The sequence below is a fragment of the Leptodactylus fuscus genome, chromosome 3 (assembly GCF_031893055.1).
Source record: "Leptodactylus fuscus isolate aLepFus1 chromosome 3, aLepFus1.hap2, whole genome shotgun sequence".
Lineage (NCBI taxonomy): Eukaryota > Metazoa > Chordata > Amphibia > Anura > Leptodactylidae > Leptodactylus > Leptodactylus fuscus.
The window spans coordinates 175,243,922-175,357,612 of record NC_134267.1 but is presented as its reverse complement, the minus strand read 5'-3'; the positions used below and the strand labels follow the sequence as shown (position 1 = coordinate 175,357,612).

General features: G+C 41.6%; 3 protein-coding genes across 3 annotated transcripts; 2 read left to right on the top strand and 1 right to left on the bottom strand.

The window, feature by feature from the left end:
- Positions 1-28,803: 28,803 nt before the first annotated feature.
- On the top strand, positions 28,804-38,508 carry SELENOT (selenoprotein T). The gene is made up of 6 exons (XM_075268782.1): positions 28,804-29,001; positions 31,425-31,535; positions 33,330-33,456; positions 34,400-34,487; positions 37,007-37,162; positions 37,846-38,508. Exons 1-5 carry the CDS (start codon positions 28,853-28,855, stop codon positions 37,132-37,134), a joined length of 603 nt encoding a protein of 200 aa, XP_075124883.1. The 5' UTR covers positions 28,804-28,852; the 3' UTR covers positions 37,135-37,162; positions 37,846-38,508.
- Positions 38,509-57,859: 19,351 nt separating this feature from the next.
- GPR119 (G protein-coupled receptor 119) lies at positions 57,860-60,698 on the top strand. Its single transcript, XM_075266890.1, has 3 exons — positions 57,860-57,902; positions 58,522-58,584; positions 59,616-60,698. The coding sequence occupies exons 1-3, from the start codon at positions 57,860-57,862 to the stop codon at positions 60,674-60,676; spliced, it is 1,167 nt and encodes a 388-aa protein (XP_075122991.1). The 3' UTR covers positions 60,677-60,698.
- A 4,155-nt stretch (positions 60,699-64,853) lies between these two features.
- On the bottom strand, positions 64,854-113,113 carry ERICH6 (glutamate rich 6). The gene is made up of 10 exons (XM_075268804.1): positions 113,060-113,113; positions 112,859-112,984; positions 111,749-111,850; positions 101,403-101,563; positions 91,230-91,297; positions 88,009-88,160; positions 86,117-86,202; positions 77,792-77,947; positions 67,892-68,126; positions 64,854-65,185 (listed from the first exon to the last, which is right to left on the bottom strand). Exons 1-10 carry the CDS (start codon positions 113,063-113,065, stop codon positions 64,907-64,909), a joined length of 1,371 nt encoding a protein of 456 aa, XP_075124905.1. The 5' UTR covers positions 113,066-113,113; the 3' UTR covers positions 64,854-64,906.
- Positions 113,114-113,691: the final 578 nt, after the last annotated feature.

Below are 113,691 nucleotides of genomic sequence, written 5' to 3'. Positions count from 1 at the left end.
TTTTTTTCCCTCCACATCTTGCTCTCCATTCTCGACCTTTCTCTAACTCTCCTCTTTAAGCCTACACACTTTTACCTCTTATTTGAATTTTTACTTTTTATTTTTTTTTTTTTTTTCTGTTCTTCCCATTTTTATTATTATTATATTCAGTATAGTTATTATCATCCTAGCATCCCCCACACACACTCCCCCACATCAATCTCACAGTTAAAGCTTCATATCCAACTGGGTCAAGTATTTGGTTGTGACCAACCTACTTTCATACTCTTATTAATTTGATGATTAATTTCTTTGATTTACTCATTGGTCCTATTGTTGCCTTGCTTCTGGACAGGAATTGTCTATATACTTGTATCATTTGGAGTTATTGTCATTCCTATTTTGTATTTACTTATGTTGTATGTTTCTTGCACCTGCCCTTAGGGGCTTTATATCAATTCAGCATAATGACCTCTTTTGTACGAGGTTTATAACGTTTTTCTTTTGTATTGTTGTAAAACGCAATAATATACCTCTCATTATATTGAAGTAAGACTTTAGTGTAAACCCTAGAATATGTAGTTCCCTGTAGATGATTCCCTTTGAGGTATTGGATTTCACAAATGATTTTAGCGGAATAGAATCTGACATAAAGACAATGAATGAGTGTAACATCCAGCGGAGAACAAACACTGAGGCAGCTATCTATAAAACATATAACAAAATTTCTCAGATCCCATTGATGATGCCAGCCAGGTTTCAGTCAAGATTCTGGTGACTCCATGCAAATTTTTTGCCCTCCATTTTTTTCAATATTTTTGTAATCTGCAAAGTGTTTGTCATCAAAAACACTAGATCCGCAAAGGCACATACAACATCGAAGATGTGAACAGAGCCAATATTTTATGTTTCATTTATTTACTTATGTTTAGATACAGTATGTAATTGACATACAACTTTACCTTACACAGGGGATGCAAGTTGAAGGTGTTAAAGTTCCCACAGCCGAAGTTTTCCATCCCAAGGAACAGACACAGCTGTTACACAGAACAGACGTATAAGTATATTTGTTTTCATGGTCACTACTATTATATCTACACATTTACAACAGATTAGTCCATTATAAATACAGGCTAGATGATATGGATATTAGGAATCTCCATTTTCCATGTCACAAAGTCTACATCTGAATTGAGGAACAATTTTTTTACATGACCATATGAGACACCTGTAATAAGACACTGATGTTCAAAGGCCTTGTGGAGGATCACTGACGTGAGCGATTATCATTTCTCTTGCTGCTTTATATAGTCTGTGTCACACCTCGCAAGCTGAAGGTCTTGAATTTCAAAAGGATTGGTGTGTTATATATTGATCAAGTTATAATGGCAAGATGTTCTGCAGCAACTGTGCCTAAATATGGCTCCCATTGACTTCAATGAGAGCCGCTCGCTTCTTTTTTCCACTAGCTAGTAGCGTAAAAAAGAAGCTAGCTGCCCTATCTTGCTGCGGATTCCTCGGCTGGATCAGCTGCGACGTCCGCGGCACGAGGCTCCGGCCCATTCATTTGGGCCTAATCCATCACGGAATGCTGCAACAGGATGCCAGTGCACTGCATTTAACTCCATGTAAACTAGCCCTTACAGATGTTGTCCTTGGTTGGATTCAAGCCTATGACTCCAGCCAAACACTGAGCCACCATGCTGCCATGATACAGAAATATCAGAAGATGCATAGAGTGGGTCAAAGACAGCATACATGATGAATCCAAGTCCAAAAATCCTTACTAACCTGGCAACCAATTATATACATATAATTCCAAGACATATTCAAAATCACATTGAAATTTGCATGTGTAATGCCACACTGTATATAAACTAATCTATTGGAGACCACCCACCAATAACCTTGCCTTAACTCTTTGTAGCTCCCTTCATAGTTGGGCCTTTTTCTTTACAGCAGGATGGTCTGGGTCAGAACCTCCTTATTTTTCCCTACACACTTTAAAAACATTTTATTTTTTACTTTCCTTTCTTAAAATGAATCAACATGAGACAGCTAATACTGCCAGTAGGACACAAAGAAGATGATGCTAAGATGATACACAGGTTTGAATGGACCACTGGTAAACAGGTAAATCCCCGATGGGCCTCTGTGCCAGGTGGGCCCCCAGCTGACCATGGCATAACACAGTATGCTCACTGTACTTCATGCAGATACTCATCATATAGGACAAACCTGGCTCTGCATCAGTATAATATACTAGGTAGGAAATACCCAGTTTATTTTTCTATAATGTAGGCACACTGGGCAGCTGAGGTGACATCTAGGCTTCAGACCAGCCAGTATCCTTTCTCTTTGGGCCCCATCTTCTTATTCACAGTGCATGGGCCACAGTCACTAATAATAATAAGAGGGCTCTAGTTCTAGGCAAGAATGAGGCAGCAGGATACTGACAGGACCTCAGGACAGAAATAATCAGGGGTAAGGAATAGGTGCCAAACTACTACTGAAAATAAATTTATGCTGGCCACCGTTTAGGAATTAGCAAACGAGTATCTGGTAATATTTGCATGTAGCGGTATAGTGGGCCCCCTCATTGAATTTTAATGGTGGGTCCTAGACTTCACCCAGCCCACTCATCCATTTTCTGCACAATAATACCCAGTTCCTCCTGGACACTCCACCTGTATTTTTGTTGGACTTGACTGTGAACCACACTAGATTATTCTGATCTTATATCATCACTGTTGATGTACAACTACAATATACTTTGCAATAAAATATACAAAATGAATGTCAGAGTATGAGATCAGTGGGGGGTCATGAGTTAGTGGACTATGTGCTATTGTACGTATATGGCATATTTGCTCATAATTAGAGATGAGCGAACAGTGTTCTATCGAACACATGTTCGATCGGATATCAGGGTGTTCGCCATGTTCGAATCGAATCGAACACCACGTGGTAAAGTGCGCCAAAATTCGATTCCCCTCCCACCTTCCCTGGCGCCTTTTTTGCACCAATAACAGCGCAGGGGAGGTGGGACAGGAACTACGACACTGGGGGCATTGAAAAAAATTGGAAAAAGTCATTGGCTGCCGAAATCAGGTGACCTCCATTTTAGACGAATAGTGGATTTCAAATCCGGGTCATATGAGAATGTGAACTTTGTGACTATGAGACAGGGATAGCTGTACAGGCAGGGATAGCTAGGGATAACCTTTATTTAGGGGGGAATGTTATTAAAAATAACTTTTTGGGGCTCTATCGGGTGTGTAATTGTGATTTTTGTGAGATAAACTTTTTCCCATAGGGATGCATTGGCCAGCGCTGATTGGCCGAATTCCGTACTCTGGCCAATCAGCGCTGGCCAATGCATTCTATTAGCTTGATGAAGCAGAGTGTGCACAAGGGTTCAAGCGCACCCTCGGCTCTGATGTAGCAGAGCCGAGGCTGCACAAGGGTTCAAGCGCACCCTCGGCTCTGATGTAGGAGAGCCGAGGGTGCACTTGAACCCTTGTGCACCCTCAGCTCTGCTACATCAGAGCCGAGGGTGCGCTTGAACCCTTGTGCACACTCTGCTTCATCAAGCTAATAGAATGCATTGGCCAGCGCTGATTGGCCAATGTATTCTATTAGCCTGATGAAGTAGAGCTGAATGTGTGTGCTAAGCACACACATTCAGCTCTACTTCATCGGGCTAATAGAATGCATTGGCCAGCGCTGATTGGCCAGAGTACGGAACTCGACCAATCAGCGCTGGCTCTGCTGGAGGAGGCGGAGTCTAAGATCGCTCCACACCAGTCTCCATTCAGGTCCGACCTTAGACTCCGCCTCCTCCGGCAGAGCCAGCGCTGATTGGCCGAAGGCTGGCCAATGCATTCCTATGCGAATGCAGAGACTTAGCAGTGCTGAGTCAGTTTTGCTCAACTACACATCTGATGCACACTCGGCACTGCTACATCAGATGTAGCAATCTGATGTAGCAGAGCCGAGGGTGCACTAGAACCCCTGTGCAAACTCAGTTCACACTAATAGAATGCATTGGCCAGCGCTGATTGGCCAATGCATTCTATTAGCCCGATGAAGTAGAGCTGAATGTGTGTGCTAAGCACACACATTCAGCACTGCTTCATCAAGCCAATACAATGCATTAGCCAGTGCTGATTGGCCAGAGTACGGAATTCGGCCAATCAGCGCTGGCTCTGCTGGAGGAGGCGGAGTCTAAGGTCGGACCTGAATGGAGACTGGTGTGGAGCGATCTTAGACTCCGCCTCCTCCAGCAGAGCCAGCGCTGATTGGTCGAGTTCCGTACTCTGGCCAATCAGCGCTGGCCAATGCATTCTATTAGCCCGATGAAGTAGAGCTGAATGTGTGTGCTTAGCACACACATTCAGCTCTACTTCATCAGGCTAATAGAATACATTGGCCAATCAGCGCTGGCCAATGCATTCTATTAGCTTGATGAAGCAGAGTGTGCACAAGGGTTCAAGCGCACCCTCGGCTCTGATGTAGCAGAGCCGAGGCTGCACAAGGGTTCAAGTGCACCCTCGGCTCTCCTACATCAGAGCCGAGGGTGCGCTTGAACCCTTGTGCAGCCTCGGCTCTGCTACATCAGAGCCGAGGGTGCGCTTGAACCCTTGTGCACACTCTGCTTCATCAAGCTAATAGAATGCATTGGCCAGCACTGATTGGCCAGAGTACGGAATTCGGCCAATCAGCGCTGGCCAATGCATTCTATTAGCCCGATGAAGTAGAGCTGAATGTGTGTGCTAAGCACACACATTCAGCACTGCTTCATCACGCCAATACAATGCATTAGCCAGTGCTGATTGGCCAGAGTACGGAATTCGGCCAATCAGCGCTGGCTCTGCTGGAGGAGGCGGAGTCTAAGATCGCTCCACACCAGTCTCCATTCAGGTCCGACCTTAGACTCCGCCTCCTCCAGCAGAGCCAGCGCTGATTGGCCGAATTCCGTACTCTGGCCAATCAGCACTGGCTAATGCATTGTATTGGCTTGATGAAGCAGTGCTGAATGTGTGTGCTTAGCACACACATTCAGCTCTACTTCATCGGGCTAATAGAATGCATTGGCCAATCAGCGCTGGCCAATGCATTCTATTAGCGTGAACTGAGTTTGCACAGGGGTTCTAGTGCACCCTCGGCTCTGCTACATCAGATTGCTACATCTGATGTAGCAGTGCCGAGTGTGCATCAGATGTGTAGTTGAGCAAAACTGACTCAGCACTGCTAAGTCTGCATTCGCATAGGAATGCATTGGCCAGCCTTCGGCCAATCAGCGCTGGCTCTGCCGGAGGAGGCGGAGTCTAAGGTCGGACCTGAATGGAGACTGGTGTGGAGCTATCTTAGACTCCGCCTCCTCCAGCAGAGCCAGCGCTGATTGGCCGAATTCCGTACTCTGGCCAATCAGCACTGGCTAATGCATTGTATTGGCTTGATGAAGCAGTGCTGAATGTGTGTGCTTAGCACACACATTCAGCTCTACTTCATCGGGCTAATAGAATGCATTGGCCAGCGCTGATTGGCCGAATTCCGTACTCTGGCCAATCAGCACTGGCTAATGCATTGTATTGGCTTGATGAAGCAGTGCTGAATGTGTGTGCTTAGCACACACATTCAGCTCTACTTCATCGGGCTAATAGAATGCATTGGCCAATCAGCGCTGGCCAATGCATTCTATTAGCGTGAACTGAGTTTGCACAGGGGTTCTAGTGCACCCTCGGCTCTGCTACATCAGATTGCTACATCTGATGTAGCAGTGCCGAGTGTGCATCAGATGTGTAGTTGAGCAAAACTGACTCAGCACTGCTAAGTCTGCATTCGCATAGGAATGCATTGGCCAGCCTTCGGCCAATCAGCGCTGGCTCTGCCGGAGGAGGCGGAGTCTAAGGTCGGACCTGAATGGAGACTGGTGTGGAGCTATCTTAGACTCCGCCTCCTCCAGCAGAGCCAGCGCTGATTGGTCGAGTTCCGTACTCTGGCCAATCAGCACTGGCCAATGCATTTCTATGGGGAAAAGTTAGCTTGCGAAAATCGCAAACTGACAGGGATTTCCATGAAATAAAGTGACTTTTATGCCCCCAGACATGCTTCCCCTGCTGTCCCAGTGTCATTCCAGGGTGTTGGTATCATTTCCTGGGGTGTCATAGTGGACTTGGTGACCCTCCAGACACGAATTTGGGTTTCCCCCTTAACGAGTTTATGTTCCCCATAGACTATAATGGGGTTCGAAACCCATTCGAACACTCGAACAGTGAGCGGCTGTTCGAATCGAATTTCGAACCTCGAACATTTTAGTGTTCGCTCATCTCTACTCATAATCTTAACAGCAAAATGTTTGCTGTTTTGTCGATGGATATTCTGCCACAAGGACCCTTCCAAAACTTCCCTGGCCGAGCACTTGGTGGCATAATAGTCTCCTTCCCATACCAGAGACTGTGCAGCGGGATCTGATTGGCTGAACATTGCTGTTTCCTGGGAGAGGAATAAATAGAAAAATTACAATATATTCAACTGTATCACTTATTATTGACACTGACAGGGATATTATTTCTTTATGTGAAGCTCTAGTTTCGCATTCCACTTCGCATTTCGCATTTATTATATTAATCTAGAAAGTGAGTGGCAACTTCGGATAAGGGCTCATTCACATCTGCGCCCGGTCTCCATTCTGCAGGTTTCCGTTTCCTGCATAAAACAGAGCAGGAGACGGAAACCTGCAGGATTCTTTCTCACACATTCATTTGAATGGGTGAGAAAGATGTCCAGCCATGAGCGGCGGTGTGTGTTTTATGCTCTCCGCCGCCAAACCGGATTTTTTAATCCAGACACAGAGTCGGACATGCAGTACTCTGTGTCCGGATTTTTAAAAAAACGGTTTCGCGGAGGAGAGCATAAAACGCTCACCGCCTCTCACGGCCGGACCCGGTCTGTGCTTTCCGTCTTCTTGCATGAAGAAGACAGAAAACACAGAACGGAGTGCTAAACGCAGGTATGAACCTAGCATAACAAATATAGAATTTATCAGATTGTTAACAATAAGAAAAATCCAGCACCCAGGAATCCGGTATAAATTTTATAAATATTATTTTAGTGGAGTCATGCTCCAAAGATAAAAACTAAGATATCAAAAAATGTGAGTCCGCGTGCAGAGGTGGATTACCGCATAGCCAATGCGTTTCGGTGCTTATAGCACCTTATTCATGGCATGAGGATTCACAGATAGTGTTGAGCTTATACTGTATACTAAAAAACAAACTAAAAATCAAAAGGTACCTCCCATCTGCACTCAGAGCAGAAGTGATCACTGATTGAAAGTTTGAACATCACATGAAAAAGAAATACATCATTCTTATATGAGTGTCAGATTAAACACTGTGACATAATACAATACACAAAGATGCAGAATAAGAGGTTGCACAAAAAAGAATTTGCATGAAAAAAAATATATAACTTAATAAATGCGAGTAAATGGATGACCAAATTACACTAATTCGGCAATATCAGATATTTGAACCGCAATAAAGATGTGCTGAGAAATGTATATATAACACATTTTTCGTTGATGCATGAATAGAAACAAAATATAAAAACAAAATATATAAGTGTATCTGTGCATAATTCTTATTTATTATTGCCAACAAATCTTATGTGTGTGGGTTATTCAAATATTCTGAAAGACACCACATTAGATGTTCCACATTCTATAATAGAAACAGAGATATAGGTGTATTGGCACCCAGAAGTGCCGACCAATCATACTGCAGAAAGTCCGGCATAGCGACCAATCACATAAGCGCCTACATGCATCAGTATCTAGTTGCAGGCTCCTCCCACTCCAAAAGAGCGGACCTGAAAGAAAACATACAAGCATCTAGGATGATACCCTATAAGGTGCTCGGGAGGGCTGACCAATGATGGGACCGCCAACTCTCATAGGCTCCTCCCATGTAAAGCTACGGAGCTGAAGGATATTACAGAGACATGCCAGCCAGTCATATGATAGAATGTATGAGTCCGCCATTAAAATATTGATATCAACTCCTGTCTGCTCCTGATTAGGACGTAGATGTAAATATAGGTAAATAATCCATTATATTTTATTGTTTATAAATCTTAGGTGTTTAAATTGTTCTAGTGTTCTGGAAAAAATCACCAATATAGGTGTTAAATTAGGAACAAAAACAAAGACAAAAAACAAAAAATAATAATAAAAATTAACCAAAAAATAAATGAATGAATGAATAATATATATATATATATATATATATATATATATATATATATATATATATATATATCGGCACCCAAAAATGGCAACCAATCATAGAGTAAAGAGTCTAACATAGCGACCAATCACATAAGCGCCCACTGGCGACAATATCTTACTATAGGTTCCTCCCACTCAAAGGATCGGACCAGAAAGAAAACATACGAGAATCACAGACTATCAAACTATCGTAGTACAGTGCAAGATATTCGGAAACGCTGACCAATGGCAGGACCGCTGATTTTCGTAGGCTCCTCCCATATAAAGTACGGACCTGAAGGAGAACTACGGGGAAGTTCAAAAAGACATGCCAACCATTCATATGGTAGAGTGTGTTCAAATATTGATATCAACTATAACAAACAGGCTAAAATATAACCAGGATAAGTGTTTAGAAATTCCTGGGACTGCCAACCAATCACATTTCAGAGTATCAAAACAACGTTGGCCAATCACAAAGGCGCCGACTTGTATGAGCCCCTCCCATATTGGAATGTGAACCAGAAGGAGAACTCTGGGAGTGTCCAAAAAGAAGTATCAACCAATTAGGGGACAGGATATCTCAAAGCGCCAACCAATCATGGACCCGCCAATGAACATCAGTGTTATATTGTGAGTTTATCCCCCTAGGTATGCATATTTAAACATTATTATCATGTTATAAATAACAAATCGGACCTATAGTGGTAGCCTGAGAATTTTTTCTGGTGCGCCAGATGAAATGAAAACACTTTAATAAAACGTTGTGCATCGATTAATAAAAATAAAACAGATCCATTCTTAAGTTTAAACCTCGGGGGTATCTGGTATTCAGGGCATGTATCCCATAACCCTCTCTTTTAAAGAGTTTATGTTGCCAGTTTCCGCCACGTTGGGGTCTGGCCACTGCCTCTATGGCGTAAAAGCGGAAACCGCTAACATTGCCATTGTGGACTTCGAAAAAAATTTTGAAGCTCCAGACCTATTAAGAGTATTCCCATTGTTACTGCCCTTTATGTGTTCTGAAATTCTGGACTTCAAAGCCCTAGATGTGCAACCCACATATTTTAGATTACAGATGTCACACACAATAAGATATATAACGTGATCTGAGTCACAATTTAGAAAAGCATTGATACGATGTATAGTAGCTGTAGATGTACCTGAGAAAGTATTAGTTTTCTGGACATATTTGCACATATTGCACCGAGTGCCTCCACATCTGAAAAAACGTTTTATGCTTGAAAATGCACTATGTGGGGATGTACTAGTTGAAAAATAGCTGGGTGACAGAATGTTTCCAAGGGTTTTTCCTCTCTTAGTTACATAGCTACAACCATCTTTGAGTATGTCACTGAGTGTGTCACCCTGTTTCAGAATTGCTAGGTTGTTTTTAATGATCTTGACAATATCATCATAATCTGCGCTATATGGAGTAGAGAAATATAAGGTGTTATCATTACTCTGAATTTTTCTTGAATTTTGTCGTAGCAGGTCTGAACGTGTTTTTGTTCTCTGGCTCTGTTTAAGTTCCATTTTGAGTAGCCCCTAATCGAAAGTCTGTTAGTGATGATGTTAGATTCTGTGACATAATCCTTATCCTGGGAACATATCCTCTTGGCCCTCGTTAGCTCCCCCACAGGGATGGATCTTATAGTGTGTTGAGGGTGGTATTACCACCTTGCGGTTTTTGGTATAATTTAGTAATTACCTTCTGAGTTTCCACATCCCCGTCAATGTGACGTCCAGAAAATTAACACTGGTGGAACTAAAATGAGTTGTAAACTTAAGATTGTACGTATTGCTGCTGATATGGTCGGTGAAGGAAATAGCTGACCTCTCTTACCCCGACCATACCAGCAGCACGTCATCTATGTACCTACCATAATAGACAATGTCATTCAGAAAAGGATTGCTAGGTGAGAAAATGACAGACTCCTCGCACCATGTCATGGTTATATTCACAAGCGAGGGGGAGAATTTTGCCCCCATGGGCACTCCACATAATTGGAGATAGAAATCTCCATTGAACATAAAGTAGTTATGTAAAAGAAGATATTGTACTACTTCTATAATGTACTCATTCAATTCTTCAGTGTAGTTAGAATGACAGTATAAGTGGTGTGACAATGCTACCCAGTGTGGAATACTAGAATAGAGAGATGTAACGTCACACGTGCTGCGACCTCAGCCGGAGGAGGTTTTTCCATGCACTCCATACAGGACTCTGCAGATACACCAGTCTTCTAATTTTTTCATCAAAAATTGTAAGTGACCAGTTTTTTCTTTATTCTTGATAAAATATTTTATAAGGGGCTGAGTGCTAACCCGTGTTCTCCGTTCACTCAATGACCTAACACTTACATCCTCTATTATCAGAACCTCCCACGCTCGTATGCAAGACTTCTCCTGAGCTGCACCACTTCTCTGGAATGCTCTATCCCGGACAATCAGATTAACTCCCAATTTCTACAGTTTCAAACACAAACTAAAGACGCATCTTTTCAGACAGGCCTATCACAATTTCTAACGTAAACCCTTCCGTACTATAATTAGAATCCCCAAAATTTAACCCTCCTCTGTCCCCGCTCCCACATTTCCGCACATGATATGATGCCGTTTCAGACAAACTTTATAGGTCCAAGCCCCATCCACATGTTAAAGGTCACGACTGGTGACGGCTCATACAGTTATGTTTGTGTAATGACAGTAACCTCTATTACAAAAGTGTCTGACCTCTGTATAAGCAATGCCGCCCCTGCTACCTCTTGTGTCACCTCCTCTACCTCATAGATGTAAGCTCTTGTGAGCAGGGCCCTCAGTCCCATTGTGTGAAATTACTTTCTATGTAATGTATCTTTCTGTCTGTATTTGAACCCTACAAATTGTACAGCGCTGCAGAATATGTTGGCGCTATATAAATAAAATTTTTTATTATTATTATTATTGCTACAATTTATTTTTGTGGTTTATCAGATTGTTTATTGCTTGCATATAACACTGTTAGTCGCTGTGGCATTTGCATTCACTTTACCAGCACAGATTATGAGCTACAATGACAATTCCATCAAGTCCTTCTACTGCTTAGTGACAATGGCAGAGAACCGCTGTAGTTCCCTGAAGCCACCACTAAGGAGTGCTTAGAGCAAAGAGATTTTTACGGATTCCACTGAGTTTATATTAGCTAAATTAATTCCTATGCACTGAGCGCCACCTAGTGGTGACCTTCTAAGCTTTACTGAACATTGTTACACAAATAAATAATGGAAAATGATATCCATTGAAGTCTCTATTATGTCTCAGTGAGGTAAATAAAGACATCTATGGGAGAGATTTAGGACTGGTATTTTCAAAGCGCTACCGGAGGGTATACCTTATTTATAACAAGTTGCAGACCTCCTCATGTATGGAAACCTAAACCAGCTCATAGTTGGCATCTCCCATATATGCTATGCCTCTTGCCGTGTCCTCTTTCAAAAAAAAGTAGCAAAGATGGAATAAAAACCAAGAAATCACTCAAAACATGGCTAAAGATATTTGGGTATACTTATTAACCCATTACCAGCACTAAGAGACCTTTTTTTAAATTAAAAAAAAGATTTTTTGCCCAGAAAACCCCTTTAATATCCTTCAGTGTCTGTACTGTGCATGGCACTATAGTAAAAAAGCAAGCTACATCTTCAGAAGAAGAGACTATATAGTGAATGCACAATATCATGATGGATAACATGATGGGAGGGGGAGGTTAACATGTGATGGAAAGGAGAAGAAGAGGGGTGGGGATGGACACAGGAGAGGGGTAGAACAGAAACTAGCACAAACTGGCAGCCTGCATCCTACTAGTTTGTGTGTTTGGATGTTTGTTCCCTAATCACACCTAAACTACCGAACGGATATCAGTGAAATTTTGCATATACTTACCTTGGGTCCCGGAATGAAAGATAGACTACTTTATAGATCCCTACGCTGCCAAATTACACCGCTGTTCGCTCCGGTATCTGCTTGAGGACCTGAGATGACTTCATCCCAGGCCCTTGTGAAGTAACCGCATTGGCTCGCGCTGCAGTGTGGGCAGAGCTATCGGTCGGGCAGCAATCTAAGAAATATGGCGGTGCTCACTCGCTGGGGAGAGGACCGCGCATACAGCCTCAGTGTCCAGCCGCGCGCCCAGTTTATCGCCTACGCCTTTCCACTCAGTACGCCGGGATATTGCCGTGTTCACCCGCGCTTGGGCCAGGAGGTTCCACAGGAGGTGGGTGCCGATTTTGTTCTCAGGTCCACCTATGGGGGTTACTAATATTTATATTTGGGAGGACGATGATCAATAACGGGATTGTTACCTGTACAGCTGTATAGTCATTTTGGATCCACAGATTACAAACAATGGAACCTAGGGGCCTAAACGAAGATTACGATATTAATGCCTTCATCTAAATCTGCTTAGGATGTTATGCAATTTATAACTATTTGGCTCATTGGGGCTTCCACCCAGGTACACCCGCTTGGTCCTGCATTTCACCATATCCTTTTCAATACAATTTTTTTTATTTTTTTATTTTCTATTTTTGCTTTTTGTTTCTCATCTTTATTTTCCTTTTCTTTCCTTTATTTCCTTTCCTTTATTTCTACTATATTTGTTTTTTCCAGGTTCATTCTTTTTCCTTTGTGCAGTGGTTTATGTTTAACATAATACCTTCAGCCGTTTATTTTTTCCTCCCAGGGGAAAACGGGTTTTTCTCCACTTTACCAACCATAGAGTTGTTATCACTATACATTCTAAGACCCCATGTAGAGACGCTCCCTTTTTCTACCCAGTACCACCCACATTCTTCACTTCACAACCGGAAGTGGAGGATCCCAGTACATGCCCCACTTCTGGTGTGATATACATCAATGCGCATGCCCAGATTGCTTCCTCATTTTTTATATATGCAAGTGCGCAGCTCAGCCTGTGCATGTGTGGGAGATACACCAGGTGATTGGCCTGGGCATTTAAAGGAGACGCTGACTCCACGCACCATCCTTTCCTGCTTCGGTCATCACTAGCGCTACGCTACATGCTGGGCTACCAACCCTTGTTTCATGCAATTGGCATTTTTTGCGGGCCTGTTCAGGACTTCTCTGAGGTAAAGGACCCCTATGCAACGAGCTAACCTTGTGACATAATAACTATGAATATGTATGACTGTGACATTTGATCTCTGTATATCTGTGAACTCCCCGCCTATACAATGTGACAAGTGGGAGGATACTACGCATATCCATGGATCCACATTTACTCTGCGTCTAGCACAGATGTGATCCTATTGGACCCCTACTCTATCGCATTTTGATATGGATATGCATGTACCCACATACCTTACATATGTACCAGCATACATTTGTTTATTCTACCAATGTTTAATCATCTATGCTTGGTATGTTCTATCTGTCAGCAAAAAGTAAAGAATATCCAGCGTCTCCAGAAGGTAAAAATTAACTTTTATTTCCACATTAAAAAAATATAAGCATCACAGGTAAGTACACCCAGCGTACAGAGATTGTTTAAGCTACGCGTTTCAGAACCTTGCTCGTTCCTTCATCATGGCTTACTGCTAGCTTACACACAAGTTCCTTATAAAACAGTCAAAAATACAGACCCCTCCCCTAAAACATATATTAACTCTATATGGTAAGTATACCTTTAACCTGCATTATCATATATTAAACTTTTATTTTATAATCACTCGTCTCAGTTTTAAGTACTCGTAACTCATCACACTTTTATAATTTCAATTCATTTATATATGCAAACATCTAGTATTAAATATATTATCACTATGATCATATATTGTTTATCCTTTTAACTATTTACCTGATCTTGTAGCATAGACCATTCTATGTCCATATTCACAATGTTGCTGACCATGTCCATCCCTTTATGACCACAATGTACCCAACATCTGATGGCTACTTTCAGCAGGATAATGCGCCATGTCATAAAGCTGGAATCATCTCAGACTGGTTTCTTGAACATGACAATGAGTTCACTGTACTCCAATGGCCTCCACAGTCACCAGATCTCAATCCAATAGAGCATCTTTGGGATGTGGTGGAACGGGAGATTCGCATCATGGATGTGCAGCCGACAAATCTGCGGCAACTGTGTGATGCCATCATGTCAATATGGACCAAAATCTCTGAGGAATGCTTCCAGCACCTTGTTGAATCTATGCCACGAAGAATTGAGGCAGTTCTGAAGGCAAAAGGGGGTCCAACCCGTTACTAGCATGGTGTACCTAATAAAGTGGCCGGAGAGTGTATGTATATACATGTATGTTGCATCACTAATGGTGTCAGTTATCATTTTTGTATTATTTTTAGTATTATTCTATGATTGTAATACTGGCTCATTTTATTTAATGTAGAGTGTGAGAAAGGTCGCATCGACCGAAAACATTTACCTTATGTGCACCTGTGATAAATGGTGATTGATTTTTGCATAATTGTGTGAAGTCCATTAAAACTCAGATTCAAGATACCCCTGGAGATTGTAATGCTGAAGATGATCGTCTTTGGCTTTCAAGGTGTCCTCAAGTTGTTGGATTGGTATGGATTAGTACAATGGTCTTACTTTTTTTTTAAGTTTGTTTTACTGATTTTTGGCCACAGGAGAGGGCTTTGCATCACTGCACCATCAGTTTTGAATGTGTCAGTGCACCATTTCCAAAATTTTGACATACATATGTATGATACCTTCCTAGATGATACCTTCTCAACAATGGAGATTTGGTTGCAGGTTTCAGTAAGCTTCCAAACTGTAGCCAATAGTAGTAGTCTAGTTGCAATAAATGAACACTATGTAACAGTGTTTCAGCTACCAAACTCAGGATCTTGCTTCTAAAATTTTAGGAAATATTCTTCAGTGGCACGGTTGGCATTGGCTGATACACATTAAGAATTTATTGATATTGATATTGTTGTACCTGGGGACTCACAGCTTTTGTACTGCAGTTCCAATGTAAATGTGGAGACACTGCTCCAAGCCCTTGGCACAGCCAATGACTGGGTTCCTGACTTTTTATTAAAATTTTTATCAGAGGCAAAACAGCAAAAAAAACGGTGGTTTGGCACTTTTGATTTTTTTTTTATAGACCAATCGCAATAGCTTTAATGCAATGAAAAACCTGGGAGCCTTCAGAATGCTCCTGGCTGTCATACAAACGGATTGGCTCGTGTGATCTCGCCATGTGGGAGCTAGCCTGCAACGATAAAGAAAGAGAGACATTTTTATTTTTTTTTATTTGGGAGGTAGTTCTGCCCTGCATTAGAGACAAATCTCCACTGTAGAGTACAGTGGAGAACCAATTGTTATGGTTGCCGCACTGCAGCAGAGCTGTTGCCATCTTTAAAAACCCAGCAACCACTGTATTATTACAGCAGATGTCAGGAAGGGGTTAAAATTCAGATCTGATCTCCCCTCTCAAAAGCAAAAATTAAACCAATCATTTGTACCCAGAAAATACAAGGTGTCATAAAGCTACATTAAAATAAAATATAAAAAGTTCTGAAAACAAAATGCAGACAGGGATAACATTACTGTTTAAGGCTAAAATGTGTTGGATCACTAAAGGGTTAAAATGAACATAAGGCTGTTCTGTGCCAGATATATTTATTTGAGCCATAAATTTTAAATTTGCAAAAAAAGAAGCGTCACTTTCAGAAGAGTTTTTGCAGTTTTAATGTGACAGTGGGTTAAGTTGACATTCCACGTATTGTTGGATATACAACAGCCAGCTTCGTCTCTGTTTTCTGGATTGGCTGCAGTTGCCATTTATGACACTAGATGTAGCTGTTACCAAATGTTTATCTATAGTCACTCTATACTTGGTTGTTGCTGGTACACTTCCTGTACACTGTGCTGTACTGTATATGGTATTCACCTTTACAGGTGACCTTCATTGACTACACTCATGTTCCAGTAAAGTCAGTTCCTGTTATATCACAAATGTCTATCTTGATTTGCTTGATTTGACTTTCACATCCAGTACTCACAGTAAGCAACATGTATGACCTGCAGAGAGGAGGAGCAGGGGTAGGAGTCTCTGCAGGGGTTGAGTACATTAGCAGAAGGGTACCAGCATTTTCAGAAGAATGAATCATTTGCAAACAGGGAAAACAGAAAAGATGTGCTTGGATAAGATATACCAGATAGATTGCATTCTAGGCAGTCGAGGTTTTCATATACAGTCATGGCCAAAAGTTTTGAGAATGACACAAATATTATATTTTCATATGATCTGCTGCCCTCTGGTTTTTATGTGTGTTTGTCAGATGTTTTTATCACATACAGAAATATAATTGCAATCATATTATGAGTAACAAAAGCTTATATTGACAGAATGAGTTAATGCAGCAAGTCAATATTTGCAGCGTTGACCCTTCTTCTTCAGGACCTCTGCAATTCTCCCTGGCATGCACTCAATCAACTTCTGGACCAAATCCTGACTGATAGCAGTCCATTCTTGCACAATCAATGCTTGCATTTTGTCAGAATTTGTAGGTTTTTGTTTGTCCACCCGTCTCTTGATGATTGACCACAAGTTCTCAATGGGATTAAGATCTGGGGAGTTTCCAGGCCATGGACCCAAAATCTCTATGTTTTGTTCCCTGAGCCATTTAGTTATCACCTTTGCTTTATGGCAAGGTGCTCCATCATGCTGGAAAAGGCATTGTTGATCGCCAAACTGCTCTTGGATGGTTGGGAGAAGTTGATCTTGGAGGACATTCTGGTACCATTCTTTATTCATGGCTGTGTTTTTAGGCAAGACTGTGAGAGAGCTGATTCCCTTGGCTGAGAAGCAACGCCACACATGAATGGTTTCAGGATGCTTTACAGTTGGCATGAGACAAGACTGGTGGTAGCGCTCACCTCGTCTTCTCTGAATAAGCTGTTTTCCAGATGTCCCAAACAATCGAAAAGGGGATTCATCAGAGAAAATGACTTTACCCCAGTCCTCAGCAGTCCACTCCCTGTACCTTTTGCAGAATATCAGTCTGTCCCTGATGTTTTTTTCTGGAGAGAAGTGGCTTCTTTGCTGCCCTCCTTGAGACCAGGCCTTGCTCCAAGAGTCTCCACCTCACAGTGCGTGCAGATGCACTCACACCTGCCTGCTGCCATTCCTGAGTCCAACTATATGGTGCAGCTAGGTTGTTCTTCAAGGAACATGGGGCTAAATGTTTTGTTATATTTTGTACCTGTTTTATTGCATGTTGAGTGTATTTCTGGATAGCAAGAGATGGTTCATGACAAGGTAGATATTAAGGCACCACAAACTCGGTAATTCTGGATGCCATGTTTTACGTGGCGTTGGAGTGCCTACACCAACGTGTGCCCTAACCAGTACATGACACTGTATCTCTGTTAGAGTTAAGTCCTCCATCTTTGTATTTTGGCAGCCATCTTGTACTCTTTCACATAAGTATGTATTTTCTGCTTAAGTCAAGGAGGCCCTTTGTTAGACTTTAAGGAATGTGATAATGAACGTTAATGCATAGGTTGCTAATCCTTATCTTTCAAGGGCCTCATTTTGAGAAGATGCAGCTGACTTTGTATATCTCTTACCTCCTTTACATGATGTATGGACACATAACCAACAAAAGTATTAATCTTATGGTATCTGGGCACTTTGTCATATTTTATGGTTTATGAAGGTCACTTAGAGTGTGTATAGACAGAATCTATGTAGCTCATTGTTAATTAAGTTGGAACATGTCATCTTATCTCTTTTGCCATGATATATACATATAGACAGTCTGGGATGTTAGCTCACACATAAGTATTTTGAATCCTTCTTTGTTTCATGGGAAAGTCCATCCCAGTTTGGAAAGCTATAATGAGATGCAGATTATAATGAGCCTCAGCCAATAGTCATGTGCCAGGCTTATCTTATATCTCTATGACCAATCATGGTATACTAATTAGAATAGCCAAGCCAGCTCTTTGTCTGTAATGTATTTAAACTACCTTTTTCTTACAATAAAATTAGAATTCACTTGGTACACCATCAGCTGTGTGTGTGTGTCTTCTGCAGGCCTGCGATCTAATCTCTAATTAGGACCTCTACAACATACAGAGGGATCCATTGCTGTCCCTATCAATCTCCCACTTGATTGTGGTTTATTTTATCTATTTTAGATTGTGATTTTCCTGGCAAACGGCAGAGCAATAGATACAGTGAGGACAGACAAATTATATTGTGTGTTCCCGGTAGTATAGTCAGGCCAGAGATATAGTTGAGTGTGTTCAAGATAGATGACTGATATGAAAAAGGAGATGATTTTCTGATTCTTATGGAGAGATTGGAACCTGTGATACATTGATATCAATTATAGAGAATCGGAGATATGCTGATACAATCTAGGGATTCTTTTGTGAGGTGCGTCAGGACCTACTGGTAAACTGATAGACTTTGGCTCCAATACACCACTGAAGGACAGAGAGTACACATATTTTGAAGGTACAATGGTTCAGTGTCTCATAAATCAAATACCACAAGCATCATGGAAGATCTAGAGCAGTGAGGTATGTGGATATATATCAAGCTACCACCTGCATGTTACTGGACTTTGTCATTTGAAATTAAAAACTCAAGACTTTTTACCTCTTCCTATTAAAAAGCACAACATGGACTTTGGCTCTGGAGGGCTGCAGAAGGACACACCTTTTTGGTGGAAACTAGAAGTTTAAGATCTTGTTCCTTTCTTGCAGCACTGTCCCAGTGTTTGTCCCGGTTTGCGATTACTTAGCCTTGGGGATTGTTCTGGGGGTTTTTATATATGGGCGCCAGGTAACTTTTTTTCTTCTTGTGGATTGTTACAGAGGTAGCTAAGAAATCCCCTGATGTGCTAAAAAATTATCATATGTGCCAGTCGTTCTAACTGAATTGACACTGATGCATCCAGCACAAACTCAAGCAAAACAGGTCTAAGCTAGCAATTGTAGGGAAGCATCAAACAGAAGGCATGCTGCCAACAGTGCAGCAGAGGAGTACAAACATTTACTTTTCTAGTGTTAACCCCTTATACAGGATGTGATTTATTTATTTTACGTTAATATTTTATGCTATTTTCCTGGAATGAGCAACATATGTGATGAATATTCTACTTAGTCCAAAATTAATCTATTTATATCAATTTTTCTTATTCTCTCTCATTTCTCGATCTCATTTTCACAGAAGTATACTCATCGACGAAGACCAAGAAGTACTTCAACAATTTATATCAAGACTTGTGGATGTAAGTATTATTTCATTATTTATCTCTGTGATTGTTGGCTACTGATCACTTTCCAAAGCAGCTGGAACTAACATTGCCCCCATATCTGCTATTAGTATGTTGCTATTAGGCCATACCATAGGCTTCAACGAATAGGTTGCCTGTCAATGTAACACTCACTGGCAATAAAGCTCTACAAAACAAATTATTTAGTAAAAAACAGTTTACAGAAGGTGTATAAGTTTGATACTGTCATAATTGTATAACCCCATATTATATATTTATCACATTATTTATATCACACAATGAAAACCATAAAAATAAACTCCGTACAATAATGGCAAAATTTCTCCTTTCTCATATCCCTTAAATATAAAATAATGAAAGTTAATCAATGTATCTGTAGCCTGCAAATATTTCCTATTAAAAAAAACACAACTTATATGCCAAATACAAGGTTTCATAAAGCTACATTGAAGAAAAAAGTTCTGACTGCTGGAACATAGAAGGGAAAAAATTTTACTCTTTCTTATTAATAATAATACAATAATAATAATACATTTTATTTATATAGCGTCAACATATTCCGCAGCACTGTACAATTTGTAGGGTTCAGATACAGACAGAAAGATACATAACAAAGAATTTCATTTCACACAATGGGACTGAGGGCCCTGCTCAAGAGAGCTTACAATCTATGAGGTAGAGGGGGTGACACAAGAGGTAGCAGGGGCGGCATTGCTTATACAATATTCAGACAATTCTGTAATAGAGATTACTGTCATTACACAAATAATACTGTATGAACCGTCACTAGTGGTGACCTTTAACATGTGGATGGAGCTTGAACAGATAAGTTACCATGAATGAAAAAAAGGCAATGGTGCCGCACACTCACAAATTTAGAAAGTGTGGTGCAGACGTCAAAGGGTCCTTCGACCCCACAATCAGATTAATCAAAAAAATGTCGCACACACAGGTTTTGTTGCCAAAAAAGAGAAATACATTTATTTACAACACCGTGTACATCATTTGTTGTGCCTTTGGACATAGGGGTCGCAGTAATATGAAAAAGACTGATAGATCACAATAGTTGACGTTTCGGTCGTGTAGACCTTCATCTGAACTGATCTATAGTGTGAATACAAGGGATGTAGGATGCGTCCCAGGCCCAGATGCCTTTCCACCAATGCCAGCTTGCTTCTCTTCAGCGACCCTGGACAGCAGGATGCAGGATCAGCGACTGGTGGGCACACAGCAGTCGGGTGAGTACCTCTCTTTGTCTTGTCCATTTCCCCCAATTTTAATGTCCCAGGGTTCGGGTGTACTAGGGTCTAGTTCCCCTGTGGGTGGTACAGTTAATGAGGGTTTTAGGGAACTCCTAGGTAGTGTTAGGGAGTTGTTGTCGCGATGTGAACAGAGCGTTATGGGTTCCCCGATTGCGTCATAGGTTCCCTTGGTGTCCGCGCCAATACAAGGACGGAATTCAGGGGTAGGGGCCGGCCCCTGCGGTATTGATTCAGACAGAGAAGGAGAAGGTAGATTCAGTGCGTATTTATGATAGGGCCCATGGGGAAGTTTATGTGTACTTTGAGGGACCTCTGGGTGCACATTTGAAGAAGGAGGTTAAAAAAAGATCTGGAAGGATGAGTACATGGAGATCTTTTCTTTGCTTCCTTTGGCTAAGTTTAATTTAGACAAGAGTAAGAAGGAGGATGAGAAACGCAGGTGGCGCTTAATTCCGCAAACTTTTGCGAACTGGATGCAGGCGTTCTGTATCCTAGCAAGCATCATTGGCAAAAAGGCACTTTTTTGCTATATGGATTCGATTAGTGAGGTTGATAGGGTGTATGGCGGACAAAAGTGGGTCAGACACAATGAGCAGTTCCACCAGCGTAAAGCGGTGCGGCCCAGTATCAGGTGGGATCAGAAGGATATTGGGCTGTGGTTGCGGGTTATGGCACTGTCTCGGTATGGCCAGTCCTTTCCCAGGGCGGCCGTTGGAACCGGCTAGAGCGGGAGTGGGTTTGGAACAGCAGGCTCGGGGGCACAGGCCCAGCAGAGATACAGGCTGTGCTGGCAGTTTAACAAAGGCCAATGTAAATTTGGTCTCACATGTAGATTTAAACATGCCTGTTTGTTCTGTGGGGGTATATCACATGAGTCAGCCCGCTGCCTTTGTAAACAAAAGGCCAAGGCTGTGCCTGGCAGTGGACAACGGTCAGACTCCAGTGAAGCTGGAAGCCATGCTTTCGTATCTAAATAGGTACTTTGATCGGGAGAAAGCGCAGTTTTTGTTATAAGGTTTTAGGGATGGGTTCAAAATTCCTCCGCCGTCCCATACTGTCCCCTTTTCCGTTAAAAACCTTAAGTCCTGTGTTAGAGCATCGGGAGGTGGTGTCAAAAAAACTGCAAAAGGAGGTTGCTTTGGGTAGGATGGCTGGTCCGTTTCCTTCACCACCAATGGAGGACTTGATTGTGTCCCTGTTGGGGGTGGTATATATGTGGTTATGGTAGCGCCAGGCCAGTGGTTTGGGATCTTCATAGCTCAAAGGACTCTTAAGTTATTTATGTTAATTTATGGTAATTTTATCGTTATTAAATTGTTTATTCATGTTGTTCGTTTAATTAATTCAGCTGCTGTGGCCGATTAAATCCATCCTGGGTGTGTGTGTCTTATTTACTGTGGGGTTGCCAGGTGGAGGTGGTGGTGAAAAAGGGGGTAGCCAGGGATGGATTGGTGGCCGGAGCAGCACATACATGTAAGTTGTTTAATTAGGGCCCCTGTAATCTGCAATGCCTAGTCATGTAAACTAGCGGAAATTCCTGTGGACTCTTGTGTGCATTTGGTTTTCTAGAAAGGTTTATAGACTGATTAAAACTATTATATTGTTTTGGTTGTTTTTCAGGATTGCAGATTATCTGAAATAAATCCTATTTGTTACCTGTGAAAGATAAAGTGAAGAAATAATTTACAAAGTAGTCAACTGGGGTAATGTGTGTGAAAGCAGACAACCATGGGGCAGATTTACTAAACTAGATGCAAAAGAATTCTGGTTTAAAGGATTATTCCAATCTTTTCATGGCTGAGATGGGAATAGTCCTGTATACGCCTCCCTGATGTTTCCATAAACCCCATAACTATTGGTTATTACCAGGATTATCTTTTGCTTCTTTTAGGGATAAAAAAAAGACAGAATTAAGCAAACAGTTATGTCCAAGAAGGAAACGTGGGAAAGATATTCCTGACATCCCTTTTATGCTGCCGACATCTTTTATTTATGACTGTATCTGTCGGGACTCTGAAAAAAAGGGATTACGACTAACTGGCAGGTCCATGTCTCACTACATTTCTCTGATAGTGACAGGCCCAGGTCTCACTAATTTTCTCGCTCTGGTTTACAGGCCCATATGTCACTACTTTTCTCTATGGGTGACTGGTCCATATGTCACTACTTTTCTCTCTCAGTGACAGGTCCACGTCTCACTACTTTTCTTTCAGTGACAGGTCCATGTCTCACTACTTTTCTCTGTTAGTTTCAGGTCCATGTGTCACTACTTTTCTCTCTCAGTGACAGGCCCATGTCTCACTACTTTTCTCTCTCAGTGACAGGCCCATGTCTCACTACTTTTCTCTATGGGTGACAGGTCCATATGTCACTACTCTTCTCCCTCAGTGACAGGTCCATGTCTCACTACTTTTCTCTGTTAGTTTCAGGTCCATGTGTCACTACTTTTCTCTCTCAGTGACAGGCCCATGTCTCACTACTTTTCTTATTCAGTGACAGGACATGTCTTACTTTCTCTCTTTGCAAAACTGCAGGATTGTGTAAACAAGGATATTCTGGCAACCATCACTGACACTGCATGGGGAAACAACTATAAAACTCATTCCTCCACTATTATAATTGTGGACGTCTCACTACTTTTCTCTCTCAATTTCAGGCCCATCTCTCACTACTTTTCTCTCAGTGACAGGCCCATGCCTTACTTCTTTTCTCTCTCGTAGCAACAGGCCCATATCTACTTTATTACCGTATTTTTCGGACTATAAGACGCACTTTTTTTCCCCAAAATTTGGGGGGAAAAGAAGGGTGCGTCTTATAGGCCGAATGTGGCGCCTGGCATCCGCTGTAATAGAGAGGCGGAAGCCGGCAAGTGACAGACGCCATTACAGGTGCCGGGGCCTGAGACATCGCTGCGCTCCTCTGCCCTGCATGAAGCCAGCAGCAGCGGCAGGGGCGATGCTATTCCGCTCCTCCGTCCCCCCGCCGCTGGCTTCATGCAGGGCAGAGGAGCGCAGCGATGTCTCAGGTCCCGGCGTCTATCCCTCCCCAGCATCCGCCTCTCTAGTACAGCGGATGCCGGGTCTGCAGTTTGTATCAGCGGCCTCTTCTCCCCCGGGGCCGGTCCCCACCGGCCCCGTACCTGTAAAGTTGCAGGCCGGCTCCTGCGCGGCGATATCGCAGGAGCCGACCTGTTCGGGTGACAGCCGGGAGCCTAATGAGGCTCCCAGGCCTGTCACTGCTATATATTAGTATTGCGGCTGGGTCTATGACCAGCCGTAATACTAATAGACAGAATGTCCCATAGACGGCAATACAGTTGTATTGCCGTCTATGGGACTTGCAATCAAGTGACCGCAGGCTCAAGCCCCGGGGGGGGGGGGGGGAATAAAATAGTAAAAAAAAAAAAAAAAAAAAAAAGCTTTAAAAATATGAAATAAATAAAAGTTATAAATCACCTCCTGTCCCTAGAATATATATATATAAAAGTAGAAAATCATATATCATAAACCACCGGGGTTTTTTTTCAATAAAAGGTGATCTAAGCAATAGATATTCCCCAAAATGGTATAACTAAAAAGTACTTCTGGCCCCGCAAACAAAAACACTCTATGCATCCCCGTACAGCTGCAGGGTCACCTGTCAATGTGGCCTTGCAGCTGTTGCAAAACTACAACTCCCATATATTAAATATTTTACCATTTTTTGCTTCAAAATTTTTTTTCCCTATTTTCCTCCTCTAAAACCTGCGTGCGTCTTATAGTCCGAAAAATACGGTACTTTTCTCACTTAGTTTCAGGCCCATGTCTCACTACTTTTCTCTCAGTGACAGGTCCATGTCTCACTACTTTTCTCTCATGTGTACGATTATCCCCTGACCCTGGTCTATGGTCTCTCACTTTGCCAAATCAGTATCCCTGCGCTATGCTGAGGATGGCCCAATAGGCCGAAACAGCGCTGTCCATAGCTGGGAATCTGTTCCTTTTGGAATAAAAATACTAATTTGGCAATTAAATCCGCATCATGATAGTACACTTATTAACTGAGTCATGCATGATGTTAAGGAGGCTGCCCTCTAGAGGGCGGCATACAGAGTGCAGTGTTCTCCTAATTACATCCTGGAGAATAGATTTGCATATTTTTTAACCTACTTTTCTCTCAGTGAAAGGTCCATGTCTCACTACTTTTCTCCCACCATCAACCTGACGCTCAATTACTCCTTCTCTGAAAAAAACTTCCTGGACACAGTCATCAAGATACAGGACAACAAAATTGAGGCATCGCTGTATCAGAAGCCGATTGACTGACCAACCTACCTAAGAAGGGATAGCTTTCATCCTAAACACATAAAGAACTCCATTGTATACAGCCAGGCCATCAGATACCATCGCATATGTTCAAACCCTGCGGATAGAGACGAACACCTTGGAGGCCTCAAACACACATTCTTGAGGCAGGGTTACCATCCAAGAACAATTGATAACCAAATCACCAGGGCCACGAGAATACCAAGATCGGAGTTATTAAGATACAATACCAAACAGGAAAATAATCGGGTGCCCCTGGTCGTCACATATAACCCCCACCTGGAGACGCTGAGAGGAATCACACGCAAATTACATTCACTACTACAAAAAGACCACCGTCTAAAATCCATATTTCCAGACCCCCCCCTCTCCTGTGCTACAGACAGCCACCAAACCTCAGGAATATGGTTGTGAGCAGCTCACTGTTACCTCCAACTAACACAGGAACATTTCCATGCAGACAGAAAAGGTGTAAAACATGCCCTCACATACTGACCACAGACAGGATAGAGATACCAAACTAACAGGGAATATAAAATCCCAGGTATGTTCACCTGTAACACACCTAATGTAGTGTATTTGATAATGTGCACCAAATGTTCCACTGAAAATCTGTATGTTGGAGAGACTGGACAGCAGCTTAGAATGCGCATGAATTCACATTGCCATACAATTAGAGAATGAAGACTGAACCTTCCCATATCAAAACATTTCTGCAATGAGGATCAGAATATCACCGATCACATGAAAGTTTTGGTTTTAAGAGGGAATTTCAAATCAAAGAAAGAACGACGGATTTATAAGTATAAATTTATGACCCTGCTTCAAACACTGGAGAAGGGGTTAAATCTGTCACATGGGTTTATGGCATCTTACAGAAATCACTGACCTGGGACCCTGAGAACTGATAAAAACCTGGAATGTTTACATTGTTTGAACCAATTACTAATGACCCTCTACCCCCCCCCCCCCCCTTCCTCCTGGAATTCTATCCCTATGTGTCCTTTTGTATATAAATATGCATCCTTCAGAAATGGTTTTAAATTTACTTGAGAAAGGAGCCGAGAGTTCAGAAACGTTGTAATCTGTCATCATTATTAGTTAGCCATTAAAAAGGTATCAACTACTGAAGACTATCAAGTTTTTTGGTTTTTTATACTTCCTACTTTTCTCTCAGTGACAGGCCCATGTCTTACTTCTTTACTCTCTTGCAGCAACAGGTCCATGCCTCACTACTTTTCTCTCTCAGTGACAGGTCCATGTCTCACTACTCTTCTCCCTCAGTGACAGGTCCATGTCTCACTACTCTTCTCCCTCAGTGACAGGTCCATGTCTCACTACTTTTCTCCCTCAGTGACAGGTCCATGTCTCACTACTTTTCTCTCAGTGACAGGTCCATGTCTCACTACTTTTCTCTCAGTGACAGGTCCATGTCTCACTACTCTTCTCCCTCAGTAACAGGTCCACGTCTCACTACTTTTCTCCCTCAGTGACAGGTCCACGTCTCACTACTTTTCTCTCAGTGACAGGTCCATGTCTCACTACTCTTCTCCCTCAGTGACAGGTCCATGTCTCACTACTCTTCTCCCTCAGTGACAGGTCCATGTCTCACTACTTTTCTCCCTCAGTGACAGGTCCATGTCTCACTACTTTTCTCTCAGTGACAGGTCCATGTCTCACTACTTTTCTCTCAGTGACAGGTCCATGTCTCACTACTTTTCTCTCAGTGACAGGTCCATGTCTCACTACTCTTCTCCCTCAGTGACAGGTCCATGTCTCACTACTTTTCTCCCTCAGTGACAGGTCCACGTCTCACTACTTTTCTCTCAGCGACAGGTCCATGTCTCACTACTCTTTTCTCTCAGTGACAGGTCCATGTCTCACTACTCTTTTCTCTCAGCGACAGGTCCATGTCTCACTACTCTTCTCCCTCAGTGACAGGTCCATGTCTCACTACTTTTCTCCCTCAGTGACAGGTCCACGTCTCACTACTTTTCTCTCAGCGACAGGTCCATGTCTCACTACTCTTCTCCCTCAGTGACAGGTCCATGTCTCACTACTCTTCTCTCTCAGTGACAGGTCCATGTCTCACTACTCTTCTCCCTCAGTGACAGGTCCATGTCTCACTACTTTTCTCCCTCAGTGACAGGTCCACGTCTCACTACTTTTCTCTCAGTGACAGGTCCATGTCTCACTACTCTTCTCTCTCAGTGACAGGTCCACGTCTCACTACTTTTCTCCCTCAGTGACAGGTCCACGTCTCACTACTTTTCTCCCTCAGTGACAGGTCCACGTCTCACTACTTTTCTCTCAGTGACAGGTCCATGTCTCACTACTCTTCTCTCTCAGTGACAGGTCCACGTCTCACTACTCTTCTCCCTCAGTGACAGGTCCACGTCTCACTACTTTTCTCCCTCAGTGACAGGTCCATGTCTCACTACTTTTCTCTCAGTGACAGGTCCATGTCTCACTACTTTTCTCCCTCAGTGACAGGTCCATGTCTCACTACTCTTCTCTCTCAGTGACAGGTCCATGTCTCACTACTTTTCTCCCTCAGTGACAGGTCCATGTCTCACTACTTTTCTCTCAGTGACAGGTCCATGTCTCACTACTTTTCTCCCTCAGTGACAGGTCCATGTCTCACTACTCTTCTCTCTCAGTGACAGGTCCATGTCTCACTACTTTTCTCCCTCAGTGACAGGTCCATGTCTCACTACTTTTCTCTCAGTGACAGGTCCATGTCTCACTACTTTTCTCTCAGTGACAGGTCCATGTCTCACTACTTTTCTCTCAGTGACAGGTCCATGTCTCACTACTCTTCTCCCTCAGTGACAGGTCCATGTCTCACTACTTTTCTCCCTCAGTGACAGGTCCACGTCTCACTACTCTTCTCCCTCAGTGACAGGCCCATGTCTCACTACTCTTCTCTCTCAGTGACAGGTCCATGTCTCACTACTCTTCTCTCTCAGTGACAGGTCCATGTCTCACTACTTTTCTCTCAGTGACAGGTCCATGTCTCACTACTTTTCTCTCAGTGACAGGTCCATGTCTCACTACTTTTCTCTCAGTGACAGGTCCATGTCTCACTACTTTTCTCTCAGTGACAGGTCCATGTCTCACTACTCTTCTCTCTCAGTGACAGGTCCATGTCTCACTACTCTTCTCTCTCAGTGACAGGTCCATGTCTCACTACTTTTCTCTCAGTGACAGGTCCATGTCTCACTACTCTTCTCCCTCAGTGACATGTCCATGTCTCACTACTCTTCTCCCTCAGTGACAGGCCCATGTCTCACTACTTTTCTCCCTCAGTGACAGGTCCATGTCTCACTACTTTTCTCTCTTTGCAAAACTGCAGGCTTGTGTAAACAAGGCTATTCTGGCAACCATCACGGAAACTGCACAGGTAAGCAATTCTAAAACTCGTTCCTCCCCTATTATAATTGTGAAGGGCTTGTGTATAAGGCTTTACACTGTTCAATTTGTGATAGTACCGACTAGCGCAGGTTTTCCCAAATACCCGGCAGGGTAATATACTAGGTTGTGCAGTAATATGACGATGCCGCATGGCTTCAAGAAAGGCCCTGTATGAAGAAGTAAGTCCAGCCCATCCCGCGCTGACGTAGTATTGGCACGCTGCCCTCACTAGTTATGGCTGACCACGTCGCCTGTAGCGCACGCTTCTCAGCGACTACGTCGCTACGTCATATAGGGCTGTACCCGGCTCTGTCTGTAGTTGCGGAGGCCACTCTAGGATGGCTGGTCGCTGCTTTCCGTGGCTGCTGCTGGTGAGCGGCGTCCTGGCCGCTGTACTGAGCGCTGCTTCGGCGGACGGGAACGGTGTCCCGAGCAAGAAGCTGAGGATGCAGTACACGGCTGGGCCGCTCCTCAAGTTTCAGATATGGTGAGTTTGACATGGCCGGGTGTGTGCAGTGCTGCCCGGCCGGGGGACACATAGCGCCCGCTCCTAGTATAGTCCTGTGTGACTGCTGCGGGGTCACCTTGCGTCTGGGGATCTAGCGGCGTAGTGATGGGTTGGGGGCAGCACGGTGCTCTGCTGAGTAATGGCTGCTCCGGGGACGCCATGTGCTGAATAGACCGGGTGTGGAGGCGTCCACGGTCTGTGTCATGTGTGACAGGGGAGGGTGCAGTGCCCCGGAGGGTGCCCGGGTCCTCCTGTCATGGCAGCAGGGGGTGCTGGCTGATGCTACAAAATGGCTGCTACCGAGCACATCGTTAGGAGGAAATCTCAGGGCACGGGTTACATCACTATGGCCTGTTGTGACACCTGCTGATGTAATGGCTCTTACAGAGTCCTCAGCCAGATCAGTGGTGATATGTGCAATGTCTTAAAGGGGCTGTTCATATTAGGGAACATAGAGACACAGAAGCTGCTTTTGAGGATCCTAGGCCCATGCATTGTTGGTCATAAATAGCCATCATGTGAGGGGGGGGGGGGGTCTGTATGTGACCTGTTAGGCTTGTCATGGCAGTATTAGCTGAGATGCTGATCACCTGATTGGGGGGGGGGGGCTTATAATTGTGCAGTATTCCAGCCCCTTTCAGGCTGGTCTTACACGACCGTATTGAATGTACGGTCCGCAAGTTGCTGATCGGCAACATAGGCTCCGCAGATGTCTGTGTCCTGCCGCACTCGCCCATAGAGTTCTATGGGCGAGTCCGTGCAGTGCCGCAATTCACGGCCATTACCGACATGTCCTATAAATTGTGGACCGCGGTTGCGGCCGGCCACATCATAGATAAAATATCCGGTGGTGTAAGAGGCCACATTGAATATAATGTGTCTTCAAATCGTCCGCAATTGAAAGCCCCCAATTGCGGACTTACATTACGGCCGTGTAAGACCAGCCTAAGCCTTTGCTTTTCAGGTTTATTGGGAAAGCTGAGCGATAACCCCTAAAGTGTCTAATGGCAGCCATACTCAGTTTGCCCGGAAACAGGTTTTGCTAAGAGAGATTATTTTTATTTATGCTATGCATCTGGATTGTATTATATCACTAGTAGGATATGTTGGTACTTTAGTGTTCAGGGTTTCACCCTAACACAGTCCCTGGGGTTGGCTGACTTGCATATAATATTTTGACACTTTATGTTGTTTGTCCTCCACTTTTTTTTTTCTTTTTTTTTTTCTTTTTGTTCTCTGTAATGCTTTGTTCATACTTGCGCCTGGTATCCATCTGTCTTGAATCTGCTTTAAGATTAGAAAAACTATTTGGAAACGGTTTGTTTAAAAACCAATTCATTTCAATGAATTTTTAAAACAATCCACAGGTGGAAAAAAAAATTGTCAAAAATGAACAAGCGATCTGTGTGGGTTTTTTTTTTTTTTGGTTTTTTTTTTGACACACACATTGACTATCCGTCTAAAAAGCCAGATTTGGGTATCTGCTGTGTAACCGTTTGGAATCCTTTTTGTACCGAACCGTTTTTTTTTTAAACAGTTTGAAAGTGGACGGACACCAGGCGCAAGTGTGAATGAAGCATTCGGCATTAATCTGTCTGGTGGGGGCCTCAGCAGTTATGATAGTATAAAGACGCCCCACACTCAATGACCACCCTAGCCCCTTCTAGTAATGTCTGGTACCTTGCTGCTCTCTCCCATCAGCTGTGTTTGGCTTTGCATCTCTGCTTTAATCCTAGTAATATATTTTCAGATAAGTCTTGAAAATACTAGCGGAGCTACTGCACCAAATCCTGTGACAGATAGTGTGATGTGGACAGAAGCCAGATGTTAGAATTAAACAGAATCTCCGTTATCATAGTTTTGCGAAGAGCCATTATAATGGACCCATCGATGTTAACCATGACACACTCTTGGATGTCGTATATACTAAGCAGTGCTTCTAGGGGCGTATAGCTTCATGCACCTGTAGTATAGAGCCATACAGCCTCCTTTACCCTGCTGTGCCATTATCACAGTTATGGCAGTAGTGGCAATCCTTCATTATTGTCATATGCACCTGATAGCCGGTATGTATCCAATGACCATTTTAAGGGGTGATAAACACTAGTGTTAATGTCATGTATGTAAATGAGTCTACATGCCTCTGTGCAGCAAGCACACACCAGCTGCTGGTTTAGTTAAAGGTAAAGCCATTGTAGGGGACATGTTGGGCACCATTATAGTGCAAGATGAGCCTCATTTACATATTTACAAGGAAATGGTTGAAGTACAGGGTGTACCTCCAAGGGCTTTGAATTCAAGTATGGAAACGTGGCTCTGCATTTTATATACGTCATGTGTTGAGGTCTTGCTGAATGTGTGTACATGCCGCCTGAGTGACTAAACCTTTATTCTCTCTGCAGTATTTCCTGAGGATACCGGCGGGTGTTTGAAGAGTACATGCGGGTTATCAGCCAGCGGTACCCAGACATCCGCATCGAAGGAGAGAATTATCTTCCCCATCCCCTTTATAGGTAAGTAATTTGTGTATTTCATTGAGTTCTGTTAAATATATAGGGAAACAATTGTGATTCCGTAGCAAAAGTTAACATGCTGCGATCTTGAAAATGCGGCTTTTCTGCAATGAATGGATGAGATTATTCACTTTGTTACTGTAAAGCACAGTGGGGGGGGGGTTGTATTTTTTTATGTTTTTTTTTGTTTGTTTGTTTTCCTACTGCATTTCCGCAAGTTAAGGAATTTGCCTTAAAGGGAATCTGTTAGGGCAATTTGGGACACTAAAACATCCACAGGTCCTTATGGAACAGACGTTTAGTTTCCCAAATCTCCCTTTTATAATGTAATTCATGGCTGTATTAAAAATATTATATTAAAAAAAAAAAAAGCACTTTTATACTCACCCTGTTGCTGTTCTCCTCGCACTGGCACAATTCAATCGAGCCAGAGGAGTACACCTCAGCTTCAGTGTGCATGCCCCAAACCTCTGGCACAATGAAGCCGGGGTGTACATCCTCGGCTTTATTGAAGGACGGTGCAGGCATCGGGAACACCAGCGATGAGTCCGATGAGACTCTTCTGACTCTTCTCTAGGTAAGTACAAACTTATTTTATTTTTCATGCTACCGTGGATTGCATTACAACAGGGAGATTTGGGACACTAAACTACAGGTCTGTAGGGACCTGTGCATGGTTTAGCCACCTAAATCGACCTGACAGGTTTGCTTTAACCTGTCTTCTAGTTGTTCATCTTTCTAGTGCAAGAATAAAGTGGAACAATTTTCCATGGCACTCCCTAAGCTTGCTGCTGTCATTACCCAAATGGCCTCTGAGAAATCTGGATGTCATAAGAAAATGGTGCACTTTTTTTATTTGCTCTAGTTTCCTAAAGCTCCCCTGGTGTGTTCACTTGTTACTGGCCCGATAAAGCCTAGAAATTATGATCGACTTGTACATCCGGCCACTTCCTCACCATTGTATGTGTTTCCTTTTCTGTGTGTCAAGGGCCATTGCAGGGGGTTGTGTTTACTTTGATTTAACATTTTTATTTATTTTTGTCGCTCGCTGTCCCTATAAGAAACAATGCTACACATGTCCATGCACAGTATCTGGTATTTCATCTCTCCCATGAAGAAGTAAAGGGTGCTGAGTGGCAATATTCAACATGGGCAAGGGCAGTGCTGTTTCTGAGAAAAATCAGACCTTTTTTTCTAAACCTGGATAAATCCTTTAAGCATTAAGTCTCTTGATCCTTTTCTTCTTGAAAGGTTCTCTACCACCAACTCCAAGCATATTAATGTGTCTACACCATGTTACAGTGCACATTACAGTGATAAACACTATATATTAGATATATCCCTATATCTAATATATATAGATATATATATATATATATATATATATATATATATATATATATATATAAATAAAATTTGGAAGTAAATAAGGCAATAGGTGTAATGGGAGCTGGCTTTTTTACTTTTTTCCACGCTGGTTTTGGAAATCGCCGCGTGTCCGCAGCGTGAATTTTACTGCACTCAGCACTCTAGCTGTTGTAAAATTACAACGCCCAGCCTGCATACTTGTTGTGCTGTTCTTGGATCTCCCATGGAAGTGAATGGAGCACGTTGTAAGTTGTAGTGTCAAAGCAGCTCGAGCGCCGTAGGTTGCTGACTCCTGATTTAACCTTACTTGCAAAGCTGCCTGTTGTGCCCATAATCTTCCAGTATGCTAGTTTTATACACCGTAAATCTCCATATTCAATTTTTGAGCCTAGTATTGTTGAAGTAACATGTTCTTCTTATTCTTAGACACATTGCTTCGTTCCTGTCAATCTTCAAGCTAGTATTAATAGGCTTAATAATTGTTGGAAAAGATCCCTTTGCGTTTTTCGGCATGCAAGCCCCAGGTCTTTGGCAGTGGGGACAAGAAAATAAGGTTGGTGATATTAATAATCAGATCTCTATTGTAGTGGAGACATTCTGTATGATTGCTGATTGTTAATGTGTATGCCTAGGGAATGAGCTATGGATTTCTCCATGTTACATTGCTTGTTATATAAATCTATTGCTGGCAGTTACATCATCTTGTTCTATGCATCCAAGGAACCAGTCTCCAAGCACTGCACAAAGTATTGAAGTGTTTGCTAATACATTAACATAAAAAGTGACTTCCTTTTTACTAAGCAAGTCTTGCATAAGTGTTCTGGTATAGTTAGTGCAAAAAAAACTAGGTTATATTCTGTATACCACTTTTTTTTTTTTTTTTTTAAACTGTTTGACATTTTTGGTTTCCTTTACAAGTAGCGGAGCTTAGGATGCAACACTGTTTGTCAAAATTGCATCAAAATGTTGGATAGTGTTTTGGTTTTTTTTTTTGGTGAAAACTAAGCCAACTGTTAGGTGGTGTAAACTTAGACTAAATGTATAAAGATGCACCAATTTTATCATTCAGCCTTAGACAGTATTGGTAAATCTACACCACTGTGTTTTGGTTCAGAATTTCTGTTTCATTCTCTTAGGCTTAGTTCACACGGGGATCTGTGTGAACACCTTCCCTTGCGGCTTTCTGCTCCGGATTAGGCCCAAATGAATGGGCCTAGTCCGGAGGGTGCTGTCGCGAGGCGGACACCGCGGCTGAATCCGCCTGAAGAAAGGGCAGCTTGCTTCTCTTTTCCACCAGCAGGAACAAACTGCTAGTGGAAAAAAAAGAACGCTAGCGGTCTACATAGATTGTGAGGAGGCATATTTTGAGGTGGATTCCACGTCAAAATCCACCCCCTCTTGCCCCGTGTGAATGAGACCTAATGGTAAAGTGAACATTACCTCTATTTTACTTTGCTTGGTTATTGATATTCTGTCCTCTCATTGTTCCATACTAGGTCTATGCCTGCATGATGGTTTTCTTCCTGAGCAACATGATTGAGAACCAGTGTATGTCCACCGGAGCCTTTGAGATCACTTTGAATGGTAAATGTTATACTTTTCTCCCAGTTCTGTGGCTCATAAGCAATTTGCATGTAGACCATTTTCATGGTGCGGTTGTAAATAAAAAGCTTTTCTACTTATGTATGTTGTATGGGCTGAGGTCTGCTTCACTTTGAGTTTGTTCTGTAGCTTTAGCTGACCAATAACACTGGACAATACAACCTTGTACTGACCCCCAGTAAATATACGGCTGGTGCTGTGGGTATAGAGCTTTTCCTACACTGGTTAACCTTTGCACAGAGAAGTCACGGACTATCACTGCGCCTACAGAATAAGATATGAATAAGTAACCATTTAACACTTTGTACTCCTGTCCTCAGGCTGTCGTAAGTGACAACTGGAGCCGTAGAATCAAAACTTAACCACTAGGTCATTGTAAAAAATGCAGCCTATGTATCATAAAATATATATGTCACCTGTGCTCAGAGTGTAAGGTAATTGGTGTGTCCCTAATGTAGAATTATTGGGCAGATTAGCTTAGATAATGGAGTAGGGAAACAAATATTCTGGCATCTTCCCTCAGCATTCTGACCTCTTCTCAGTGACATTTAGAGATAGATTTTATTTTTTGTAGTCATTTTAGTTTTACCAAACCTAGCAAAACCATTATTTGAGGAAGCTGTTACTATAGGAGGAAGGAAATATTAGTCCTACATTACATATAAACGGACCTTCCTCTCCCCCAGTGAGCAAATCTTCCTCCTTTTGGCCAGCCTGTGAAAAAGTATCTGTGGCAGCCTGTTTCAGAACACGCACCAACGGGGGGCATATTCTGGTGTGTGTGTGTGTGGGGGGGGGGGGGGTCGTAGTTTCTGGATCTCCCTTAACTTAATCTCTTAAGGGAAGTCTATCAACAGGAGAATCGTAGTCACACTACCTTATAGTGTTTCTTGCACACTTTATTATTCAGCATTACAAGTCCATTATCTAGAACATCACTGATCTAACTGCTGCCTAGCTTTCCCCAAAGCTGTCATTCAAAGGATTGGGAGCTTTTAGGGTTGTAATCCTATAGGTCAGAGCAAAGTCCACGGAAGATGAGAATCGCCCCTAAAGCCTGTTCCACTTAATTTGTGTATGAATAAAAGTGGATTTTTCCTCAGTAATGTAAGCGCAATGCTTATTGGCAAGTGTGTAAGGAGCTCCACAAGGTATTGTCATTACTTTGATTACAGTTTTCTTGCGGAAACACTCCCTTTAAGGCTCTGTTGTGACCCTTTCTAGTGCTACAACTGCAGTGTAGTGAAGTCCTAGCTTCCAATCTTATTAAAACTATTAACATGGCTGTATTCCTTCCTGGATTGGTCACGGGAATAGAATTTGTTGCCTCGTTCGGCTATAATGTAGTGAGGTTCTGACCGTCACTAATGTACCTAACTGATATTGTTATAAAATGGCAAAAGAGAAAAATTGTAAATCCTCTTTAGACTTTTTTTATTTTATTTTTTTTTTGGTGACCCAATTTAACGAGAGCTGCTGCTACAGATAGTGTTCTCCATTTTGGTCATTGTTTGTATGGTTGGAAATACTTGGAAAATACACCCCCACCTACAGAAGACCAGGTCATGTATCAAAGCAGAGATTGCTGATTTGTCATCCAAACAGTTTCCACTCGCAGGCAAACATGAGCCAAAAAAATTTCTGAAATAGCCTAGATCCGTAGTTCTAGTGTATGGAGAGCTGGAGTGGTTTCTTCATATTCTCCCTAGTAGATGGTGCTTTGTCTTACGTGGCAGAGGGTTGAATTATAATTGTTACTGCGGTTGTAAAGAGCTCATTTGTAGTTACATAATAAAGACACAGGTCCATCAAGTCCAACCTACACCCTACAGTATTGATCCAGAGGAAGGCAAAAAAAATATCAAGCTGATGTCAACTACCCCAAAGTGGGGGGAAATTTTCCTTCCTGACTATAAATTCGGCAATCCATATAAACCCTGGATCAACTTGTCTTTATCAAAAATCTAAAACCCATAACCTATAATATTTTTCCATTCAAGAAAAACATCCAGGCTCTTTTTGAAGTAGCACAGTGAATTAATCACATCCTTTGGCAATGAGTTCTATAGTCTAGTGAAGATGTTGGTGAAACTTTCTCTCCTTCAGACGTAGAGGATATCCCCTTGTCACTCACTGGCCTAGATGCAAAAAGATCATTAGAAAGTTCTATGAGCTGCCCCTTCATGTATTTGTACATTGTTATTTGATAAATTGAATAACCCCAAGTTTGTTAATCTGTCTTGGTCCCCTTCTCTGCACTCTAGTGCAGTTAAGTCCTTATATACAGGGGGTCCAAGGCTGCGCACAATAGTCTGTGTGGCCATACCAGTGATTTGTATAGAGGCATAACTATGCTCTTGTCTGGAGAATCTATGCCTCTCGATACATCCCATAACTTTATTTGCTTTGGCAGCAGCTTCATCATTCATGTTTGTCTAATAAAATCCTGTTGTAGTTGTCTCTTGCCTATGTTCTATTTTGTGCTGTTTTTTATCTTCCAGATGTACCTGTGTGGTCAAAGCTAGAATCTGGTCATCTCCCATCAATGCAGCAGCTTGTCCAAATTATTGATAATGAAATGAAGTTAAATGTTCACATGGATGCGATTCCCAACCACCACCGTTCATAGCCACATTTTCCAGCACCAGATTAATATTGTAAGTGATGTGTAAGCAAAAGGGGTTTCTTATACTGGAATACTATAGTAGAATATAAAAAGAGGGAATTCAGCATTCCCTGCAATAAACTTAAGATTTTCTTAAGTAATCTGTTTTTGGTGTTTGTGCATACCTGTTAGTGGTCTGTGCTACATTAAAGGGCTATTCCCATGAATGTAACCATTTTTAAATTTGTAGATAATTAATCATTTTTGCAAATATAAGTAATTCCACATTTTGCAGAGTTTTAAAGATATTTCCTAAGTTGTTGTCTTGCTTTCATTCATGAGCATCAGTCTAAAAACCTCAGGCTATAGCAAAGCTCCATAGCACTCAGACGTTGGTGCCCCTTGCAGATATCCCCCTCCCCACTGTAGTGCTCATGCAGTAATGCCTGTACTGTAATAACATCCTTTACAGCTACATGGAGTTTCCCATAAGATTGAACTAAAAACACGCAGGAAAGCTGCGAGTGATTTGTTGCTATGGACAATAGACTTTTTTTTTTTTTTTTTTTTTTCAGACTTTCAAAAGTCTATCCCATTTTGTTATCCACAATATAGTCAAATTCTTACAGCTGGTTCTCTGTCATGGGGTTGGATGCTATATGTCTATAGCGGATTCTGTGAATATGATATTCTAGTGATGGCTTTGATGAACCTGTATATTTGTAATCCTTCCAGGCATGACGTGGACTTCTATGAAGGTGTCAGCGGCGATGGTGTTTATGAAGGCCTGCTCTGAAGACAGTTCATGTTAGTGCAAGCTGGATGTCTCTGCCATCTCGTTGTACCTTTTTGAAGTTCTACATGCAAGATTTTTTCTGAGTGCTGCCATCTTGTGGAGTTTTACAGACACAGTGCAATGAAATTCTGTGTAGATTCAACCCTCTTATTTTACAGCCATTCTTTCATTGTTCCATACGTCACATAATGCTGGCATTAACCCTTGTTTTATATTCATCATTTACAGTGTTGGAATAGGTTTTCTCATTTTCTTTGTCCTCAGATTTTTGTCTTTGATATCTAATTTTTATAAGAATCTGTTCTTTTTATAGTTTAAAGTGACACTCTAAAAAGAAAGGACTCCAACAATCCTCAAATGTTAGCGTTGTTTAGTTCTATTGATGTTCTGTATAATAAGATTATATTGCAGATCACTAAGTTATTCTAAATTATAAACAGATTTATCGGCAATGAATATATATCGGTGACTGTTTAAGAAAGATTGAGCTGTTCTGTTGTATTCGAGTTAATGTAGAGTTTTTAAACTGAGCCTTTATACTAGTCCTCTTTACAGATGATGCAGATTAAGTTAAATAAACCTACCATTACAGTAAAACATCAGACGATGTGTGGCCTCCATATGTATTATATGTGTATATTCCAACTAAACCTGTGAGGAACTCTACAGTCTCTCTCTTCTCTGGCAGGTAACAGGTTGTGATAAAAAGCACTACAAGATGCCATAATGGTAGTGAACTGCTGACATCATAAGGTTGACTTTTTCAGATTTTTTTTTTTTTTTTCTGTTGCAAGTTGTACAAATGTTATCCAAAGACTAGAGATGAGCGAGTACTGTTCAGATCAGCCGATCCGAACAGCACGCTCCATAGAAATGAATGGATGCACCTGGTACTTCCGCTTTGACGTCGGCTGGCCGCTTAACCCCCCGCGTGCCGGCTACGTCCATTCATTTCTATGCGAGCGTGCTGTTCGAATCGGCTGATCCGAACAGTACTCGCTCATCTCTACCAAAGACTAATTCATCCACCAAATTCCAACAGATAGAGGGCTACCTCTTTCAGAAGACTGTATCCTTGTATGTAAACCTGATTTCCTGAAGCAGATTTTCAATTCCACGGTATACTATGAATACAGACCAACATCTTTTAGACAATCTCTCCATCAAAAAAACGCTTTGTGCAGTTATGGATGGTCACCTGAAAGTGGTTACATTGAGTGCGCATACGCATGTGGTTGTTAAAGGTGTGCATCTGCAACAGCTGAGTATTTATATCATGATTAGTGTTGAGCAAATACTATTCGAATCCTAGTTTCGAATACCTCGCTTCCATAGGATTACGTTGAAGGTGGTGCCGGCCAGCGCTTAACCCCTATGCGATCAGCGTTCCCATGCATTCCTATGGGAGCGGAGGTATTCGAATCTATGATTCGAATACTATTCGCTTAACACTAATCATGATGGATAAGGTCAATTTGAAAAATCCATTTGGGGCCTGGAAAATATATTTAAGATGTAGTTGGTCCACTAGTGACACACACAGCTCTATATAGGAGGAAAATTGGATGACTGCACCGTAAAACCTCTAAAAGTGATCAACTGAAGGTCAGATTGACAGTGGTAATCTTGGAAATCTGCGTTATTCGTTATTTATAGAGCACCATTAATTCAATGGTGATGTACATTATATTCCATGGTGCTGTACATTTGAAGGCTTACAAACAGTACACAAAACGAACATTGACCTGCTGGCACAGTGGGATTGAGGGCCCTAACTGCAAGGACTTACAATCTATGAGGAAAGAGGGATAAAGACAGTAGATGAGGGTAGAGACTGTTCAGACTGTGTGGTGACAGTAGTGTTATCAGGTGTTGTAGACCTTCCTGAATAAGTCTGTCTTTTCATGGAGTGGAGTAGCAGGTCTTTGGAGGATCAGCAATTACATGTGGGCAGGTAGCGGGAGATTAGGTCAGAGATATATGGAGGGGACAGGTTGTGGATGGCTTTGTATGTTAGCTTATGCCCACAGACAGTCTAGGTCTTGTGGCCATATAATGGACATCTGACACTGGCCCATGAAGGCAATTTTGTGACCCAAACCAGACTCTTGCCTTTCAACAGCCCAGATCTGATTCAATAATTGTTGGCTGACAGCTGGAGACACAGCTTCACTAGTTCTGGAGAAAGAAAGAAACAGCAGAAAAGAGACTTTAGCACCCCCAAGACAAGAGTCCAAATGACCTTCAGATGACACCAGACAAAATTAGATCAGGAAGAGAATAGAAGCTTCTTATGAGCATCTTAAACAACTGTAAGATAACAGAGGATTTTTTTTTTGACTCCTCCTGCTCCGTCCAGTGCTGACCATTGGTGTTGTGACTGATCTTCAGATATGGGAAGAATTAAGTTGTAATTTGCTGGTCTCGGTCTTGACAAAATATCTAGTGCAATCTAAAAGAATAAGACGCAGACTTTCATAGGGTATCCTGTATACTAAAACTATCAGAGTGCAGGTATATGCATGAAATAAGCAGTTACATGTCACCCTCTTCACCATACTTGCCTCACTGTAGACTAGGAAGCTTTCTTGACGTAGAATGTGAAGCAATTGATCAGACAAGACATTCTGGAGTCAGATATACTCATAAACGATTTCTACATATGTATCTCCATGTCACCAGCAGAGGGCATTAACTAGTTATTAGATGTAGCGTTCCCAGTACAGTGCAGCCCATGCGTCCAACCTTTATGTTGGGAATGTGTTCTCATTCTCCTCAGTGATGTTGAGTGATAAAGTAGCATCATAATACTTATAAAGGCTGGCCCACTGCTTATGCAATACAGTGCAAATAATATGAGATTTTATTCTAGCGTTGTAACAGCCTTGTGATTTTTGTGTGGCTTCCATCGTAACAGTATACACTACAACAGAGGTAGGCAACCTTTTTGTTCGGTGTGCTTCTTAAATAATAAAAAAAAAAAAATCAAGAATGAGGTACTCTGTGGTATGCAATTATGCTGTTGACCCCTGTATAAAAGTTATTATAACCAGTCTTGCAGCGGTAATACGCAGAATAGATTACCTCAGCATTACAGCTATGTGAGCCTGGCCAAATGTGTGTGCATTGGTTGCTCTGTTGGAGCAGTAGAATACCAGGACCCCTTACAGATCGTACAATGTTCCTTAGTGTCCTCTATACACAGTAAATTGCCCTATTAATGCCCCCTATAGCCCATTAGTGGCCCCATATGGTATTATATGTTTTGTTACCCTCACATAGTTTGTGCCCTACGTAGTATTTCCCACCTCTGTGCCATGTACTCTAACTAGTGATCATGGCACCCCCATTCTGTCAGCGTCCAGCACCTGCAGACATTGATGCAGTTCATAACTTGGCAGTGAGTGAAGGATCATGCGGCTATACTTGTCCCTCAGGTTTCCCTACCACTCCTGCACTAATTTGTAGTGTGTTACTATAGAGGAGGCTATGATGGGATCACTACGTACAGAATGGGGGAACAGCGGTCTTTGGTTTTAAAGCACAAAGGTGGAAAGTTACTGTGCCAGGAGGTTATGGCTGTTTGATATCTGTATGCTCCTAGCAAATCCATTGCACGATGGCCACTCAGTGGCAAAAGCCTATCACTGAGGCTCCTGACAACCTCTACTGCAGATGTGATCATAGCCTTAGCTAAATACACATTATAACTTAATATGAAAAGACTCCAGCAAGCAATGTAGAAGCAGTCAGACACCTTAAGGCCGGGGTCCCACATTGTGATTACGTGGCATTTTGATGACTGCAAAAAACGCTGCATATTATAGTACCTGCAAAGTGGATGGGATTTTGGCTAATCCCATCCACAGATTGCAGAAAAATTTCCGCAGCGGAAAAGCAGTATGTCAATTATAGCTATTGAAACGCTGTCATGTAGGTGTAATAGGGACAGACAGACATAAGACACTTGCTGGGTCCAATAAACAAAGAGAAGGGCAGTATATGACTTGGTATAAATAAAACAACTGGACAGGAAAATAATCCATCCTTGTTTACAGCTTTACTGGAAGCCCCCGGCCCCATTGACATCATTACCTATCGTCTTTTCCACATTTTGTACATCTGGTTACTATGAAGCACCATAAAACCAGATCAATATCTCATAAACACATGTTGGGTTTTCCTGTTTTTTTTGCCTACAGGAGGATAAACAATGGTGACAGGTTTCAGCATCAGAATACAAAAAGTCACCTCTAAATATGGTCACTAATAACTTTAGATGTCTTAGATTATCGTTGTACATCTCTACTATGTGCAATGTTATAAGACTGATGTTACAGCCACAAACAGTGAGGCGACAGAATAATATTAACAGATTCCATGTAAGTATTTCTGAAGCCTGGAGTTTGCATAAGATTCTTAGAAAAGCCAAGCATCATTCATTTTCTTTATCTTACCATGTCAAATACCCTATGATGCTGTCACCAGAACATCAGATGGGACATCTATGATCAGCCTCTTTATTGCTCCCTGTTCCCTTGCAAGGTTGCTAAGTCATAAATCTCTATTGACTACATTCATGTGAAAAATTAAATGGATGACATTTACGTCTTCTTGTCTCTTCAGTAGATAAAGGCTCAAGCTAATAATTAAAACCAATAAAATCTACTATAAACATGTTACATCTATGAGTGGATGCTATCTCTGCTATCCCGGTCACCAGGTTCATCATTCTAGAAACCATGGACAAGTAGAGTGATGTTGGTTATGCTCCTGTCTATTGAGGGTTTTTTTGTTTTGTTTTGTTTTTTAAATTTTTAGAGTGTTAGCAAAAAGTTGTGACCTCATTTTTATTGGACACAAGGTCTCATGCTTTAAGATTAGCAGTATCCTGTCATGGTATTGTCACCATAATGAATCAAACTGGAGGAAAGTAGAACTGAACCACATTTAGCAGCAATAACTGTAGGTAATGGCTTTCTTTCTGGCTTTTCATCATTGCGGAGTAATTCTGGCCCATTCTTCTGTACAGCATTGCTTCAGATCATTAACATTTGGGGTTTGGGTTCAGGTCTGGACTTGGACTGCACCATTACAACACTGTGATTCTTTTCTTTTTCAGCCATTCTGTTGTAGATTCATTGGTGTTCTTTTTGGGATCATTGTCCTTTTGCATGACCCAGTTTCAGCCAAGCTTTAGCTGTTGATGGAATAACATTTGAAACTAGAAGTCTTTGGTCTACAGAGAATTTCATAGTTGGGACTGGCCTTGTCTGTCTAATTGTTCTTATGGAAGTCTTTTGGTTTGCTTAAACCAGTGGTTCTCAACCTTTCTAATGCCGTGACCCGCAATACAGTTCCTCATGTTGCAGTGACCCTAAACCAAAAAATAATTTTGGTGACTACTTCATAACTGTAAGGGCTAGTTCACACAGGGGGCGGTATAGCAGATTTATAGCGGATTTAGGCACTGAGAGTGACGCGAGGAGCCGCATCACTCTCAGGTCAAAACACGCCACGACTGTCACGGCTTCCCCCCGGAGTCGGCTCAAATTAATGGGCCGACTCCGGAGGTTGCTGCCGCCAGGTGGACGCCACGGCTCACTGAGCCACGGAATCCGCCTGAAGGGCAGCCCGATTATTTTTTTCCGTGAGCGGCAGCCTGGCGGTCTAAATAGACCTCCATTGTGAGGGGGTGGATTATGACGTGGATTTCGCGCCATAATCTGCCCCCTCTCTGCCCGTGTGAACGGGCCTTAATTTTGCTACAGTTATGATTAGGAATGTAAATACCTGATATGCATTATGTATTCTCATTGCTACAAATCAAACATAATTTAAACATAGTGATTAATCACAAAAGCTCTCTTCCACTAAATCTGCTGAAACCCCCCTCCCCTTACTCACACACAGCCTGAACCCCCTATCACGCTCACACACAGCTTGAACCCCCCTATTATGCTCACACACAACCTGAACCCCCCCTATCATGCTCATACACAGTCTGAACCCCACTATCATACACACAGCCTGAACCCCTCCTATCATACTCACACACTGCTTGCATCCCCTTCCCACCCCTTGCTTACACATGCTGTCTCTTCTCTTACCTTCTAGTCTCCATTCACTGCAGTTTCCTCTTCCTGTGTAACTCGGCACTGTACTAAATAGCTCCGCCCACAGAGTCCGATCACATGGTCATGACATCATCACAGGTCCTTCAGCCCACTAGGATCTACCCTGCTGCAAAACATAGCACGGCTTCTCAGCTGCTAAAGCCATCAGAAATATGTATTTTCCGATGGCTTTAGGAGACCCCTGTGTTTTGGTCGTTCTACCCCCGCCGGGGTCGCGACCCACAGGTTGAGAACCGCTGGCTTAAACGTTGCTGCCATGTTCTTTTTAGAATGAAGACGTTTTCACTTGGCAACCCTTAAAAAAGTCACACTTTTGTAATTGTACTGTCATGAACTGGAATATTTAACATGTTAACAGAGACCTGCAGATGTAGCTATTGGTTTCTTTGCAATTTATATGAGCATTGCATGGGAATTTTGCTGAGAAATCCACTATTGAAATGATTGTCAACATGAATGTTTGTTTGTTTTTCCACTTGTGAATAATCTTGTTTACTATAGAATGACGGACTTCAAATTGCTTGAAATTGTCCTTAAAACTCATCTCAGATTGATGGACTACAACAATTTGTTTCACTGCTGTCTTTCCTCCTTAGCATTGTGTTACCCTACACCAGACCAGCAAACTGCCTAAACTTTTGTGTTTACAGGTGTTCACTTGCTGATACTGTTACTTCTAATATGGCTTACTTTTTGTTATAATTTGTTGCGTGTTGTTCGTCAGAAGTTGTATGTAATTTTAAGACCTTTTAAGGAAAATATGTTTTCGTTTTTTTTAAATTATATCCTGATATATAGAACCATAGAATTCAAAGCAGTTTATTTTGTTCTTCTCATGCCTATAGCTATGGCTTTTCTACGGATAATGTAATAAAGACTTTTATGGAGCCAAAGGTCAAGAAGAGCAAGTAATTCACTGAACTGACTTAGGGTGCATTCACACTGAGTAAACGCTAGCTTATTTTGTAGAGGAAAATTACACTTGTAAATTTTGCTATTCCATTGACTTCAATGACATTTTACAGGCGTATTTTTACAGGCGTATTTTTTACAGGCGTATTTTTTACAGGCGTATTTTTACACTTGTAAAAAAATATCATTGAAGTCAATGGGATAGCAAAATTTACAAGTGTAATTTTACTCTACAAAATAAGCTAGCGTTTACTCAGTGTGAATGCACCCTAATAGTCAAAAATCCAGGTTATGACTAAGTTTTTATTTTGTACTTTTGTGCTGTAGCGTCCATATGAGGAATCGATACAGATGGTTCAAGGATACACATTAAAGGGGCTCTATCATTGGGAAAAGTCATTTTTAGATAAGCACATCCTTGCATAGCCTTTAGAAAGGCTACAGTCCTATGAAAAAGTTTGGGCACCCCTATTAATCTTAATCATTTTTAGTTCTAAATATTTTGGTATTTGCAACAGCCATTTCAGTTTGATATATCTAATATCTGATGGACACAGTAATATTTCAGGATTGAAATGAGGTTTATTGTACTAACAGAAAATGTGCAATATGCATTAAACCAAAATTGGACTGGTGCAAAAGTATGGGCACCTCAACAGAAAAGTGACATTAATATTTAGTAGAGCCTCCTTTTGCCTCTAGTCGCTTCCTGTAGCTTTTAATCAGTTCCTGGATCCTGGATGAAGGTATTTTGGACCATTCCTCTTTACAAAACAATTCAAGTTCAGTTAAGTTTGATGGTTGCCGAGCATGGACAGCCCGCTTCAAATCATCCCACAGATGTTCAATGATATTCAGGTCTGGGGACTGGGATGGCCATTCCAGAACATTGTAATTGTTCCTCTGCATGAATGCCTGAGTCGATTTGGAGCGGTGTTTTGGATCATTGTCTTGCTGAAATATCCATCCCCGGCGTCACTGATTCTTGAACATTATTCTCAAGAATCTGCTGATACTGAGTGGAATCCATGCGACCCTAAACTTTAACAAGATTCCCGATGCCGGCATTGGCCACACAGCCTCAAAGCATGATGGAACCTCCACCAAATTTTACAGTGGGTAGCAAGTGTTTTTCTTGGAATGCTGTTTTTTTGGACGCCATGCATAACGCCTTTTTTTATGACCAAACAACTCAATCTTTGTTTCCTCATGTTTCCTTGTCCACCACACCAACATCCCTCTCCCACCTTTACCTAGTCTTGTCTGGGAAATCCTCCAAGTAGGTGGGTAATAACTGTCGGTACAATGCAGATATCACTTCCTTAGTAATAGATCCTGTAAGAGTATTTTGCAGTGCGGGGTGTGTAAACTCCAATATCTAGCTACATTGGGAAATAGACAAAGCCAACCCAAGATCACTCTTCCATTCATTAAAGAAATGAGGTCTATGACCCTTAGGAGGGGAGATCAGAAGTGCATAAAAGTCTGGTATAGATTGCTGATCTGTACTAGTCTCGGAGCAGGCTCCTTCAAAAATATTACATTGTATTTTTATTTAAAAAAAAATACTCATCAGGAATGAAGATTTCTGACTCACTTGATGACATTTATACATAAAATTGTATTGATTTTGGTGTAACTGTATTGGAAAAAAAAGTTTAAAACAAATAGCATATTCATGATGAGTAAAACCTGACATTTCATATAAGATTTATTGTTGGAAAAATGGCAGCAGGATATAGGTAACACATCATCTGAACAAATATAGAGCGGTCATTTAGCAGCATTTTATCAGCTCAGGCAGCAGTTACAGAAGGTTCTTTGTTTCCAGCAGATCATGCAGGGATCGGTGACTCTCGTGTGCTACTAACTGTGCGAACAGAACCGATATCAGGGAGACATTTCTGATGTAGTATAGGTGATGGAAAAATAAATGAAATGAGATCCAGATTTTGTTTAAACATTTAATTGTCATTTATATAAATTTATAAAAGTAACATTTGACAGATAACCCTTTATATTAACCTCCTTTCCCAGATTTATGTAGACAAAGATCATAGTATACAATTCCATTGTAAGAAATTGTACAACTTTCTAATCTACATTAAGGGAGATTCATCAAAATTGACAACACATACACCATTGTTATCGAAGTGATGTATATTGCACCAATTTCATGAAAAGGTATATACCTCTAAGGGAGCGTTCACACTACCGTCGGTGTCCGACATGTAGTGTCCGCTCCTAGTGTCCGCTCAAAATCTGTCACGGACACTAGGAGCGGACACTAGATGTGTCCGTGACACCTGTCATTCACTTGAATGGGCATCGGGTGCGTCGGACATCTTCTCTTGCGGACAGGGAAGGACGGGCACGGAGTGCAAAAGAACGCACCCGATGCCCATTCAAGTGAATGACAGGTGTCATGGACACATCTAGTGTCCGCTCCTAGTGTCCGTGACAGATTTTGAGCGGACACTACATGTCGGACACCGACGGTAGTGTGAACGCCCCCTAAGAGAATAAGGTGCCGCTCAGGTCCTGTGTGACAGCTCCTAGTTAGCCTGGACTTAAAGGGGTTCTATCATTGGGAAAAGTCATTTTTAGATAAGCACTCCTTTCATGGCTTTTAGAAATTATATTCCCCACATACCTTTTGTATGTAAATTGCCTCAGTAGATTTTGAATACATATGATAATTAGCTTCCACCGTGCACCAGAAGTGTCCCTGTGCACAGTCTGCTCTATGTGTATGTACAGCACAGGCTGCTGTGCTGATGACTTATCTCTACTGTACATACACATAGAGCAGACTGTGATCACAGACACGTCCGGTACACAGTGTTCACTGCTTGCTGTCAGTGAACACAAATATTTGCAAATTTTGGGGGGAGGGAGGAGCAGTGCACATAGCGTGCCACAAAAGCTTCCAATGGGGAAAGGACTGGCGTGCACAGCTTGCCTTGAAAATTTTCCTTAGGATAGGCCATGAATATCAATATTACATCAGTGAGGGTCTGACAGCTAGGACCCCTGCAGATCAGCTGTTCCAAGTTAGCACAGCAATCAATAATGTTAACTTGCCAGGAGCTGTGCTGCAGTACCTAAACCCTGAACTTCCAGCATGTTGACACTACCAGTCGCTGCAGTCTTGGCTATCACACTGCTGCAGATGTAATATTGATGGCCTATTCTAAGGACAGGCCATCAATATTGGAATAGTGCATAACCCCTTTAATATTCTCCCACAATGTCCCATACTGTTTAGTACCCCACACAGGATATTGGCTCCCATCACTGCTCCTGTACAATAAAATGTCCCCATTACTGACCAATAAAATATAATGGCCCCACCATTGTCCCCATACAGTATAATGGCCCCCATGAATGTCTAATACAGTATAATTGCCCCCATCACAATAATAAAGTGGCCTCATACAGTGTTCCTTACACAGTGGCCCCCATCACTGCCCCCCAAAAACATTATATGCTCAGTACTTAGCTAGCTGGTTGGTCCCACTCTTTGCTCTGAGTGCATTTCTGAGATGTCATGTGCCCCCAGAGCAAGAAAAAATGGGATGGGCATCAGAGAAGAGGTAAATACTGTACTAATACTTACATGTTGCTCACTACGGCTTGTTTGTGCATGCATGTGTGTAGAAATGCAACCTGGTGCAATGAGCAGGATGTAATCCACTATTTAAGCCCTGAATCCTTTGCAAGAAGCAGGAACACACTCAGTGAAACTGAAAGCAATGGATTAGAGTAAATGACTGTAGTTTTTAGTCACCCAGGCTAGCTTAGACCCCTGGTCCTGACCCCACATGGCGTTTTACAGTCCCTGCAAAGTGGATGCGATTCTAGTGAATCCCATCCACACATTGCAGGAAAATACACACAAACGTGCAAAATCGATATGGTCTTGGAAATTACAGCATGTCAATTATACCTACAGAAACCCTGAGATGTGCTGCTCACTCGCCGTACAAAATGTAGCAGTGAGTGTAGGTGTTACAGCGCTGTAACATATACCATGGGATAGTATTACTGCACCTACACTTGGACCCCACAGATCTAATATCGATGACCTATCCTAAAGATAAGCCATGAATATCAGAGTTTGGAAAACCCTTTTAAAACATGTTGGGTATTTTATCTAACTCACTACTTTTACTTTGCTATCACAAGCAGGTTTTTTTCTTTTCACTATAGTTTTTTTAGTACTCAATAAAAATTTGCTCTGCTCCAATCAGGAGAAATTCAAAGTGATAAATAAAATGTAACTTTTATTGTCATCAAACAATTAAGAAAGTTGCATCGTTACATGGCCCTAGTACTAGTCTGTACCGAAACGCATAGCTTATCATGACATAATCTACTTCCAGAGTTACGATGTAAGGTTTTAATTGTTTGATGACAATAAAAGTTACATTTTACTTATCACTTTGAATTTCTCCTGATTGGAGCAGAGCAAATTTTTATTGAGTATGGAAGTTTACCACTGCTTGGGGTCTGTGCAGGCTTCTCCGGCTCTCAGGATCAAGGAAATTTAAGGACTAATAGTTTTTTTAGCCAGTGATTTAATAGGGTTTTCTGATACATAGGTTTCTTTGCACTTTTATGCAGTTTTTTTTTGGTCTTTGGTGTTTTGGTTTTTTTTTGCCAATAGTAGCTTGTTCTGGGTATTTTTTGCAAGCATTTTTGTATAGAATTCTTTGTTGGAAAAAATGCCTGAAAAAAAGGCAAAACTTGTAACAGCTTGAAATTCAGCAACGCATCGCGGTTCTTCCCGCAGCACTTTGGACTGAAAGCTCGCAGAGGTTACCTTTGCAGACTTTTTGCTTCAATTATGCCTTTAAGGAAACCGCAGATGTTTCTGTAGGTATAATTGACATTCTGTGATTTCCAAAACTCCAATGGTTATGGAAATCGCCGCATGTCCACAGTGTTTTCGTCGTAGGCAAACCTGCAGCGTTTATGTCTCATAGGACCCTAGCCTAAAAGTCAAAAAAGGCTATTCACGCATATGTGGGGCTCTATCAGCATAATTTTGCTGATAGAGCCCCTTTAATGGGGGAGCCAGTTGGTTGATAGAGATAAGCAAATCAGTTGGGATTCCACCCAATCATCTCCCATGAACCTGTGTGCGATGCTCTTTCTGAGTCCTCTTCTATGGAGACCCCAGAGTATATGAATTTCACTTCTGTTTCTACTTAACAAGTTCGGCCCAAAACAAATCCTTAGGCTTCTAAAACTAAACTAATCTTCTCTTCCGTTCAACCAGATTATATATAAAGGTCGGGGCTGCCCCCAAACTAATCTTCTCTAATGTGGACCCACTAGTTCAGCTTCACTAGAATGCTTTATGGATATCCTAAATGAAATTAAACCTGTTGTGTTAGTGGAAATTTACTGATAATTTCTGTTGCAGATAATGAATAGTTATTTAGATGATAGTAAAACATCTGTATACGAGTACAATTATGTGAGGTTATAGCATGATGTATAATGGATATGGATCAAGATGTAAGTATTAGACTATAAATAAGAGGGAGAAATCATTCCTGTGGCCATCATTAGTCATCGTGTTGGACACCATGTTCTCTTTGTATCAGTTCAGACCTACCTTACAAGGGTAGACGTCTATGAGATGTTTTGCTGTGGTCATTAGATGTAAATTGTCTTCATCCACAATGAAAGTAGGATAACAGGTAAACATCAGAAAACTGAAAACAATTACATGAAAACTAATGTCCTGAGGCCAGGTCAATGCAATTCACTATGTAAACATACAGCAGCTTTTAGGACTGAAAGAACATTCCTGGCAGAGTGAAATATTGTCTCTTCTGGTCCTTTACTCCATCTACAGCTCCTGCACAGCAGATTTATAAGGAGAATACAAAAGCATCACTTAGCTAATACTCTCTGCTCACCTTGGAAACTGAAAGCCATTAAACGCTTTTGGCACCATGTGCTGATAGGAGATGACCACAATAGATTTGTACAATTGTTTACAATCAGATGGTGGTGACCTCTGCCGGCTGCAAAACAGTGGCCTGAATTTTTTGGACACTGTTCTATATAACTATCATACCTTATAGCATGTACCTGAAGGTTTGGTCTGTGACAAAAAACTCAGACTGTTCAAACATTGTCTATTATCCATTATAAAGGCCACTTATAGGTCCAATTTTACACATTATTGTAGTGTAAAATTATTGTAGTCCTTTTGCAGCCTGTAACTGTATGTACAGTATATATATATATATATATATATATATATATATATATATATTGTAGTTTTGTCGTTGGAGTTGTCCAGCTGGATCAAAAGATCTCACACCTGATAATTCCAGAGATCTCCAGACATGGAAACCTTGGCTTGCAGCCAAGGGTTCTCAATAATGAGAAGGAAATAATCTGCTGTCCTCTACAAAGGCCTCTGTCTCTAGAGATACCTCTGTCCCTATCAGACTCTGTGGGCCCCATCCAGTGTTCCTTTGTTCTTCCTCCAGACATCTCAGTTCTCCTTCTAGCCTCCTCTGGCATCCCTCTAGACCTTTTCTCCCTCTGGACCCTTCTGTTCTTCCTCAAGAACTCTCAGTTCTCCTTTCCCTTTTTTACCCTGTCATCCGTCACTCCAGAAGAATCTGGACACCAACCTACAAGTGCGATGTCTGACTAATCCCATCCTAACCTGGTTATTATTCACATTGTGACAGAACCATTTGTGTTGGGTCAGGCTGGCTGTAGTATGACAAGGAGTAGAAGAAACCTGAGCATTTAATCTCCCTCTACTTCTAGAGAGCCAGCAAGACATGTCAGAAGATGGCAGGTGCGGGTCAATAAACTGAGAGCCCTTCAGCATTCTGAGATTTTGAGGCTGATGCAATGTACTGTTCACAACTTTAAGTCCCATTCATTTCACTGCAATAGTTTATTTTTGGTTCGGTTCGAGGAACATTCCCTTGAGAATCAGGGCTGTTGTCTAATGTCTGCTTATGTCTATGGCCAGCTCATGGACCCCTAGTCCTACAATCGCTCACACCATATGCCGTGGACATGATATGTTCTGGCACCTCCAACACTGCATTTGGTTGTTTCTCTTCTATCTTGGAAGACTAAGAAGTGTAAAAATAGAGGAGCTGTCAATCAGATGATATTTATTGGAGGGATTTGTGTTCAAACTGGACATGATATTAAAGGGATGGTTTATCGTATTTTTTACATTGTAGGTGGAGTGGAGGACAAGTAAAGAAATCACCTACCAGCCACATGCGGGGCTCCCACGTGACACCGGCTTCTCTTTGGTGATGTCTTGGGCCTCTTTGGTGATGTCTTGGGCACCATCCTGTAACCCAGCACCTTGGCGATCCCAAACATGCCCAAATAATAGCTCAATATGACCATATAAATCCATGATAGTGTCCACAATTTTTGCACCGCCATATCATGTCTTCCAGTTGAAGCTTGCTCAGATGATAATAGCTTGTACATGTGCGACCACTTATCCATTCCCCTCCTAGATGTGTCTACCAGAACGCAAATGGCTAATATGTAGGAACCGATGTCTGTTTTTTCCCAATTCACAGAATAGTAATGAAGCAGACACACATAGGGTATTTTTCAATTAAAAAAACAAATATTTATTAGTAATTATAAAGCCAATTATTACATCAGATGCTTAAAGGACCAGAAATATCCGAGCCCCGGACTCACGAAGAGTCACCACCAGCACTCAGGAGAGGAAAAACCCCCTGTGGAGGAAACCTCTGGGGAACCATGGCTGGAGGACTGCCCTTCCCTCCGGGCACTAAGGGGCTGTGGAGAGAAATAGGAAATGTCTTATTTTAGGCAAAGTCTATGGGGTAACTATCCAAGACAGTCTATTGGGTGACTGTCCGAGACAGCCTTTATGAAGTCTATGGGCTGACTGTCCGAGACAGCCTTTTTAAAGTCTATGGGGTGACTGAGACAGCCTTTTTAAATTCTATGGTATGCCTGTCCAAGACAGCCTTTACGAAGTCTATGGGGTGACTGTCCAAGCCGTCTCAGGTGTTGTCTTCTGTCTCCTCCTGACTGTCTTATTGTCCTCTCCTTGGCCCATCCATGTGATATCTGAAAGACACAATGACAGCTTACAGTTTCTCTAGGTTCATGTAATAATATTATATTTACGGCCACGGCTACACTGACACTTTTTGTGGCGCAACTTAATAGTTAAAATCTACAAACAGTTGCAGTGTAGCTGCGACCCTAAAATATGCAAAAGTGTCTGTCACATAATTGTGCTATATATATATATATATATATATATATATATATATATATACAGTCCTATGAAAAAGTTTGGGCACCCCTATTAATCTTAATCATTTTTTGTTCTAAATATTTTGGTGTTTGCAACAGCCATTTCAGTTTGATATATCTAATAACTGATGGACACAGTAATATTTCAGGATTGAAATGAGGTTTATTGTACTAACAGAAAATGTGCAATATGCATTAAACCAAAATTTGACCGGTGCAAAAGTATGGGCACCCTTATCATTTTATTGATTTGAATTCCCCTAACTACTTTTTACTGACTTACTGAAGCACAAAATTGGTTTTGTAACCTCAGTGAGCTTTGAACTTCATAGCCAGATGTATCCAATCATAAGAAAAGGTATTTAAGGTGGCCAATTGCAAGTTGATCTCCTATTTGAATCTCCTCTGAAGAGTGGCATCATGGGCTACTCAAAACAACTCTCAAATGATCTGAAAACAAAGATTGTTCAACATAGTTGTTCAGGGGAAGGATACAAAAAGTTGTCTCAGAGATTTAACCTGTCAGTTTCCACTGTGAGGAACATAGTAAGGAAATGGAAGACCACAGGGACAGTTCTTGTTAAGCCCAGAAGTGGCAGGCCAAGAAAAATATCAGAAAGGCAGAGAAGAAGAATGGTGAGAACAGTCAAGGACAATCCACAGACCACCTCCAAAGAGCTGCAGCATCATCTTGCTGCAGATGGTGTCACTGTGCATCGGTCAACTATACAGCGCACTTTGCACAAATAGAAGCTGTATGGGAGAGTGATGAGAAAGAAGCCGTTTCTGCACGTACGCCACAAATAGAGTTGCCTGAGGTCTGAAAAAGCACATTTGGACAAGGCAGCTTCATTTTGGAAACAAAAATTGAGTTGTTTGGTTATAAAAAAAGGCGTTATGCATGGCGTCCAAAAAGAAACAGCATTCCAAGAAAAACACATGCTACCCACTGTAAAATTTGGTGGAGGTTCCATCATGCTTTGGGGCTGTGTGGCCAATGCCGGCATCGGGAATCTTGTTAAAGTTGAGAGTCGCATGGATTCCACTCAGTATCAGCAGATTCTTGAGAATAATGTTCAAGAATCAGTGACGAAGTTGAAGTTACGCCAGGGATGGATATTTCAGCAAGACAATGATCCAAAACACCGCTCCAAATCCTCAGGCATTCATGCAGAGGAACAATTACAATGTTCTGGAATGGCCATCCCAGTCCCCAGACCTGAATATCATTGAACATCTGTGGGATGATTTGAAGCGGTCTGTCCATGCTCGGCAACCATCTAACTTAACTGAACTTGAATTGTTTGTCCAAAATACCTTTATCCAGGATCCAGGAACTGATTAAAAGCTACAGGAAGCGACTAGAGGCTGTTATCTTTGCAAAAGGAGGATCTACTAAATATTAATGTCACTTTTCTGTTGAGGTGCCCATACTTTTGCACCGGTCAAATTTTGGTTTAATGCATATTGCACATTTTCTGTTAGTACAATAAACCTCATTTCAATCCTGAAATATTACTGTGTCCATCAGTTATTAGATATATCAAACTGAAATGGCTGCTGCAAACACCAAAATATTTAGAACTAAAAATGATTAAGATTAATAGGGGTGCCCAAACTTTTTCATAGGACTGTATATATATATATATATATATATATATATATATATATATATGTGCTGTATACATAGATGTCAATGATTTAACAATGTTGTAGCGAAGTGTTCCAGGGTTGTCATAGCAGCCAATCAGACCGCTGCTTTAAATTAAAGGGTTGTGGCAATAAGGACACTTATACCCCAGCGATCAGGAGAATGAGGGTCCGAACGTCCCTTTAAGGCCTCCTCGTGAATAGGCATCACATTCACTGTCATTGGGCTGTGGGTGCTGAGGTTACAGTTTGGGCAACCCCATACCAGAAATATCACATAAGTGCACTGATGATCTATTCGCAAGGAGGCTTTAGTGTTTTTTTACAGCTGTATCTAAGCTTTCTTTCTTCATCCTTAACCTGTACGTAGTTGTTCCGACCAAGGGAAGGTTGCTTGTTTCCTCCATATGGCACCCAACACCCAGGGAACATGAACTGAAATTTCTCCAAGGTGGGACTATTAAAGGATTATCTTATCTTATCTTATCTGCCAGGAGCACGTATCTGACAACCCCTCCACTATTATATATGATGTCACTTATCTTGCTCTCTGTAGCACATCTGCAGGTATCTCATCTCCCCATGATGTGTATATGGATTGTGTCCAGGAGCCGCAGCTGGTGGGTGCGTATCTCTGTGCTGTCAGGACAAGACTGCAGCAGGTGCCCTGTATGTGCGGAATACAGCTTGTGGCATTATGACATCACACCATCAGCTTACAGTAGTTGAGGGTGTGGCTTTCTTCTTAGCTGAGCTCTGATTGGTTGCTGAGGGCACTCATTTGAAGAGGGCGTGGCTTTCTTCTTAGCTGAGCTCTGATTGGTCAGGGCAGTAAAATTCTTCTTAGTTGAGCTGTGATTGGTTTCTGTACAAGAAAGGCAGGTTTAGTGTTAGCGCATGTTCAGACATGGATACCATGCAGATTTTATTTTGGGCCAGCATATAACAGTATCAGTAAAGTGGATTAAACCCCATTCACACACAGGGTCATGGCCATAGATAACAATAGACTAGAGCTGAGTCATTGAGGTCTATGGAGAGTTTTCTAGTCATTCTCTGTGCAAGGAGGGGGAGGAGATAAAGCGCGATATCATCTATGGTCAGTAGTGTTATCTATAGAGGTGTTTTCTTCTATTGGAATCCTATTTGTGATGTAAATGAGGGGGCTGCTGCAAAGAAATCCTTACAGAATTGCCAACTATAAGGCCTCATGCACATAACTGTAGTTTTTATCTGCAATTGCGGATAAAAGTACAAACTGATTCATTTCTATGACCTCATACACATGACTCCATTTTTTACAGCCGTGTGTCCAGACCAAATTTATGGCACAGACAAGTGTAGTGAATCATACAAGTCTTTTTGTGGATCTATGGTTGTGGATTGTGAATCATCAAAACCATTACGGTTGTGAGCATGTAGCCTTAATCTATTTTTAGGCTTGGTGGCCAGTGAAAATTGCAGGATATAGCACTTTCCTTTAAAAAAAAAAAAAAAAAAAAAATGCAGATAGTGACATAGAAAATAAAATCATCAGAAATTCAGAAAAATATATTTCATGTGAAAATTTGGTTTAAGAAATAGGTCATTTTTGGTTAAACATTCTTTTTAAGTAGTCTTTTTTTTATCACCCAGCTTTCCCAGAAAATAATAAAATGGACAACCTATTTTCCCTGCTGCTCCATTCAGGCCCTATAGGAGTGACAGAGACAGATAAATACAGCGCTGTTATCTTAGTCACTTCCATAGTGAATGATAAGCGCAGCAAGAGCACAGGGTTGCAGGAAGAAACGCGATACATCACCTCTGTGGTTTTTCCCACATCACTTTTTTGCTGCAGAACGCCATGTGGGGCCTTAGGCTTTATTGATGATCTATCCTCAGAATAACACTAACCTAACAATACGTGTGGCTTACTTCCAGTCACACGAACAAAACAGGCACAATATAGTCTCACCGGACTCAGGGTTACAGGATAGAACCATACACCTCCTTTCACCTCATGGAACTGCACTGCCATGCAAGAGCTGCAGCCTATTCTGGCCCAGTAATAAGCCCAGGATCTACACCAGGGATCTACCCAAGATCTGCCCTGGACCACACGTATGTCAGAAACCTGGGGCTGATTTATCTGGACTCCAGCACTCTGCCTGTCATCTTCTCACTATATATATATATATATATATATATATATATATATATATATATATATATATATATGTTTGCCTGTGGGTTGTTGGTGGTGGTAGCCAACCAAATGTGGTTGGCAGTGATCCGCCTGCATCCGCGTGTCGGCTCTGCTACATCTGTGATATGTGCAGCAGCCCCAGCTGTATGCACATCCGTATGGAGAGCAGAGCAAGCTGTGCTACTGCGCTGCGTCAGCTCTGCTACATCTGGCAATTTGGATCACAGGGGTTGTCTTGTCTGAGTGTCCTAGCAGCGTCTGTGTTAGACACGGCTGAATGGCTGCTGGTGAAATTTTACACAGTTTGCCCTCCCCCCAGCTCAGTCCGAAGACCACATGCACCTGTGTTATGCACACAAACTGCTAGCGCGCCGCCTCAGCTCTAATGTATCTGCCAATTTGGATTGGCATGTGTTGCATGATTGGATTGGCTTGGATTTGGATTGGCTTGTGTTGCGTGAGAGTGTCTGAGCAGCTTCTGCTTTAGACACGGCTGAACGGATGTTGCTGAAATATGCGACAGTTCTTCCCCCTCCCCCATCCAAGGCAGAACAACACATTCCCCATCCTACTTACTGAAACTCTACAGCCGATATACTCCTCTTGGCCACACACAGCTTGTATGTTCTGTAGTCTCCTGATCTTCCATGAGACTCCATTTTCTTAAGCTTTCACACTGTCTGGCTCCCTCCTCTTTAGCTCCACCCCCAATTAGCATGTAGCTCCGTCCACTGCATAGCGTGATCCTATGGGAGAATGGCTGAAGGGCCCGTGATCACGTTATCAAAGGTCTTCAAACGTAATGTGAGCCTAAATTTGTGCATAGTGGTCGTGTAGTGACGTCATTTACCGGGATAAAAAGTAGCCTATGTTTTAATTGGGGTTCCTATCTATGTATGTTGCAAACAAACATCCAAACCCACAAACTTTCACATTTATAATATTAGTAGGATTATGACTGTTACCATATGCACATGAGTGTATATAGTCATACAAATAGTTTATGGGACTTTGCTCTTTTTATGCACTGTGTATGAGCCCATATTTTCTAGAAATGCATTATTTACCTTTATAGAGGGTCAGAGCCATATGTTCATTTTATACAGTTCTTCTCTGTTTCCCTTCAGCATAGCCACCACTAGAGGACACTCACTGCATACATAGGTTGTATATTTATATGTTTAAAGGGAGTCTAACTCTCTCCATTCACTTGAATGGGAGTTGTAGAAGTAGTTGAGCAGGCAGCTAGATGGGACTGCAGCCCATAGAGGTACCAGATTCTATAGAAGCTTAAGGAGCGGGGGAGGTGTTAGCAGGAAACCAGTTAAAAATGAGAGACAAAGGCAGAGAAAAGATGGCATTGCAGATAAATAGGAAGTTTCTGTTTTATTCAAAGTGATTTATTCACATTATTATAGGTCAGTACTTCTCTATAATGTGCTATACGATCCAGCTGCAACTTAAAGTTAGAAATAGAGACTGTAAGTAGGAAAACTGCAGAATATAATTACAATTCACGATGATATAATGAACATAAACAATATTAATCATCATGTACACACACGGTACTATTGATTTACGCGAAGTCTGTTGCATGCTTAGGTATGCTGTAAGTATTGCTATGGTAAACCCTGCCTAATATGTTTATTAATTATGATCATTGGAGTCACCATAGAATAACTATAGGGAGTGAAGAAGTAGCAATTGCATCCAGGCTCTGATGAGACACCCACGCTCTGAGGATAACAGAGATATCACTGGTTTAATGAATGATACATGTAGGTGGGAGACCCTGCATTAGAGTCCAGAAGCTTCATGATGCTCAGTGACATGGACATTAGATGTCTTACAATTCCTATAACTGCAGGTTAACTGGTTAATGAACTGTATATGGACAAATAGGCGCCAATCTGCATAAAACTGCATATATTGTGACTATCCAGGATTCATTTCTGGCTTATGACTCTCATGTAATAATAAGTATTCCAGTAACATGACTATATAGGAGGTTTATATGAGAGGGTTGCAGTTCTACAGTACATGTCATGCTTGCACAGAATACACCTGAAGCAGAAGAGGTGAGAGCTGTCCTTGGTGCTGAAGTCAATAGTACATAGCAGAGCTGTTGGGGTGTCACTGAGGACAGTGTGTAGCCTCTTCCAGCAGCATGGATATGTCCTGTATTTCTCTGTCTCCTGTGTGTATATCACTCCCCCACATGCACAATCCTAGAAGCCACTCCTCTCCTCAGACTATACTGAGCTGCTCTCCAGCCTTGTACTAACAGGGATTCAGAGTAACGGAATAGCTCTAGCTCTCCAAGACAAGCCAGAGCACAGAGTATTTAAGGAATGGAGGCACATATTGCAAGCCAACCAAAGCCTCCTCTATCCAACCAGGGCCCCCAGTACCAGTGTCTCATGGTGCCCCTTACTTTATTAGAGAAAGATGTACCAAGAAGATAAGATCCTGGAGGAAGCGGTAGGATTAACATGAGAATGGGACATAGAAGGTGACAAGTCCCAGAAGATGTCCAACAACGTCTATGCTGCTCTCCACATCGTGCTCAGTGTCCTCATCCCAGTTGCCAACATACTGGTCATTGTCATCTTATCCAAACTACTGAAGAAAAAGAGATGCAAAAGTTACATCTTCATCCTGAACCTGGCTGCTGCAGACCTTCTGGTGGGACTCATGTGCATCATGGAAGCCTTAGATGATTTCTTTGATGGAGACTTTGATAGGAACCTTTTCTTCTGCTTGTTGAGGTTGTGCTTCACAGTCACTCCTTGCATTGGATCCATGTTAACCCTACTGTTAATCTCCCTGGACAGATACCTGGCAGTGAAGATGCCACTGTATTACATCAAGATCATGAATAGTAAGTGTGTTGGCATTTCTCTGGCAGTTTTGTGGCTGCTCTCCTTTTTTATTGGCCACATTCCTTTAATAACCCCTTCATTGCAGCACAGCAATTACACGGGGATCTGTGGACTCTTCTATGCAGCCAAAAGTGAATATCTTTACATTCTGTGCTTTGTGATTTTCATACCAGCTTTAGTGACAATTGTGTGTCTCCACACTGCAGTTGGAAGAATTGCCTATGTCCATCACAGGCGGATCCAGAGGATCAGAGCCATTGGTGGACTTCCTAGCAATCAGCCAGCACATTCATCACACTTTAAGGCAGCCAGGACAGTTCTTATAGTTATCATCTGCTTTACCCTATCATGGGGACCATACTACATCACTGGAATCATCCAAGCCACCTGCACTACCTGCAAGCTTGTGGACTTACTAAAGGATATTTTATTTGTGTTAGGGGAGGCGAACTCCCTTCTAAACCCTATCATCTATACATTTTCTTGCAGAGACATAAGAAGTTACCTATGCAAGCATATTATATGCAGAAGGAGAAAGGTGAATCCCCAGGGGCTAGCATTAGTCCAATTCACTAATATTGGTGCAACAGCCATGCACGAGGACTCCACACTGGCTCAAACATCTGGTGACACTGGTCATAACCTGTGCACGTTCATAGGTAATGGTGACTATAGTAAGGACACATCTTGAACTATATCAAGTACCAAAAGATCAGGATATAATCTGGTTAATCTGTGGACTCTCACCTGAAACACAAGATTCTGCTCTGCAGTTTCTAAAACATATAAAAATGACATTTCCTCTTGCTCAGGCAATATACCTTCTCCATTGGTGATACTGGAGCCGACATGGCAGCCTCACAGCTGGAGGGCCACAGGTTGCCTATCTCTGCCTTAGTGTTGGTCCTATGGACTTGTAATATTCAGGGATCTCATTCTGCAGAACATGTGGATTTCTGTGTAGTTTTACTTGTCTTTTCAAAGATGAAGCACAATTCTACAGGATTAGTGACTGCAGGTATATCCACGATTGGACAGCTCAAAAATCTCAGGATATTTATTGTGTTTTTAATATTTAATGTTCCTTGGGTTGGTAGGAATTTTATGGGATTTGCAGAACCTGGTTTCAGCAATAGATACAATTTATTTCATAGCCTTGAGGGTGATGGGCCGCTGCATGTTCTGGGAAATATAGATTTTTTTTTCTTTTGATACATTCAATATATATATATGTATGTGTCTGTCATCAGAACCCTGCATATCAACCAAGCCCTGCAGATAGGTTAGGGTCACCTGAATCAAACAGTATATTCCTATTGTGAATCTTTGCTTCAAAGAAGAAACAACTCCCTCATTGCTCCAAAGAGCTACTTTGCATATTGACATTGATTCACAAGGGGAACACAGTGTATGGATACACGTGACCCTAACCTATGTCTGTGGGATTGGGTTGTCATGCTGGGTTCTGGAGTCAGACTCGCTTTAAGGAATTGTTTTATTACATATAAACATGCAATGATTCTTATTGGATGTGCCTGTGAATTGCGATGTTGGTGGATAAACCAGTATTTTACTTGGCATTCTCTTATGTCTGTATTGATCTGATGATGACTTATTTACTAACAAAGTCTCCTAGTAGTAAATGATGCAATGCTCAGATTTATTGTGTAACATAGCAATAAATGGAAATTGCTCTAATGTCTGTCATGAGTAACAATATATTTGCACTTTAGGATCAGTTACAAATGATTATTAAAAAAAAAAAAAAAATCCACGATACTGTGTGAACAGCGCTTAGGTTATGAAAAAAATCCCTGATAATGGATCAGTCTCATTTAGTCTGTATTAACATTTGCAATGGAGGCTCCTTACATCACATATTATGCCATAAATGATCCCTAATTTGATCCTATTGTAGTCATTGTGCCCATTCATGCCAGGTATGAGACAGATCCATCTCTTCTAACATCTATGTTGTTTTGCTTCTATAATGGAGCAATACCTTGGAAATAATAGTGCAGGTGTGAATGAAGCATTCCTTAGTTTGCTTTCTCTTTTTAACAAAATACAAGTTAAGGCTGGGTACACACGGTGTGAGTTAACAGTGGGTTAGCCTTGTGAAATCGCCAGGGGCAAACGCACGGTGAAGTAGAGTTCAAGTATAGTAGATATGATTTATACAAATCCCATCTCCACTCTGCTGAATAGACTTGGAGAACAAAGTGTCTTTCTTGTGGGTTTTGGACACGCAGCATGTCAGTTATTGCTGTATGTTTGCTCATGGCTGTTGTGGCTGCCTACAGGCATTGAAGCTGTGCAGGGAAGGTGCTGGTAGAAAGCAAACAGTGCTTCAACCTTCATCCTTTTTGCAGTCATGTAAATAAGAACCAACAGAAACTGAGAATGTAAAGTAATGCAGAAGATCAGTGATAATGTGATAAGGAATAGTCTATGTCCATTAGTATATTCTCTAATCAGGTATGAGCTAGCACAAAATTGTCATTCAATGCTTCAGTGAGTCCTGATCTTGGTGACACTGTGAATAAGTAACATATGAATAACTAAGTAATTAAGTGGCACAATATGTCTTTTGTAAAGACCTGGTGGTTTAGTGTTCAGACCTCTGGGAAAATCCATATTTTTTTTACTTCCTAAATGGATTTCCAAAAAATAACATTTATAAAGTGTTGTCTGATCTCTGGGGGTCTCTCTCTTGGGATTCCCATTGATTTTGAGAATGGCAGTCTCATAACTACTCCTATTTGAAAGTAGTTGTGGTCGTCCATGTTCTCCGCTGCTCCGAAAGATTGCTGAGGACTAGCACAACTGCAGCTTTACTCAAATGAGGGGTTTGCTATCCCCACTCTTCTGCTCAATGGGGTCCTCTGCTTTAATAGGGATCACTATTAAATAACTGGTAAAGTTAAGGGTAAGTTTTATTGCACATGAAGGTACTTATATTGACTGCTTGTCATTGAGGTATTTAGTGCAGAAAATTCTCAGCTTACATGCTGTAGCAGTTCTCTCAATTGTTATCACTGTTGTCTTGGAGTGTTGGGTCTTTGGTTCAAATATTACTAGGGGCAACATCAGCAAAACATACTCTTGTAGGTTAACCATTAAATTGGCTGTAGCCTCCTTGTGATAGGGATCACAACGGTGACTGTTGTGATAATTTGCTCCCAGTAGGATGTAGACAATCCGACAATCCACTAAGGGCTTGTTCACATCTACGCCCGGGAGTCCGTTCTGTAGGTTTCCATTTCCTGCACAAAACTGGGCAGGAGACGGAAACCTGCAGGCATCTTTCAAACCCATTCATTTGAATGCGTTTGAAAAGAGTCCAGCCATGAGCGCCGGTGAGTGTTTTATGCTCTCTGCGGCGAAACTGTTTTTTTTTTTTTAACTGGACACAGAGTCGGGCATGCAGTACTCTGTGTCTGGTTTAAAAAAAATGGTTTCGCCGCGGAGAGCTCAAAACGCTCACGGCCGGACTTGGCATGACAGGTTTCCGTCTTCTGTCGGCAAAAGACGGAAACCTAATACGGAGTGCCGAACGCTAGTGTGAACCCAGCGACAGATATATGACAGAGGTTACATAAGTATGTAATACTGATGAAGAACCACTTACCTACCTGAAAGTGATAGATGCTTAGTAAAGGGAATGCATACAAATAAGGCTACTACTGTATAAGTTAGCAGTCATGCAGCTTTTGCAACCCACATCAAGGGATTCTCATGGTCTTAATTTTAAGTTAATTGACTTACAAGACCATGATAATTCCTTGACGCGGGTTGCAAGCTTGGGTATTTTGGCCAAAGTATGAACTCAGCATTTTGGCTTCCCTTGTCTCCACTCCCCTCCACTTCCTTTTGTATGGCACTCTTTATTGTAAGCGGCAAAGTTGTCTTTGGATTTACATGCACAAATAACAGAAGCTGTGTAAGATGTTTTACTAGACATAGCCAAAACCTGACAGCATTATGTAGAGATAGGGAGAAAATGAGAATATGTGTGACCGGGAGCAGAGACATCATTCATACCTAAGAACAGGACTGTAAGCTAGGCAACCAGCTGTAAGCACTGAGCAAAGAGGTTTAGCTGTATCTGACAAAGGGAGCAGGATAAACAAAGCAATGTTTTGGGTAAAACATGTCAGTTGGCTTAAATTACAAGTTTGCTTACAATCTTTAAGAAGGGAATACTGCTTTAAAGGCAACCTTTCACCAGGAAAATGAGGTGCAATCTGCAGGCGTCATGTTATAGAGCTGGAGGAGCTGTAATACCAGACAATGCCCATAGGTTTCATAGAAAACCAGGCATTGCTCTATAGGGGGCTACCTTTCCAAAGGTGCCGCAAGGAAAACATATTTAAATATTCCTCTCCCCCAATTCCTATTAGAGAATGCATGGTGTGTCAGAATGGCCACCCCACAATGTGGCCTGCAATTGCAGTCTACCTAAGGTGTCACAATACTCCTTCTGACTCACATGAATGACTTCTCAGCCAACCAATCCAGTACGATGACAAAGGCAATAATTCTAAAACAGGCTTTAATCCCAGACAATGTCTCTAGGATTTATAGAAAACCATGCATTGATCTATAGGGAGCTACCTCATCAAGCAAAACTTATACATTACGGAGGTGGCTTGTAACATTGCGGCTAATCTCCATCCTGCTGGAAACTAGTGTTCAAGCCTGCCCTTGTGTCAGTAAATATAGCATTTTTCTTGATATAGTGTGATTGCTGTTCAGGAGTAAAAATCTGTGTATGGTGATATTTTGAAAAGGAAATAAATGTAATGTCCTACCTTGCACTGTTTTACCTATGAAAAATGGTTACAAAAAGGCCTAAAATATTCTACTTCATTACTTATGGTAGAAGTCTAGCATTTAGCATGAATGTGACTCAGTATTTCTAACTGGGAACATCACAGGGTATATAACTACTTAAGATATCCTGGACTGATGAGCAGACGTCTTTGTTGATGTCACAAACACCACAGAGACCGATTAACTTCTGTGCCTGCGCCACCAGAAATGATGGCGGCTTGACTCTCTCCCACTGCTTTTTAGATGGAAAACTTAGACATTCGTGACATTTATTCAGCAAGAAGAGGAACTTGATCTTGATGGCGAGCAGCAAGAACTCATCTTCAGTTGATTCCTTCTGCAGATCTCTATCTCTTCCTTCCACCTAACAAATAAAGATAATAGTAGAAGTGCATGAGAAAGCCATAGTAAGAACGTTTTCCATTAAACTGTGCTTTCTGCAATGATCCAGTCATATTATTTCCTAAGTGTTTTCTGCTCATTTATGGTTGGTGTTCTGTCCATGGTTGTTCTGCTTTTCATGTCTTTGAAAAGCAGATCCATTTTTTTTTTGTTTCAATTTCTATACTTTGTACGTCTCTACTAGAGATGATCGAGTAGTGTTCGATCGAGTAGGTGTTCGATCGAATACTACGGTATTCGAAATACTTGTACTCGATCGAACAGTACTAGCTGTTTGAAGTTTAAGGTTCGATGCAGAACCAGTGTTGATTGGCAGAATGCTATACATTCTGCCGATCAACGCTGGTTCTTCTCTTACCTTTAGAAGTCTTCTCCGTGCAGCGTCCCCGCGGCGTCTTCCGGCTGGAATTCACTCTGCCTAGGCATCCAGCCTAGGCAGAGCCGACTGTGCATGCATGCCCTCGCATGCACAGTCGGCTCTGCTCAGGCGTCGGGCCGGGCAGAGCTGACTGCGCATGTCCGTGCATGACCGCGCATGTGTAGTCGGCTCTGCCTAGGCCCCGATGCCTAGGCAGAGTGAATTCCAGCCGGAAGAAGACGCGGGGACGCTGCGCCGGGAGAAGACTTCAAGGAGAATCCAGCCTGACCGTCACTCGTGGACTTGGTAAGTATAATTTTATCGAATTTTCGTACCCCTGAAACAAGCATTTCCCCCCATAGACTATAATACGGTTCGGAATCCGTTCGAACAGTTGAACAGTGTGCAGATGTTCGAATCGGATTTCGAACCTCAGACATTTTAGTGTTCGCTCATCTCTAGTCTCTACGCCTGTTTTCTTTCATGGATGCATAGACTTTCATTGATGTACTTTTGCAGACATGCTTCTGTTGGTCCGCAAAAAACACTGACATCTGCGTAAACACAATGAAATAAATGGGTACGTATGATTCGGAAATGCAAACAGGTGATTCACATCAGCCTGGTTCACATCAAGTTATTACTATAATGCTCATCTGTCCAAAAAGAAATGTTCTGAAAAAACTGATGTAGATGGAGGTCAAGAAAAGTGCATCTGTTTTACATAGACTTCAATGTTATAGAAGGTATATGTTTGTCTGTTTTCTAGCAGGACATGAAAACATAGTCTGCCACATTTTCCTGTCTTGCAAATAAATCTACACTTAAAAGAGCAACTCCCATATGAAACAATATACTACCTAAATATAGCCATGTATCTTAGATAGTTCTCGCTCAAATATTAGTTTACCTAACAGCTATTCCTTCTGATCCAGCAAGACAAACATTTTATCAACAGGAAGAGGGAACTAAGATGCCGCCAAACACCTCTGATGGCATATTATCTCCTTTGAAAGCATAAAAATCTGCCTGATGATTTGCCAGTATTGTGTATGGACACCTTAAAAACCGAAGAGGATATTTATCATAAGAGGAATTTTTTAAAGTCTGTTTTCCTGGAGTCTGTGTTGGTGTAATTTGCATCAAATTTAGCAAATGTTGTGTGATGTTTGATAAATTTGGAGCATCTATAGATAAAAAATTATTCATACGAGAGTGAAAAACTGCTGTTTGAAGGACGTATTTGCAACGTACATCACACAACCGTTTTGAGAACACATTGACTTCAATCTGTCTATTCACATACCTGTTTTTATGACTGATCATTTTTAACAACAGTCAAAAACTGACATGCTCTATCTATCTGTTTTCACAGAAACATTGGCACAATAGAAATGGATGGATACATTTTTAATTCATGTAAAATAGATTGACGTCTGTTTTATGTCAAAAAAGAAAGTCCAATGACATTAATCAGTTTGTTTTAGTTAAAAACCAATATCAAATGGATGGCACTCAGCCATCAAAATCAGCAACAAAGGAACAGATGCAAAATACATGTAAACGGCCATTAGATTCGTCAAATAATCGTCACTGGTGCAAATATAATATCTAATGATATATTCACACAATGGTGAATAACGGCCGTGTGAAGTCATGTGATGTTGTTAAGGTCATGGGTATATACTTTTTATACTTTTATATACTCTAAGCTTATGATGAAAGCATCTCCATCCAAAGGTAATGCCATGCAATGTTTGAACTGCTTAATAATGTCCTTTTGTTTGCGTCGAGGTAAACTATTTTCTGATATGAGAAGAATGAGAAGACACTGGGCGCCATGCCAAAGAAAGTTTGTGCAAAGTATCAAGAAACAGTATATGATAAGGAGTAAGACTTGAGCCTGCGCAGAGAGTCCGAGGAATATCACAAAGACATTCTTCAGTTGTTACACCAAAAAAGATGATTGGACCATGTCTGCCGCATAATGCTACGAGTACAATGACGATTGGTCAAACATATACTCTATAAGATAACAATAAACGCTTGTGAGACAGTCTATTCTGGTACACCTGCCGCGAGTAGCTCTGTGCGCAAGGAAACTAATAACTGACTATATTGTGAATTATTCTGTGTCCGTGGTACCAGCGCACACTCTTAATTTGGAAGACACCGATCATAGGTAGAAGGGCTGAAACAGGTCCTTGACAATGTATGTTTTAATATAGTTACCTGGGTCCTATTAGATTACTGTTTGCCCCCATTAGAAGCATTATCTTTGCTTTTACAATATGGCTCACAAGCACTTACCTTTGCTAATTTTTTTCCTCCAACACTTAATTTTGCTTGTTTCCCCATTGCCAAAAATGTGACATACATCCGATCTTGCCCAAATATTCTGATGCCCACTTGATGATTCAAGGCTACAAAGATTGGTTTAAACTGAGTACAAGGCTTGTCAATGTCTTGACTCTTCCACTGCCATCGCAGTACTCTTCTGCCTTGGCTGTCTGAGTACTGTCCTCCCACAGGATTTACATTGATCCTGGATATTTAAAGAAATGAAAGCATTTCATGTAACTGAAAATTAAAGTTAACAGGACAGTAAAATTGAAATAATGAGCGTAGGAGGTAACAGCTTGTCACCATTGTCATATATATATGTAGATATATTCTATATTAACATTCTAGAGGATGTTAAAATCAAATCACACAAGAATAATTACATTTTACTATACAAGTTCTGTACAAAAGACTATTGAGATTTCAACTATTTTATATTTCTAGCATTTTTCTTATTAAATCACTAGTTACAATGTCTCAATTATAATATTTTAAAGCTACATGCACAAGACTGATCCATATTCCACAGAGAACATGTCAACATTGCATCAGCATGTCATCAAAGAGGCTTGTACGATCCCATACTTTTCTATAGCTCTCGGTGCCAGGGAAGGTGGGAGGGACAGTAAAAATTGATGTCCCGGAAGTGTTTTTGCAACGGGAGCTATGCGGCGGAGATATTCAATCAAGCATATTTGCTCATCTCTAATCTATACCAACCCCGGGCTGGTGTGCGTTTCAATTCTGGTGTATAGGATCATTTGAGATGCACCAGAATTATTGAAAGGGTTATCAATTTTCTAATACTGATGGCTTATCCTTAGAGTAGGCCATCAATATTAGATCCACAAGGGTCCTACATTTGGGATTCCTGCAGATCATCTGTGATAGGACAGTGCACCTCCTAGTAATGTTTACATGCCAGGTACCACACTGTTCACATGCCATACAAACTTTAGCAGTGGCTTTAGGTACTGCAACGCTGCCCAAATGAAGTCTATGTTGATCTGTGGGGTCGTGGGTGTCGAACCCCACAGATTTTATATTGATGGCGAATCAATATAGAAAGTGGATAACCCCTTATTATTTTTTACCCCATCTAAGACTGGGGTAGACAATGTCAGTCTTAATACATTTCCCCTTTGTGTGCAATATGTGAGATGTTACTACTGTACTGTATGTAAACTACTGCATTTAAAATATGCCTTGCCTATATGTACAGTGCTATGACTTCTATATATATAAGGCCTGGATGGGCTCTTAGATCAGATTAAGATCTAATCTGACTTGCTTTGCTGTACAACTTCTGTCACTGACACGAAGGTCTAAAATTAGAAAGCAAAGAAGAAAAGGTGACATGTAAGTTAGTAGCCGTCTTACTGGTAATAATGTAATAGGTTCTCTTCCAATGTAGCCGTCATTCACATAAGTATATACCTTAGAAGTTTGAGTGAGCATGCAGAGCAATGACACCATTTCCCAGGTGGTGGTAGACACTAAAAGGGGGCAGTGACTTTGAAGCATTTTGTAAGTTACTGTTAAGGGTCATTCACATGGAGGAAAATGGTGAGGAATTTGGTGTGGAATTTCAACGCAAAAAAAAGCCTCCCATTGATTTCACTGGGTTCTGTTAGCTTTTTTTCCCCACTAGCGGAATTTTCCGCTAGTGCAAAAAAAAGTTAGGGGAACCCATTGAAATTAATGGGATGCTTTTTTATTCATTGATAAAAATTCAGAACCAAATAAAGCGCCATTTTCCTTTGTGTGAATGGACCCTCCAGCACAGTGTATGGACCTTGAAAAAACCACTAGCGTTTTTTCTACGTGTTTTTTTTGCCTATTCCACGTGAATTTTCCATTGACTGCGTTGGTTTTTGCAGGCGGAATCTGCCTACAGGAAGCTTTTTTTCCACTAGCGGAAAAAAAAAGCTAGCGGAACCCATAGAACTCTATGGGGAGGTGTTTGTTCCACGTGTATTCTATATTCGGATTCAACACCAAAATCCTCACCAAAAAACTCTGTGTGAATGGACCCTTAAGTATTCACATGACTAGTCTGTGTGTACAGAGTGGCAGCACTTTACACAACTAGCTAATAAGATGCCGTGCTATGCATGCATATGTCAGTGCTGGTTATAGAATTATGGCCTGAAGAAGAACATTACAATGTCTCACCTTTACTATCCAAGCATTCTTATTAATTCTAGGTTTCTTGAATCGCACAGCTCCTTAACAGTAGCATTTTTCTGTTAGTGTCTCTCATTATAAAGTATTACGTACAGGGGGATATAACAGGTTTAGACGGGATTGATACAAATGACCTTCTATCTTGCGTGCTCTTAGGATACTTCCACACAAGTATAATTTTATCAGTATCACTTGTTTTCTGTCCATAATACAGGGCTGATGTTAATCTATGAGTGTATTCACATAGGCATACAAAATACATACACAATTAAAACTGCTGTTTTTTGATTCCTCTATGTAAAAGCCCATTGATGTCTAGGGAGAATGATTAGAACATGGATGTATATCCATAAGTCATCTGCATTACATCAGTGTCATCCGTATTTTAACCTTTTCTCAGAATATTTCCTGCCTAGAAGATCTATCATTATTACCAATGCATTGTCATCTGGTTCATATCTGCTGTGTTCATTCCATTTTCCTATTCCATGATACCCATACTGAAGACAACCCCATTACATGATTGACACTGGACATGAATGAAGCCCAACAGATCCCATTGACTATAATGTGGTCCATCAGATTCCTGTTTTGGTATCCTTCAGTTTCCTGTATAAGAATACAGATCTAGTAGGACTAGAGGCTTCTGTTGTGACCGTGAACAAAGACGTGAACGTAGTTGAATATTTTCATATTGTGGATCCACATTGGATGTTTCAAAATAGGTTAGTGGTTAGTGTAAAACAGGCCGTAGGCCAGCCGCACACAGCGGTATTTAGATCAGCCAAAAGAAAGAGTAAAATATTAAAGAAAAAAACGAATAAAGAGACTTGCACCCTTTGCATATTTTGCATCGGCTCCTGTTTTTGGTTTGCAAATACTGATGTAAAATACTGATCTATATGCTGTTGTGTGAAAGTGGTTTTGGTCTGTGTTTACATCTGTGCAGGAGACTTAGGCCCCTTGCAGATAACAGCGGCGTGCTTCAGTGTGCTATCCAGGTTTTTCGCGGACAGTATACGGACCCATTCATAACAGCACAGCTGTGTTATCTTGACTAATAAAATGACAGACATTATGATGATCATTATAGCCATGGGGCCCATCTTGCTTTACAATTCTACTTTTCTATTTTGTTCCTTCTTTATACACATAACAGATTTGGTGTGATTTTATATGCTTCTTGTTCCGCTAAAACCAGGACTGGATCCATAAATGATAAGTACTTCATTTATCATTATTTACTAATAGTTTTCGCTTACAAAAATTTACCGAAATGTGCATCAAATCTGATATGTAGGAACAAGGTAAGAACAACTCCCCATTGCCCAACACTGCTATTTTATGACTTGTTACAGAAAAGCTAAAATAATTTGTCACGGTAGTTTATAAATGTACAACATGTGGCCTGAACATATGACGTATTTGCTAGAAATAATTTTTACCTCATTCCTGGTATGTCCATACCGGTGCATCTCAATAAATTACAATATCTTTGTAAAGTTCATTTATTTCAGTGAAACTCATATATTTTATGGATTCAATTCCACACAGAGTGATCTTTTTCAAGAATTTATTTCTGTGAATGTTTGATGTTTATGGCTTGCAGGTAATGAAAACCCAAAAGATACTAAATATCTCACAGAATTACAGTAAATTGTGAAAAAATATTGTAGGCTCATGGTGTCACCTGCCAAGGTTTTCTAACCGTTACATGATCCCTAGGTCTGGCTTTATAGGCTGCTCAATCATAGGGAATAATGTGACAGTTGATAGTTCTCCAGAAGTCAGTGTCAGGCCACTCATGATCCAGACTCAGCGTCAGAATCGTCTTAACTGGGCAAAGGAGAAAAGTTATGGACTGTTGCTTAGTGGTCAAACGTGTTTTCAGATGAAAGTAAATTTTGTATTTTATTTGGAAGGTCCCAGAGTCTGGAGGAAGAGTGGAGAGGCCTCTGTACACAATCCAAGCTGCTTGAGGCCTAGTGTGAAGTTTCCACAATCACTGATGGTTTGGGGAGCCATGTCATCTGCTGGTGTAGGTCCACTGTGTTTTATCAAGACCACAGTCAGCGCAGCCGCCTACCAGGACATTCTAGAGTACTTCATGCTTCCCTCTGCCCACAAGCTTTATGGAGATTCAGATTTCATTTTTTAGCAGGACTTGGCACCTGTCCACTCTGCTAAAAGTGCCAAGACCTGGTTTAATAACCACAGTATCACTGTGCTTGATGGCCAGCAAACTCGCCTGACCTTAACCACATAGAGAATCTATGGGGTATTGTCAAGAGGAAGATGAAAGACACCAGACCCAACAATGCAGACGAGCTGAGGGCTGCTATCATACAACCTGGGCTTCCATAACACCTCTGCAGTGCCACAGGCTGATCCCTCCATGCCACATTGCCACATTGATGCAGTCATTCATGCAAAAGGAGCCACAACCAAGTATTGAGGGCATTTACTGGACAAACTTCAGTAGGCCAACATATAATAATCACTCTACATGTACTGACTCTATGAAATAGATCACTCTGTTTGTAATGAATCTATTAAATATAGTAGGTTCACTTTTCAATAAAAATAAATCCCAAAAAAACATTGTCTGGCTTGTTGTACAAGGATTAATGCAACAGAAATAGGAGAATTCCTCTAAGCATGGTTATCGCACCCACAAGACTTAAGTGGACTCTAAAGCTAAACATTTTATATAGCAGTGTAAAGGAACAGTGTCTTCACATATACATTTCCCCAAACCATTGCCATTACACTACAGAGCTTGGTGGTAAGAAAAATAAATACATAAAGTAGTGGGTGTACAGAGCCGGATCCAGCAGCATCGCGAGAATGTGTTGTGTGCAGTTGAAGCTGCAGCCAATGAAGAGCTTGTACTTGTAATGCCATTCCTGGACATGTGAGACTGGCACCACTCTCATAACTCTTATCAGGTAGAGCAAGAAGCATTTTGGAGAGTCAAACCTTTATCAATCTATTATGATCTGTATACCGTAATGGAGGCAGTTTAGGGTTTTATATGTGATGAAAAGTATACTTTAAAAGTGTTAGGAGGATAGTGCTCTATAGTGTAAGGCATAAGACACAATAACCTTCCATACTATGGTTTAGGTCAATATTTTTATGATATTTATATATAGTTTTGATATGGCAATTTTAATTTGTCAAGGCAGTTTCAATATTGTATAAACTTAGATTTATTTTCACAGTCAAACGATAGGAAACTTGATTATCAATCTTTTCTAAAAATACTGTATTATTAATATATGAATAGAAATTCTGCAGATGACAGATGACTGTTTCTATATTGCAGAGATGGAAGATTACATTTCAGCAGCTCAGAGAGCAGTAAAAGCAGAGCTTATGAATACTGGAGCAGGTTATCTCTAACCAAACAGTGTCAGGTGAACATTCGTCTCATATATACTGTATACTTCACCCTTCACTGTTCATCAGTGATCATAGATAACCAGACAAATGTATGTTACATTTCTGCAATTATCTTATAAAGTCCTAATGTATGGTGCATATTATAATGTGACTAAATACTCTATATGTGCAAGGTCTCAAAGGTTACTTTAACCATTAACAATATGCTGTATATTTAGGAAGAAATTAAAAATAAATAAATAAATAAATAAATATATATATTTATATATATATATATTTATATATATATATATATATATATATATATATATATATAAATAACCTTGCTGTGTTTGTGAGTGAGCATTATCCTGCTGAAAAATGTCACTTGTAATCCCTACCATGAGAAGCAACATGTGTCCCGAGGATGTCCTGCACATATCACCAAGCTATTACTCTCACTCATATCACTGCCATATCACTGACTGCCATATGCAATGATTCCCAGGATCACCACACCAGAAGCTGGGGCAATGTGTCAAGGCAAGATTGAAATGCTCACAACAAGGTCTCCATACTTGAACTTGACCATTGTGTGATCCCAAACAGAACCTGGATTAGTCTCTGAAGACGTTCCAGTTCTGCTGCAAATAGTGTTATTGCTGACTGACTGTCAATTGCAGGACACGTGATGGGCACTGTGACACAAAATTTCCTTCTGCTAAGTGCTAGAAATAGTCCAGGCAAAGACAGGCATGTGTAATGAAGGAGCCATCTACATGGTGGATGAAGTAAGTGTGGGTCCTGCTCATGCTTGTCAGGGTCCATTCACACAGAGTAAAATGGTGAGGAATTTGGTGCAGAATTTCAGCACTGAAAAAAAAGCCTCCTTTTGACATCACTGGGTTCCTTTTTCTCCCAGCAGAAAAAAAAATCCACTGAAGTCAATGGGAGGCTTTTTTTTTTCAACGCCTAAATTCCACACCAGATTCCTCACCATTTTCCACCGTGTGAATGGACCCTTTCAATGGGTCAAACAATCTTCTGTACTGGTGGTCTGTTTGGGCCTGTTTGCTGAGTGTGCGTGCCCTCATATAGCCACTGCTCTGAAAATCTGCCAACTGGGCAGAAATGTCTTTGGGTACATAGTAGAAGCATGTCTAGAAGTCATTTATTTCTTATCCACTACCCAAAAGGAGTCTCACTTTTATGCCCTTTATTTACAAGACCCAGTGTCTAATCAGACTGAAACCTTTAACATATCAGACATAACTGCATGCCAAGTTTTGCAGCAATCTTGCATTTTTATTTGGGTTACATGCAACTCGAACAATTTATGTATACTAAAAAGAAGATTCATGATTAGAGATGTGCAAGCCTTTCACATCACTTCAAGTTCTTCCCATCCCCCATTGTAGCCAAAGTGGAGACCCTACTAAACAGAAATAATTGTGTACCCCCAGCAAATGCAGCAAAAACACACTGCTTTTTTTTCCTGCAACGTTTTCCATAGAGTTTTTTTGCTCCGACTAAATATAAGGGTGAGTACACATGGAGTAAAGTGCCGCGTGATGTGGCACATATACGCCGCGTGAGCTTTTGTGGGCCGTATATGCTCCCATTGATTTCAATGGGAGCTGAGATCGTATACGTGGCGCTATTTTACGGCCGTGATTTTGAACTCACCCTAAAAGGGAAACAATTGCAATTCTGTAGCTAAAATTAACGTGCAGCATTTTTTTTTTAAATAAATGTACACATTTTTGTTTTCCTGGAGCTCTTTTTTCCCACAGTATGTGGATTGCGTTATATAAAACCTCAATCATTTTGATTCTACTGTAAAATACAACTTTAATTTATTCTACGTTTCTGCAGCAGCCAAAATGGGTACGCTTCTGCAATGTGTGGCCTTAGCCTTAACCTGAGGAAATGATAGGACAGAGCATGAGTCACTTGCCGTGAGCTACAGTAGCCAGGTAATAGATGAAATTTTCTCTGCCATTGCTCCAACAAAGACCCCCAACTGCAGTGAAATGTTTTTGTCAGTTACTGATGTGGTTTTCACCTGCAGAATTCAACTTTTGCGCAGAAAAGGTTAATTGACAACCTATTAAAAGGGTTCCTCCATCTTATATGGGTCCTTTGAAAATAATCTGCTCATAAAAAGTCTTCGGGAGCATTCACACAGAGTAAAAGTTGCGCTGATTCTGCCACGATAACTCGCAGCAGAATCAGCACTGATAAAAAGCCTCCCATTGACTTCAATGGGTTCCGTTTAACGCATGTAACACATTGAAATCGATGGGTTAAAAAGCCTCCCATTGATTTCAATATGTTACGCGTGTTAAACGGAACCCATTGAAGTCAATGGGAGTCTTTTTATCTGCCACTGATTCTGCCCCCTTACTGTTTGGGATCCTTAGGAAATCACCTGACTAAAACCTCCAAACTAAGTATTCAATTTTCCTGTAGCGCCACCACAGGGGACATGAAACATTACACCGGTTTATGTAATTATTATTATTTTTTGCTTACTTTATAGCACTTTACAGACATTGTCAGTCATGCAGGACAGGACAGGTCCTCCTGAGTAAGATGCTTTTTGTAATCACCCTCCATTCCTAAACTGAAGTCCTTCCTTTATGGGAAGAATATGCAAATCTGTCTCCCAAGATGTAAACAGGAAGACAGTGCCTCTGTTATGCTGCCCTCTATAGCAGGGGTAGGGAACGTACGGCTCTCCAGCTGTTGCAAAACTACAACTCCCAGCATGCATACTTGCTCTTCTGTTCTTGGAACTCCCATGGAAGTAAATGGAGCATGCTGGGAGTTGTAGTTTCACAGCAGCTGGAGAGCCGAAGGTTCCCTATCCCTGCTCTATAGCAAGCAACCCTGAACAACATGCCCGACTTCCCAGAAGCCTTTGCTGCATGATGCGAGGTTATAACCAAATCAGTTTCTCAGGTACGGACGGCACCGTTTCTGTCTCTTTGGACGTCATCAGCGCAGCCTAGAGAGAACTGATTTGGTTTAAGTGAGAGGCTGTGAGACCAGATTGTGGGGATAACATCTATCCTTAGGGAGAGACCACCTATAAGTCTCCACACACCTGAGAAGGTGGTGCTTGCTTGCTATAGAGGGCAGCATAACAGAGGCACTGTCTCCCTGTTTACATCTTGGGAGACAGATTTGCATATTCTTCCCATGTTCCCTTGCAGTGGAGCAACTATGGCTATAAGTCTCCACACACCTGAGAAGGTGGTCTCTCCCTAAGGATAGACGTTATCCCCACAATCTGGTCCTTCCTTTAGTGACACTGAATTCCATAATGTGAAAATGTGATTTAAATGTTTTTATAGAATTTTTGGCTTGAAAGGGTTAACACATAATAAAGTAAACTGCTTATATAACATTATAAGGGTGCTTACACATATACTTATATAGTATATACAGCATTCAGTACATTACATACAGTACTGATATAAGTGCATATGCATGTTTTTTTAATACTTATGGCTTATTCATTTCCAAGAAATGTTATTTTTGTATTCTTTAACACTCCACAATCCTGCTGCCCAGAGAAACCATTCTAATAGTCGCACGATACTTTGGGAGACTGCCAATTTAGTTAATATTAGCAGCACTGGAACTGTACAAGTGCTGTGAATGTGCTGATCTGCAGCAGTCAGCAGGGAGACGGCTCCTATCACAATCAGGGCATTTTAGCATTAGCACACAGCTCTAATGACTCTTCACAACATGCCTTATTGAGCTGAAAGGAACCACAAAGCCCATAGGATAGTAGGCTACATCAGATAAAATGCACACATGGACTAGGTACAGTAACCAACCATATAAAGGACCGTACAAAGTCACAAATAGCCAATATATATAAAAAAGTTTTCCATATATTTTATTTATCAAAATTGTTAAAAATTCATTGTGATCAGCAGATGTAGATGGAACAATAGCAATTACATGGATATATACCAAAACGCAAACAACGGACCAGACTTATAAATATAAAGTGGATACTATATAATAGTCAGAACACACAGAAAAGTTAATAATCGGGATGACATATATTGTTCCATCTACATCTGCTGATCACAATGAATTTTTAACAATTTTGATAAATAAAATATATGGAAAACTTTTTTTATATATATTGGCTATTTGTGACTTTGTACGGTCCTTTATATGGTTGGTGTTTGAAAATTAGGCCCGTTGTGCTTATTGAGGAAACCTGTTTGTGTCTAGGTACAGTAAGCCAAAGGCAGAGTTTTTGGAACATACCATACATTCTTGTTTGGGTGGTAGCATGTAGCTCTTCCAGAAGATCCAAATACTGCTAGGATGTCTGCGCCGTGCTCTGTGTCTTCTTGAACAATACAGATGGATTCTCTTATCTTACGTGGAATAATTATAATGGCCAGGTTACCAGATGGATAGCTGCAAGATAAGGCTAATAACTAATATTCTTATCACTACAGATTGTGCCTGTATGATACACACAATGGCCCTTAGGCTAAGTTCACATGTGCATCAAGTATCTGAAGTACAGTAGACTCCACTGCAGGATGCACCAAAGATTGCTTGGAGGACTGCACGGAGGACTTTTCTTTCTGCTAATTTCAATATAAAAACACCAAAAACGTGACGGACACCTGGTGGACTCCATTACAGTCTATAGGGTCCGCAGGTGCCCGTGGATAACCACTACTTTAGCAGATGGGCTCTCCATCATTTGGGTCTCTCAATGGACCCAAATGATGGATGGCTGCAAAGAATTCCCTGACTACTTGTGTAAAATAATTATCATATGTGCATGCATAAATACATCATAAATACATGCATAAAATAATTCTCATATATGTATACACTCCACTCCATTGCTCCCTACTAGAGATGAGCGAACAGTGTTCTATCGAACACATGTTCGATCGGATATCAGGGTGTTCGCCATGTTCGAATCGAACACCGCGTGGTAAAGTGCGCCAAAATTCGATTCCCCTCCCACCTTCCCTGGCGCCTTTTTTGCACCAATAACAGCGCAGGGGAGGTGGGACAGGAACTACGACACCGGGGGCATTGAAAAAAATTGGAAAAAGTCATTGGCTGCCGAAATCAGGTGACCTCCATTTTAGACGAATAGTGGATTTCAAATCTGGGTCATATGAGAATGTGAACTTTGTGACTATGAGACAGGGATAGCTGTACAGGCAGGGATAGCTAGGGATAACCTTTATTTAGGGGGGAATGTTATTAAAAATAACTTTTTGGGGCTCTATCGGGTGTGTAATTGTGATTTTTGTGAGATAAACTTTTTCCCATAGGGATGCATTGGCCAGCGCTGATTGGCCGAATTCCGTACTCTGGCCAATCAGTGCTGGCCAATGCATTCTATTAGCTTGATGAAGCAGAGTGTGCACAAGGGTTCAAGCGCACCCTCGGCTCTGATGTAGGAGAGCCGAGGGTGCACTTGAACCCTTGTGCACACTCTGTTTCATCAAGCTAATAGAATGCATTGGCCAGCGCTGATTGGCCAATGCATTCTATTAGCCCGATGAAGTAGAGCTGAATGTGTGTGCTAAGCACACACATTCAGCTCTACTTCATCGGGCTAATAGAATGCATTGGCCAGCGCTGATTGGCCAGAGTACGGAATTCGGCCAATCAGCACTGGCTCTGCTGGAGGAGGCGGAGTCTAAGATCGCTCCACACCAGTCTCCATTCAGGTCCGACCTTAGACTCCGCCTCCTCCAGCAGAGCCAGCGCTGATTGGCCGAATTCCGTACTCTGGCCAATCAGCACTGGCTAATGCATTGTATTGGCGTGATGAAGCAGTGCTGAATGTGTGTGCTTAGCACACACATTCAGCTCTACTTCATCGGGCTAATAGAATGCATTGGCCAATCAGCGCTGGCCAATGCATTCTATTAGCGTGAACTGAGTTTGCACAGGGGTTCTAGTGCACCCTCGGCTCTGCTACATCAGATTGCTACATCTGATGTAGCAGTGCCGAGTGTGCATCAGATGTGTAGTTGAGCAAAACTGACTCAGCACTGCTAAGTCTCTGCATTCGCATAGGAATGCATTGGCCAGCCTTCGGCCAATCAGCGCTGGCTCTGCCGGAGGAGGCGGAGTCTAAGGTCGGACCTGAATGGAGACTGGTGTGGAGCGATCTTAGACTCCGCCTCCTCCAGCAGAGCCAGCGCTGATTGGTCGAGTTCCGTACTCTGGCCAATCAGCGCTGGCCAATGCATTTCTATGGGGAAAAGTTAGCTTGCGAAAATCGCAAACTGACAGGGATTTCCATGAAATAAAGTGACTTTTATGCCCCCAGACATGCTTCCCCTGCTGTCCCAGTGTCATTCCAGGGTGTTGGTATCATTTCCTGGGGTGTCATAGTGGACTTGGTGACCCTCCAGACACGAATTTGGGTTTCCCCCTTAACGAGTTTATGTTCCCCGTAGACTATAATGGGGTTCGAAACCCATTCGAACACTCGAACAGTGAGCGGCTGTTCGAATCAAATTTCGAACCTCGAACATTTTAGTGTTCGCTCATCTCTACTCCCTATCATTCTGTTTACTTTGCTGCAGTGAGGACATGATGTACATGCACGTGATCACAGACATGACTGACCTTACCAGTGATTCTAGCATGTACAGATGTATCAAATGTAACTTGACACTAGAGAGTTATCAGTAAAAGATGATATTTTTCTACTTAAGTCTGGAACTAAGGCTGCAGCAGTGATGTACATGTATAGCACTTCATTGATGGGGAGAAATAAACAAAGACTGACGTGGCCGCTCAAGTGGAGCTGGTGACGTCACAGAGCTGAAGAAGCAGCAGAGGAGACTGAAAAGTGGGAAGCTTTATTTTTCTCTGCTTAATCCCTGTAAACAGACATTGCTCATGCATTTCTATTACTGAAATTCAGACATACGATTGCAGGCAAAAGCCTTTCAGATCAATGACAGCTCACTTAGGGTCCAATCACACGGAGGAAAATGGTGAGGAATTGGGGCCACACGGTGGCTCAGTGGTTAGCACTGCAGCCTTGCAGCGCTGGAGTCCTGGTGTTCAAATCCCACCAAGGGCATAAAACCATCTGCAAGGAGTTTGTATGTTCTCCCCGTGTTTGCATGGATTTCCATCCCATATTCCAAAAAAGACATACTGATAGGGAAAAATGTACATTGTGAGCTCCATGTAGGGCTCACAATCTACATTTTTTTAAAAAAAAAGGAAAATGGTGAGGAATTTGGTGTGGAATTTCAGCGCTGAAAAAAAAAGCCTCCCATTGACTTCAATGGGTTCATTTTTCTGCTAGCATTTTTTTGACAGTTTGTTTTAAAGGACCATCAAAACAATAGTACGTTAGGGTTGAGCTGATCTTGAGATTTCAGGATCGATTTCAAAATCCGATTTCCGATCATTTTCCAGCCGATGGCGATCGTGAAATTTGCTCGATCGCTGATCGGGTTCCGATCTTTTCTGATCCCAATCCTCAACCCTAGTCAATGCTTCTCTATGGGCAAAGTCACTTAAGGGTTGAGCCGATCTTGAAATAATCTCCGACCTCGATCCCGCTGGAACAGATCGGGTCTGAATTCCGATCACGATCGTGAAATTTACTTGATCGCCGATTGGAATCCGATCTTTTCCAATCCCAATCACTCAAGCCTAGTACATGTCCTATTTTTCCCCTGTTTTTAACGGATTCTTCAATAGACTCAAATCTATTAATAATTCCTGAAAACAGGTACCCTTCAGATGCAAGCCGTCTATTTTATCTATCGGTCATGTGTTAGGCTAACTCAACATTGACTGGTGTTCACCAAGTAACATTATGAATACAAGACACAGAAGAAAAAATATTATCTTAAAGTGAAACATATACTTTTATAGTCTGAAGCTGTACCTGAACATGTACTACTGAACTTTTTTTCTTCTAAAAAACAGAGCACACCATAGCAATACAGTAGTAAGGCTGAGTTTACATTACATATTTGCTGTACTTTTATTGTGTTTGCCAGTATAACATACATACAAGCTAACTATATCTATAGTATTATATCAGCTAAACAGAGGACAAGAGTGTCTATTTTGGCCTCCACCAGTGAGATATTTGACAGTACAGTACACCATATTATGTATTATAGGTACAGGCTGGCCAAGCAGTAATGTAATAGGGACAACCTGACGGGTCTGTTAATACCTTTGAAATTCTGTGTAACAGAAACACAGTGTAGACAGTGTAGACTAGTCAGTCTAGCTTGGTAAATCTCCTCAATGCAATGACTGAAATACAGCTAAGATGTGACCATTGCTTTCAAGGATACATTAATATCTTCACCACATATAAATGGTAACTAGATTCAATAGAAGCAAATATAATCCTAGCATTACATAAGCAGATCACGCCATCAGATGCTCTCGCCATCACATGGTGTAACTGTGTGAGCTGGAAGGATGGAAAACTGCAAAGTATTCACTGTTAAGTGATAAGCTACAGTATGTAAATCACTAAAGTGTATTATATCATCACTAGCTGGTACCCGCGACTTCGTCTGCGGTGATTGTAGAAGTGGGTATATACAGGCGCGGGTAAGGTTTTCGTACTGTGTATAAGGTATGGGATATGAAATGTAACTGTGTATCTTGTTTTTGTTGTATGGGAAGAATATGCAAATCCACCTTCCATGATGTAATTAGGAAGACAGTTGCTGCCTCATTGTTGCAAACCAATAGAGGGCGCTCACTGGAATGTGCAAGCCTGTCTTAAGACAGGATTCCAGTGAAATAACCCAATAATGGCTGCTCCCTTTAGCCTCATGCCCGACCTTCCAAGAGGCCTTTGTTTAGCAATGGCACTGGGATTAATACCAGGTATAGTCTCTCAATCGAGGACAGCTGTTTCGATCTGGTTGCATCTCTTCAGCCCGATGTAGAGAGGACTATAACCTGGTAGAGGTGAGAGGCTTAGACAGGGTTCGGGGGATATTGTCACTCCTTAGGGAGAGACCACCATATAGGTGTGTGGAGACTTGTTAAGCCTTTAGCACTCTACTTTGCAAGGAACTATGGGAAGAATATGCAAATCTGCCTTCCATACCATAGAGACTATACCTGGTATTAATCCCAGCATCATTGCTAAACAAAGGCCTCTTGGAAGGTCGGGCATGAGGCTAAAGGGAGCAGCCATTATTGGGTTATTTCACTGGAATCCTGTCTTAAGACAGGCTTGCACATTCCAGTGAGCGCCCTCTATTGGTTTGCAACAATGAGGCAGCAACTGTCTTCCTAATTACATCATGGAAGGCAGATTTGCATATTCTTGTTTTTGTTGTAATTCTGAGAGCACATGAGACTTTTGTGTTGAATGTAATTTGTATTTCAGCCGCTATACGGTGTTGGTATAAACTGTACATAGTGTCTTTGGGACAGAAGTATTTCAGGTTAATATACTTTGATATACGACATTATATGAGTTGTTATTTTGCGCCAGTACATGTAAGTTTTGGGCACAGGATACTCTTGAGTAAGCAACATAAAGTCTGGCCCTGTGCATGACAGTTTAGTAACTCCATGCGCCTCTTATTAATAGCAATTAACCCCATCATGTCCCTCACATTAACCCCAGTGTAAGAGTTACTGATAGAGATGAGCGAGTACTGTTGGGATCAGCCGATCCGAACAGCACGCTCGCATAGAAATGAATGGACGTAGCCGGCACGCGGGGGGTTAAGCGCGCTGGCTACGTCCAAGCGGAAGTACCAGGTGCACAGGGGTTAATATGAGGGACATGATGGGGTTTATTCCTATTAATGTGAGGCACATGGAGTTACTAACACTAAACTAATAACCCCATGCCTGACATTAATGAGAATAGGAAGTAAAGGAAGGAGCTGTGTGTTTCTTACTTTCAGTTTGCTAGCAGCTTCGGCAGGAGCTATCACTATAGCAGGCAGAGACTTGAGCGATTAAGCTCCACCCCCTGGGTTTCCTGCACCCCTCTCAAAGGGGAGTGTCCTTATGCCTCAGCTCTAGCAGAGACTTTATTTAACTCTTGCAGGTCCTGTGCTGCTGGCGTGCCAGTGAAATATGGCAGGAGTGCCACTCTTGGCATGTGTGCCAGGGGTTGTTGACCTCTGCTGTAGGGGGTAATATGAATTTTGTGGCTTGCTATGGTCCAAAGTGTGTGAGATTGCAGAGATAGTGATGTGAGTTTGGGTTTTGTGGGGGTCCTGGGAAAAACGTATGTGCGCTATTGTGATGAAAAGTAGCCTATTGCGCAATCGAGTGTAGGGACTATGTTTGTGGAAAATTTCAGCCAAATCGGTGGAGCGGTTTTTGCGTGATTGACCGCCAAACATCCGAACATCCAAAGGGTCCTGGGAAAAACGTATGTGCGCTATTGTGACGAAAAGTAGCCTACTGCGCAATCGAATGTAGGGACTATGTTTGTGGAAAATTTCAGCCAAATCGGGGTCCAAAGTGTGTGAGATTGCAGAGATAGTGATGTGAGTTTGGGGTTTGTGGGGGTCCTGGGAAAAACGTATGTGCGCTATTGTGACGAAAAGTAGCCTATTGCGCAATGGGGTGTATTAACTATGTTTGTGGAAAATTTCAGCCAAATCGGTCAAGCGGGTTTTGCGTGATTGACTAACAAACATCCGAACACACAAAGCCACAAACATCCAAACTCACAAACTTTCACATTTATAATATTAATAGGATGACAAATGCTAAATCCTGTCTGCAATCAATAACTAGCTGCTGCTATCGCCTTGTGTTCTACTGTATAACTGGTTAGGTAATAGAAGGGCTTACATATCTTGTATGCTGCATATTATTTCATATGACATCTCTTTCCATTACAAGCAAAAACTTGTATTTTATATAGACATGGCAGCAGCAGACAATAACATGTATAAACAATATGAAAATGTACATAAATGCAGTTTTGCTACAGTGCAGTTAATCTAATCTAATTATTGCACTTCTTTTTATTTTATCTGCATTGCAAATGATAATACTCAATGGGAGAAATTTATTAAGACTGGCGTTCTGTATGGCAGTTTTAATCAAGTCCTCGGTTGGCAAAAGATGCACCTGAATTATTAAGAGGCTTTGGGCTCTTAATACTTCAAGTGCGAATTGTATCCTAGGCCACTCAGGAACTGATAGCCTACCTTAGGCCGGGTTCACACGGGGTTTTTTGGGCCGGTTTTAGACGCAGAATCTGAGTCAGAATCCAGTTAAAAAAACCACCTCCCATTGAAATCGATGTGCCCTTTCTTCAGGTGGATTACGCGGCTCATTCAGCCGTGGACGTCCGCCTTGCGACACTCCCTCACGACTAGGTCTATTGATTTGGGCCTAATCCGGAGCAGAATGTCGCGTCTGGATGCCAGTGCACTGCACTGGCATCCAGTCGTGTCTAGCCGTTTTTGGACTGGACGGTATTGGACTGTATTAAATTCCAGTCCAAAAAACCCCATGTGAACCTGGGTCCATTCACACAGAAGAAAATGGTGAGGAATTTGGTGTGGAATATCAGCGCTGAAAAAAAAAGCCTCCCTTTGAAGTCAATGGGAGGCTTTTTTTCAGCACTGAAATTCCACACCAAATTCCTCGCCATTTTCCTCCGTGTGAATGGATACTTAGTATTTGCCCTGTTCTATCAACTTTTTAAAAAAGGGGCAAGCAAGGAGCAGAAGGAACAATGCAATGCATCATTGGCCCAAGAAAGTACTGTGTGCCAAATATTTACCTCCCATCTATGGTAGAAAATTATTAAATTCCCTCCAATGAGCATACCTTATTAAGAGCTTTTTTCTAAAATTTGTGACCTTTCTTGAGTCTTGAAATAAAAGGAGGAGCAGTGATATAGTGTAGTAATCAAATTAAAAGGGATTAGTGAGATTGCCCCAAATGGCCTCTTACCTCCTGATATTGTGAATTTGTCACAACACCAAATCCAGCATATAATAAACCAAGGAGTGGTGGCAGCAACCTTCCCCTTCACGCAACACGAAGTGGCGTAATTAACGTAAATTCAATAACCAACACGGCACAGGACCACACTGGTGGGGAGGAGTTCGAGTGAAGTGCACACAGTAAATTGCTGGAATCATGACTAAAGAATCTTCAATGCTTCTAGTAATAAATGTATTGAAGATTCTTTAGTCATGATTCCAGCAATTTACTGTGCGCACTTCACCCGAACTCCTCCTCACTAGTGTGGTCCTGTGCCGTGTTGGTTATTGAATTCACTTTCCTGAGTCTTGTCACTCATAAAAGTAGCATGAAATGTGAATGTCATTAAAAGGAAGGGCAGATTTAACAGATTTCAGTTTCTGTATTCAGGACAGCCAAAGATGTGCCAAAATAATTAAAAGGTGGGCATGTTTAGTACATTCTTACAACAGTAAACTGCGGTTTAACATGCTATATAAAATGCCAGTCTTAATAAATCTCCCCCAATGACTTTTCACTTCACCTGGTGTGCTAATGCCCATTATGAGACATACCAGAGAAGACTCTGTACACACTAACAACACATTTGTCACTGAGAGAATGTAATGTTTGGCGTGTGAAGGATACAAAATCTGTGCAGTTCCATCTGGAAAAACTGTGAGGAATTTCCTTCCTGTCCTGTAATATTTTTCGACAAATCTCTCTGGCATCATCTGAAATAAAGCATGAAACAGTCCACAGTGTGCACATATTACCACATATTACATTCATACACTTGCACAACTGATTTATTACAAAGGAAAACACATAAATGTGACACCTAAGGGGACATTCACACGGGGCAAAATGGCTCAGATTCTGGCGCGACTCCGCGCAGAATTCACCCGGTCTCCGCGCGAATTCCGTGCGGGATTGCTGCCAGAATCCGCGCAGTTAAAATGCCACCCCAAAGAACTCTATTGAGAGGCCTTTTAACCGCGCGGATCCTGGTGGCAATCACGGAATTCGCGTGAATTCCGTGCAAAGTCACACCGAGTCATTTTGCCCCGTGTGAATGCCTCCTAAGAGACAACTGAGACGGGGATGTATAGTATTTTAGTTTTGCCATCTAATGTTGTGTTGTTGGTTGGGCCAACCTCAACACCAAAACCACCAGATGCCACTCAATTAGTGGGCGATCACTCCTACAACAGTGGGCATCACTCCTATCAAAACGTTCAGTAGTGGAAGTGCTGGCCCTCACTTTTAGCTTCAAAGGAATTTATAGAATTATAACTTGGAAACAACAGGAAAGCTAGGTAAGGGTCAGTGCACACTAAGTTTTCTAGGCACTGATTTTGACGCTGATTCCACCTCAAAATCAGCCTCCAAAAAAAGCCTAACAATAAAACTATTGGGAGGCTTTTCTTGGAAGTTGATTTTGAGGTGGATTCAGCGTCAAAATCAGTGCCAACAAAACTTAGTGTGCACTGACCCTTACAGTGTGTAAAACATTCCAAAGAAAATAATATTCATCAGTAGAAATAATATTAGCCAAGGGATGGGCATTGAAAGGAAACACACTTCTTATAATAAAAGGTTACAATGATTGATCCAAAACAATAAATCCTACAGGAGAATAAGGATAAAAAGAGAAACAACCAAAAACACTTGGGAAAGATAAAGGGGTGGGTAGCGCTATAGAGCAGGAGTTGGGGTGGGAGTGTAACACATGGCCGCATTAGACCCAATGAAATCCTTAGAATAAGTCATTAATTAGATATTGCCAGGTAGGCCACACTTGAGCCCCTGGTCAATCAGCTGTTTGAAGGGACTGCAGTGTTTTTAGGTGCAGCCTCTTCAACACTCAACAAACAATGCCGTACATTTGTGAAGTGACTGTGCTTGGTATCACTGATCAGCCCATTCACTTAAATGGAAGTGAGTTGTGATCAGGCCATGTGACCAAAGAACGTGATATCATACAGTATGTACCTGTGTAATAGCAGCGGTGCTGATCCTTTGGGGTTCCTGGTGGTGGACCCCTACAGATGTTCACCTGAAAACCTAAAAAACTCCTTTAGGTTGAAGCCCCACATGGCATTATATGCTGCAGCAAAAACCTTAGTGTTTTACAGTCCCATCCACACATTGCAGAAAAATGCCCTTTGTGGAAATGCTGAAATTTCCAAAACCATTGCGTTTTTGGAAATTGCTGCATGTCAATTATACCTACAGAGACACTGGTGGTTTCCCAATAGGTATAACTGGAGCAGAAAAAAACCGCAATGAGTTTCCACTGAATTTTTTCTTGTAGCGTTTTTTCACAGTGGTCTGCTACGTGGAGCCTTAGCCTTTAGTTGTTGGTGGATCTCTGCTGTTTTTTGAAGAGGATGATGAGCTACAGTGATTCTTCGTAAGTCAGTTATAAGCTAGGTGTATAAAGGTATTGCTTTCCCTACAAAGGATTAATAAAATCTGTTTAATAAAAATCTAAATGCTGAACCTTTAAAGACGCTGTTATAGACTGTAAGTATTACCATATCACTAGTAAAGTCATATAGAGATGGCTCTTGATCCAATGATTCTGCATCAGATATCGTATCTTCATTGTCTGGAGGAATGGTCCAGCTGTCTCCAGCAGGAGGGACACTTGAAAGCTGGTAGGAAATGGTTTTCATCGGCTTCCCATCTGTCATTAAGAGGTAGAAAGTCCTACTGTGAATAGCTGTATTTACTCTCATCTAACATAAGGACATATACATCAGAATGCAGTGCGATTTCATAGTTAGATTTTAACACATAAATGGATGTTCAAGGATTTTTTTTGTGTACTTATTAACCCATCACTAGCACTAACAGACCTTTCTTAAAAAAAAAAAAAAAAGATTTTCTGCCCAGAAAACCCCTTTCAGGTTCGGTAGGCGACTCCCCCCTTGCTCCTAGGTAGTTTATCACAGAGCACTTAGGAGTATCCCACAATACCTATGCAGCAGTCAGAGAAGTTGGTGGCCATTTTACAGAAATGAAGAATGAATTAGGAATTGTAGTAACTGTACTACAAAGGTTAAATAAGAGGTTACAGGGTGCTTTAACTATGTATTATGCATTTATTGTTACATTTTTATTGGGAATCGGAGGGCTGCTTTAACAGCCCTGTATTTGCTCCTGTCAGAATACTAAAGAAGGCAGCCAACATTCGTATCTGTCAAGACAACTTTCACTTTCTTATTCTTTCCTATCTAAAGACAGTGAAGGATACAGAGAGGGTATAATGAACAAAGGCATACATAGTTTTACATTAATAGATGCATTATCCTAAGAGCCTGTTACAAATATGCATTATCTTAAGAGGCTATTACGGCTTTATTAAGGTTTTTCAGGCCCATTATAAGGATTGAGCATTCATAGGAAACACCCATAATAGTGCTGAGACCAGCGGACCAACAAGCAAACACTATTACATCTCTTTGGAAGATAAAAGATGGAAGATTATCGGCAGCACATAAACCAGTGTAAACAAGGATGTGTTGCCGATAATAAATGCAGGAGAATGGAGACGGAACGCAGTAGTGATTGTTCCTTCCCCATACATTTTAATCAGCCAATAATAATAATGCGGCAAAGTAAATGAGCGCTGAACGCATTGATTGTTGCCTAGACTCACAAAATACAGAGATTGGCAGCTTTCCCTCTGTGAGTGTGTAAACATAAGCTGTCTATGTGGGCACAGGAAGATGGACTTGAGTGTTTTATCCCTAAGTCTATGTACAATAAAGCAATGAAATACCCAGCTGGATAAGTCTAGGTTCAGTGACTTCTTCTCTCTCTAATGTAGTCCTTAGACCAGTGTTTCCCAACATTTTCAGAGTCAGGGCACCCCTGGGGGGAAAAAAAATATTTCACCGAGCACCGCTACCAAATAATTTTTAACACAAAAAACGTCTTAATAACAAAGATAATGTTACATGAAGGCATGTAGTCATCTTCACCCCATGGCGGGTTTCCAAGCCACCCCTGGCTGCAGTGGTAGCCCTGTTTGGTATCACTGCCTCTAATAGAACAGCGATATGTTGCAGATTCCTATTTACAGGTGTATATGACAAACTATATTATGCCAGCTGTCTTGCACATATAGCATATTCTACATTGCTGGTCACTAGCATATATTTTTAGACATATAGAAGATATTAGTTGGTCAGTGTATCAAGGAAACATCTCTGAGTCCACTGACAGGCTACTGGCTTCCATAAATGGTGCATACATTCGGCTGATAGAATTAGAAATTCCCAACAGCTCTGCTAATAGAATGCTATTAGGAGATTGCCCATGGGCATAAGGAAACATATTCTAATTATATTACGCACTGGCTGATAATGTAATTCCCTGATATAATAACCAAAGTGGCTCAAGGTAATGCTTCTAATTGTTTCTCAAAGACTACTAACACCAAAATGTTATCATTGTGTGACTTTTACCACAAATCTGTAAAAACAGTCACACCCTTGAAGGCACTATGTATTGCCCATTGTTTTCTTGTCTGCCAACTGTAAATTCTATGCTGTATAAAAAAGAAACAATGTTGCAGGAATTAAATGGTTAGAACGAGTTTGTTACTGCTGATGAATGGTATTCACATTGCTAAGGCTAGGTTCACACTAGTGCCGGGCTCTCTGTCATTTGGGTCCACCGGGGAACCTGAACGATGGAGAGCCTATCTGCTAAAGCAGCGGTGACCCACAGACACCAGTAAGGAGTCTGCAAGGTTTCCACTCTACTGAAACTGGCAGAGAAATAAGACCTCCTTGCAGGACATTTCTCTCTGCAGATTTTCAGTGGAATCTATGGAGACTCTGACACAGATGTGAACGTAGCCTAAAGCTGTTTATACAATATTTTCTGTTTATACGGTGACGGGATATCCTAGAGCACCAGTATATCTGTAATAAAAAATGAATTAAGTGATTACAATGAGATGACCAGTAATTGTCGATTTCCTTATATTACGTAGAAGACATATTTATAGAAAAACTAGTTGTGCTCAGAATGGAGGAGTTTGTTATATTCACACACAATAAAAGCAGTATAAAGCAAATGAGCACATTCGGGCCCTAATAAAGCACTGTCTCTACATCATTAACCCATATCAGAAGAGCCATTTATCAGCCATCCAAACAAAATAAACATTGCAAGCTACAGTCCATTATACCCGAGCCTTCTTGTAATAGTAATGTAATCCTGAGGATAAAGCTTTTTTATAGCCTGAAATAGAGGCAGCGTGTAAATACAGCTACAGCTGGGCACACACTGCTCCTGGCCATCTTACGGCTTAAAACAGATCTAATTTTAGACTTGTACAAGAAGACATGTTACTGTATCAACAACGTGTTACATGGGAGATGGTTCACGCTGACCTGCTATGCCATTGCATAGGATAGAGAAATAATGTATGCAATGGGTGATGGAAGTTATAAGTTATAAAGAAAATGAAATCTAAAAGTTAAGATACACTATATTAGAAATAATACGATAGACAGATAGAAAAGAATGAAATAAAAATCGAAAATTAGACAAAAGTTAAAGGGAGTCTGTCAGCAGTACATTGGAACGGGGCCTTATAATAGTGGTATCTTTTATGTGATATAAGGACATTTGAGGACCCTTCAGGGCATAGTAGCACCTGCTACCAGTGTACCCCCTATAGCAACACCCCTGAACAGATAAAGAGAAATGAAAGAAAAAGAATCATCTTTGCACTTACATTCAGTAATAGTTGTTGGCTCTGTCACGATGGTTTCAAAGACTCTTGCCAGATGTCTTTCTCTCAGCCTGAGGAAGAATAATACATAATTTAGACATTTAGCACTCAGTGAGCCCATACGAGTATTGAGAAATGAGCATTTTTCCTATTTCCTTCATCTCAAGTCTTTTCATGTAAGATCTTAATATGGACTAATTGGTATTTGGGATTTTCTTTAAATGCCAGTCCTGTAATTGGTAACACATACATTGTAATGCATGTAGCACACATTATAATAATGCACTGAACTAATCTCTGACATGGCACCTTATTTGTTATTGAGGTGCATTCTGTGATGAGGTGGGAACATCTTCCTTTTATGCAGAAACACATTTGGGTCTGAATCTGTGGACCTCTTTGCATTTCCTACATCAATGATTCACATGGTCATACATATCATTGAGGCAGACTTTGGGGTCCTTAGACAAAGCAGACCCCATGCTGTTTGAGTCAATCCTCTTTTCTGCTAAATGCAAGAGGTGGTAAAAGATTTCCCTCTCCAGAGAACCTGCATTGTTAACAAATGGTAGGGGGGGCAAAAGTAATGGGTTGGGCAAGAAGATGAAAACTATGCCAGGTGGTTATTTTGTCATAGATGGCAAACATTTTGATTTTGCAATGCAGTCCCCACTACTCTATACTGGGTGTCTGGAAAATAAGTACACAAAATGAAGGGGTGGACGTTAGCTGGTATATGAAGCGTTTTTTTTATTAATGAACATGTGACCGGAAATGCACTGTTGTGGCGCTGCAGGTAGACCGAGATGTCAGTTTCCTATCCCTCGCTGCACCATGTGAAAGGAGAAACGAAGAAGAAAAAGCGCTTTAATGGGAAATCAGTTTAATCACTGTTACTTATCTACAAGAATTGCTGGAAGTGCTGGCTGTCTGCCTCGATGCAAGCAGTGCAATGTGGGGAGATGGATTGATGCACCCATTCACAGACTCCTGGCATTGCCCTCATCGCAATGAACGCAGCCTGGATGCGGTGCACGAGCTCTTCACGGGTTAGCACAGGCATTGAATACACAACAGACTTGACATGTCGCCACAAGAAAAAATCAAGTGGGGTCAAATCCAGCGAGCGAGAGGACTACAGCATAGATCCGCCGCGTCCGATCCACCGATTCAGCTATCCGTTGCTGATGTGTTCTCGGACGATGCGGCCAAAATGGGGAGGTGCTCCATCCTATTGGAGCCACAGCCTTACCCTCATGTTCAAAAGCACATCTTCGAGCTACACTGGCAGATCATCCTGCAGAAATACACTGTCGGTCTACCTGCAGCGCCCCCACAGCGCATTTCCGGTCACATGTTCATTAATAAAAAACACTTCATATACCGGATAAAGTCCACCCTTTCATTTAGTGTACTTACTTTCAGGACACCCTGTATACAACACTGACTGGGTAGCTGCATATATAGTAATTCTCTAATATATGTCTAGAATCTCCCCCTAAACAATACATTTCCATTAAGTCCATCTTCAAACTGATCAATAAGAAGTTCTATCAGAGTTGATCATAAGACACATAAAGTCATTGGCTTGCACCTGCAGACATCCTTGAACTGAAATAGCTCAGATTGCACTTTAATTGACATCAGATAATTTTATCATTTCTTATTTTTTCTCCTCACGGCTACTGAGCGAGTGGGCTCTTCCTGGTGTGATACCAATGCTCAGTATTCTGAGATAATCACACAGTTCCTCTCCACGTCCACAGCATGAAGTCTCACACTGACAGTAAAACTGCAGCTGCATTCCCTGCCTCCTTGTCCATTTATTGTAATATGACAGATTTTTTTATTTATTATCTTAGCAGGTTGCTGTACTTTAACAGAGAATAGAGGTTTTAATAGCGTCACGCAGACTGCTAAAAGCTAAGGAGTTATGTTTGATTTTTAAATCAAGTGCAAAACCTTCTCAGAAGAGTAAAAGCAGAACCTAAACTATTATCTACGTACAACAAACATACATACACTCACCGGCCACTTTATTAGGTACACCTGTCCAACTGCTCGTTAACACTTAATTTCTAATCAGCCAATCACATGGCGGCAACTCAGTGCATTTAGGCATGTAGACATGGTCAAGACAATCTCCTGCAGTTCAAACCGAGCATCAGTATGGGGAAGAAAGGTGATTTGAGTGCCTTTGAACGTGGCATGGTTGTTGGTGCCAGAAGGGCTGGTCTGAGTATTTCAGAAACTGCTGATCTACTGGGATTTTCACGCACAACCATCTCTAGGGTTTACTGAGAATGGTCCGAAAAAGAAAAAACATCCAGTGAGCGGCAGTTCTGTGGGCGGAAATGCGTTGTTGATGCCAGAGGTCAGAGGAGAATGGCCAGACTGGTTCGAGCTGATAGAAAGGCAACAGTGACTCAAATAGCCACCCGTTACAACCAAGGTAGCCAGAAGAGCATCTCTGAACGCACAGTACGTCGAACTTTGAAGCAGATGGGCTACAGCAGCAGAAGACCACACCGGGTGCCACTCCTTTCAGCTAAGAACAGGAAACTGAGGCTACAATTTGCACAAGCTCATCGAAATTGGACAATTGAAGATTGGAAAAACGTTGCCTGGTCTGATGAGTCTCGATTTCTGCTGTGACATTCGGATGGTAGGGTCAGAATTTGGCGTCAACAACATGAAAGCATGGATCCATCCTGCCTTGTATCAATGGTTCAGGCTGGTGGTGGTGGTGTCATGGTGTGGGGAATATTTTCTTGGCACTCTTTGGGCCCCTTGGTACCAATTGAGCATCGTTGCAATGCCAAAGCCTACCTGAGTATTGTTGCTGACCATGTCCATCCCTTTATGACCACAATGTACCCAACATCTGATGGCTACTTTCAGCAGGATAATGCACCATGTCATAAAGCTGGAATCATCTCAGACTGGTTTCTTGAACATGACAATGAGTTCACTGTACTCCAATGGCCTCCACAGTCACCAGATCTCAATCCAATAGAGCATCTTTGGGATGTGGTGGAACGGGAGATTCGCATCATGGATGTGCAGCCGACAAATCTGCTGCAACTGTGTGATGCCATCATGTCAATATGGACCAAAATCTCTGAGGAATGCTTCCAGCACCTTGTTGAATCTATGCCACGAAGAATTGAGGCAGTTCTGAAGGCAAAAGGGGGTCCAACCCGTTACTAGCATGGTGTACCTAATAAAGTGGCCGGTGAGTGTAGATATACTATTCAGGGCACACCACCAAAAACTAGTATCTGAAGTCAAGATAGCAAGGGTACTTGGAGCCGGAACTCTCAGTCTTGCCTCAATATAATGCAGCTACATTACTATTTTTTTTTTGGAGGGGAAAAGAAATTGCAAATATGTCCTTGGTGATAGAAAGAGAACTTGCTCTAGTGCCACCTTTTTAGTTCCTTTAGGGATCAATGTCTGGTTCTCCTGAAACCTAGATGCATGAGCTAGGATTAAAATCAAGCCAGAATATCTCCTCTAAAAGGAAAAGAGACTCATTTGCAGACAGTTGTTTCAGGGGTATTGCCCTTCAGTGTGAAGCAGGGAACTGGCTCGCTATGTGAGAGGTCATAGATGTGGGTTAGAAGGTCCAGATCTTTCCAGACTAGTGCACTAGTTCTGCTTTGGCAGAGTTCAGAAGCCAAAGTGAACTGTGGGACGTCAGAAGCAATGCCCTTCTTCTGGTCACAATCTTCTTCTTTCCCCCTAGAGCAAGACGTCATCAGTATCCTGGAAGTCTCATTTGCGAAGGAGGGAATAGCACTAAAGTCATGGCAAGATCAACCAAGACCGAACTGTAGAGACTCAGGAAGCTCACTATTGAAAGAAAGACTCTTGTGCCGAATTATGAGACCCTTGGGGTTATGTTCCGCTATCCCCAGGGGTATGTTCTGCAGTGAAAGCCCCCAAAAATAGTAGTTTGTGGGGTTTGCAGTTCATATGTCTTTGCGTCAATCTAGTGAGACTGCTGTTAGCACTCAACTGCTGGGCTAAGGGGGTGGATCGGCCTCTTGCTATGATTTGATTATTACGTCTGCATTCTCTCACTGATTAACAACACAGACACAGAATATGGGGAGGGGAATACACAGCTTTTTTTAACGTATAACACACCGATCCATTCATTACTATAGCCCCATACACACGACCATGATCTTCACAAGTTTGTGTGTGGGGCCGTAATCCTGGGGCTGAAAAATCAGTACAGCTCAATGCAACTCCTATTCCTGTCTGGGCTCATTCATTCAATTATAAGGTCCAAGGAAAACACCATGTGCTTTGTCAGTTCTGTATTTCACTGAGCCGTACATAACAATGAAGGTATACATGTAACCTAAGTCTTTTTATTTATTTAGTAAATAATTTATACAAATACTTGAAGGGTCCCCACTTGTCAAATAAATAATAAAACGTAACTTTTACTGAATACACCAGGGGTAGGCAACCTTTTTTGTTCGGCGTGCCGATTTAAATTAAAAAATCAAAGATGAGGTCCTCGGAGTGCCGGTCAATAATTGTAAAGCTGACGACACCTACACTAAAGTCATATAGCACAAACCACAACATAGGGGTGCTGTCATACTGCGCTCCCAGCCACATGCGCTTACCACTATTTGCCTGGATACACATGTTCTTTTCCATTAGAAGCAATGTAAGTACATGCGTAACCCACAATTAGTGGTAATGTATGTGACTGGGAGCAGAGTGAGGTCATACCTGTAAAGCTCTGACACACAATGTACCTGTATGCTCCATCCAGTCCTTGGCCGTTAGTAACTTCAGTTTTCTGTAAGGGAGCGTTCACACTACCGCCGGTGTCCGACAGCTAGTGTCCGCTGCTAATGTCCGTTCAAAATCTTGCACGGACATTAGCATCGGACACTAGCTGTGTCCGTGACATTTTGCATTGATTTAAATGGACACTGGGTGCGTTCTTTTACTGTCTGTGGGTGTCCTTAACTGTCCGTTCTCAAAGATGTCCGACTTTTCAAGCGGACAGCAAAACCCGACATGTAGGTTTTTCTGTCCGCTTGAAAAGTCGGACATCTTTGGGAACGGACACTTAAGGACACCCACGAACAGTAAACGAACGCACCCGATGTCCATTTAAATCAATGCAAAATGTCACGGACACAGCTAGTGTCCGATACTAATATCCACACAAGATTTTGAACAGACATTAGCAGCGGACATTGTCTGACGGACACAGACGGTAGTGTGAACGCTCCCTAAGTGAAACGCAGATTAATTTGTCACTTTTAGTTCCTGGCGGTGCAGTAACAGCAAAACCCCAGCCAGGAATTAATGGGTGTCACACTTTCAACAAAGTGGCCGCACTGGTGCCCAGGAACTGGATTTGGCTATAATTGCATCTAGTTACAGTGTCACCACCTAATAGAATCCCACTAAGGCTGAGGCCCCACATTACAAAAATGCAGCTTTTTTATTGCAGATTTAGCTGCGTTTTTTTTTTACGTCAAAGCCAAGAATGGCTAGAAAACGAATGGGAAATATATAGGAAGCTTCTTATATGTCTCCCTCCTGCTCAATCTACTCCTGGCTTCGGCTAAAAAAAAAAAAACCCTGCAAAATCTGCAACGAAAAAAAGCTGTTTCTGCAACGTGGGGCTTTAGCCTAAGGCCCCCGCGTTGTTGGAACACAGCTTTTTTTGTTACATATTTTGCTGCGTTTTTCTGAGCCTGAGCCAGGAGTAGATTAAGCAGAAGGGAAACGTATAAGAAGCTCCCTATATATTTCCCATTCCTTCTGTAGCCATTTTTAGCTTTGGTTGAAATAAACCGCATGAAAATCTGCAACAAAAATGCTGCATTTCTGCAACGTGTGGCCTCAGCCTTACGCCTCCTGCATACAAATGGCATGGATGTGGTTTTCACTGACCTATATGTTAAAAATGAATTGACAGGGCTGCAAATGCAGACAGATATAGGGGATGTATAGGACAGATATAGGGTACGTATAGGACAGATATAGGGGATGTATAGGGCAGATATAGGGGATGTATAGGACAGATATAGGGGATGTATAGGACAGATATAGGGGATGTATAGGGCAGATATAGGGGATGTATAGGGCAGATATAGGGGATGTATAGGACAGATATAGGGGATGTATAGGACAGATATAGGGGACGTATAGGACAGATATAGGGGATGTATAGGACAGATATAGGGGACGTATAGGACACATATAGGGGATGTATAGGACAGATATAGGGGATGTATAGGACACATATAGGGGATGTATAGGACAGATATAGGGGATGTATAGGACACATATAGGGGATGTATAGGACAGATATAGGGGATGTATAGGACACATATAGGACCTGCTCAATAGTTTTCAGCTCTTCAATTTGGCCCAGATACACAGCCACAAAAATAATGGCTGTATATATGGGTCAATTGAAATATATAGGTCTGTACTTTTATCCGCAGTTGTAGAGTCTGGTCATGTGCATTACAGGTTAACTCAATGTGCCTCATATTAATAGCAGTTAACCCCATCATGTCCCTCACATTAACCCTGTGTGCTTTACATAAGGGACACTGATATGTGAGACATATGGAGGTAATAAGTGAATATCTTCATTATATAGGTCCTTTATTAGTATCCCCATATGTCTCACACATCAGTAACCCTTATGTGAGCCACACAGGGTTAATGTGAGGGACATGATGGGGTTAACTGCTATTAATGTGAGGCACATGGGGTTACTAACACTAAAGTAATAACCCCAAATGCCTGACATTAATGAGAATAGTTAGTAACACACGTACCTGGTGTTTTTACTTTCACTTTGCTCCCGGAGCTTCCTCTCTCTCCTCAGGGCTGCAGACGGCAGGAGCGCCTCCTCACATGTAGCAGCAGGTCCAGGGAGCCCTTAGCCCGTGCAGTGAGAGGCTCACCTCTTATTGGTGGGCAGTGAGAGAAGGGGGCGTGTCCTCAGCTCTATAGCAGAGCACTGAAGGGACGCTCTCTCTCTCAATTTGTATGAAAGTTGCAGGCTGGCTGCCGTGCCAGCAAAATATGCCTCGCGTGCCAGTCTTGGCACGCGTGCCAGGGGTTGCCGACCCCTGGAATACACCAATAAAACTCGTCCCTCCTCAGTCTTACTTAATATAAAATCACCACCCTCTTTTTGATATCAAATCGGGTATGATCAGGAGGTAAGTATTGCTAGGTGAGTGTCAGTGGCTGACTGATCAAATGACTAATCAACCCCTCTGTCCACAACACCCCAATCTACATCACATTACTTCCATACCCATGTATTACGGAGGTGTCATCACTATATGTGCACAATCACTGGTGCCTATTAGAAACATAACAAATATCATAATAGGAAGGCACTTATGTCTCTGATTATAACAGTACAGGGGTGAGTAGGTAAGAGACCTTGTTCAGGCAGGCGGGTGTTGAACGGTCAGTCTTTCTGCCCCATATCTATCTCTCACCAATAATCCATCTCCCTCCCTGTCTGTGTCCATTCCTAAATACAACAATCCCCTACGCGTTTCCCTATTCAGTTCATCAGGGGGAGTAGATATTAAGCACAAGCACCCGATGTGCGGTAAAAACCGCAGTTCGCGGGACCACGGTGGTTGGCCCCGCTACTTAAAGACCGACACTGAGCGTTGTGTCCGCCCGAGTATATATGGAGCAAGACGGGCCGGCCCCGCCCATGTCACACGCCCTCCTTGCCCTGCAGCACCAATCATTGTGCGGCTGGGCATGAGTCCCATTCCAGGGGGCGTGGTTAATTCTCCGGTCCGGGCCGATAGCTGCTCACACATGCGCGAGCTTGAAATAAAACACAAATTTTTCTCTCACAGCGCTGCATGACCTGCCCGCGATTCAAGGGAGTATCTTTATTAACCCTGTTGTTAACCACTGCCACCTATGTCTGTTTATCCACAGTGAGGACATGGATCCATTTCGGAGCCCCAACTTTTCAGTGTGCCCACAATTATTAACAATTGGGCCCTTCTTAGCTTATGGTATCGGGTAGGAGTCATGATCCAAACACTATAGATGTAGTCATGGAGTATAGCATTTTTTGCATGTATATTATCACACTGTTAAAGTACTAACCCCCCCGACACTATGTGCTCTACTTTCCAAACACAATACCGGACAGGTAAGTATCATATATAATATTTATAATATTTTTACTACCTACGTCCCGATGTATTGCACATTGCCTCACCCTAAATCTATACAGTTAGTGAGACAACAGGGTTCCATGTGGAAACCCAGTTTTTAATATCCTAACCGATACTGTAGATGATATTCCTGACATTAGATCAGTACCTTAGTACATTGACTCAGGATGTCATGTTGGGGTATAGTAACATGGTCACAGTGTCTGTCTAATGGTCCCCCCTATATATAGCTCTCTATCCCGGGCAGCAACACAGGTAGGTATCGTGGTATCATAATGCAACGTTTAATCCCTTGTTCTCACAACAATGATCATACCTCAGGAGGAGCCACACAACAAATTCATAAGTGACACGAGTAACAGCTTTTTCTGGACACCATGGATGACGATTTCTACACATGCGTGTCCATCAACTACTGTTTCTTTTGTGTGATGCCACTAAGTATGGACCTGTCCTCCACCTTTGTAGCTCAGATGTTAAACCACACACTTACACATAACTATAGGTTAAATCCGTGACAGATACCTATTGTCTGGCATTCAAACAAAGGGTAAAAACGATATTGACTCATTTAGACCAGTCGGTTTAGTTGACTTGAATCTAAAGATCCATTGAGTCTCTTTTTGGAGAATCCACCCATCCCAGTCTCCCCGTCTATTAGACCTGGGTACCCTCTCGATTCCTTGGAACTTAATTGCAAATGGATCACCCGCATGATGTAGCCATATGTGGTTTGCTACTGGGGTATCTCTCCTGTGAACTATATCTCCTATGTGGTCCAGGATCCTCCTTCTGAACTCTCGCTTGGTCTTTCCAACATAGTTAACCAAGCAAGAGCAGGTCGTGGCATAGATTATACCCTCGCTTTTACAGTTAATGAATTGTCGTGTCTTAAAGCTCCTCCCCACTCCATGCGCCATCACCTCCGTACCCTTCTTGATATAAGCGCACGCTCTACACGAGCCACACTTGTATGTCCCTGTAGTTCTCATTGCATCCAACCAGGTGCTCTCAGGAGATAAAGGAGCAAGATGACTCCTTGTTACAATATCAGATAGGTTTCTACCTCTCCTGTACGTTATTGAGGGACGTATTGTTAGAAAATCCTTTATATCATTATCCTGTTTCAATATCCCCCAATAGTTGTCGAAAATCCTAGAGACCTCCTTCACATGTTGATTGTATGTTCCAATCATACGTATTGTCTTAGATGTTTGTTCTCTAGCCTTTGGAACAAGTAAGGATTCTCTTGGGGTGGCTCTCGCATCCTCCCGTGCTTTATCCAGGATGCCCCTCGGGTATCCCCTGGCCAGGAACCTATCTAACAGGGATTGACTTTGCTTCTCATATTCCATTAATGAGGAGCAATTCCTCCTGACGCGGAGGAATTGTCCCCTTGGTATTCCCCGCTTCAATGGCAGGGGGTGATGGCTATCCCATGCCAGTACTGAGTTGGTCGCAGTGTGTTTTCGAAACAAAGTTGTTTCCAGTGTGCCCTCATCCGTGATCGAGATGGTAATATCAAGAAATGGTATCTGTTTTTTGTCAATAGTGGAGGTAAAGCGTAGGTTCAGATCATTCAAGTTAAGCCGTTCCACAAACTCCTTAAATTGCAAACCCACAGTTTATTATGCACAAAGTGCCCTCGGTATACAACATGCTGAAATCTAATACAGAAGGGACGTCATGTAACACTACTTGAGGACAGACATTTTGGTGTAGTTAGGGGCTGAAAGAGTTAATGTGACTTTTGATAGGAAATAAATATTACAAATACAATGTCACTAAGACATTGTCCATTCTCATTTTATTTATATATGACACTAGAAGGGAGTATTTTGTCGTGACATGTATTTCCATATAAACAACACTTCATCATATCATTAGTCTACCAGGTTTCAGATGCTTCCACATCAATGACATGTGGGAAAGAGAAGTGGAGCTAGGATGTTACCTCTCTGCAGTTTTTTCCTTTGCTTTTTGCCTCTCAACTTCACTTCCATAGGGTCCATGGGGGGCAACCGAGATTAACTCAATTTTGTCTTTTTGAAGCAGCCGCTTCTCCTCTTTGAACAGATACTGGAACATGTTTCTGAACTGCCTGCAGCAAAAGATCTGAAAGTGTCTTAAGTTAGTTGTATTTGTTTCAAACTGACAGTCTTCCCCGTATTTCCAGAGTTAATATATGCAACTATACCCTGGCTTTGAAGACCAATGAGACAGTTAAATGGCTTCGAAACCACAGCTTGATCCTTTGAAATCCATCAAAACATGTTTTCCCTATCCATGTTAGTTCTCAATCAATGTAAAAAATGTTTTATCCCACGCTGCCTATATATATATATATATATATATATATATATATATATATATATATATATATATATACCATATATACTCGAGTATAAGCCGAGTTTTTCAGCACAGTTTTTGTGCTGAAAAAGTGCTCCTCGGCTTATATTCGGGTCATTACGGTAATTTTCTGCTAGCAGGCCAGGATAGCAGACTCCGCCCCCCCCCCACACCGCTCCATCACACGCCGGGTGACGTAGCCACGTAAACTCAGGCCCGCACCCGGCATGTCTGCTTCCTGCCCTGCTAGCAGAAGTACCGTAAGTACTTCTGCAGATTTTAACCGGTTAAGGACCGCCGTACGTAAATTTACGGCCTGCGGTCCAGGTACCTAAAGACCGGACTATTGTCAAAATACGTCCTGTCTTTAGGTACCTTCTTGGCGGGGGGAGGGGTGCGGGGAGGACAGGGGTTAGGTGTTACTAACACCTAACCCCTTCCTCAATAACGTCCAGTCGGAACTGAGTCCGACTGGACGTTTTAACCCTTTCGATCGCGCCGTGAAACATCACGGCGCGATCGAAAAGCAATTGAATCAGATCGGCACCCCCCGCGGCGAGATCGGAGGGTGCCGATAGCAGTAAAAGGTAGTCTGGGGTCTGGCCAGTGACCCCAGACTGCCCGGAGCCCCCACATACCTGGTGATCCTGCCAGGACCTTCTGATGTCAGGCTGTGCGTCTACACAGCCTGACATCCTGCTACGGAATGCCATGTGGGACACCTGCAGGCTGTGTCTCACATGGCATTCTATATCAGCACAGTATTGCTGATTGAAGTGTCCTAAATGGACACATGAAAAAGTAAAAAAAAAATAAAAAAAAAATAAAATGAAGTGTATGAAAAAAATTAATAAAGTAATAAAGCCCAAAAATCCCTTTTTCTCTATAGAAAATGAATTATATAAAAAAAGAACTAAAAAGTAATAAAAACAATGCATATTTGGTATTGTCGCGTCCGTAACAATCTATACAATAAAACTGAAATAATATTTAATGTACACGGCGAACGCCGGAAAAAAAACCTGGAAAAAACTCGCCGGAAGTAATGATTTTTCGCCGTCTCACCTTACAAAATATACTATAAAAAGTGATCAAAAAGTCATATGCATCCGATAACAGTACCAATAAAAAGCGCAGGTTGTCCCGCAAAAAATAAGCCCTCAACCAACACTGTCAACCGAAAAATAAAAATGTTACGCCTCTCAGAAGATGCGATGCAAAAAACATTGATTTATGTCCCCAAATGTGTTTTTCCTCTGCAGAACTAGTAACACATAAAAAAATAACATAAATGAGGTATCGCCGTAACCGTACCGACCCGCAGAATAAAGGACACATGTTACTTATACTGTACGCTGCATGGCGCAAAACTAAAAAAGTAAAACTCAATGCCAGGATTGATTTTTTTTTTTTTTAAATCCAGCAAAAAAGGGTTAATAAAATGTATTCAATAAGATGTAGACACCCAAAAACGGTGTCATTACGAAATGCATCTCATCCCGCAAAAAACAAGTCCTTATATGGCCGCGTCACCAGAAAAATAAAGAAAATATAGCATCTAATAATGTGAAGACAAAAGTCCGCAAAAATCGCCAAATTATTAGAACACAACTGGCTGCGGCAGGAAGGGAATATATAAGCTGTGCGAGCGGATATCAGGGGACACCCCATATTTACAGCTTATGAGGGAACGGACACCAGAAGTGACCCCTAAAGTGACCCCCAGAGTGACTCCCCCAATCATAGGAGCTACTGGGACATAGTACAGAATTTGGTGTCCCCAATGTCCTCCGCACCGCTTATATATTCCCTCTTCGCCATCCGCTGTGCAGTCACATCTGGCATACTAATCCTCACTACACCCCCTGATACATTCTTTGAGGGGTGCAGTTTTCAAAATGGGGTCACTCCTTTGGGGAATCCACTTTTCTGGTACCTTACAGGCTCTACAAACATGACATGGCGTCCAGATACCAAACATCTGAATCTGTACTCCAAAAGCCGCATCGCGCTCCTTCCCTTCTGCGCCCTGCTGTGCGCCCAAACTGCAGTTTATGACACATGTATGACACTGGTGTACCCGTTCTATCGGACGTAATGTCATATGTGGGTATAAACTGATATTGGGGCACAGCCGGACACAGAAGGGAAGAAGGGTTATTGGGTTTTTGGAGCGCAGACGGTTTGGTTTTTGGATGCCATGACACTTTTGCAGAGCTGAAACGCCAGTAACGTGGAATCCCCGGATATGAGATGTTATTTTGGAAACTACACCCCTGAAGGATTTATCCAGGGGTACAGAGAGCATTTTTAACCCCCAAGTGTTGCTATAACTTATTATCCATAAATGAATACGAAGCTGATTGTGAAAGGTGAAAATGACCATTTTTCCAGGAATACGTCCTTTCAGTGCGTAATATGTTATGCCCGACTTGTATCAGAGATGAACGCTCTGAAAGCTGTTGTGCCCAGGATACCCGCTTTACAGTTTTTGGAGTGTCTCTGCTGACATAAGTCGGGCACAACATGTTGCACACTGAAATGGCAAATCAGTAAAATTTTCATTTTTAACTTCTCTATCAGTTGCGATTTCATTTCTGGAAACTAAATAAATGCAACACTCAAGGGTTAAAAAAATCTCGCTACACCACTTGATAAATCCCATCAGTGGGCTAGTGTCCAAGATGGGGTGACATGTCTGCAGATTCCACTTTATTGGCAATTCAGGGGCTTTGCAAAAGTGGCATGGTGTGCTCCAAAAACCAATATAGCGCTCCTTTCCTTCTGTCCCCGGCTGTGCCCAAACAGCCATTTATACCCACATATGGCATTAAGTCCGTTGTCCGGGGTACACCAGTGTCATACATGTGGGCATACACCACCATTTGGGTACCCAGCAGGGCGCAGATGTGAAGGAGCAATATGTGCTTTTGGAGTGCAGATTTAGATTCTTCGTTTTTGGACACCATGTCACATTTGCAGAGACCCTAAAATTGCTGCTACAAAATGGGGTCACTTCTTGGTGAATTCCAGTTTACTGGCACCTCCAGGGCTCTGCAAAAACAACATGGTGCCCAGAGGGTCCCTCTAAATCTCTACCCCAAAAGCTAAAACGCACAGTGGTCCTTCCCTTCTGAGCCCTGCTGTGTGCCCAAGCAGCAGTTTACACCCACATATATAATTTTTTGCCCCTCGGGATGGCCCCTTAATAGTTTTAGGAGTGCAGGTCTCTGACAACACAAAGTGGGTGCAACGTATTGGGCACCGAAATGGCATATTTTTAAAAATTTCAATTTTCATTTTGTACATTAAATTTTTGGGAAGCATTTTAGGCTCAAAATGATAATACCTCTTGATACATTCCTTGACAGGTGTAGTTTCTAAAATGGGGTCACTTTTGAGGGGTTTCCACTGTATTGGTACTTTAGGGGCTCAGCAAATGCGACATGGCCCCTGAAAACTATTCCAGCAACATCTGCCCTCCAAAATCCAAATAGCGCTCTTTCCATTCTGAGCCCCAACATGTACCCATACAGCAGATTATGGCCACATATGGGGTATTGCCGTGTTCAGAAGAAATTGTGTAACAAACTTTGGGGGGATTTTAATTCTTAAACTAGTTGCAAAATTAAAAATATGGCGCTAAATGGACGATTCATTGGGAAAAAAAGTAATATTTCATTTTCACGTCCCAATGTTAATAAAATCTGTGAAACACCTGTGAGGCCAAAATACTCACTCTACCCCTAGATAAATTCTATGAGGGGTGTAGTTTCCAAAATGGGGTCACTTTTAGGGGGTTTCCACTGTATTGATACTTTAGGGGCTCTGCAAATGCGACATGGGATCTGAAAAATATTCCAGCAAAATCTGCCCTTCAAAAGCCAAATAGCCCTCTTTCCATTCTGAGCCCCGCCATGTTCCCATACAGCAGATTATGGCCACATATGGGGCATTTCTGTGTTCAGGAGAAATTGTGTAACAAACTTTAGGGAGCTTTTTCTCCTTTATCCTCTTGTGAAAATTAAAAATTTGGGGCTAAATTGACAGTTTGTTGGAAAAAAAGTAATTTTTCATTTTCAAGGCCCAATGTTAATAAAATCTGTGAAACAGCTGTAGGGTCAAAATGCTCACTCTACCCTTTGATATGTTCTGTGGGGGGTGTAGTTTCCAAAATGGGGTCACTTTTAGGGGGTTTCCACTGTATTGGTACTCTAGGGGCTCTGCTAATGTGACATGGCACCTAAAAATAATTCCAGCAAAATCTGCCATCCAAAAGCCAAATAGCGCTCCTTCCATTCCAAGCCCCGCCATGTTCCCATACAGCATACTATGGCCACATATGGGGTATTGCCGTGTTCAGGAGAAATTGTTTAACAAACTGTGGGGGGCTTTTACTCCTTTAACCCCTTGTGAAAATGAAAACTTTGGAGATAAAGTGACATTTTAGTAATTTTTCATTTACACATCCCAATGTTAGTAAAATCTGTGAAACAACTGTAGGGTCTAAATGCTGACTATACCCCTTGATGAATTCTGTGAGGGGTGTGGATTCTAAAATGGGGTCACTTTTGGGGGATTTCCATTGTTTTGGTACTCTAGGGTCTCTGCAAATAAGGCATGGCGCCTGAAAATTATTCCAGCAAAATCTGCTGTTCAAACACCCAGTGTCACTCCTTCCCTTTCGTGCACTGTCGTGTGCCCAAAAGTCAGTTTATACCCACATGTGGGGTATTTCTGTGCACGGGAGAAATTGCACAATAAACTATCAGATGCATTTTCTCCTTTAACCCTTTGTGAATGTGTTAATTTTAGGTCTAAATGAATGTATTAGTGAAAAAAAATGAAATGTCTAAATTTCACTGCCATATTATTTTTATTCTTATGAAATGCTTAAAGGGTTAACAAACATCCCAAATGCTGTTTTGAATAATTTGAGGGGTGCAGTTTTGAAAATGGGGTAATTTATGGGGGTTTCTATTATACAGGCCTTTATAATTACTTTCAGAACTGAAGTGGTCCCTAAAAAATTGGTTTGGAGAATTTTCTTGTAAATCTGGAAAATCGCTGTTACACTTTTAAGCCTTGTGACGTCCAAAATAAATTAAAAGACAATCAAAAGATGATGCCAATATAAAGCAGAGATATGGGAGATAATATTTATTCATGTATTTGGATGGTATGACTATCTGCTTGAAAAGTAGAGAATTTCACATTTTGAAAATTGCAATTTTTTTCAAATTTCCATCAAATTTCCTAGTTTTTTTTATAAATAAATGCAAAAATATTGATTAGTGTTTACCACTAACATGAAGTATAATGTGTTACAAGAAAACAATCTCAAATTCATTTTTGTAAGTTAAAGCGTCTCAAAGTTATTGCCATTTAAAGTGACACATGTCAGTTTTGAAAAAAAAGGCCTGGTCTTTAACATACTTTTGGGCCTGGTCCTTAACCGGTTAATGTACAGCATCGCCGCTCTGCAGAGTGGTCGCCATAGAAACCAGCACCTCCGCTGTAATGCTTACAGCAGAGATGCTGAAGCTTATGCCTGTGATCTCTGATTGTAGGCATAAGCTGTGGCATCTCTGCTGTAAGCGTTACAGCGGAGGTGCCCTCCGGAGATGTCCTCCCCCCTCCTAGTTCAAAATTAGCCCCCGGGGCCGGTCCCCACCGGCCCCATACCTTTAAAGTTGTAGGCCGGCTCCTGCGCAGCGAGCTCGCAGTAGCCGACCTGCTCCGACGACAGCCGGGAGCCTAATGAAGGCTCACAGGCCTGTCATCGCTATATTACTATTACGGCTGGTCTATGACCAGCCGTAATAGTAATGTAGAGAATCTCCCATAGACGGCAATACACTTGTATTGCTGTCTATGGAACTTGCAATCAAATGACTGCAGGTTCAAGTCCCCCAGGGGGGCTAAAAAAAAGTTTAAAAAAATATAATAAAAAATAAAATAAATAAAAGTTCACAGTGGGTTCACACCAGCACCTGATCTCAGTCATGCAGGTTTCCGTTTTCTGTCAGCAGAAGACAGAAACCGACATTCAGTGTCTGTGGGTGAGCCGTCTTCTGCTGCCCATGGCGAAACCGTTTTGTTTTTTACTGGACACAAAGTCCTGCATGTCCCACTAAAAAAAAACAAAAACGGTTTAAATGCGGAGAGCAGAAGACACTCACCGGCGGACACTTTTCAAACCCATGAATGTTTCTCGGGCAGGAAACGGAAACCTGCATAAATGAGATTGGGCGCTGGTGTGAACCTGCCCTCAAAGTAGAAAATGACTGTGAAACACATACACATTAGGTATCCCTGTGTCTGACAGTGCCCGGTCTACTGAATATAGGGGATCTGCAGTGCTTCTATTCCATCGGGAAGGGGTTAATAGGAGCACTGCAGATCCCCTATATTCAGCCAGGCTGAATTCCAAGTGGGGGTAAAAAACCCAGTCCTCAAGCTCAGGGAAGGGGCAGACAGACAACCAAAACACCCCCTCCCCTTTCCCAGCACTTACTGCACCCAAGAACTCGGCCATTTTAATTTTTGAAATTTTCCAGTAGCTGCTGCAATTCCCCCTAGGCTTATACTCGAGTCAATAAGTTTTTCCAGTTTTTTGTGGTAAAATTAGGGGGGTCGGCTTATACTCGAGTATATACAGTATATATATATATATATATATATATATATATATATATACTACTAAGGTGGTGAGATGAGAAAAGTTAAAAAATAAGAGAAAGCTCACCACTTTACTCCTGACTTGCCTCCCAAGGTGCACGATCTGTACTTCAGGACTCGATGAAGCCAATCCTTGATGAATTCTCAATGAGGATAGAGTGATCCGCAGCACTTGGGTATGCTTTTTTTAAAAATTGACTTTTAATTCATCAGACTTAAAAACTGCCGAAGACGGCAAACAAAACCAAATGTAAACAAAACATCGTGAAGAAGAAGGAAAAAAAAAAAAAAGTTAATAAAAACCGCAGTAGCTGACGTGTTTCGGGATGCTAAGATCCCTTATTCATAGCTGTTCCGGCGTATGTACTGAGACTGACAGCTCAATGGATTAAAAAATAGTTCCCAGATATTTGGTTTATTGGATTTATAATACAAAACAAGAAACCTGGTAGTAAGGGAAACAAACTTTATTGATAAAGTAGTAACAAATGAAACGGAACGTAATCAACATCCCATTATGTTTTGCACCTGCGTCAAGGGGTTAAAATGGAGAGATTTGACAATTAGATTTCAGTCTCAGTACAATGTTTTGTTTACATTTTGTTTTGTTTGCCGTCTTTGGCAGTTTTTAAGTCTGATGAATTAAAAGTTAATTTTTTTAAAAAAGCATACATAAAGTACTGCGGATCACTCTATCTTCATTGAGATGAGAAAACTCCAGAAAGAACATTTCTCAGCAGATAACTATTGTCTGCTGAGGGTTATTTCAGAGTTCCAGTTACTGGGCTGGATTTTTAGGAATGACAGGTAGGTTGGTAGTGGGACCTGTCATTCCACCCCCCTCCAGTCCACACTTTGGGGATGTTCCAGCAGCGACCCAGCTGCAGAGAGTCTCTTCATCAAGGAGGCTTAAGAAGTTGCTCCAGCTGCAACACTTTGGCAGAGCTTGGCTGGACAGCCAACAGAGAGGTCATATTTTTGGAGCTGTGTCCTGAATGATTCTACTGGCTTTTGATTTCTGTCATTCTAGGTGAGGTAACCTATTCTATGTTTAGTTAGAGCCTAGCCGGGCAGGGATGTATTTTTGTATTGTTTCCTTTTGTTGCTGCACTATCTTTTTTTGAGTGAAACTAAACTCTACCTTTGTTTTGGACTAAAGAAACTGGACTTGTGTGTCTATGTCACCCCACCTAGCAACCCCAGACCCTGACAATATATGAAAAACAGGCATTCAATAGAATACCTAGGCATTGTATAGAATGCCCACAGTTTTTAGGCAATGTATGAAATGGCAGAATCGTTACATACTTTGCCTAGGCATTGTATTGAATGCCAAATGCTATTTAGGCAAAGTATGAAAATCCAAACCTGGAATGAGAGTGCCTTTTCCCAAAAAATTATTAAAATACAATGAAAATTGTACAAAACCCCAAATTTATTTGCCAAAGCAAATACTATATTTTGGCAGCATTCCCTCGAATTTTGGACAGTTCCTCATCCAATCATTGTTTCATGTACTTTTCCAACACTCCAGCTTGCTCCTCCTCCCACATTTTCATGGACATTCACGAACAAAACTAAGTCTAAGCCTGAGGCAACGGCAGAGACCATCGTATCGCGCGTGTGCACGGGCGGCGGGTTCATGCTAGAAGCACGCAATCGGAGATGCTGCTAGTGCCTTGCCAAAGCGAGAATGTCACCTATTTCATATTTTGCCGCTTTCTCATTTGGCATTGTATAGAATGCCTAGGCAATGTGTGAAATGACGAATTGTTTCATACATTGCCAGCTAGTTTTAGGCATTCTATACAATGCATAGGCATTCTATACAATGCCTGATTTCAGACATTGCCAGTAACTATATATATATATGTATATATATATATATATATATATATGTGTGTGTGTGTGTGTGTGTTTACAGAGCCACATCACTTGTAAGATTTTTTCACTGACATCATCTGCAATAAGACCAATGGGAAGGATAATTTATAGGAACTGACCATGCAGGTGGATGTTACATGAGGGCTTTGAATTGAACGGACGTTGCGGGGGTGTGGTGGAAATGTTGGCCCCAATATATGAGGTGGTTACCTTCAGGTACAAGTTAAAAAGCATGCAACATACCTATGGTGTGGCTTTGTACATGAAGACATCTTGCATTTTAGACACAAACAGTGACAACTGGTGTCAGGTGATTTAGCAATGATATTCACAGAATTATGGCAGTGGCAGATTATTATTATTTAGTTTAGAGCACCATTAAGTCCATGGTGCTATACATATGGAAAGGTTTTACATATATAATACAAAGGCCAGTACAATATACAAACTTAGTGACCAACTGGACCCTAACCGTGAGGTCAAGGGAGGTGAAAGTGGAAAAGAGACAGTAAGTGAAGCTACATGCAGTTCAGATGATGGTGTAGTGGCAGTAGGGTTACTGAATGCTGTAAGCTTTACTGAAGAAGTGAACCTTTGGGTTGCTCTTGAAGACTGTGATTGTGGGAGACAGTCTTACTATAGTGGTCCCAGAGCATAGGGATGCATGGAAGAAATCTTGAACGTGTTCTTTCAAAGAGTGAAAAATTGGATGAACGTTGCATTAATTGGATGAACATTCGATCACTGGATAAATGTTTTTGGGCAGGAGTTGGCTGGAGGTGTTTAGAACTTAGATATGTGATTTAATAGATGGTAGAATCAAAGGTGACCTCAAGGCAATGGTCTTGTGAGACTGGTGTAAGTGTGGAGCCATTAACTTTGAAAAATAGGTCAGGTGGAGGGCTGAGTGAGGTGGGAGAATGATGGTGAACTCGGTTTTTTCAATTATATGAATGGTTGGACAGGTATGGGTGGGTTCACACCTGCGTCCGAACTCCGTTATGCATGTTTCCATTTCCTGCCCAAGGAACTGGGAAGGAGATGGAAACCGGCAGGCAGGCAAACCAAATCAGTACCCATGTATGAATGGATAACAAAGTACTACAGTATATGGACAGGCAAGTCCACCAGATTAAGAACTGCTCTTACTTAGGGATGGCTCCCTAAATAAGGTTCATAGAGAAGGGTATGAGGGGGGAGGCCCACTCTATTGTATGTAAATGTACAAGCAGAGTCAGGATTACCTTCATGAGACACCCGATTTTAAAAGAAGCCAATAGCTGATACTACTATAAGACTACTATATCTTCTGTATTGTGTCTGGAATGAAACGTACGGACCCAATGCATTTTCATACATTAAGAAATGTTAGGAGAGAGTTACCTCATCAGAATATTCTGTATCTATGGTGTATTCTAGAGGAAATGGCTTCAATGGTTTTCCACAGAATTCACACAGTTCTTTTCCAGACTGCTCCTTAAGGATCTACATCAGAAGACAAGTACATAGAGAATAAGTGTGTCAATTTCACACACGCTGTATAATATGCACAAGGAATAAGATGTCACTTTTTTTTTTTTTATCGAAGGTCTCCGTTCTGTGCCAATCAAAAACACCAAGTGCACAAAAAAAAGCGTGGGTGCCACACTAAAAAAAACGTGCCCAGGATGCTTGCCAAAAAACGCACCCTTCCCCTAAAGAGGAGGGAGGTTCCTGACCAAACTCTTCCCCACAAGGACCAAAAGGTGACCGAGTGATGTGACCTTGAATGGGTTTGAACTTGAATGGGTTTGAAAACTGACTGCCGGGTTTCCATCCCCTGTCCAGTTTCTCGGGGCAGAAGACTGAAACTTGCCGGATTGGCTAAAGCGTGCACGGGCGCAGATGTTAACCCGCCCTTAGTGACACCAAATGCGCCAGAACCGTTCAATGAATGAAAATTTAATATCTAATATCAATTCATTACAAATCCGCGCTCCCCCCCCCATCGTTAATATCGCACATTACCTTTGGCACCTATGTAGGTTTTAGGTAAAATATGTTAAGTGCTCCCTACACAGTTTCTGTCCTGAATAGTGCTCCTTGACTTAAAAAGTTTGGGAAATGCTGGTCTAGATGATATAAAACCGAAGATACCACCAGTTCGGGCAGGAAACGTAAACCTGAAAGCGGAGACCCCGGGCGCAGATGTAAATGAGCCCTTACAGTGCGAAACTGAAAATTTTACTTTAGCTAGCATAACCAACAATTTAACATATTTTCCACAAACGAAGCCGCGGATATTCTACTAGTTTACAATATAACTATGTACAGACTTTCCCTAGCAACAGCTCAGTTAGAGGGTTGCTAAGTAGAACATTATGGCCTGTTTTATAATAAAAAATAATTTAGATAGGGTAATACATTATATTATAGAAATGGTCACCAAGCACCACCAAACACAATGGCGAAAAAATAAAAAATGGGAGCTAGACTTTATAACTATTTAACTACCTTCATCATTGCTAGTAGCCGGCTGTTTTCTGAGGATTCTCTCTTGTATGCCAGAATAGTAGGAGGGCCAACATGGGGCAAAGTCTTCAGATGTTTTTCAAAATATGTCTTGTAATCCTGAGAGAACTATGGAAAACATCACATTTTGTATTACTTAGTTGTGTCTCATTTGGCATGAAAAATCTGGTGAAATCCCATTACCTCCATATCACAAAGAACACTTAGCTCACTCAGGTCTTCTGATAATGAAGAGAATAGATCTGTAAGCAATACAAAGTATTAATACTAATAATACTACGACTATGATACATCATTACTTCTTATTTTGTTCCTTACCATCCTCTTGTTCACTCGCAACAGGCTGGATTATCGTATAAGGAGAATCTGCCTCTAAAAATAAGAAATGAATGTACATGGTCATTACCTTTTCAACAAACTTTGCACCAATCGGAGGTATAGACAAATATATGTACATTACAATATATGTCATGAAAGTACATGATTGTATCTCACCTACACTAATAGGATTCACCACATACATCTTAGTAAGTTTTTTAATGTACTTACTTTACAAATTGAGGTGGATTTATCAAGATCAGCATTTTGTACACCAGTCTTGATAACCCCGACCCTAGCGGAGGATGTGTTTAATGTACACCAGTCCATAGCTGGTGCAGATTTCAGTCCTCATTTGTGGAAAAAATGGGTGTATGTGATGATAAATGTGTGGGGTGTGATAAGTTTAAAGAGGACCTTTCATGAATTGGGGCACACATGGTTTTATATACCGATAGAAAGCCGACAGTGCGCTGAATTCAGGGCACTGTCGGCTT

What these genes read in the sequence shown, in the direction of transcription:
- GPR119 (XM_075266890.1), top strand. Translation starts at nt 57,860, where the DNA reads ATGGCTGAAGGGCCCGTGATCACGTTATCAAAGGTCTTCAAAC. An exon ending in GTTATCAAAGGTCTTCAAAC is followed by an intron (nt 57,903 to 58,521) that starts GTAATGTGAGCC and finishes ACATTATTATAG; the next exon opens with GTCAGTACTTCTCTATAATG. An exon ending in TAAAGTTAGAAATAGAGACT is followed by an intron (nt 58,585 to 59,615) that starts GTAAGTAGGAAA and finishes GGGACATAGAAG; the next exon opens with GTGACAAGTCCCAGAAGATG.
- ERICH6 (XM_075268804.1), bottom strand. An exon ending in CACCCAAACAAGAATGTATG is followed by an intron (nt 68,127 to 77,791) that starts GTATGTTCCAAA and finishes TTAAATATCCAG; the next exon opens with GATCAATGTAAATCCTGTGG. An exon ending in GAGGAAAAAAATTAGCAAAG is followed by an intron (nt 65,186 to 67,891) that starts GTAAGTGCTTGT and finishes TTTATTTGTTAG; the next exon opens with GTGGAAGGAAGAGATAGAGA.